General features: G+C 32.9%; 5 protein-coding genes across 7 annotated transcripts; 3 read left to right on the top strand and 2 right to left on the bottom strand.

Moving 5' to 3' along the window:
• Window positions 1-9106: 9106 nt before the first annotated feature.
• Window positions 9107-22222, bottom strand: LOC134686524 (uncharacterized). 2 transcript variants are annotated; one of them, XM_063546191.1, is made up of 5 exons: window positions 22010-22113; window positions 19665-19753; window positions 13024-13206; window positions 10558-10648; window positions 9107-9350 (listed from the first exon to the last, which is right to left on the bottom strand). In XM_063546191.1, exons 2-5 carry the CDS (start codon window positions 19729-19731, stop codon window positions 9152-9154), a joined length of 540 nt encoding a protein of 179 aa, XP_063402261.1. In that variant the 5' UTR covers window positions 19732-19753; window positions 22010-22113; the 3' UTR covers window positions 9107-9151. The 2 variants fall into 2 exon arrangements, with proteins under 2 accessions (XP_063402261.1, XP_063402260.1); XM_063546190.1 differs by lacking the exon at window positions 22010-22113 and adding an exon at window positions 22127-22222 and having other exon boundaries at window positions 9109-9350.
• A 9422-nt stretch (window positions 22223-31644) lies between these two features.
• LOC134686523 (uncharacterized) lies at window positions 31645-45977 on the top strand. Its single transcript, XM_063546188.1, has 10 exons — window positions 31645-31845; window positions 32178-32249; window positions 32958-33029; window positions 34422-34576; window positions 36492-36632; window positions 39252-39392; window positions 41180-41317; window positions 42432-42572; window positions 42905-43067; window positions 45664-45977. Exons 1-9 carry the CDS (start codon window positions 31673-31675, stop codon window positions 43057-43059), a joined length of 1188 nt encoding a protein of 395 aa, XP_063402258.1. The 5' UTR covers window positions 31645-31672; the 3' UTR covers window positions 43060-43067; window positions 45664-45977.
• Window positions 45978-60464: 14487 nt separating this feature from the next.
• Window positions 60465-102908, bottom strand: LOC134688403 (CNK3/IPCEF1 fusion protein-like). 2 transcript variants are annotated; one of them, XM_063549105.1, is made up of 21 exons: window positions 102782-102908; window positions 99830-99993; window positions 99052-99275; window positions 98708-98837; window positions 97718-97834; window positions 95379-95438; window positions 94718-94786; window positions 93147-93415; window positions 88585-88868; window positions 86606-87576; window positions 77575-77642; window positions 75415-75481; window positions 73651-73689; window positions 71743-71791; window positions 68600-68754; window positions 67769-67845; window positions 64761-64829; window positions 63950-64050; window positions 62890-63111; window positions 62218-62435; window positions 60465-61648 (listed from the first exon to the last, which is right to left on the bottom strand). In XM_063549105.1, exons 1-21 carry the CDS (start codon window positions 102852-102854, stop codon window positions 61499-61501), a joined length of 3576 nt encoding a protein of 1191 aa, XP_063405175.1. In that variant the 5' UTR covers window positions 102855-102908; the 3' UTR covers window positions 60465-61498. The 2 variants fall into 2 exon arrangements, with proteins under 2 accessions (XP_063405175.1, XP_063405176.1); XM_063549106.1 differs by lacking the exon at window positions 73651-73689.
• Window positions 102909-107385: 4477 nt separating this feature from the next.
• LOC134688404 (uncharacterized) lies at window positions 107386-110135 on the top strand. Its single transcript, XM_063549107.1, has 2 exons — window positions 107386-107440; window positions 108341-110135. Exon 2 carries the CDS (start codon window positions 108343-108345, stop codon window positions 109792-109794), a length of 1452 nt encoding a protein of 483 aa, XP_063405177.1. The 5' UTR covers window positions 107386-107440; window positions 108341-108342; the 3' UTR covers window positions 109795-110135.
• Window positions 110136-111789: 1654 nt separating this feature from the next.
• On the top strand, window positions 111790-117108 carry LOC134686522 (perlucin-like protein). The gene is made up of 6 exons (XM_063546187.1): window positions 111790-111901; window positions 113633-113913; window positions 114767-114840; window positions 115093-115180; window positions 115895-116104; window positions 117011-117108. Exons 2-6 carry the CDS (start codon window positions 113646-113648, stop codon window positions 117016-117018), a joined length of 648 nt encoding a protein of 215 aa, XP_063402257.1. The 5' UTR covers window positions 111790-111901; window positions 113633-113645; the 3' UTR covers window positions 117019-117108.
• Window positions 117109-144179: the final 27071 nt, after the last annotated feature.

Genomic DNA, 144179 nt, shown 5'->3' with positions numbered 1-144179 from the left:
CAGTGCGGATTCATTAGTAAGCAGAATGGTTTTAAATTTTACTAATGTAGTGTTTACATTATACGTTATATGAAGTAATAGACGTTTTTAACTGTAAGAGAAGGAAGATTGTCAGAAGAGTTTAAATAAAAAAGAGAAAAAATGTTCCAATTAGCTGCTTAACTCGTAAAAAAAATCTGTCTTCATTTTCATAAGATATAAGTTAGCACAGTTTCCCCCCTTCCCCTTTCTTTCACATTACGAATTGTACTTGTGCGGAATGTGTTGACGTCAACCGGTTGATCAACCAAATGATTACCAGAGTAACCGCTCAGATTTGTCTGTTCAATATGAAAGTCCGTTATGAAACACACAAAAAAATTATTTATCGTTTTTCTAATGATGGTACTTGTAATTCATATAGTATTGCATAGACTGATTAATGTCTACTGTTTAAATGTTGAATGAAACGTACTGATCTTTTGGACTTTTTTTTATTTATAATCATTTTACGAAATTTCCTGGTATAGATTCCAAACGACAAAGCAACATTTTAGTTGTCAATCAAGATTCTCCGATGAGGAGCAGTAAAACAAATTTACAGTTTATATTAAAGTACAAATAATTGTAATATTTATTTCATTGAACTAATTGAAATTATTAACATTGCATGCCATAAAACTATAGAAGGGACACTTCAACCACAGTATGTTCCCAAATATGATATCGATGAGTGAGTGATCAATCAGTACCGTTGAATTATTAAGATAGAGCGGGCTACTCATATTTTTATCCCTTAAGTTTGCTGTTCTAGTCCTTGAATTGTTTACATTTTTTTTAAATTGTTATTTGGATGGAGAGTTGTCTCATTGGCACTCACACCACATCGTCCTATATCTACTTATCAAAATATCTATGAACTTTATCATTAGAACATTTATATTGAACTAAAAGTAAAAGGTGACTTATTGTTCCATTGGGCCGGGTGTATTATATATGTAACTATATTTTGTACAAATTTATATATTTATGCTGACTTACACATGTCACTATAATAAACAATTTACTTACTTTACTTACTTACATTATGTTATTAGCATATGGATCTTCATATGACACCAACCACACACATTTTGATTCGAGAATACTGTCACAAAACAACGGCATTATGTTGTAAATAGAAAAACACCAACACCAAAACATTTAGAACAGTTATTCTTCTTATAACCAAGATTATTTCGAGAGATAAACAATACAATTAATGCCATTGTAACCAAACACCAGGGATGGGCACGATTACTGACAAATGTAATCGATTAATAATCGATTACATGAAGGATTTTTGTGCAATCGATTAATAATCGATAACTCAAATGTTAGTATGTTATCGATTATACTTCATCAAAAGTACTTTTTGATTACTGTCAATTACATGGTTTAGCATTTCAACAAAAAATAACATGAGTAAAACACAATTATATTGCTCAACATTGTATAGTGCACCAGATTCGCATTTCGACAATACATGTCTCTTCAGTGATGCTCGTGGCCAAAATATTTGAAATCACAAGTTTATAAAAAAAATGAAGAGCTTTAATCCAAAAGGTCCAAAAAGTATAGCCAAATCCGTGAAAGGAATCAGAGCTTTGCATGAGGGAGATACATTCCTTAATTTATAATAATTTCTAATATTTTGTAACAGCAAATTTTAATAACACAAAAAATCCGTATTTTCATGCCAGTACCGAAGTACTGGCTACTGGGCTGGTGATACCCTCGGGGACTAATAGTCCACCAGAAGAGGCATCGACCTAGTGGAAGTAATTAAATTAACGGTACTAATTTTCTTGCACCAGATGCGCATTTCGACAATACATGTCTCTTCAGTGATACTCGTGGCCAAAATATTTGAAATCCAAAGCTTATAAAAATGATGAAGAGCTATAATCCAAAAGGTCCAAAAAGTATAGCCAAATCCGTGAAAGAAGTAAGAACTTTACCCAATGCATATTTAAAGCATTGTTTCTAAATTATAAGTTAATATTGGTTTTTTAGATCAAATCTCTTAATGAATTAGAAATATCTAAAAATCTTGAACTTTTGACTTTCAACATAAATGTAAAATGTCATCGCATTGCAACAATCACTTATTCATAACTAATTGTTTTTTCAAAAAAATTGCTTTCTTACTGACTAACGTTAGCTATTTTGTCTTTAAAAAAATATATTTTAGTATAGTTAATTATAATGTTTAAGGAAATATAAAAAGAAAAGTGCAGAATAATTAATTAGTTAAGCTAATTTTTAAAATCAAAATTTATTTTTTATAATAGATAAATAATAAATACATATATATTTTATTTGAGTGTCACACATCGATTGATACAGTACATATATACAAGTAAACTAAGTTACATCTTTAAAATTCAATCAATGCCCAGCCAAACATTTGACTTATGAGACACTTTGAAATGTACATATTTACAACTTTAAAATGTACATATTTACAATAAACTGCATGTTAAATTTGTAAAATATTTCTAGAGTTAAAAATCTAATAAATTAAGATTCCAAAATCGCTTTCAAAAAACTATTTGTAAAAATATAACATGTTAATACTAATTGTATGAAAAACACTATAAGAGTTAAAACCACTACAAACCATTAAAGTCTGAAATGGCCTATATCTGTACTCGACTGAACTGATTTTTACTCGACCAGTCTGAATTGGTCTGACTTTTACTTGACATTACTCGACCCCAGTCTGAACCATACTTGACTGTATTGAATCGTACTTGACCCTCATCTTTGCCGTTGAAAATAGTCTGAACTATTACTCAACCAGTCTGAAACAGTCGTAACCCTTTCTTGACCTGTACTCGGCCTATTTTCCCAGTTTAAATCATACTCAACCAAAGGTCTGAACAATACTTGACCAGTCTGAACCATACTAGACCAAGAAACCTTTACTTTTTAACTGTTTAAATAAATTTCTTTTTAACTCACATATATAACAACCAACAAAATTTATAAATTGTTTAACCTTATATAAGAAATATATCTATGATTAAATTTAGGACAAAAAAAATATATTATATATAATTTATATCAAAAAAAGATAAAATTAATAAAGAAATTAATAAAATTGTTTTTCTGATTAGTGGTGAAATATAAAGTATAACCACTGCTGGAGGGCAAACTCATAAATAAGACCACACCGGGTCAGAGGTATTTTATTCTAAATAACATTGATTCAAAATTGCAACATCCTGTTTAACATAAATAACAAGGTATTTCAAACATACATGTATGTACTAGATAAGAAATACACGAATTTAAGAAAATAGGAATTTTGTTTCACCTATAAAATGTACTGAATTAACTAAAATCAACTGACACTATAAATCTATACTAGGCTTAAGTTAATAGTGAAAATAGTCCAGTTACCATAAAATACTTCCGAAATATTCATAAAATTTTGAATAATATTGAAAATATTAGTCACAATTCATTTTTTAGATTATTCGATCAGCTTATTTTATTTATATTTTAAAAGTCGATATATATTATTTTCATATTATACTTAGACTAAATAGCATATGATTTTTACCGTATGATAATAGCATTGGTGCTTAGCGGGCTGATATGAAAAGTTTATCACATGCTTCGATTGTTATCACATGCCTTTCCGTAACGTTATCACATGGCCTTCCGGTAATACTCGGCAAATTCCGGAAAATACTCCTCAATGCTACGTTTTCAGGGAAAAACATTACAAAGAAGTGTACAAAACAATTATTTGAATACAGGAAAGTATATTGTGTAAAATAATTAAATTAAATTATTTTTTTTTTTAATATATATTAAATAAATGATTTTTTTAAGTTTTTCTGAAACATAATTTAGAAAGCTACTTTAAAAATGTTGACTTTTCCAAACAATGTTCATTATATATATTGTCGATTTGTCCATATCAAAATGTGTTTTTTTCTCTCTCTCTGTTGAGGCATATGATAGAAAGATTTCATATTGAATGTATCAAATTTTGGGTCCGACGTCCGGGAACATGTTATGCTCTTTCTACTTCTTTTCGGGAACCACGTAAAAGTATCAATACATGAATCTGATATTTTTTTCTACTGTTGAGGCATATGATTAAAAGATCATAACATGTCATTTTTCATATCGCATGTATTATCAGCCCTCGGTCAATATCAGCCCATCGAGCAATGCGGCTCTTGGGCTGATATTGAACCTAGGGCTGATAATACATGCGATATGAAAAATGACATGTAATAATCTGATACTATGTAAGTGTTCCTAAATATTGTGTCGAAGTTATATATTATGATTGATTATCGTGAAATTTTAATTTCAATACTATATTGAATACATTTTTAATTTTAAGTTCATGTTCAAATTTCATTTTTATTAAAAATATTACGTAAGTTGATAAAATTCCATTGATAGATACACATACTAGGTCTAGGTTGGTTCAGACTTAGTCAAGTATGGTTCAGACTAGGTAGAGTATGGTTCAGACTAGGTCGAGTACGGTTCAGACTAGGTCGAGCATGGTTCAGACTAGGTCGAGCATGGTTCAGACTCGTATCAAATGGTAAAGTACTGGTCAAGTACAAATTCAGACTGTTTATAGATATAGGAAGATGTGGTGTGAGTGCCAATGAGACAACTCTCCATCCAAATAACAATTTAAAAATTATAAATATGATTCAGACTACAGTCGAGTATCATCAAGTAAATTTCAGACCAATTCAGACTGGTCGAGTAAAAATCAGTACAGTCGAGTACAGATATTGGCCATTTCAGACTTTTAATGGTTTGTAGTTGGCCGCGTTCTTATCAAAAAGTTATCAATTGTCTTCTAAAATAGAAATAAATTTAATAAAAATATTTACCTCCATATATAAAAATATCTTATTTTAAAGATTTGAGAAAAACAAATATGCTGAATGCTTAAAATTTAGACAAAAACAAGGCTATCAAAACAAAAATGTACCTCTTCAATCAAATGTAAATAATTTCGTTCTCATAAAACATTTCTGTAAAATTTTACATAGACATTTCTGAATTTGCTCGGATCTCATTATAAATATAAACTTATCGTCCATATGCATTGTTTCAAAATTCTAAATTAAATAATTACATTCACAAAATAAATCATATAGAATGTCTGCATATAAAGGGCACTCCATCAGAAAATGTTTCTCAGTCTCTACATGTCCGAGATCGCAATATATACAAAGTATATCTTCAATTGGAACTTGCGGCCTGGAGTAGCGGCCCGTCTCCAAGGCCAGAGGTAACGAGCCGGCTAGAAGCATAGCCATACATCTCTTTTGACTAAGTGGAATGCTCATTTTGACATATGGCTTAACGTTTACTGTTTGTTTGTATAGTCTGTATGTACGGAGTTTGTTTCCGTTTAATGTAGCACGGTCGTTGAAAATGTCTTCACACCATTGATGATTGTCCAAATGTTCTAGCATTTCATTAATTATTTTCATAACGTATTTTGTGGATAAAGATGTGTCCCGTATAAGTCCACATACATCAAGTTTAGTCACAAGTTTGTTGACTTCGAATGTCCAACCTTTTCTTCGTCGTGCCGCCCAACGCCAAACTTTACTTGGGAGTCGATTGTTTTCAAGTCTGTGAAGTTTGCACAATAGCCGAATAAAATTTCTGCAGTTTAATTTTACATGATGTCCAACCCATGTCATCTCTTGTAGATAGATTTGAAGTGTGTTTTCCAACATTCAAAAAGAATTTACATGCTCGAGTTTGAACGGATGAGATGCAAATATAGTCCTTATATTCCCAAACACCACTTCCGTATAAAAGAACTGATTCTACCATTGTGTTGTAAAGTTTAGTAAATACAGAATGGGTCATAACTCCAGCTCTTATTACTTTTCCACATAATGCACCAAGAGCACGGCTGGCGGCTTTAGTTAGTTCTTTTGCATTTTTCTGGAATGTTAGGTGTTCATCAAACCATACACCAAGGACTTTGTATGAGTCGGTAAAAAGTAAAGTATGTCCACCACATGTAAACGTACTTTGCGAAATGCCTATTGAAGGTGGTCGGAAGTGAACTATCTTCGTCTTACTATCGTTTATCGACAATTTCCAGGCTTCACACCATTACGTTACAATATCAAGCATTTTCTGTAAACAGGGTTCATTCGGCGCAAGTAATACGATGTCATCTGCGTACAGTAGTATACTCATCTGGCAGTCGTCTATTGGTACTCCACAAATTAAGGCGTTAATACGTTCCGCATGGTCGTTAATGTATATCGAAAATAAAAATGGTGATAAAATACATCTCTGTTTTAAGCCACTCGTGACATCAAACCATGGAGTCAGATCGTCATTCACACGGACGGTGAGAGGGATTGTACAGCACTAATTTCCGCAATTTATACTATAATAATGTTCGATTGACTGTGTCGAATGCTTTTTTCAAATTAATGAAGCATGCAAAAGTTGATTTCCGTGCAATTGTCCTGTCGTTCAAAGTCTGGTAGAGTGAATGAATGTGTTCTTCACAACTTCTACCGCTCCGAAAACCGTTTTGCTCTTCACTTGAGTTGTCTTCTAACCATTTTGTGAGCCGTGCATTAAGAATGATGCAATAAATTTTACACGGAATCGATATATATCAACGTTATTCCTCTATACTTCAATGGATTCCTGTCATCATTTGAATTTGGTTTTAATATAGGGTTAATGATGCTTCTATTCCACTCCGACGGTACTATTCCTAGATCGAAACATCCACTGATAATAGTATACAGCAATTCTGCTGCTGAATCGTTTTTTCAGAACCTCAGCCGGAATATCGTCTATTCCCGTGGCCTTTCTATTTTTTGCACTTATGATCTAAAATGTTACTTTCTCTCCAGTTATCGATTCGTTTAATGCAGAAATATCACGTTGTTCATGCACATTTTCCTGTTCATCGCAAAGTTAGAATCCTCGGTAAATAAGTTTTTGAAATCATCTCTCCAACGGTTTAATACATTATTTTTATTTGTATCAATAGTTCCATCTTCGTTTACAACCGCTGATGGTATACACTTAGTTCTTTCGTTTTGAATGCCATTTTTACCAATAGAACGCAAATAGTCCCTCTGATTTGATGCATAGAGTTTATCTTCCATTTTCTGTCTTTCGTCTGATTGATATTTACATTTATACTTTCTGTTTAAACGGTCAAACGTTTTACGTTCTGTACAGAATTGTTCTTTCAATGTGCGCTTCCTTGAGTTATAAATACTACTTTTCAGCCAGCTTTTCTCCGCTGCACAAACTTTTCCCCATTGACAGTTCAAAGTGTCATTCCAGTACGGCTTGTACAACGATTTCTTTCTTTTACTATATCCGTTTGACACGGGAATTTTATTTTCCATCTCCTTATGAATCAGTGTCGTGAATGCATCATACGCATGTTGAATATTCTTCGAAATACGAATCGAGTTTTCAATTTGTAGTATTGTTGAATTCACTACATCGAAAATTTCATTGTTACTTAAAAAATCATCAGGCATTAAATTTAGTTTGTATCTTTTTCGTTTATCGGTACTATCATGAGCGGAATTTGAGGTTTGTTCAAATTTCGGTTGTCTTATATCGCAACACAACAACGAGTGGTCCGGAATCCTGTCTTGTACATAATTACATTCGCATATTATCTTTGACATCGGAATAATTTTAAAATCTAAAATATCGTCTATATCTTAATATGGTACACACATTTAGTCTACAACCGATTTCCCCGTAGGAGATATATATGATAATTCTTGGTAATCAAATCGTCCATTTAACATTGATATATTGGTATCGCAAAGAAAGTTTACCAAAACATCTCCAGAGTGATTTTCTCTAAAATCTACTGCGGTGCGCGGTTTTGCGTTATCTACACCTTCTATATAGTCGAAGTTTCTACCAAACACGAGAGTTAAAATCTCCGCAAATCACAATACTTCCTTTATTTTGATAACTATATACTCCCTCCAACAGCTTTTGAAAAAATAGATCTGGTTGAATTACTCGACTTGAGCCTGCAGGCGGTAAATTAAAACGGCAACATATACGCAGAAATCTGTATCAATCGCGTTTAAACTAATCCAAAGTCTGCCTTCAAAATCGGAGTTTATAATTGCACAAGAGTAGGTGTCTACTACTTCCTTTTATTTATCAAACTCCAACATCGCCTGATCCTCTTATCGCATTCTTTAACAACAGTACTTATGTTACCATAGCCAGATACATGCATGTCACTAGATATTGAACTGTTGAACCATTATCTCCAAGATTAGATTACTTTGATCACCTCATTAGTAAAGGTTGTTAAGATTTGTACACTTCTCTTATCAAATTATATATTTAAAATATATTCATATTGTCAAAGGGATACATGTATCTATTTCTAATCAGAATTGCAATGCATTGCCATTGGTTCATTTTTTGTTCTTTTTTAATTTAATTTATATACATGTTTACCATAACATTTAAGAAATCAACTGTTTATCTATTCTAAGCTTTAGTTTCAACTCTGATTGAAAATGATGTTTTTAGGAAATATAAAACAAATAAGCTTACTAAAAGTCTACTTTTAAAAATGCAGTACAGAACTTTACGAAAGACAGACACATTTCTTATTTAAGATCTATTTTCTTATTTCCAACATATTTTCTTATTTTAATATTAAAGCTCTTGAATTATTGACAAGCACATACATCCATTTGTTTCAAAAGCTAGGTATAAAGTAAATTTAGGTAGGGGATCTGGTTGCTCATAATGCAGCTCGAGACAATAGATACAAATAAGGCACTCTCAAGTATTGTTGATGCATAATAATTTATCTGTACTACAAAGTGATAACATACATATTTTCCTCTGAAATAGGTTATTTCTCATCAAACTATTTTACTAAAGTAATCGAAATGTAATCGAAAAGTAATCGATGATTACATCAAAATTTTTGCTGTAATCGATTAAATTACGATAATTACATGTAAAAAAAGGCAAACACGGCCATTAAATTTAACGTTTTAACTCACATAATCAATGCTTTATTTAAGTCTCTTAATCTGAATCTTACATGTATATAAATACTGATAAGGTATAAGCCAATCAACGTTCAGTAATAAGTGTTCTTTGAGTGAGGATAACCTGCGTAATTATTTTGAAGTGAGCTAAGCTTGTGTTTCCCTCTATCAGTAACTGGTGTTAAGGGTTTATTCTTCCTCCATACTCCTGGCGGTTCACCTCCTTTACCATGGTAACCACCTTTGTCTTTTGTAAGGGGTTTACGGTCATCAGATTTGCTCTTTTTTTTACTGCAATAAATGTATGGTAATTGATTACATTTTTACTGAACCTCATTCTTCAGAAGTACTTTCAAAGGGAAATGTTTAAGTGTGTGCTCTATTAAATTATGTTTTGTTCGCTCAAAAAAAAATATGTTGTGCGCACACATTATCATATTGAGTGTTCAATAAAGAAAATTAATAGTATGTGGTCATTTCGATATTTTGCGCGGTCAATTATAATAAGCACATACATTGATATATTGAGTGCATACTTTGATATATTTTCCTTTAGTATAAACATATCTATTTTTAGTGGATTGGGAAACAAGTTTTGCAATTTATATTTATCCTTTCCAATTTGCGGGTGCGAGTGCTGCCTTGTAGCGGCATTAGTCTGCTCTTTTTCTATATCTACAAGGGTGGGTTTAATGTGCAAGAGATATGGCTCTCTCTTAACACGGGTCAGCCATTTATCGTCCCCTACCGACGGACTATCATCGTTTCCTTAAGACCATACTCGCAAATGGTGTCAAGGGAGAGCCGAAAATTTAGTCCCTGAAATGTTCATCCCTGAACGAGAATCCGCGAACCAAAACCTGTGTGTAAGTAATCCGATGCACTAACCACTACACCTCGGCGCTCTATTTTTCTTTATCAGTACACACAAACACATTTATGTGTGAAAACATATCATTATGATTTATATTTTCTTTTTAAACCTTCCCTAGTTTAAACAATTCCATTCAGTTATGGCCAATCAAATGAAACGAATGAAGTAATGTCTATTTATGTGTAATAGAATGTGAAAATCCCTTCATGTAGCATAACTTAAGTACGGGCTTTGATGGTTCATAAGCTAACGTAATGCACCAGTAAACTTCATCGTCGATGGTAGGTCAACACAAAAGGTAGCCTCTTATTGATTAAAACATTTCAAGGATTACTAAATTATTTCCCTTCTTTCGGGACAGAAAAAAAAATTAGCTACGCTATGAATAATTGTACCCCGTGACATATTTTTTATAAAACATCCATGAAATTATGTCCAAGTAATAGAAACAATGTTTCACTAAGGGAGACACTATGTTTACAGTTTACAAATGTGATATTCTATCCAGAGAACGAAATTTCACAGATGAACTGTAAATTATAGTTCAAGAAGACACAATTGCATTGGACACTTGTTTGTCTTACACACGCCTAGGTAGAATACAGAGAATCAGTATATACGTACCATATACATGCATATATCCTTGGTAGGATACAGGGAACCAGAATAATTGCAACAACGACACAAACCAGATAGACCCACCACTTCAATATCTCTGTAAAGAAATATCAAATTTATTTGTTAACGATGTTAACCATGTTTTAAATTGTCACCTCATTAGTGTTGATGTTTGTGCAGAAACTACTACGTATCACTTTCGTTTTGCATTTGCTTTAGAAGATTGATTGATTGATTAATTGGTGCCAAACGCCACTTTCGTTTCTTTTGGATTTTTCATGGCGGCCAGTGGTTATATGTGGATGGAGCTTGACACGTGTAGGTATATAGAGAATAATACATGGCAAAATCCGTATCATATGTCGTATCATCCCGAGACATCAATATCAGCCCGAGGGCCCTTAGGCCCGAGGGATGATATTGGTCGAGGGTGATACGGCATGTGATACGGATTTTGCCATGTATTATACGCTTTATCATATATTTCAACAGAAGAGTTTTATATTATATGAACTGTTTTCTGATCCATTGCACTGGGTTACCTTCAGTTCTGCTTTTGTCTTGTTTCAAAGCTTTAAAATAACTGCTCAATTATTTATACGAAGCACCTAGGTTACCTTACAATCTGTTGTTTTGAAAATATTTTGTTTATTATTGTATTATTGAGTGTTTTGTATTTTTTATAGTTGCATTTAGTGTGCCAAAAAAATTGTTGTAAAAACTTGATGTTCGTGACGTTACATACCAAACAATGACGTCATTAAAAAATTGACCTATTTTTTTTTTTTTTTTTTTTTTAATATTTAAAAAAAAAAAAAAAATTAATAGAAAAAAAATTCTTAAGCAAAAAAAAACCCCAAAAAAACTGACTTAAGTTTAAAAAGAAAAAAAAAAAAAAAAAGGTATGAGATACGGGTTTTACCATGCGATACGGGTTTTACCATGCGATACGGGGTATGCGATACGGGTTTAGCCATGCGATACAGGGTATGCGATACAGGGTAGGTGATACAGACTGGAAAAAAGAACCTTTATTAGATATACAAAATAGCTGTATTTAGTACTAAATATATGATAAAACATATTAATATAAGCCTCGATGATTTGTTAAAGCAAATGGCAAGACAGAGATCACTCCAAAATATTGCTAGACTCAAATATTCTCTATCTAATGTTTAATTGCGTTTGACTGGTTATCATCAACTGAATCTTTAGATTGTTCCCGAATTTCGAATTCGTGAAAACGAAATAATAGACACAAACCAACAGACAACTAACAATATTACATGTATACACTGTACCACCCACGTACACTGTACCTCATGCATATATTGTATCACAACCATACAATGACCACACCCAATGACCAATACATTGTACCACATGCATGCCATGGCTTTGTTTGGACTTGTTTTTTGCTTTTTGACCTTGAATGTTTTTCTCTAATATTTTATTAACTGTGCATTTGCATTCAGATATCACAGATGAAATGTATTCGTGCATTGTGTATTAAGTTACGTTTTTTTGATTGAGTTAAGTCTGCCAATTGATATTTTATAGAGTGTTTTTCTGTGTTGTGGTGTTATGCTATTGTTTCAGGAAAAAGGGAGAATGTTTGGATCCATTAAAACGTTTAATCCCGCTGCAAATGTTTGCACCTGTCCAAAGTCAGGAATCTGATGTACAGAAGTTGTCGTTTGTTTATGTAATTCATACGTGTTTCTTGGTTCTCGTTTTTTTTATATAGATTCAACCGTTGGTTTTCCCGTTTGAATGGTTTTACACTAGTAATGTTGGGGCCCTTTATAGCTTGTTGTTCGGTGTGAGCCAAGCCTCCGTGTTGAAGGCCGTACGTTGACCTATAATAGTTTACTTTTTTTTAAATTGTTATTTTGATGGAGAGTTGTCTTATTGGAACTCACACCAGATCTTCCTATATCTATTGTACCACACCTATACATTGTATCAAACTTAATACATTGTACCACACACATATATTGTATTATGTCCATACCATATACCGTCAACATATTCGGATCTATTATTTTGACTTCAAGCCAACCAGTACTTGCAATTAATAGTTGCTTCTTTTCCAATAAGTTCGCACAATCCATGATTAATAGCAAGTACTGGTCGGCTTGAAATCAAAACAAGTAATATGTCAGAATATGTTGACATGAACATTATACAAGTACCACGTCCATACATTGTACCTCGCCCATACATTGTACACGTCAATACATTGAACCACACCTACATATTGAACCACACCTACATATTGTACCACACCTACACATTAAACCACACCTACATATTGTACCGCGCCAATCCATTGTACCATAGCTACACATTGTCCTTTAGATGCGACTGCACATTTTTTGTTTAAGTCGATTGAAAACTGAATACTACAGAACCATTTTATTACATAGTATCATGATAATTAAGATGAAGGACATGAAGTGATTACAATACCTGCTGAAATACAGGATGGTAGACCCGGAGTCCAACTGGTACCAGAACATGTCAGGTTACCGCTCCCATCCAACTTATAACCAGGTATGCATAGAAACTCGTAGATCTCGCCTGACGTGTACGAGACTTGTGAAACTGTTAACGTGTAGGCATGTTCAGGTGGCAAGGGTTCACTACATTGCCCTTAAATAATATAGAATGCATCCGCATAATACAAAGTGTTTCACATGTGGTAATACTTAATTATCTGAACCAAGTGATTTCTACAAATAGAGCTACATTATCAAATATCACTACAAACTGCTCAGAGTCTGAATTGACCAGTTTTTGTGCTCGACCAGTAAAATCAAGCACACATTTTACTCGACTAGTCTCGACATTGTCTCGACTGGACTTAACTGTACTTAAGTGTACTCGACTAGGTCTCGACTTTACTTAATTAGTCTGAAATGGTCTTGACCAAGGCTCGACCTGTCTCGACCTGTCTTGACTAGTCTCGACTCAGTCTGAACCAGTCTCGACCTGTCTCGACTAGTCTCGACTCAGTCTGAACCAGTCTCGACCTGTCTCGACTAGTCTTGACCTTCAAATTTAGTTTTGACTGGTATAAAGAAGCCCATCTAACTAAATTAAATATTGATCTTACAATTTCAAGCTTATTAGGTACTTTGATTACTGGCTGCGAAATTAAATTAAAAAAAATTTACAATAGGTAAAAATAAAAATTATTATTTAAATTCAGATAGTCATCTTTAAATTTTCTAATAACTTTTTCAAGTCAACTTGGATTTTCTAATAACTAGGCACCTATCTAAGATATATATCAAGCTTACTGAATCCAATTTCATTTACTTTTTTGTTGTATAGCTAAAAATTTGAAGAATTAAAGTCATCTCGGTAAAAAAAGCTAGGATTTGCAATTTGGACAAAATAGAGATAGGCATCTTTAATTTTTTTAATAACTTTTTCAAAATCACTTGTATTTCCATCAAACTATGCAGCTATCTTAGATATATATCAAGGTTACTGAATCCCATTTCATTTACTTTTTTGTTGTATTGCTGTAAAATTTAAGAATTAAAGTCATCTCAGTAAAAAAGCTAGGATTTGCAATTTGGACAAAATAGAGTTAGGCATCTTTAATTTTTTTAATAACTTTTTCAAATCAACTTGGATTGTCATCAAACTATGCAGCTATCTTAGATATATACCAAGCTTACTGAATCCCATTTCATTTACTTTTTTATTGTATTGCTGTAAAATTTAAGAATTAAAGAAATGTTGGTAAAAAAAGCTAGGATTTGCAATTCAGACAAAATAGAGATAGTACACTTTAAATTTTCTAATATCTTTTTCAAAATAACTTGGATTTTCATCAAACTATGCAGCTATCTTAGATATATATCAAGCTTACTGAATCCCATTTCATTTACTTTTTTGTTGTTTTGCTGTAAAATTTAAGAATTAAAGTCATCTTGGTAAAAAAAGCTAGGATTTGTAAATCAGACAAAATAGAGATAGGCATCTTTAATTTTTTTAATAACTTTTTCAAATCAACTTGGATTGTCATCAAACTATGCAGCTATCTTAAATGTAGATCAAGCTTACTGAATCCCATTTCATTTACTTTTTTGTTGTACTGTTGTAAAATTTAAGAATTAAAGTAATGTTGGTGGTAAAAAAAGCTAGAATTTGCAATTCGGACAAAATAGAGATAGTTCACTTTAATTTTTTTAATAACTTTTTCAAATCAACTTGGATTTTGATCAAACTAGGCAGCTATCTTAGATACATATCAAGATTCTTGAATCCCAGGTTATTTAGATTTTAGTTGCTGTAAAATTTAAGAATCAACGTATTCTAGGTAAAAAAAGCTAGGATTTGCAGTTTTGACAAAATAGAGATAGTACACTTTAATTTTTTCATAACTTTTTGAAATCAACTTAGATTTTCATCAAACTCTATAACTATCTTTGCAATATTCTTGCTAAATATCTTACTAAACCATAAGTTGTTATTTAGTTTGGTGTATTTCTGTCAAATTTAAGAATTTAATTAATCTACGTGTAGGTCAAAAAGCTTTGATATTAGAAATATATCTTTCTTTAAATAAAAATATTAAAATTTTTGTTTTAACAAAAAAAAAGGTGTCTTTTTTAAGATTTCATATCTTTTTCAAATCAGCTTAAACAAAATAAACCCCTTTTTTGTAGTAAAAAAAAAAATTAATATCATGTACTTTCATAACAATCCTTGAAAACCTTTTAAAAAAAGAAATGTGTTCCAAAGTTACAGTAAAAATTTATTTTAATCAAATCTTAAAATATTTTTTGGTCAAATTTAATGACATGGCACTATACATGGTTTAATTACATCAGTACACCTGAGTTTTACAGGTTAAAAGAAAGCCCTACTTTTCTTAAACTCGTGTATTACTTATCAAGAGAATTAAAAAAGCCTTGCGATTTAGATTTAACAGGATGTTGCAACTTTGAATAAATGTTATTTAGAATTTAAAACTCTCTGGTAGATGTGATCTTTTTAAAAAGTTTGCCCCAAGCAGAAGGTATTGCCTTATAAATCACCACAAATTAGAAGAACTATTTGAATAATTTCTTTATTTTTTTTTGCTTTTTGATATATTTATAGGATATATATTTCAACATGTGATCAAAAGGAATAAAACATTAAAGGAATTATATAACTAATTTATATATACTTTTTCCAAAATTATGAGGAAAAATATATATCTAATATTGTAGATTTTTGACCTACATGTAGACTAATTAAATTCTTAAATTTGACAGAAATACACCAAACTAAATAACAACCTATGTTTCAGTAAGACTGATACATCACCAAGGTAGCTGTATAGTTTGAATAAAATCCAAGTTGATTTGAAAAAGTTATTAACAAGTTTAAAGTGTACTATTTCTATTTTGTCAAAACTGCAAATCCTATCTTTTTTTACCCAGATTAAATTAATTCTTAAATTTGACAGCAATACACAAAACTAAATAACAACCTGGGATTCAGTAAGATTAATACATCAACAAGGTAGCTATATAGTTTGAATAAATCCAAATTGACTTGAAAAAAATATTAAAAAAATTAAAGTGTACTATATATCTTCATTTTGTTTGAACTGCAAATTCTAGCTTTCTTGACCTAGATTAATTAAATTCTTTAATTTGACAGCAATTCAACAAAAAACAAAATAACCTGGGATTCAGTAAGCTTGATATATATCTATGAGAGCTGCCTAGTTTGATGAAAATCCAAGTTGATTTGAAAAAGTTATTAGAAAATTTAAAGTGTACCATCTCTATTTTGTCCGAATTGCAAATCCTAGCTTTTTTTACCAACATATCTTTAATTATTAAATTTTACAGCAATACAATAAAAAAGTAAATGAAATAGGATTCAGTAAGCTTGATATATATCTAAGATAGCTGCATAGTTTGATGACAATCCAAGTTGATTTGAAAAAGTTATTAAAAAAATTAAAGTGAACTATCTCTATTTTGTCTGAATTGCAAATCCTAGCTTTTTTTACCGAGATGACTTTAATTCTTAAATTTTACAGCAATACAACAAAAAAGTAAATGAAATGGGATTCAGTAAGCTTGGTATATATCTAAGATAGCTGCATAGTTTGATGACAATCCAAGTTGATTTGAAAAAGGAATTAAAAAAATTAAAGATGCCTATCTCTATTTTGTCTGAATTGCAAATCCTAGCTTTTTTTACCGAGATGACTTTAATTCTTAAATTTTACAGCAATACAACAAAAAAGTAAATGAAATGGGATTCAGTGCTTGATATATATCTTAGATAGCTGCATAGTTTGATGAAAATCCAAGTGATTTTGAAAAAGTTATTAGAAAATTTAAAGTGTACTATCTCTATTTTGTCCGAAATTGCAAATCCTAGCTTTTTTACCAACATTTCTTTAATTCTTAAATTTTATAGCAATAAAATAAAAAAGTAAATGAAATGGGATTCAGTAAGCTTGATATATATCTAAGATAGCTGCATAGTTGGATGACAATCCAAGTTGATTTGAAAAAGTTATTAAAAAAATTAAAGATGCCTATCTCTATTTTGTCCAAATTGCAAATCCTAGCTTTTTTTACTGAGATGACTTTAATTCTTAAATTTTACAGCAATACAACAAAAAAGTAAATGAAATGGGATTCAGTAAGCTTGATATATATCTAAGATAGCTGCATAGTTTGATGAAAATCCAATTGATTTTGAAAAAGTTATTAAAAAATTAAAGATGCCCATCTCTATTTTGTCCAAATTGCAAATCCTAGCTTTTTTTACCGAGATGACTTTAATTCTTAAATTTCATAGCTATACAACAAAAAAGTGAATGAAATTGGATTCAGTAAGCTTGATATATATCTTAGATAGGTGCATAGTTTGATGAAAATCCAAGTTGATTTGAAAAAGTTATTAGAAACTTAAAGATGCCTATCTGAATTTATATAATAATTTTTATTTTTACCTATTGTAAATTTTTTTTAATTTTATTTCACAGCCAGTAATCAAACTACCTAATAAGCTTGAATTTTGTAAGATCAATATTTAATTTAGTTAGATGGGCTTCTTTATACCAGTCAAAACTAAATTTGAAGGTCAAGACTAGTCGAGACAGGTCGAGACTGGTTCAGACTGAGTCGAGACAAGTCGAGACAGGTCGAGACTGGTTCAGACTGAGTCGAGACTAGTCAAGACAGGTCGAGACAGGTCGAGCCTTGGTCAAGACCATTTCAGACTAATTAAGTAAAGTCGAGACCTAGTCGAGTACACTTAAGTACAGTTAAGTCCAGTCGAGACAATGTCGAGACCAGTCGAGTAAAATGTGTGCTCGATTTTACTGGTCGAGCACAAAAACTGGTCAATTCAGACTCTGAGAAGTTTGTAGTGTATACAGACGTGAGGAGAAGGTTGAAGATGGTGAAAAAAGCAAGGACATTTTGTTATGTATTGTTCCACTGGAAGGTCAAAATATAATATACAATTTTAAATCCTACTGGAATAATACACATGTACTATAAAAGAGTCTAAATCATAAAATCCAAAACACTTTGTAAGACTAAACATGTTCTTCAAGTTCTAATTGGTGTTCAACAATAAATGTTGCAGGTCAAAGCATTTCTATATGCTTATATCACAAGTTTTTATAAATTTTGTATCGAAGGATGAGTATCCACAAAAAAAAATTAGTTTGTTACCTAAAGAACTTCTGATGTATTACATTTTGGTAAAAAAAAAAACTCAAATTTGCCTCAAAACGGCAGAATTTCCGTTTTGAGTTCTCTTCAGGATATTTTAAAATAAGTTATAAAATACGCATATATAAATACAATGAGATGTGGGGCGAACGTTAATGAAACAGTAACCCAAAGTCAAAACTTAACCCCTAGACATCTAGAGGACAGGATAATTTTAAATAACAAACGGGGTTCTATACAATATATGTGTACATATCTATAGGTGTAATTGTAAGTGATAAATTTGTCCTGGAAAAATATGGCGGACAAATATTACTTGTATAAAAAGTTCATGGTTACAGAATTTACTACAAAATCATTTACGTCACATCCGGTTGCATACGAAAAAGAGTAAACAAAATATTCCTTTGAATTTGCTAGTTGTAAGAAATTAATCATGCATTTTAGCAGTAAAAAGTTCCTGACTCTTAAACATACATTTTCGGTGTTTCAAAGCACCATTATTTTTTTATTTGGTGTTTCTAGAGAATATTTTAACATCTTGAGGTTACATGCTTACTAAAGTTTGTACACTGTAAAAAAGATGCGAAACTTTGATTGGTTAACTTCCAGTGGTGGTTATTTTCCCATTTCATGCAATGAAATGTTATGTAAAATTTTGTGTATAGTACTGGACAGGATAAAACTTTTCAAGTATTTCTTTATTTGAAACGAAAATAAATTCCGCACATTTTTTTTAGAAAAGTGCAAGCAAAGACTGACAGGGGGGAATCAATGGTGGTTTAACAAATATATGGAGCTGTCATACTGTAAATGCTCGGTAACATTTAAGGATTTTTTAAAAATTATTCCTGGCACAAAATGGACTCATGTATAATTGACGATAATCAGTGTTTATCCACTTGTTTTTGTTAACGTGTCTTTTGATTACGTTAAACCATATCAGTTGATATCTTATGGTGTGTCTTTCTATGTTGTGATGTAACACAATTGTTTCAGGTGGGTTGATGGTTGGCGCCTATCAAAAACTTCAAATCCACTGAATATTTTTGCACCTGTCCCACGTAAGGAACCTGATGGTTAGTGGTTGTCGTTTGTTAATGTGGTTCATAAGAGTTTCTTGTTTCTCTTTTTTTATTTATCCATGCAGGTTAGGCCGTTGGTCTATCTGCTTAACTGTTTTTTGCACATTTTAAGGACCCCTTTAGCTTGTTGTTCGGTATGAGCCAGTGCTCTGTGTTGAAAGCCGTACTATGACGTAAAATGGTTTAATTATATACTTTTATTGTGGATGGAGAGTTTTCTCAATGGCACTTATACCACATCTCCTGATATCTATATATCTCTATAAATTAAAAACCCTATAAATAGGCATATAGTGTCGGTGCAGTTATTTACCAGAGGTTGGTGTGATACTGACACTAAGAACAGCACAAAACAATACTATTTTCAAATTATCCAACATTTTGTCTAATCATCCATCATTCCTGAAAAAAGAAAAATCTTTTAGTTAAAAATGTGGAATACCTTGATACTCGAGATGGCGTGATATTTCAAGCTTTAGATTATGATAAAAAATAACCATGCATGGTCCTAAATATATAATAGTTTTATATATATGGAGCTGTGAGGTGTTATTTATGGTCAACTGTTTTCTTTAAATGCTTAGCAATGCATTTTAAATTTTGTTTAAAGTCTTACTAAATCGCAATTTTGTATAGCTAACCCTTTTGAATAAAAAGTAATTGAAAAAATTTGTAACTCACAAAGGCACCCTTGCCTTAAATTACTCTTCTGTCAGACTATGTATTATTGATTTTTTAGCAACTCATAATCAGCTGTCGTTTTATTCAGGTGAAAAATAGAAATTTCCCTGTAAGCAGAATAACTGGCAAACATGTTTTTACGTCATTCAGCAACAAAGACGAAATGGGAGATAAATCTGTCTTTGGGAAATTCCCGGTTGATACGTTTATTACAACGATACTCCCTTACATATTGAACTTAAGCATAGAGATATTGATGCCAGCGTTAAATACGTCAATAATAGAGTAAAACTATTACTAGACAGAAGTACAAAAACAATGCCAGCATTTACTACGTTAACAATAGAATACAACTAGACAGGAAGTACTAAACAATGAAAAAACACTGATTTACAACATTTTAATCTCAGTGCGAACCGAGTCCTTGTGTGTACATTCAAACCCATTCTTTTTGTCGCTTAATTTGAAGTGAGTTAATTAAAAATATATATTGCGTGAAAATACTCTTAAAAATCGATTTGTCGATTTGGTTTTGTGCTGTTCAATTTCAAATATTAGGACGAGAACATTTAAAATGAAATAAATATAAACTCCGCTTTTTAGTTCGGTGAGCTATTGCCATCACTTGGCGTCCGTCGTCGTCTGTCGTCGTCCGTCTGGTGTAAACTATTTTAAACTTTTTTCTACTCTGAAACTGCTGATCTAATTCCTACCAAACTTTAGATGAATGATCCTTAGGGTATCTAGAATAAAGGTTGCGTTTTATTTTCTATTTCGTCTAAAATCATGGCCACCATGGCTAAACATAGAACATATGGATAAAATGTAGTGTTTGGCTTATATCTCAAAAACAAAAGCATTTAGAGCAAATCTTACATGGGTAAAAGAGTTCATTAGGTAAATATCTATCAGCCCCGAAATTTTCAAATGAATCTGATAACCCATTGTTGGGTTGCTGCCAATAAATTGGCAATTTTAAGGAAATTTTGCAGTTTTTGGTTATTATTTTGAATACTATTAATGATATAGATAAACTGTTAACAGCGAAAAATGTTCAGCAAATTTCAATTGACCCCTTAAGGAGTTGTTGCATTTTAAGGACAATTTTTCACAATGTGTTTATCATGTTATCTAACTTTAAAAAATCTCCTCCTCTGAAACTACTAAACCAACTCCAAACAAAAGTTCACCTGGATGCTCCTTAATGTATCTAGAACAAAATTTGTGTTTTATTTTCTGTTTCGTCAAAAAACATGGCTTAAAAAGAACATAGGGATAAAATGCAGGCTTATATCTCAAACACTGAAGCATTTAGATGAAATCTGATTGAGGTAAAATTGTTGATTAGGTAAAGTTCTATCAGCCCTGAAATTTTCAGATGAATATAACAACCCATTGTTGGGTTGCTGCCATTAAAGTGGTAATTTTAATGTAAATTTGAAAGTTTTTAGTTATTGTTTTGAATATTAATAATGACAAAGATAAACTGTAAAAAGCAATAATGTTCAGCAAAGTCGGATCTACAAAAAAGTTGATATGATCAAAATGGTCAATCGACCCGTTAAGGAGTTACCGCCCTTTAAAGACAATTATTCTGAATTTGTTCATCTAGTTTGTTTGCTTTAAAACTGCTGAATCAATTTCAGCAAAACTTAGGCTGAATTAGTTTCAGAATATCTAGTATACATTTTGTATTTCTTTCCCTTATACGTCAAGAAACATAGCCACTATGACTAAAATGGAACACTGGCCGGGGGGATGCAAAATGTAAGACACTCATTAAATTTAATATATATTGAAAAGCAAAATTATCATTGTGGTAAGAAGTTGCATAAAATATAACAGACGAGCGATTCAGACTCTTGAGGGCCTCTTGTTTACATGCTAGACAATACGGATATTTAATATGCTACATGTATATGTAGTTAAGAAAGTAACAGACCATAAGAAAACATGTTTAACTCTAAACTGACTTACAGTCTTTCCTCTAACTCCTAAATTTCGCATGCTAGCAATTATAATATCTATTAGCAAGTCTTTGGACTGAAGTATTATTATGAATATTATATTTATGATAAAATGTAAAACACTTACCATATTTCTGTTTAATGGAGTTGGTATATTTTAAACGTTATTTCTTTAGATATTAGTTGTGTTTACATAATTTAAAATTAATCCCTTATAAGCTGGTCTTTACATATTTTAAAGTCGACACGGTAAAAAGACTTAAGTAAATTCATTTAAAAATTAGTAATTTGACCACTTGCTGTTCAATATCTAACATAAACATTTGTAAACATACTAAATACGTTTCAGGCATAAAGTCTAGACGTATTCTAAACAAAAAAAGGAAATAGCATTATCATAGGCGGATACAGATTTTTTTTCACAGGTTGTCCCTATAAATACAAACTTCTAAAACGTTTCATTTTTTAAAACTGATTTTTTAAGTCAGGAAGTTAGTTGCAAAGAAACTATGTCAACAAGTGGTGTAAATCATAATTACACGTGCAAACCAAATGGATTAACTGTGTTATACCTCAAAATATATTCCCTTGGTCTCCTTCCGACCGTCAATAAAATGCTTATCAGAGTCAGCCTGTGCGCGAGGTATAAAATCTTTTCAAGTTTATTTCCGTTTTGTAAATTCCATTAGTAAGCTTTAAAACCGGTTTCCCGCTTAACCTTTGTAAAACTAAAATATGTGTTTTTTTTTTAGTTTTAGATTTTTTTTTAATTTTGCAAAAAAATACGATTTTTTTGTAAATTTTTTTCGAGGAGGGGGATGTTATTGACGATATTGTTTTCAGAAGTGATGAAAATTGTGTTTGTAGTGACGCAAGTGTTGTCTGTATTGATGAACGTGTTTTCTGTTCTGACAAAAGTGTTGTATACATGTACTAATGAAAGTGTATTATGTATTAATGAAAGTGTTTTATCTACTGACGATGTGTATTATATACTAATAAAAGTGATGTCTCTACGAATGAAAGTGTTGTCTGAACTATTTAAAGTGTTTTCTGTACTAACGAAAGTTTTTTCTTTATATTGAAAGTGTTTTCTGTACTAATGAAAGTGTTTTCTGTACTAACGAAAGTGTTTTCTGTACTATTGAAAGTGTTTTCTGTACTAATGAAAGTGTTTTCTGTACTATTGAAAGTGTTTTCTGTACTAACGAAAGTGTTTTCTGCACTGATGGAAGTGTTTTCTGTACTGACGAAAGTGTTTTCTGTACTAACGAAAGTGTTTGTCTGCACTGACGAAAGTATTTTCTGTATGTTTAAAGTGTTGACTGCACTGACGAAAGTGTTTTCTGTATGTTTAAAGTGTTGTCTGTACTGACGAAAGTATTTTCTGTATGTTTAAAGTGTTGTCTGTACTGACGAAAGTATTTTCTGTATGTTTAAAGTGTTGTCTGTACTGACGAAAGTATTTTCTGTATGTTAAAGTGTTGTCTGTACTGACGAAAGTATTTTCTGTATGTTTAAAGTGTTGTCTGTACAAAGAGAAAGCCTAAGTGGGGTTGGCACTGTAGATACAAAGACAATTTCAGGTTATGAGTTATCAACAAAAGTTGACTTGTAATTTCTTATGGTGACTCAAGTTTAATGGTTATTCTAAAACGATGTTAAGTCACCTATGTAGCTAGTTGTCGGATAAAATCACGAACATATCTATTTTAGGAAACTTTCGTTAAGTAACATTCTGTAAGATTTAAACATGTTCTAGGACAGCTTAGCTGATATTGACCCTGGTTTAGAACCATGCACATAGAGTTCATCTTCATCATTAATTAGTGTAAAATTTAAAACGCCCCTCTGGCTACAAAATTTAAATCCTTGTATTTATGATTAGTAAATTCTACCTATTTGTAACATCATTGTAAGCAAATCAACTTTAGTTGAAAGGCCACCTGCTACTAGACATTTCTATAAAGTATTGGTTTTTGTTTTATTGTACTACATTTTTTTCTTTAAACGTCAATAAAATAATAAAAAAAGATACATTTTTGTTTAGCCAATGAACTTGGAATGATCTTTTAGCTATAACATTTCATATATAAATGATTTAATTTCTTTAGAGTTATAAGTTTATTCCGTTTCGGCGTTTGTGTCAGCTGAAGCCGTTTCATATGTAAGTAAAGACATTTATTTAACATAAATTAAATGATAAGTAATAATCTTCGCATCACCGTACATTATTCCTTGGAAAATAGCAGTTTGTCGTTGTCTCTTTTTTTTTCATGTAATTAACTGAAGGTTTTTAGATTTGTTCTCATCTTAGTTTTCAGAATATGGTTTGCTTTGTTAGACGCAGGATTTTGATCACTCACGTTTATCTTCTCCCATTTCATAGATAGCTGAATTGTCGGGTCATACGGTATTCGGAACCTATTGTCATTGCTGACGAGTCGTTCAATGTCCTCCGTGTTCCCTCTTTATATATAGCTGACTTGGTCATACGGGCTTCATGAGCTATTTTCATTGCTGACCAGTCGTTCGTCGTCCTCTGTGTTACCTCTTTAAAGATAGCTGACTTGGTCATACGGGCTTCATGATCTATTATCATTGCTGACCAGTCGTTCGTCCTCCTCCGTATTTCTTCTTTATAAATAGCTGATTTGGTAAATAAAGGCAACAGTACGTTCGTAGCACATGTATACCGCTTTTCGAAAGTCATAAATCGATTTTTTTTAATCCAGGTTACAAACGTAAACTAAGGTAAACACATCAACTTTAAGAGAAAAACAAATAAACAACTGAAACACTGAAGTGCAACTAAAAACCAAAACGACAGTATTTTTAATACGGGCTTTGTGAGCCATCGTCATTGCTGACTAGCCGTTCGTCGTCCTCCGAGTGCCCTCTTTACTGATAGCTGACTTCGGTCATACGGACTGTCTAGTAGATATTAAAAGACTAATTGGAGGACGATGTTCTCAGTGCCAGAATTTATGATAAAAGAGACTATTTTAATTTTGAAATGATCAATTTTCCCCACCAAGTAGCAATAAACAAACGTCACCTTCACCTGCATATGGAATATACATTTCCTAACTTATTTGGTAATCAAGAGCTTGCAGCTCCTACTCAGACTTTTTAAAACGTCATTAATGTCTGAATAGAAAGTTGATTAACCAGGGGTATATCAAAGGACGTCTCTTCCTTTTTCTCTAAAAGTTCATCGGAAGGTACCAAGACCCTGTTGATAAACATTCTGTATCAACTTCACAAATAATACACGATGGTCTTGAAGTATAGATTTTGGGTACTGACGATGTTTATCATCTAAACAAAGTGTTATAATATTCTTTTATTTGTCTTTATGTATATTCCTTTTACTATTTAGTCTGTATTTGATGATATCCATTTGGCGTGGCTCTGTACTTATGCATCCCTCATTGTGTTATTGTTCTATGTTAATTTTTGTATTCGTATCTTTCAATTTAGCTTATGTACTTTGTCTGTATTTCTTTTTGTGTTTCTTTTAAACGTATAAATATAACGTGGCTCTGTACTTATACATCCCGTCATTATGTTATACTCTTATTGTAAATTTTGTATTCTTGTCCTTCATCTTAGCTAATGTGCTTTGTCTATATGTCAAACTGTGCTTCTTTGTAACATATTTGTTTGTTTTTACAGTGATAGAGATTATAACACAATGTTGGCTGCCGTTCCCCTATTTGTGACATTTTTACTTATTATTATACTGTTTGTTTTGTTCACACATCCGTTGTCATTATAATGGAATTTGATGCAACTTGTTTGTTTTTATAGTGAATAAGATTATAACACCCTGCTGACTGCTGTTCCCCTATTTGTGACATTTTTACCTTAATTATACTGTTTGTTTTGTTCACACATCCGTTGATTATATAATGGAATTTGATACAACGGTCATACAAGTGAGAGGTGTTGCTAGTTTTAAAACAAGGTTTAAAATTAATCCACCATTTTCTACATAAGAAAATACCTGTACCAATTCAGGAATATGACAGTAGTTATCCATTCGTTTAATGTGTTTGATTTTGCCATTTGATTAAGGACTTTCCGTTTAGAATTTTCGTCGGAGTTCAGTATTTTTGTGATGTTACTTTTTGCAGAACATTGAGGACCTAAATTTCCGAAATGTTTTGAAAATACAGCTGACGCAGTCTTTTTCTTGGGTAAAAAATCATTTCAGAAAGTATTTCAGAAAAATTCCAAGGAGTGTCATTCTTTTGTTAAAGGCAGAATCAGGCCTTTGTTTTTCTCATTCAACATTGTAACAGTTATAATTGATTCAAATGTCATATTTGCCTGTTTTTCAGTGGACTATGATGCATTTGATTTGCTAATTATTAAAAATTATCTTAGTAAACTAAAGCTGGTAATATCCACATCATTTATAAATGGTGGATAAATGTTTGATCAAAACACATACAGATTTTGATAATAATTGAAGAAGTTTCATGAGTTTTCATGAATTGAACTTTTAACCTGATATTCACTTATGACCTGAACATGAATCAAAAGAAAAAATGAATAAACTTGATTTAAAAAAAAATGCGATATTAATTTTTCATATAACAAGTATCCATAATCAACATGAGAAAAAGTCACAAACTTGATTATAATTTCAATTTTCTCTATGTATTTTTTTTCTCCGTCTTTTTATCTGTGACTTAAGATTTTATATTGAGATTCCATACCATTGTATGTATTATTTATGTAAACATATAATGTATCTATGTTTTGAACTCCATCTTAGCTTCGAATATGCAGACTTGCTTGAGAAATAAAATCTGTACATCGACTGGTATTAATTTTGGTCGTTTTCTACAAGCTATTGGTGTGTTTGGACTAATTTTCTTGAGGAAGCAGCTTAAAAGAGCTATTCTATATTCAGTTGCAGTCATATTTGAGTAGGAAAAGAAACTGATATTATTTCTTTTAAGGATCTTTGAAAGAAAAATTATAACCTTTTATAATAAGGTTTATTTTTACTATACTTATGGTAAAAATCAGAGGAACCGGCTCAAGCGAGAAGAGTAATTTCGTTCGGATGACTAACGATAATCTATAAATATCTAAACAAAAATATGATGCCAACTTTTGCCCGCGAGCAATGTCAAACTTGCCCTGAAGGGTGTTTAGAGTTTGATAGCATAACAAACATAATAATAAGTTGCAGGGCAAAATTTTTCAAAATATTGAATATGAAGATCTATTCCTCCTCCTCCCCCCACAAAAAAACAACAAAAAATTGATAAAATTACTACTTTTTAAAAGGAGTAACTGCCCCTAAGTTCTTTTTCCCTGTTTGCATTTGTTTTGTCGTAACCTTGCAAATTATAAAAGACACAGAGAAAAAAAGTAAGATCTAATAATAAAGCTAACATAATCAAAATTATCTATACACTCTATCAAGGATTTATTGCTATCGAATTACACGTTAGCCAATAACGAAGATTTATTACCATTAAATGGAGTTAATACTTCAATGGTGATTGAAAATAATAGTAGTGTTTGCTCAATAATTGGCACCCCTCTTCTTCTCTTTTACAAATACAAAATTGAAGACCAAAGAGTGACCTGTGGTTCACATCCGTGACTCTATTTTTGTCGTTGGTAGATAGTTGACTCATTTGCAACATACCACCTCTCCTTAATTATAACGACAGACAAGGGGTACCAACATGTGTGATACAGATATTTCATATTAACATTACCTGTACCATTTAACTGCACCAATTGGCACATTTTAATAAATGTCACTTCAGTGATGTTCGTAACCAAATAATTGGAAAATCCAAAACTGTAACATACTTTGAAAAGATATATCCGAAATAGACACAGGACTCACCAGTGACACTCGAGTCCAAAAATTTGAAAAGGCTAACGTTAGTTTTCTCGTTTTAATAGTTTTACATTTGTCTTTTAGCCGACTATGTAGTATTGGTTTTGCTCATTGTTAAAGGCCGTACGGTGACTCATAGTTGATAATTTATGTCTCATTTGGACTCTTGTGGAGAGTTGTGTCATATGCAATCATACCACATCTTCTTACTTTTACAAATAAAGTACAAAGTAAAAGAACATTGAGACCCGACATTCCAAAAGGTTTTGCTAACTACAAGTAAGGTAGTCCATTCTTGTGATAGAAAATCGTAAGTACCCAAGCACGCTCAAGGAATCGGAGAAATGCTTTAGAAAGATAGTTCCTCAATTTAATACGTCTATCACTCATTTTTAGACTAGACTATTGGTAACTATTTATATGAAAAAATTGATAAAATGAGACGGTGGTCATGAAGTTTATGTAATGAAGACCTTTCGTTAAAAGATAATTGTTTCGTAATCTAATGCTACTGTTGAAACCAGATCTTATTATACCTGTTATATGATCAATTTCATCGTACTTCATTGAAAAAGTTGTCGCATGCTCCCTTTATTTAAAAAACCCATACACTGAAATAATACAGTCTTTATAGGGTCATTTATATTTTTCATATTTTTTATACTTTAAAGAATAAATAGTTGATTTAAATTCATATGTACTAGTATATAATAATCTGTTTTCAGAGAAGTAATGAAAACAACAGAAATGTTTATTATGGGGAATACTCATCGAGTATTATGTTTTGTTCGGTGCTCAGCTCTTGTTTTTGCTATTATTAGCAACGGAATAAAAGATCAGATACCAGTGAAAAGGGATAGCAACGAAAGAAAACATCAAATACCAACGAGAAGGATAGCAACAAAATAAAATATCAAAAACAAATGAGAAAGAACAGCAACGAAATAAAATATCAATTATCAATTAGAAAGAACAGCAATGAAATAAAATATCACATGCCAATGAGAAAGCTAGCCAAACATTTAAACAGACTTAATCAGTAGGTATATGGTTGCGATATAGCTGTCATATCAAAGATGAAAGATGGCATATTTAGGAAAAACACATTTAATATAAAATCAATTGTTGGGATGGTACGAGTTATGTTCTTCTCATATATTGTACAGTCATCGGACAAAAGTCAGTTCTCACTCAAAAATTGTCCTATTATTTCAACTAAAATAAACTAAAAACAACAATAAAACTTCAGACATTTCTGCATCTTATGGTATCTTTTTCATATTTCATAGTCTTTTTCTTGGGTAAAAAATCATTTCAGAAAGTATTTCAGAAAAAATCAAGGAGTGTCATTTTTTTGTTATGGCTTAAATCAGGCCTTTGGTTTTCTCATTTAACATTGTATCAGTTATAATGGATTCAAATGTCATATTTGCCTGTGTTAGAGTGGACTATGATGCATATGAATTTTTGCTCATTGTTGGAGATTATCTTGGTAAACTAAAGCTGCTGATATTCACATCATTTATAAATGGCGGATAATTATTTAATTGGAAATCAAACACATATGCTTATTTTGATAATAGTTGAAGTTTCATGAGTTTTCTCGAATCAAGCTTTTATTTGATATGAGCGTCACTGATTAGTCTTATGTAGACGAAACGCGCGTCTGGCGTACTTAATTATAATCCTGTTACCTTTGAACTTTTAACTATTAACCTGTTATTCACTTATGACATGAACATGAACCCAAAAAAATTATTAAACTTGATATAAAAAAATGCGATATTAATTTTCATATGACAAGTATTCATAATCAACATGTGAAAAGTAAGTAACAAACTTGATTATAATTTTCAATTTTTTATATGTATGGGAGAAGTTTGGTTTTTTCTCCGTTTTTTTTTTATCTGTGACTTAAGATTTCATTTTAAGATTCCATACCACTGCATGTATTATATATGTCAACATATAATCATGTATCTTTGTTTTGAACTCCATCTTAGCTTTGAATGTGCAGACTTGCTTGAGAAATAGAATATGTTCATCGACTGGTATTCATTTTGGTCGTTTTCTAAAAAGCTATTGGTGTGTTGTGGGATAATTTTCTTGAGGAAGCAGCTAAAAAAAGCTATTCTATATTCTATATTCAGTTGCAGTCATATTTGAGTAGGAAATAAACTGATATCATTTTAAGGGTATTTAAAAGGAAAATTTAACCTTTTCTAATAGGTTTTTTTTACTATAATTGTGGTACTGGCTCAAGTGAGGGGATGACTAACGATAATCTATAAATATCTAAAAAAAGAATATGATGCAAACTTTTGCGCTCGAGCAATGTCAAACTTGCCCTGAAGGGTGTTTAGAGTTTGATAGCATAACAAACATAAAGATACATTGCAGCGCCAAATTTTTGCAAAATATTGAATATAAGGATCTATTCCTCCTCTCCTCCTCCCCCCCAAAAAAAAAACCAAATTGATAAAAATTCCTACTTAAGGAGTAACTGCCCTAAGTTCTTTTTCCCTGCTTGCATTTGTTTTGTCGTAACCTTGCAAATTATAAAAGACACAGAGAAAAAAAGTAAGATCTAATAATAAAGCTAACATAATCAAAATTATCAGTAAACTCCACCAATGAGTTATTGCTGTCGAATTACACGTTAGCCAATAACGAAGATTTATTACCATTAAATGGAGTTAATACTTCATTGGGGATTAAAAATAACAGTAGTGTTTGCTCAATAATTGTCATCCCTCTTCTTCTCTTTTACAAATACAAAGTTGAAGACCAAAGAGTGACCTGTGATTCACATCCTTGACTCTATTTTTGTCTTAGGTAGAAAGTTTACTCATTTGCAACATACCACATCTCCTTAAATATAACCACAGACAAGTGGTACCAACATGTGTGATACAGATATTTCATATTAATATTACCTGTATCATTTAACTGCACCAATTGGCACATTTTAATTAATATCACTTCAGTGATGTTCGAGACCAAATAATTGGAAAATCGAAAACTAAAACATACTTTGAAAAGATATATCTGAAATAGACACAGGACTCACCAGTGACACTCGAGTCCAAAAATTTAAAAAGGCTAACGTTAGTTTTCTCGTTTTAATAGTTTTACATTTGTCTTTTAGCCGACTATGTAGTATTGGTTTTGCTCATTGTTAAAGGCCGTACGGTGACCCATAGTTGATAATTTATGTCTCACTTGGACTCTTGTAGAGAGTTTTGTCATAGGCAATCATTTCACATCTTCTTACTTTTACAAAGTAAAAGAACATTGAGGACCCGACATTCCAAAAGGTTTTGCTAACTACAAGTAAGGAAACTTACAGTTGTCACATTGTCAACCATACAACATCTCCTCATTTATATACGTCTCGGTTAAGAATAATTCTATTAGTTGTTCAAATGTTACCACTTTAGGTGTCTATTGATGGCTGAGAGATGGTCATAATCTTGACAAACATTTTAACTCTTTTCACCTACGTCTCTATCTGTAGCTCTACAAAATTCAAATTGAATGATTCTGCTTAAATTCACGCGTACAGTAATACGTTATTTTCTAAAATGTTATTTTCAAAAGTTTGATACAGAGATTATTTAAAAATCGCTTATGGTTTTGTAAATACTGTTTTTGGTCAGCGAAATAATGAAACGAATATACAGAGACATACCGGTCGCCATATTTTGTTCGTCAATTCTCATGTCATAACTGTTTTTAAAAAACAGTGTTATATTATTTTCCAGCATTTAAAGACACAAGACTAACTAAGCTGGCACTATGTTCTGTATGTTGATTATAATTTTGACCGCCGGCTTTTTACAAGAAGTTTATGCTAGTAGGTGTACTGCAGAAGAACTATCTATGTGTTCTTGTGAAGGAACAAAAGTGTTTTGTGAATTTGCTGGTTTTACAGAAATACCTATCAATATACCCAAATCAACAACCAAATTGTAAGTCTTTTAAATATGTACATCGTATTGCAGGTAGTTTCATCAATATGATAACAATTAAAAAAAATAATACTTAGATTGATGACGTCACAATCGACGAAAAGAGGACGGGATTATGAACAGTTCTATCGTTTAGTAAGCATTTAAAAATATTTACACATACCCTAATCGTATATTAGTATGTGTGTAAACAAATAAAAAAAAAAATAAAAAAAATGTAATTGTTCAACGGAAGTTTAAAATGGAATTATTATTTTACCCTAGCCTGGTGATGGAACAACCAACATTTTACTACTGTTTGTTTCATGATATAATTGTTATTTATTTTGTAGATTCCTAAAAGGAAATTCTATTACTGCAATAACATCCGCCTCGTTATCCAGATTGACATCGCTTAATAAGTTGTAAGTACAGTGTTAGAATATGAAAATTATGAATATTTGAAATCACTTTGAAATATATCTATAAAACTATAGATATTAAAGTCATTCACATTTGACCTAAAATAGTATCGTTTCCTTCATGCATATTTGATATTATGTATAATTTGAGTTACTTTCTTTTATATATAGTAAATATAGTTACTTTTTCAAATAATGATTTCTAATTGCTAATGTATGTTTTTTTTCTGTTGGAAAGACACTTATTGTATAGTCGAACATTACTACTGTGAGGGCAGAAGTTATTAAAATGTTGACTTTTTTAAAATTTAGAATTTTGAATATTGATTGTTTTTTTTTAACAAACATAGTATACATGTTAAATACATGTGTTACACGTAGCTTGTATAATCTTGAAATTATGCAGACAGTTCACAAATATCATTTAGTCTAAAATCGAGTACTACACATATTTGGAAACAGTTATCTCACTGATTATCAATTGGATGATGCAGGTTAACATTAAATGTGGTGTGACTTAGATCTAATTAAAAGATACAATGTTGTAACAATTAAATAATTCACTAATTTTTTAAATGAACGAGGACTATTTGTTCTTTGAACTGATACTGAGTTTTGTGAATGTATGTTTAAAAAGAAGATGACTTAATATTTATTTGAATACATGTATATATTTTAATGGAGATGACTTTATATATAAATACCTTACAGAGATTTATCGAATAATGACATTTCAAGTGTAGAAAGCGGTGCATTTAACAGTCTTCATTCGTTGAAAAGTGTGTAAGTACTATCAACAAATATGCAATTTTGTTTTATTTATATATATGCAGATAAATATTTCAGAACATGTAGTCTGTAGTTCATTACAGTTAATATGTATTGTGATAAACATCAACTGAGATGGATATATAAAGACAACATATGTATTTGTTTCTTTTGTCGTTTTGTTTCTTTAGTTGCATCTAGGCTTTATGATTGCCTTTAACCACAAGTTAACAAGGATTGCGTTCACCATCGTAGCAGATAAATAATGCTACGTAGTGCTACATAGATTTATGACTATTGAACGTGTAGCTAGACAGCTGCTATCAATATATACGTAGCAGCTAGGCTAGCTACACGTTCAATAGTCATAAATCTACGAATCCCTAAGTAGCCGGTACGATATTGAACGAAACCCTGATGATAAGTATGATCAGTATCTCGGTCCAAGAGGTGCACCCGTTATCACATGTATTGTTCGCATAAAACATGGATACAATTTAATGTTACGGTGTGAATATCTTTCCAATGTTGTAACAGGGCTATACCAAATAGAGGCAACAATAGTTTACTGCTGTTTAAAATTCATAAACCGATTGAGAAAAAAAAATAATCCGGTAAGAAACAAAAACAGAGGGAAACAAATCAACTGTAAGAGGAAAACAACAAAACGACTGAAACACTGAAAAAAGGGAAATCACAAAAGGACTGAACTCCGAGAAAAACTCAAAACGGAAAGTCTTTAAGAGTGCAACAAAAAAACAAACGCCAATGCAACATACATAGATAAGGGAGATAACAATTCTCAAGCATAACTTGTAAACCAACAGTAAAACATTAAGGTTAAGTATCGGGTCACACATCCGCAAAGATTCTCATTGAAGAGAACTGGTGATATAAATACTAGTCGTCGAAATCTCTTTAAATTATAATCATCTACAACTTTTCAGCAATAATACAGGTCTTTTATATTACTGTGTTTTCATTATGGAATACCTCAATAAAACATTGTCAAGTATTCACAATCTGAATTCCTCTTATCGTGCAATAAAGATAGCATTTCGTCTCATACTGAATGAAAAAGTTGAAAAAAAAATCAAATTTGACTAAAATTACCATACATGATTTATACTGATTAAAAAGTATATCCAATCTACAAAAAGTACAAAAGAAACGAATGTAAATACCTGAATAAAATGCATCGGCGTTGCGGCAATTACACATTCTTGATTTGCAAAATTTTTACTTTTAACGTTTCTGATGAAGGTACATCCAAATAACAGCTTCCGAAATCTTGAAATGCGATTATTTTTCTATTTTCTCGAAAGTTTTAAGGTCATTTTTGTTTTATTCAATGTTATGAAAACTGTTGTTTCAATATTACATATTAACGTACTTGTTTCAATGTAGTTCCTTAAAAAGAAACCCATTGGTATGCTGCAAGATGACCAATTTGATTAGATGGGCATACACTAAAAAATTGTGTATGTTCCTTGGCACATGCACTTATTATAACATGATCACCGACATCCGCAAGTTTGACACAACACGCTGTTCTTATCTAGGTAGGTTTATTAACTTTTATAAGGGATTAGGCAATGCCATTCACGGTTCTGATATAATGACTTGTTCAGACTGTGTATTGCAAATGCAGGTAGGTTTAGAACAAAATATAATGTCAAAATATATTATTTAAGCTTCCCAATAGTGAACTATACATTTCCTATTAACAATATTCGAGTATTGCTTGCATCCGTACTTATTACTCAGTTCATACGATACTGTAGAATTTACATTTCGTATCAAGATTGTTTCAATGACTTGTTGATTGATTGGTGATTGATTTTCGCCTCATCAGGACAAAAAGATGCAATATCTTTTTCACGACAGATATTTTCATTTTTAAAAAAAAAACACAACTCGTTCTCTCGTCCTCAAATGTGAACGACTAAATTAAACTTTTCATCACATTTGTACTTTTATGAGTAACTCGATGGGTGCCTCATATAGAGCAGGTGTACTTTCCTTTTTGGAGCACCTGAGCTTTTACACGATTGTTATGGGCCTTGTTGCTAACTTTTCTGTTTCCAGTGTTGTTTTTTTCGCAAACTGTTGTTTCTCGTTTTGTCGCTTTCTTTTTTGTTGGAATTGCGCCATTTTGTTTGAGATTGATGAGTTTTATTATCGCTTTTGTATTTTCCGTTTCTCTTGCGTATATTCCATCGGTTGTCCAAGTGACTTGAATGAAACAGAATGACAAACCAGCTTCACACACTGCATTATGAAAACAGTGGATATATGCTAGTTGATTATTTCTAATATAAAAGTTGATTAATTATGGTCTCTATTCGAACAATAGCGCAATCAACAAATTACTACTTAAACCAACAGTTTACATTTGCAGTCTGTTTTAGCTCTAAAATAGTTTGATTAAATGAATTTACTTGAAATTTGCCAGTGTTTTATTTTGTGTATATAATAGTATTTTAACCGTCAGACTACATATAGAATAAGGAGACGTAGTATGATTGGCAACTAGTATAGTTTCCGTTTGAGAACAAATGACGTTGAATGGAAGACACTATAGGATACCGTAGTACCTTTCGACATGAGTAGAATACATACCGTGAAGTCAACTATAAACTGTGAAACAAATCAAGTTTAAAAGCTAACGATAAAACAAATATGTCAGATAGCAAACGTCGACAACGACTGTATTACGGACTCCTGACTTCATAGAACAGACACAATATATAATGTTGTGAGGTTATACGCCCAACTCATTCCTAAACATAATGATCAAGTTAGTGTTTTAGATTTATCAATTAAACGAGTTTGTTCAAAATGTGTAATTCATAAAAAATAAAGAAAAATCTCTGCATTGAAGAAATGATTTGGTGCGTATAAGCATAGCTACATCCTGTCGATAAACTTGATTGCTGAAACGTACAAAATCTTGGTCAAAGAGAAAAATTACATCTTTAATAATATCATTACTATTCCAGTCGGTTTATTTATATACTAGACATCAGATAGGTTTAGGCATACCCATCTCTCATTCGTTCATTGAATAAGTCTTTCTTACTTTACTTGAATTCTGTTTTAATGGAGAGTTACACACTCGCAAATATGTTAATATCTCCACATTATTATATGTCTGTCCCAAGTAAGACGCCTGTTACTCAGTGGTCTATTTTTCGTAATTCATTTAGTATTTATGCGGTTGTTGCTTTTCTCGTTTACATTATTTCATATTTTTTTATTTTTCCATGGCCTTTCATAGCTTACTTTAGCTTACAATGTACTGCTAATATATAGTATGTCAATTGCTTATTTATAAAGGTTGTACGGATACTTCTTATTGTTTCTTAAACATGTAAAAGTTACATCAATTGATATCTGATGGATAGTTGTCTCATTATTTTTATATTCATTGAATCCATTTCAACGTTTTACTGCTGTGATGTTAATATTTTCCAGAAGCAATGCCTTGTATAATGAGTGCATGGACTAACTGGCAAGCACCAGATGCCACGGGAACTATATACAGATATAGAACTGTAGTCAGACCTCCCTTAAATGGTGGCAATAAATGTGAAGAACTTTTCGAACTTAAGAAAGGTAATTTTTGATACCTTCACCAGACAGAATAATAAATCTTCATCATCATTTTTCAAACCTGGATAATACTTTGTCCGTACTTTTATTAAAAGTATAGGTTTAACAAGGCCACTGCAGGCTATCTCCTTAAAATTGAAGCTACACAGATATTAGTTGTTTGTCAGGTTCATGTGACGATGAGATATCTCTATTAGATTTATATACTTTGAATTGTAAAGGCTTCAAAATATACCAAACACTACACTGCAAATTAAATGAAAAAAAACAAGATGTATTTTCTATAACACAAAAGATTATTTTGCTACATGAATTCTTCACATACAAAAAAAATAACATCATGACAAAAACGAAAAAGGTCGAAAAGAATAAGTCCTCAAAACTTAAACTGAGCAAAGCCGGGTTAATTTCAGACGCTACAGAAGGGTAAACAGTTATCAAAAGTACCAGGAATATTATTTAATACACAAGACACGCGTTTCGTCTACATAAGACTCATCAGTGACGCTCAGATCAAATTTGGTAAGAAGCCAAACAAGAACATAGTTGAAGAGGATTGAAAACACAAATTTCCAAAACTTTGTGCAAAATACGGCCAAGGTAATCAATTCCGGCGATAAGAAAATAAATCCTTAGTTTTTCGAAAAAATCAAAGTTTTGTAACAGGAAATTTATAAAAATAGACCTTATAATTGAAATTCATGTCAACACTAAATTGTGACTACTGGGTTGGTGATAACCTCGGGGACGAAACGTCCACCAGCAGTGGCATGGTCTGCTCCATTAGTTGCATTTGTCACACTAGTAAGCATAACGTCTGTGATAAATCTCATTTGACGTTGTCACAATCGATGAAACAAGGACGGAGTTGTGGTTATGACAATATTGGAACATATCTGTAATTATGTGTTATACAGATAATCTTACTTTGAGATTAAGAATTCCTATCTAGATATGAACCAAGGGTTTACACAAAAAATGTCATTTTGTCACTAGTTGTCTTTTGCAATGAAGGGGAAAAATATCTATATCTGAATATAGAATCGTGAAGTGTTTCTATATAAAAGGATTTTTTATGAATATTTCTATGATTTGTAAATTTACACAAAAGAAGTTTATCGATAACATTTCATATATAACAAGATACACATCAATATAACAAGGACAAGGAGTTAGTTAACCCCAAGAAACAGCAAGACCGGGTACGTCATCGGGGAAGGCGTCTTATCATATGCATTCATCACACGGAAGGCGAATCAACGCTCAGCAAAAACAGGGTGATTGAAAATATCAAATTCCATAGTAAATTCGAAAATGGAGACGTCAATAAAACCTGACAAAATCAAATGCTCGACTATATCAAATAGCAGAACGAATAGAAGGCAAGTGTCATATTTCGTTAGTGGTACACAAATATTCCGGAAAAAAATGGTGAGTTGAGCTCGGTTTTATAGCTACGTATACTGCCGTCTTGTATAATGATTGTTGATAGTTCAGCAATTTAACAATTGAGATGCGCATCATGAGAAAACATAATCGAGTAACGTGAGAATAAGCGTAATATTGCAGTAGGATTTGTTTGATTATACCTAATAGATGCTTAAACATGCATAATTGTACCAGAAAAAAGACGGAGTAATTCAAACAAACTAACAAAAATATATGCTTCAACAATGAGACCAATCCATCACGTAGTGTGCGGCACACAATATTTAATCTAGACTACAATCTGTCGATACCTGTATCTTAGCATTGCACAAGGTCATGTTTTTCTCTGACTGTTTATGATGTCTATACACTAAGTCCAAAAGATGTTTGATGTGTACTAATTGATAATAGATGCATGTTTTTTTATTAGTTGTTATTGGCTTTGAACTAGCTATCAGTAACTGCGAGGTCTGCACTTATTGTCTATTTGGTGTTGGGATGTACGAGACCACCTTTTTTATTAGATATATCCCATTTGTATCCATCTAATGAGTTAAGCTTTTATTCAAACAATTTGTATAGTTCGTTTTTATGTTGTACTGTTACACAACGGTTCTATGTAAGGGAAGTGTTGGGACCCCACTAACATGTATCCCCCCGCCTGCAATTATGTGGTTGTCGTTTATTGTTGTGAAACATATTTGTTTTTCGCTCATTTTTTTTACATTGATAAGGTCGTTAGTTTTCTCGTTTGAATTGTTTTACATTTGAAAGTTCTGGATCTTTTCAAGTTGACTATATGGTATTGGCTTTGATCATTGTTGAAGGCTGTACAGTGAGCAATAGCTATTAATTTCTGTGTCATTTAGTCACTTGTCAAAGAGTTGTCTTATTGGAAACTAACTTATTGGGGCCTTTTATAGCTGACTATACGGTATGGGCTTTACTCATTGTACTCACCGTACGGTGACTTATAGTTGTTAATGTCTGTGTCATGTTGGTCTCTTGTGGACAGTTGTCTCATTGGCAATCATACCACATCTCCTTTTTTATGTTATCTTTTATAATGGGTAAATGTTTAGTCGAAATGAACTTCTAGTGCAATAATACTAGTACCGTTAATGTTATCCTACATGTTCAGAATTGTTGGTTCTACAAATAAACAGTGGTTATGAGTTAAATTGTATAATTTAGAACAAATACCTTGTATGCTGAGTGAATGGACAATTTGGAGTTCAGCAGATGCAACTGGAACAGCTTCCAGATACAGGACAGTCATTAGACCTACTCTTAATAATGGCACAGAATGTGGAGACCTTCTGGAATCAAGGAAAGGTTTGTTTAATAATGAATATATCAATGAATAGATAGTATTCAGTAAAAACAAACCTGTATTCTAACATACTGAACTCCATGGTCAATTTAAACAGGAGAAGTCCATAAAACCTTACAGAATCAAACGATAGACTAAATTACTCCAGAGAAGGTATTATAATAACTGCCATATTCCTGACTTTGTACAGGCATGTTCCGAAGAAAGTGGTTAGTTAAACCTGGTTTTATACCCTTCCACTTGTATAACACTTAGTATATAGTTCCGATTTAGTTACATAATTTAACCGTAAGAATTTACCTTACACAGTAACGCGCGTCTGGCGTACTAAATTATAATCCTGGTACCTTTGATAACTATATGCTATAAAAAGGCAAAGTCAGAAATCGGATGTTCAGTAGTTGCCGTTTTTTTATGTTAGTTTCTCGTTTCTCTATATTTTTTTTTATATAAATGGGACCATTGGTTTTCCCGTTTGAATGGTTTTACACTAGTAAGTTTTGGGGCCCTTTATAGCTTGCTGTTCGGTGTGAGCCAAGGCTCCGTGTTGAAGACCGTACTTAGACAGACATATTATGGTTTACTTTTATAAATTGTTACTTTGATGCAGAGTTGCATCTTATATATTAATATCAATATCTATTGACTCAACAAATTGACAACCTTTGTCAAATATAAAAACAAAGAGATGTGGTATGAATGCCAATGAGACAACAATCCACCCAAGTTTGCTTAAAATGGATGTAAGCAATTACATGAATAATATGCAACCTTACGGCCTTCGGCGATGAGAATACCCAATACTGTAGAGTCGGTTTTTTTAAAAATAACTATTACGTATTTTCTTACAAATCCTATTTAAAGCTGAGTTTATTTTCGTACTGAATCTGTGATGCAGTAACATTGGTACTGTTAATTTTATCATATCTTTGGAGTATTAGTTACATTAAATAAGGTTGTGGCTGTGGTTTTTTTTATTTTATCATATAGCACAACTTCCATGTATCCCGAGTTTTTTGAACATATATTAATCATGAAGATGTACCTGATTACAGATTAGCTAAATATCTATCGTAAATGATCGTATGCTAGTCACAGAAATAAGTATTAATAATACGTCTAAACAATTGACAACTCTGCAACAGAACCGTCTATTACAGTACAAGTGAATGTGATACACGGCTGAAATCACATTCTTTGTTCATTCTATATTCATAACTACTCAAAATATCAACACAACCATGTTAAATCTGCAAATTTGCGGATGCCAATTTTTATTCTTCCTTGGTTACACTTAACGAACCGTATCAAAAAGAACTGTCATATTTCTGACTAAGGACAGTTATGCTCATGCTCCGAAGATGTTGTGAGTTAAACCTGGTTCCGTAAGCCTCCCACTTTTGTGATACTTGTAATTATTTCCGTTATAGGGGCAAAATATTACCGTACAATTAACCATAATAGAATTTAAAAACGGTTGATTTATCTGATTTCCACCAAGCACATAACCATTGTGAAATATCAAAACAAGGAGACGTGGTATGATTGCCAAGAGACAACTATCATCCCAAGTTTTAAAAAAACTGGATGAAAGCAATTATGGCCAATCATACGGCTATGAGATACCCAATACCGTATAATCTACTAGAAATAAGCATTACATAAATTATTTATGGGTCATACTGAACATGATGTGCAGTAAGATTGGTATCGTTAATGTTACTGCATCTGTTGAATACTAATTGCACTAAAGAAAACCAGTGGATATGTGTTATATTTTATCATTTAGTACCACTGCCATGTATCAGGAGTGATTGGTTTCCATGGAGTCAAGACGCCACAGGAACGCGTAGTAGATACAGACTTGTAACTAGACCTGCAATTAATGGGGGCAAGGGATGTGAAGACCTTTTTCAAGGATTGAGAGGTTTGTTCAATTTTGAATTTACCTATAACGAAAATATTACCGTCACTTTGGAAAAGTATTTAAAGATTTTTTCCGACTCAAGAAAGCTATTTTCATAACTCTATAGTAGTGTAAGGGTCAAAAAATGCAATATAACCATTGGATTTCAAATATGAATCTCCAAGTATTTGTGTATCAATTTAGATATGTATGATTTATAAAGTTAGACAACATAAGTGCCATGTTCAAATCTCATTCAACAATTCAGAAGACAAAGATAAATATAAAAAAGGGAAAGAAAATCGTTAACTCAAAAAGAAGCCAGGTACGTCAATATGGTACTTGTACACTCAATGCAAATCAACACTGTAATATAAACCATTGAACCGAATGGTCAATTTTCAATGGAGAAGTCCATAAAACCTGACAGAATCGAACATTAGACTATTTATCCTTTAATGAAACGTCTTGAAAACAACTGTCATATTTCTGACTTTGGACAGACATGTTTCGAAGATGTTGTGAGTTAAACCTGGTTTCGTAAACCTTTCACTTGACACTTGTATATAGTTCAAGTAAAGTGACTATTTTAAACCGTAATGTTTAACCATAATATCAAATGAGAAAGCTGGACTCAACACAATTGCCACTAAACACATAACATCCGTTATTGAATTTAAAAACAAGGGGATGTGGTATGATGGTCAATGAGACAAATATCAACCAAAATTCAAATGAAGTGGATGTAAGCAATTACAGTAAACTGCATGGCCTTCAACATTACGAAATAAAACATACCATTTAGTCGGCTATACATAACCATTTCATATTTAATCTTTTAATAGCTAATTCTATATGATGTATACAATGGGATGTCGTATGATAACCGATGAGACTCAAGTTTAAATGATGTTGATGTAAGCAATTATTAATAGACACGCGTTGGGCCTTCAACAATAGGTAAACCCCGAACCGTATAGTCGGCTATAAATAACCTTTATATTATATACTTATGTATATGTGTATTGTCATCCTGAACCTGTAGTGCAGTATCATTGGTACCGTTCATGTTATCTGTTGAGTACTAGTTGCACTAAAGAAAAACAGCGGTTATATGTAATATTTTATCATTTAGTACCACTACCATGTACTACGAGTGATTGGTTTCCATGGAGTTCACCAGACACCACAGGAACAGTTGCCAGATACAGATATGTACTAAGACCTGCTCTTAATGGGGGCAAGGGATGTGGAGACCTTTTGGATCTAAGGAAAGGTTTGTTTTGATTCTGTCACATTGGCAAAGATCTTTTCCTGATTAACCTGATTAAAGGTAACTTTCTGTAATAGTTTTATAATCTAATAACAGAAAATAAAAATGATATTTCAAAATATTGAATCATCCATTTTTTTCTGTTCAAACGTTTTTCAGCCCAAATATCTACGATTTGAAAATCAAAACATCCATATGACAATGTTAAAAAATATCACTAAAATACTACGTGACAGAAGCACAGCACAAATACACGCAAGAACATTCATAACAGAGAAACGCGAAACACATAATATAATAGAACATGTTATATTTTATTATATTTTATTATCAAGAACCACTGCCATGTATCCTCAGTCCCTGGTCACCGTGGGGTACACCAGATGCAAATTCAGTAGGTTTCAGATCCAGAACTGTGATCAGACCTGCTCTTAATAATGGCACGGAATGTAATGGGAATCTTCTGGAAAGTAAACATTCTGGAAAGTAAACAATTTAGTAAGTTTATTTTGAATATTTCAAAAATTTTCAAATGATAAATAGCATGATATGTCATATCTGAATATTATGTGTGTGTTCCTGTCTTCTATTATATCTAGGATCTATAAATAAAGGCAACAGAAGTTTACCGGTGATCAAATCTCATAAATAGATTAAGATAATTTATAAATTAAAATAACAAAGGAAAGAATTGTATAACCTCCAATAGGAGCGAGACCAGGGGTGTCACAAGTTACTGGTCTATCTATATACATGCATCACCAGCTTAAGATATATCAATACAAATTTTATACAGTAACCTACACAAGCAAACGATACTTATAAAATACTTTCAAAATTCTTTTAACTGATTAAATAGATGAATATAACTTGTTCACATTAATTCATAAATAATTGATTAACATAATTCATTTTGATTTACAAAGGTGTATATGCAAGTGTATATCTAAAATAAAAGAGTTGTTCGATCAATCTTGTCTTAATTCAAGGGCAAAAAACATGTCAGAAATTGGCAGTTGATGATTAAAATAGGGTATCAAGTTTCTTCAACTCATAGACACACACAATATTTTTCATGTTATCTCTAAAACTTAAAATTTTGCACAATCTCCAAATCCGGAGTGATCGCATAGATCCAGTTATTTTGACCTTAAAGAGAATGAGTTAACAAACGGCAGAGGCCTCTTGAAGTTTAATTACTCTCCTGTATATGTAAAACTAATAAAACTAAAAAAAACCTTAACACATTTGTGCATTATGTATTGCCAGTGGATAGAGGGGATGCTTTACATGGTATTGATATTTTAGATATTCAACTTGCAATTAATGACCAATAATATTTTTGGAAACCCTTCTCCTGGAGGTTAGAGGTAGGACTATTTTTTACTCAACATTTATAAAAAGAGAAAGGATAAAATTAGAAAATCCAACTGACTGAGGAAATACAAAATTTTGAAAATAAGGTACAAAGGACAATCTTGATGAAATAGAAGCCAAAAAATATCAACTTAGAATTTTTAGACAGAACAAAGTTAAAGGTCAATATGTTAGGTCAAGAATCAAATGGACTGAAGAAGGGGAGAGGAAAACTATTTTTCTAATTGGATTTTAGATATAGTTCATATCGAAATTCCACTTAATTTGAATATTGCCATTTTTTGCCCCTATGCATTTTGTAAATTGAATTTTATCAAAAAATGAAGTTATTATATTGACAAAGTACTTCGTTTACAGACCTAAGATGCAAGATATCAAAACCTTATATCAAAGGGCTTCGAAATTACATAAAAGAAAACTTGATTTTAGAGAAACATATTTCCTCAAAATATTTAAGTGTGGAAGAACACAATTTTTACTGGAACCCCTGAGCTATAGGCTCACTGATTAAATTTAAAGGCGGTAAGTGCATATACATATGTGTATATCAGTATTTGAAAGCATTTGTATAAAAAGTAAAGTCACTAAAATATTGAACTCCGAGGAAAATTCAAAACGGAAAGTCCATAATTTTCTATACTATTAATCCATATGCATGTACATATATTTCTTGCACTACTATTACCACTATTTTTAAATTAATGAACATGTTTTTACGATACGTAATCCATAGGTCTCATACTGTTATTACATAGAATGCTTATTATGATTATTTATTTCACTTGCTTGACTATTGTGCCACAAGATAAATATATGCTGTTTATTCATGAAGGAAAAGATAATTATAAAAAATAGAAAATGGTGGACTAAAACCTGATTTTAAAACTAAATTAACCACTCATTTGTATGACAGTCGTACCAAATTCCATTATAATGGCAACAACGGGTTAGCAAAACAAACACAATATTATAGGTAAAAACGTCAACAAGTGGGATGCAGCAGTCAATATTGTAATATATTCTTAATCACTATAAAAACAAATAACTGCTTGAACAAATGAAAATAAAAGATATTTAGACCAAGAGCATAAGCAAAAACGAAGGATATAATTTCAAAATTGACCATAGCACAATGGCAGGATGTATGCGAGAAATATCTGTTTGGGTGCTCCGTATGAAATTTTCTTATGATTTATAATTTTTAAAATTTAAGCAGATACTGAAATGAAATTTTGTACACTTAATCAGTAAATCATGAAATTAGTTCTATACTTGTTTTATTTATTTCCGGCGGGTAAATAATATTATATTGAGACAGTCCTCAAACTTTACGGACTACACTCGTAAGTACTGAGCTACGTCATAAATATATAATCAACAATTGACTTACCAGTAAACATGGAAAAAAATGAGCATTTTACACGAAATTAAGATGATAAACAAATGCCAGTACCAAGAAGTAATACTTCAAAGCAATCTTGTATTATTTGGAAGGATCATACGGAATACTTATTCCTAAGTATTAAGTATGAGTGTTTGTTTTAAATTAATTGGAAAAAAATAGAAAATGGCAGAGGATTATATAATAATAATGAGTGAATCAAATCTGTTTAAAATAACAAAAATACAACAATGACTTCAGTAATATATCAATATTAACAAGTGCAAACAATATAAAATCGCACAAAAAGTAAACATGTTGTAATTTTATTTTCAGCATAAAATAGCGCAATGAAGGACTACACACAGAATATTGGCTAATGAAATCTACCAAGGATCCTTGCATCTATGGATTGCGGAAAGCTGTATAGAGAATTATGTCAAATTACCTTCACGTTGTTTCATAAATTGGCGGGATTGTGCATAACAAATGTTTGTGTACATTTATATTACAAGGGATTTTTATTATTTTTGTGTGTCTCTCCTTATTCTTAATTATGTATTTTGTGTATCTCACATGTGTAACGGGTTGTGTACTAATGTATGTTAATTTATAGTGATGTAATGAGGGTTAAACCATTGGTAACTGTTGTAGAGGATTTTGAAATGTCTTATTTAGTTTAGTCAATAAAAATCGGTATCAATTTTATGTTTTATATCTTTTATCAACGGCACTATAATGAAGAACATTTTATTTATCAAACTTAATCTTTTAACTTTAAAGTAATCTATTAAAGTATGATGAGTTTATTTCTAATCCTTCAATAATCTGCTCCTTTGATAGTAGCAGCCATGTTTGCTGAAAATTGGGCTCATTGACCACAGTTCTTAATTAATGGTGATCTAAATGTTTAGTAGCAATAAGCCCTTTAAAAAGTTGATATGTATTTTGTTTTATTTATTGCCTGTCTCCATTATACTATGTTCCATATAAGTGATTTTGCTTTGCTGGATGTATTGGTTGTTCAGCAGCGTGCTTTGCTGGATGTATTGGTTTTTCAGCAACATGCTTTGCTGGATGTATTGGTTGTTCAGCAACATGCTTTGCTGGATGTATTGGTTGTTCAGCGGCGTGCTTTGCTGGATGTATTGGTTGTTCAGCAACATGTTTTGCTGGATGTATCGGTTGTTCAGCAACGTGCTCTGCTGGATGTATTGGTTGTTCAGCAACATGCTTTGCTGGATGTATTGGTTGTTCAGCAGCGTGCTTTGCTGGATGTATTGGTTGTTCAGCAACATGCTTTGCTGGATGTATTGGTTGTTCAGCAGCGTGCTTTGCTGGATGTATTGGTTGTTCAGCAACATACTTTGCTGGGTGTATTAGTTGTTAAGCAACATGCTTTGCTGGATGTATTGGTTGTTCAGCAGCGTTCTTAACTGGATGTATTGGTTTTTCAGCAACGTGCTTTGCTGGATGTATTGGTTGTTCAGCAGCGTGCTTTGCTGGATGTATTGGTTGTTCAGCAACATGCTTTGCTGGATGTATTGGTTGTTCAGCAGCGTGCTTTGCTGGATGTATTGGTTGTTCAGCAACATACTTTGCTGGGTGTATTAGTTGTTAAGCAACATGCTTTGCTGGATGTATTGGTTGTTCAGCAGCGTTCTTAACTGGATGTATTGGTTTTTCAGCAACGTGCTTTGCTGGATGTATTGGTTGTTCAGCAGCGTTCTTTGCTGGATGTATTGGTTGTTCAGCAGCGTGCTTTGCTGGATGTATTGGTTGTTCAGCAACATGCTTTGCTGGATTTATCGGTTGTTCAGCAACGTGCTCTGCTGGATGTATTGGTTGTTCAGCAACATGCTTTGCTGGATGTATTGATTTTAAACATATTTTATTCATTAAGATATGAAAAGGATTGAGCAACAGGCACAGCCTATAAAAGCTCTCTCAATAATACATGTACAAGGTATGATTCAATTTATACAACAACTGTATTTAAAATAATGCAATTTAGTGGAACATGCATGCTACTTGTGAGCACGCACGAGCAAAATATGTTAACAGTGTTACTTAATAAATGCAAAGTATAAATAAATATATAGGCAATTAATTATCAGTTATTTAAATTACCTTGAAACATGCAAATATCCTTTATAAGTCATTAGAAATATATATATGGCTTGAAGGAGACACTAAGCTTGCTTAGTGGAATAAATGAATTAACGTTGGAGTGTAGAAAAAAAATAAAAAAATAAAAAATAAAACTAGATGAAACAAAAATTAAGTAAGTTTCAAACAAAACGTTGAGTGTCACTGATATATTTCTGAACAGATTTAAAAATAGCAATATTCATATCATATGATAATAATCTGTTTCCGAAAAGTAGTAATTCAATATTTATGTCAACATTATCAACAATGGAGTAAATGGAATAAATGGATGTATTGGTTGTTCAGCAGCGTTCTTTGCTGGATGTATTTGTTTTTCAGCAGCGTGCTTTGCTGGATGTATTGATTGTTCAGCAACATGCTTTGCTGGATGTATTGGTTGTTCAGCAGCGTGCTTTGCTGGATGTATTGGTTGTTATGCAACATGCTTTGCTGGGTGTATTAGTTGTTCAGCAACATGCTTTGCTGGATGTATTGGTTGTTCAGCAGCGTGCTTTGCTGGATGTATTGGTTGTTCAGCAACATGCTTTGCTGGATGTATTGGTTGTTCAGCAGCGTTCTTAACTGGATGTATTGGTTGTTCAGCAACGTGCTTTGCTGGATGTATTGGTTGTTCAGCAGCGTTCTTTGCTGGATGTATTGGTTGTTCAGCAGCGTGCTTTGCTGGATGTATTGGTTGTTCAGCAACGTTCTTTGCTGGATGTATTGGTTGTTCAGCAGCGTTCTTTGCTGGATGTAATGGTTGTTCAGCAACATGCTTTGCTACATGTATTGGTTGTTCAGCAGCGTGCTTTGCTGGATGTATTGGTTGTTCAGCAGAGTGCTTTGCTGGATGTATTGATTGTTCAGCAACATGCTTTGCTGGATGTATTGGTTGTTCAGAAGCGTGCTTTGCTTGATGTATTGGTTGTTCAGCAGCGTTCTTTGCTGGATGTATTGGTTGTTCATCAGCGTGCTTTGCTGGATGTATTGGTTGTTCAGCAACATGCTTTGCTGGATGAATTGGTTGTTCAGCAACATGCTTTGCTGGATGTATTGGTTGTTCAGCAACATGCTTTGCTGGAGGTATTGGTTGTTCAGCAGCGTGCTTTGCTGGATGCATTAGTTGTTCAGCAACATGCTTTGCTGGATGTATTGGTTGTTCAGAAACATGCTTTGCTGGATGAATTGGTTGTTCAGCAGCGTGCTTTGCTGGATGTATTGGTTATCAACAACGTGCTTTGCTGGATGTATTAGTTGTTCAGCAACATGCTTTGCTGGATGTTTTGGTTTTTCAGCAACGTGCTTTGCTGGATGTATTGATTGTTCAGCAGCGTGCTTTGCTGGATGTATTGGTTGTTCAGCAGCGTGCTTTGCTGGATGTATTGGTTCTTCAGCAACATGCTTTGCTGGATGTATTGGTTGTTCAGCAGCGTTCTTAACTGGATGTATTGGTTGTTCAGCAACGTGCTTTGCTGGATGTATTGGTTGTTCAGCAGCGTTCTTTGCTTGATGTATTGGTTGTTCAGCAGCGTGCTTTGCTGGATGTATTGGTTGTTCAGCAAGATGCTTTGCTGGATGTCTCGGTTGTTCAGCAACGTGCTTTGCTGGATGTATTGGTTGTTCAGCAACATGCTTTGCTGGATGTTTTGGTTGTTCAGCAGCGTTCTTTGCTGGATGTATTTGTTGTTCAGCAGCGTGCTTTGCTGGATGTATTGGTTGTTCAGCAGCGTGCTTTGCTGGATGTATTGGTTGTTCAGCAACATGCTTTGATTGGTGTATTAGTTGTTCAGCAACATGCTTTGCTGGATGTATTGGTTGTTCAGCAGCGCGCTTTGCTTGATGTATTGGTTGTTCACCAACGTGCTTTGCTGGATGTATTGGTTGTTCAGCAGCGTTCTTTGCTGGATGTATTGGTTGTTCAGCAGCGTGCTTTGCTGGATGTATTGGTTGTTCAGCAGCGTGCTTTACTGGGTGTATTGGTTGTTCAGGAACGTTCTTTGCTGGATGTATTGGTTGTTCAGCAGCGTTCTTTGCTGGATGTATTAGTTGTTCAGCAATATGCTTTGCTGGATGTATCGGTTGTTCAGCAGCGTGCTTTGCTGGATGTATTGGTTGTTCAGCAGCGTGCTTTGTTAGATGTATTGGTTGTTCAGCAGCGTGCTTTGCTGGATGTATTGGTTGTTCAGCAACATGCTTTGCTGGATGTATTGGTTGTTCAGCAGCGTGCTTTGCTGGATGTATTGGTTGTTCAGCAACGTTCTTTGCTGGATGTATTGGTTGTTCAGCAGCGTGCTTTGCTGGATGTATTGGTTGTTCCGCAACATGCTTTGCTGGATGTATTGGTTGTACAGCAGTATGCTTTGCTGGATGTATTGGTTGTTCAGCAGCGTGCTTTGCTGGATGTATTGGTTGTTCAGCAACGTTCCTTGCTGGATGTATTGGTTGTTCAGCAGCGTTCTTTGCTGGATGTATTGGTTGTTCAACAACAAGCTTTGCTAGATGTATCGGTTGTTCAGCAGCGTGCTTTGCTGGATGTATTGGTTGTTCAGCAGCGTGCTTTGCTGGATGTATTGGTTGTTCAGCAGCGTGCTTTGCTGGATGTATTGGTTTTTCAGCAACATGCTTTGCTGGATGTATTGGTTGTTCAGAAGCGTGCTTTGCTTGATGTATTGGTTGTTCAGCAGCGTTCTTTGCTGGATGTATTGGTTGTTCATCAGCGTGCTCTGCCGGATGTATTGGTTGTTCAGCAGCGTTCTTTGCTGGATGTATTGGTTGTTCAGCAACATGGTTTGCTGGATGTATTGGTTGTTCAGCAACATGCTTTGCTGGATGTATTGGTTGTTCAGCAACATGCTTTGCTGGATGTATTGGTTGTTCAGCAGCGTGCTTTGCTGGATGCATTAGTTGTTCAGCAACATGCTTTGCTGGATGTATTTGTTGTTCAGCAACATGCTTTGCTGGATGAATTGGTTGTTCAGCAGCGTGCTTTGCTGGATGTATTGGTTGTTCAGCAACATGCTTTGCTGGATATATTAGTTGTTCATCAACATGCTTTGCTGGATGTATTGGTTGTTCAGCAGCGTGCTTTGATGGATGTATTGGTTGTTCAGCAACATGCTTTGCTGGATGTATTTGTTGTTCAGCAGCGTTCTTAACTGGATGTATTGGTTGTTCAGCAACGTGCTTTGCTGGATGTATTGATTATTCAGCAGCGTGCTTTGCTGGATGTATTGGTTGTTCAGCAGTGTGCTTTGCTTGATGTATTGGTTGTTCAGCAACATGCTTTGCTGGATGTATTGGTTGTTCAGCAGCGTTCTTAACTGGATGTATTGGTTGTTCAGCAACGTGCTTTGCTGGATGTATTGGTTGTTCAGCAGCGTTCTTTGCTAGATGTATTGGTTGTTCAGCAGCGTGCTTTGCTGGATGTATTGGTTGTTCAGCAACATGCTTTGCTGGATATATCGGTTGTTCAGCAACGTGCTTTGCTGGATGTATTGGTTGTTCAGCAACATGCTTTGCTGGATGTATTGGTTGTTCAGCAACATGCTTTGCTGGATGAATTGGTTGTTCAGCAGCGTGCTTTGTTGGATGTATTGGATGTTCAGCAACGTGCTTTGCTGGATGTATTAGTTGTTCAGCAACATGCTTTGCTGGATGTATTGGTTGTTCAGCAGCGTGCTTTGCTGGATGTATTGGTTGTTCAGCAGCGTTCTTAACTGGATGTATTGGTTGTTCAGCAACGTGCTTTGCTGGATGTATTGGTTGTTCAGCAGCGTTCTTTGCTGGATGTATTGGTTGTTCAGCAGCGTGCTTTTGCTGGATGTATTGGTTGTTCAGCAACATGCTTTGCTGGATATATCGGTTGTTCAGCAACGTGCTTTGCTGGATGTATTGGTTGTTCAGCAACATGCTTTGCTGGATGTATTGGTTGTTCAGCAACATGCTTTGCTGGATGAATTGGTTGTTCAGCAGCGTGCTTTGCTGGATGTATTGGTTGTTCAGCAACGTGCTTTGCTGGATGTATTAGTTGTTCAGCAACATGCTTTGCTGAATGTATTGGTTGTTCAGCAGCGTGCTTTGCTGGATGTATTGGTTGTTCAACAGCGTTCTTAACTGGATGTATTGGTTGTTCAGCAACGTGCTTTGCTGGATGTATTGGTTGTTCAGCAGCGTTCTTTGCTGGATGTATTGGTTGTTCAGCAGCGTGCTTTGCTGGGTGTATTGGTTGTTCAGCAGCGTTCTTAACTGGATGTATTGGTTGTTCAGCAACGTGCTTTGCTGGATGTATTGGTTGTTCAGCAGCATTCTTTGCTGGATGTATTGGTTGTTCAGCAGCGTGCTTTGCTGGGTGTATTGGTTGTTCAATAACGTTCTTTGCTGGATGTATTGGTTGTTCAGCAGCGTTCTTTGCTGGATGTATTGGTTGTTCAGCAACATGCTTTGCTGGATGTATCGGTTGTTCAGCAGCGTGCTTTGCTGGATGTATTGGTTTTTCAGCAGCGTGCTTTGCTGGATGTATTGGTTGTTCAGCAACGTGCTTTGCTGGATGTATTAGTTGTTCAGCAACATGCTTTGCTGGATGTATTGGTTGTTCAGCAGCGTGCTTTGCTGGATGTATTGGTTGTTCAGCAACATGCTTTGGTGGATGTATTTGTTGTTCAGCAGCGTTCTTAACTGGATGTATTGGTTGTTCAGCAACGTGCTTTGCTGGATGTATTGATTGTTTAGCAGCGTGCTTTGCTGGATGTATTGGTTGTTCAGCAGCGTGCTTTGCTGGATGTATTGGTTGTTCAGCAACATGCTTTGCTGGATGTATTGGTTGCACAGCAGCGTTCTTAACTGGATGTATTGGTTGTTCAGCAACGTGCTTTGCTGGATGTATTGGTTGTTCAGCAGCGTTCTTTGCTGGATGTATTGGTTGTTCAGCAACATGCTTTGCTGGATATATCGGTTGTTCAGCAACGTGCTTTGCCGGATGTATTGGTTGTTCAGCAACATGCTTTGCTGGATGTATTGGTTGTTCAGCAGCGTTCTTTCCTGGATGTATTGGTTGTTCAGCAGCGTGCTTTGCTGGATGTATTGGTTGTTCAGCAACATGCTTTGCTGGATGTATTGGTTGTTCAGCAGCTAGCTTTGCTGGATGTATTGGTTGTTCAGCAACATGCTTTACTGGGTGTATTAGTTGTTCAGCAACATGCTTTGCTGGATGTATTGGTTGTTCAGCAGCGTGCTTTGCTGGATGTATTGGTTGTTCAGCAGCGTGCTTTGCTGGATGTATTGGTTGTTCAGCAGCGTGCTTTGCTGGATGTATTGGTTGTTCAGCAACATGCTTTGCTGGATGTATTGGTTGCACAGCAGCGTTCTTAACTGGATGTATTGGTTGTTCAGCAACGTGCTTTGCTGGATGTATTGGTTGTTCAGCAGCGTTCTTTGCTGGATGTATTGGTTGTTCAGCAACATGCTTTGCTGGATATATCGGTTGTTCAGCAACGTGCTTTGCCGGATGTATTGGTTGTTCAGCAACATGCTTTGCTGGATGTATTGGTTGTTCAGCAGCGTTCTTTCCTGGATGTATTGGTTGTTCAGCAGCGTGCTTTGCTGGATGTATTGGTTGTTCAGCAACATGCTTTGCTGGATGTATTGGTTGTTCAGCAGCTAGCTTTGCTGGATGTATTGGTTGTTCAGCAACATGCTTTACTGGGTGTATTAGTTGTTCAGCAACATGCTTTGCTGGATGTATTGGTTGTTCAGCAGCGTGCTTTGCTGGATGTATTGGTTGTTCAGCAGCGTGCTTTGCTGGATGTATTGGTTGTTCAGCAACGTGCTTTGCTGGATGTATTGGTTGTTCAGCAGCGTTCTTTGCTGGGTGTATTGGTAGTTCAGCAACGTTCTTTGCTGGATGTATTGGTTGTTCAGCAGCGTTCTTTGCTGGATGTATTGGTTGTTCAGCAACATGCTTTGCTAGATGTATCGGTTGTTCAGCAGCGTGCTTTGCTGGATGTATTGGTTGTTCAGCAGCGTGCTTTGCTGGATGTATTGGTTGTTCAGTAGCGTTCTTTGCTGGATGTATTGGTTGTTCAGCAACATGCTTTGCTGGATGTATTGGTTGTTCAGCAACATGCTTTGCTGGATGTATTGGTTGTTCAGCAGCGTGCTTTGCTTGATGTATTGGTTGTTCAGCAGCGTTCTTTGCTGGATGTATTGGTTGTTCAGCAGCGTGCTTTGCTGGATGTATTGGTTGTTCAGCAACATACTTTGCTGGATGTATTGGTTGTTCAGCAGCGTTCTTTGCTGGATGTATTGGTTGTTCAGCAACGTTCTTTGCTGGATGTATTGGTTGTTCAGCAGCGTTCTTTGCTGGATGTATCGGTTGTTCAGCAGCGTGCTTTGCTGGATGTATTGGTTGTTCAGCAGCGTTCTTTGCTGGGTGTATTGGTTGTTCAGCAGCGTGCTTTGCTGGGTGTATTGGTTGTTCAGCAACATGCTTTGCTGGATCTATTGCTTGTTCAGCAGCCTGCTTTGCTTGATGTATTGGTTGTTCAGCAGTGTGCTTTGCTGGATGTATTGGTTGTTCAGCAACGTGCTTTGCTGGATGTATTGGTTGTTCAGCAACATGCTTTGCTGGATGTATTGCTTGTTCAGCAACATGCTTTGCTGGATGTATTGCTTGTTCAGCAACATGCTTTGCTGGATGTATTGGTTGTTCAGCAACGTTCTTTGCTGGATGTATTGGTTGTTCAGCAGCGTGCTTTGCTGGATGTATTGGTTGTTCAGCAACGTGCTTTGCTGGATGTATTGGTTGTTCAGCAGCGTTCTTTGCTGGATGTATTGGTTGTTCAGCAACATGCTTTGCTGGATGTATTGGTTGTTCAGCAGCGTGCTTTGCTGGATGTATTGGTTGTTCAGCAGCGTGCTTTGCTGGATGTATTGGTTGTTCAGCAACGTTCTTTGCTGGATGTATTGGTTGTTCAGCAGCGTTCTTTGCTGGATGTATTGGTTGTTCAGCAACATGCTTTGCTGGATGTATTGGTTGTTCAGCAACGTGCTTTGCTGGATATATTAGTTGTTCATCAACATGCTTTGCTGGATGTATTGGTTGTTCAGCAGCGTGCTTTGCTGGATGTATTGGTTGTTCAGCAACATGCTTTGCTGGATGTATTTGTTGTTCAGCAGCGTTCTTAACTGGATGTATTGGTTGTTCAGCAACGTGCTTTGCTGGATGTATTGATTATTCAGCAGCGTGCTTTGCTGGATGTATTGGTTGTTCAGCAGTGTGCTTTGCTTGATGTATTGGTTGTTCAGCAACATGCTTTGCTGGATGTATTGGTTGTTCAGCAGTGTTCTTAACTGGATGTATTGGTTGTTCAGCAACGTGCTTTGCTGGATGTATTGGTTGTTCAGCAGCGTTCTTTGCTGGATGTATTGGTTGTTCAGCAGCGTGCTTTGCTGGATGTATTGGTTGTTCAGCAACATGCTTTGCTGGATATATCGGTTGTTCAGCAACGTGCTTTGCTGGATGTATTGGTTGTTCAGCAACATGCTTTGCTGGATGTATTGGTTGTTCAGCAACATGCTTTGCTGGATGAATTGGTTGTTCAGCAGCGTGCTTTGCTGGATGTATTGGATGTTCAGCATTGTGCTTTGCTGGATGTATTAGTTGTTCAGCAACATGCTTTGCTGGATGTATTGGTTGTTCAGCAGCGTGCTTTGCTGGGTGTATTGGTTGTTCAGCAGCGTTCTTAACTGGATGTATTGGTTGTTCAGCAACGTGCTTTGCTGGATGTATTGGTTGTTCAGCAGTGTTCTTTGCTGGATGTATTGGTTGTTCAGCAGCGTGCTTTTGCTGGATGTATTGGTTGTTCAGCAACATGCTTTGCTGGATATATCGGTTGTTCAGCAACGTGCTTTGCTGGATGTATTGGTTGTTCAGCAACATGCTTTGCTGGATGTATTGGTTGTTCAGCAACATGCTTTGCTGGATGAATTGGTTGTTCAGCAGCGTGCTTTGCTGGATGTATTGGTTGTTCAGCAACGTGCTTTGCTGGATGTATTAGTTGTTCAGCAACATGCTTTGCTGAATGTATTGGTTGTTCAGCAGCGTGCTTTGCTGGATGTATTGGTTGTTCAACAGCGTTCTTAACTGGATGTATTGGTTGTTCAGCAACGTGCTTTGCTGGATGTATTGGTTGTTCAGCAGCGTTCTTTGCTGGATGTATTGGTTGTTCAGCAGCGTGCTTTGCTGGGTGTATTGGTTGTTCAGCAGCGTTCTTAACTGGATGTATTGGTTGTTCAGCAACGTGCTTTGCTGGATGTATTGGTTGTTCAGCAGCGTTCTTTGCTGGATGTATTGGTTGTTCAGCAGCGTGCTTTGCTGGGTGTATTGGTTGTTCAATAACGTTCTTTGCTGGATGTATTGGTTGTTCAGCAGCGTTCTTTGCTGGATGTATTGGTTGTTCAGCAACATGCTTTGCTGGATGTATCGGTTGTTCAGCAGCGTGCTTTGCTGGATGTATTGGTTTTTCAGCAGCGTGCTTTGCTGGATGTATTGGTTGTTCAGCAGCGTTCTTAACTGGATGTATTGGTTGTTCAGCAACGTGCTTTGCTGGATGTATTGGTTGCACAGCAGCGTTCTTAACTGGATGTATTGGTTGTTCAGCAACGTGCTTTGCTGGATGTATTGGTTGTTCAGCAGCGTTCTTTGCTGGATGTATTGGTTGTTCAGCAACATGCTTTGCTGGATATATCGGTTGTTCAGCAACGTGCTTTGCCGGATGTATTGGTTGTTCAGCAACATGCTTTGCTGGATGTATTGGTTGTTCAGCAGCGTTCTTTCCTGGATGTATTGGTTGTTCAGCAGCGTGCTTTGCTGGATGTATTGGTTGTTCAGCAACATGCTTTGCTGGATGTATTGGTTGTTCAGCAGCTAGCTTTGCTGGATGTATTGGTTGTTCAGCAACATGCTTTACTGGGTGTATTAGTTGTTCAGCAACATGCTTTGCTGGATGTATTGGTTGTTCAGCAGCGTGCTTTGCTGGATGTATTGGTTGTTCAGCAGCGTGCTTTGCTGGATGTATTGGTTGTTCAGCAACGTGCTTTGCTGGATGTATTGGTTGTTCAGCAGCGTTCTTTGCTGGGTGTATTGGTAGTTCAGCAACGTTCTTTGCTGGATGTATTGGTTGTTCAGCAGCGTTCTTTGCTGGATGTATTGGTTGTTCAGCAACATGCTTTGCTAGATGTATCGGTTGTTCAGCAGCGTGCTTTGCTGGATGTATTGGTTGTTAAGCAGCGTGCTTTGCTGGATGTATTGGTTGTTCAGTAGCGTTCTTTGCTGGATGTATTGGTTGTTCAGCAACATGCTTTGCTGGATGTATTGGTTGTTCAGCAACATGCTTTGCTGGATGTATTGGTTGTTCAGCAGCGTGCTTTGCTTGATGTATTGGTTGTTCAGCAGCGTTCTTTGCTGGATGTATTGGTTGTTCAGCAGCGTGCTTTGCTGGATGTATTGGTTGTTCAGCAACATACTTTGCTGGATGTATTGGTTGTTCAGCAGCGTTCTTTGCTGGATGTATTGGTTGTTCAGCAACGTTCTTTGCTGGATGTATTGGTTGTTCAGCAGCGTTCTTTGCTGGATGTATCGGTTGTGCAGCAGCGTGCTTTGCTGGATGTATTGGTTGTTCAGCAGCGTTCTTTGCTGGGTGTATTGGTTGTTCAGCAGCGTGCTTTGCTGGGTGTATTGGTTGTTCAGCAACATGCTTTGCTGGATCTATTGCTTGTTCAGCAGCCTGCTTTGCTTGATGTATTGGTTGTTCAGCAGTGTGCTTTGCTGGATGTATTGGTTGTTCAGCAGCGTGCTTTGCTGGATGTATTGGTTGTTCAGCAACATGCTTTGCTGGATGTATTGCTTGTTCAGCAACATGCTTTGCTGGATGTATTGCTTGTTCAGCAACATGCTTTGCTGGATGTATTGGTTGTTCAGCAACGTTCTTTGCTGGATGTATTGGTTGTTCAGCAGCGTGCTTTGCTGGATGTATTGGTTGTTCAGCAACGTGCTTTGCTGGATGTATTGGTTGTTCAGCAGCGTTCTTTGCTGGATGTATTGGTTGTTCAGCAACATGCTTTGCTGGATGTATTGGTTGTTCAGCAGCGTGCTTTGCTGGATGTATTGGTTGTTCAGCAGCGTGCTTTGCTGGATGTATTGGTTGTTCAGCAACGTTCTTTGCTGGATGTATTGGTTGTTCAGCAGCGTTCTTTGCTGGATGTATTGGTTGTTCAGCAACATGCTTTGCTGGATGTATTGGTTGTTCAGCAACATGCTTTGCTGGATGTATTGGTTGTTCAGCAACATGCTTTGCTGGATGTATTGGTTGTTCAGCAGCGTGCTTTGCTGGATGTATTGGTTGTTCAGCAACATGCTTTGCTGGATGTATTGGTTGTTCAGCAACATGCTTTGCTGGATGTATTGGTTGTTCAGCAACGTGCTTTGCTGGATGTATTGGTTGTTCAGCAACGTTCTTTGCTGGATGTATCGGTTGTTCAGCAGCGTTCTTAACTGGATGTATTGGTTGTTCAGCAGCGTGCTTTGCTGGATGTATTGGTTGTTCAGCAACATTCTTTGCTGGATGTATTGGTTGTTCAGCAACGTTCTTTGCTGGATGTATCGGTTGTTCAGCAGCGTTCTTAACTGGATGTATTGGTTGTTCAGCAGCGTGCTTTGCTGGATGTATTGGTTGTTCAGCAGCGTGCTTTGCTGGATGTATTGGTTGTTCAGCAACGTTCTTTGCTGGATGTATCGGTTGTTCAGCAGCGTTCTTAACTGGATGTATTGGTTGTTCAGCAGCGTGCTTTGCTGGATGTATTGGTTGTTCAGCAACATGCTTTGCTGGATGTATTGGTTGTTCAGCAACATGCTTTGCTGGATGTATTGGTTGTTCAGCAACATGCTTTGCTGGATGTATTGGTTGTTCAGCAACGTGCTTTGCTGGATGTATTGGTTGTTCAGCAACGTTCTTTGCTGGATGTATCGGTTGTTCAGCAGCGTTCTTAACTGGATGTATTGGTTGTTCAGCAGCTTGTTTTGCTGGATGTATTGGTTGTTCAGCAACATGCTTTGCTGGATGTATTGGTTGTTCAGCAGCGTGCTTTGCTGGATGTATTGGTTGTTCAGCAGCGTGCTTTGCTGGATGTATTGGTTGTTCAGCAGCGAGCTTTGCTGGATGTATTGGTTGTTCAGCAACATGCTTTGCTGGATGTATTGGTTGTTCAGCAGCGTGCTTTGCTGGATGTATTGGTTGTTCAGCAGCGTTCTTTGCTGGATGTATTGGTTGTTCAGCAACGTGCTTTGCTGGATGTATTGGTTGTTCAGCAGCGTTCTTTGCTGGATGTATTGGTTGTTCAGCAACATGCTTTGCTGGATGTATTGGTTGTTCAGCAGCGTGCTTTGCTGGATGTATTGGTTGTTCAGCAGCGTGCTTTGCTGGATGTATTGGTTGTTCAGCAACGTTCTTTGCTGGATGTATTAGTTGTTCAGCAGCGTTCTTTGCTGGATGTATTGGTTGTTCAGCAACATGCTTTGCTGGATGTATTGGTTGTTCAGCAACATGCTTTGCTGGATGTATTGGTTGTTCAGCAACATGCTTTGCTGGATGTATTGGTTGTTCAGCAGCGTGCTTTGCTGGATGTATTGGTTGTTCAGCAACATGCTTTGCTGGATGTATTGGTTGTTCAGCAACATGCTTTGCTGGATGTATTGGTTGTTCAGCAACATGCTTTGCTGGATGTATTGGTTGTTCAGCAACGTTCTTTGCTGGATGTATCGGTTGTTCAGCAGCGTTCTTAACTGGATGTATTGGTTGTTCAGCAGCGTGCTTTGCTGGATGTATTGGTTGTTCAGCAGCGAGCTTTACTGGATGTATTGGTTGTTCAGCAACATGCTTTGCAGGATGTATTGCTTGTTCAGCAGCGTGCTTTGCTGGATGTATTGGTTGTTCAGCAACGTGCTTTGCTGGATGTATCAGTTGTTCAGCAGGTGCTTTGCTGGATGTATTGGTTGTTCAGCAGCTTGCTTTGCTGGGTGTATTAGTTGCTCAGCAACGTGCTTTGCTGGATGTATTGGTTGTTCAGCAGCGTGCTTTGCTGGATGTATTGGTTGTTCAGCAACATGCTTTGCTGGATGTATTGGTTGTTCAGCAACATGCTTTGCTGGATGTATTGGTTGTTCAGCAAAGTGCTTTGCTGGATGTATTGGTTGTTCAGCAACATGCTTTGCTGGATGTATTAGTTGCTCAGCAACGTGCTTTGCTGGAAATATTGGTTGTTCAGCAACATGCTTTGCTGGATGTATTGGTTGTTCTATATAAGTCATGTTGCTTTGCTGGATGTATTGGTTGTTCAGCATCGTGATTAGCTATCATTTGTTAACTATTAACCTTTAATTCATGTGAGTAACAAAAATAAAAGATGTGGGATAAGAAAACTTTTCACCAATGACAAAATGGAAAAAAACATCTGGTCACTGTAAAAGAACTGAGCAAAACCCATACTGCATAGAAGGTTTGCTTTCAACTGACTCTGTGGTTTCAGAAGAGAGTATTTAAAAAATTAGCATACAGGGACAATCTACTATAAAACCAAGTCTTGACCATGTGAATAGGTAAGATTGAGCGCTCAAAAACAGATTTAACCCCGCCACAATCTTTATGTGCCAGTCCCAATTCAGGAGCCACTAGTACAGTGGATGGTTGTAGTTGGTTCATTTCTGTAAGATTTGTTTTCCCGTAATTATTTTATTATAAATTAGGCTGTTTTTTCACATTTGAATTGATTCATATTTTTCATATCTGACTATTTGGTATGGAGTTTTTCTCAATGTTGAAGGCCATACTGTCACCTGAAAATGCTTACTACCACTTCATTTTACTCAGGTGGATAGTTGTCCTATGAACATTCATCCCATCTCTCCCTATTTTTATACAAAATATGAAAAAACACCAATCTAACAACATTTATTGATACTCAACTCCCTGTCAAAGGGATGACAAAATATATATCATATAATTAATCATTAAACAGATAACAATATATCTAACACATAACACTTTTACATCACTATATTTGGTTTTAGTTTAAATACAACATTTTAACTTAGTTTTCCCATAAAATGTAGCTGTATCAAAACATACTTAGTATTGATATTACAGACACCTATGAAATTAAAATCAACAATGGAAAGTTCAAGGGAAGTAATTGATATTGTACATTTAAGCTGGAACATTTGTTAAATATTTTATTTCTGATTTAATATACATCATTCAAAAAAATAGCAAGCTAAAAAACCTCAGGAAAGGTTTAGAATTCTCTTTTTCACCAGATTTATTTGTGTGGAATACAAGAAGTTGCTATTTCCAACACCTATCTAATATATTTTTTATACTGCAGCTAAAAATGGCTACAATCATATAGCAACTAACATGTTAACAAAAAATTCAAAACAATAAATCCCTTTCCTAAATGAGCCCAAGAGAATGAATAAAAAGTGACACAACATGAAATTAACCGTTATATCAATTTGTTACTATATTTGGTATAAAGACCACAAGAAGCCTGCAAGTTTTAATTTGAAACAATTTAGCAGTACAGCACACTATTATTCATAAAAAAACCTCCTTAAATTAGAAATGACAAGTTATTGTATCAAGACTTTACTTTTTATTATATATGCATTATTAAATATTCAAAGTCGGACAGTAATTTGGGCAAAATTTATAAAAACATTTTTCAAGACAGAATGTTGGCTGGAACTCTTCTATTCCAGTAAAAAGTATAAATTCAAAAGACAACTTACTTGTTGAAGAATTTTTCAACACATGTGCCCACAATAATTTTCTATCAACTAATTAATGTGTCTTTGTGAGTTTAGGCTAGTGCTGGAGTAAGTCCAGGCAGATTTTGTAAATACTCATGTACATGAATTTCATGATATGGACGTCCCTAGTACAAAATGTATTAACATAAATAAAGTCTCTTAAGAGCTTTCTTCATCTGAATCTGACTGTGTAGGTAAAGATCTCATTGAAGCAGACAATAGAAAATGGTCTTGATATCTTTTTAATGTATCTGCTCCCATTCCGTCATCTAAAAGTTTATCAATGGCTACTAATTCTTGTTCTTTGGCCTAAAATAGAAAATTCCAACACTTAAAATACAAAATCATAATACATTCTAGCTTGTGCATATTCAATTAACTGTTGGCTCTATAACACAATCTTAGCAGATAATTAAGGACTATATCATGGTGTACTTATTTTACATAAGGACTATATCATGGTTTACTTATTTAAGATAAGGACTAATTTAGGGTCTATTGTTTAAGATAAGGACCATATTATGATAAACTGATTAAAGATAAGGACTATAGCATGGTACAGTGATTTAAGATAAGGACTTTATCATGGTACAGTGATTTAAGATAAGGACTATATCATGGTGCAGTGATTTAAGATTTGGACAATATCATGGTGCAGTGATTTAAGATTTGGACTATAATATCCTGATGTACTGATTTAAGATGTAAAGAAGCATGTAAATAATGTTGACAAATCATTCGTCATTAGAACTATATAGATCGTACATTTTTGTGTTGATTTGCTTTCTTAAGTCTGAAGCTCTAACTTTAATGTATTTATCAAACTAATTTACATTGTTCATCTAGTTTTACAAAAATAAAAAATGCAATAAACTAACCTTTAATGTTCTTTCTAATGAGTGAAGTTTCTTGACTTTTTCCACCTGTACACCAGAAGGTAACCCATCTCCAGAACTCTCAGATTTTATTGCACTTCTTCTTTGTTTTTGTTTATCTTTGCCATCAAATGTCAAATTTTCACTTTCAATTGTACGATAAATATGTGTCAGATCGTCAGTACTTTGTGAAAACCCTGTAATTGTTGATGATTCAGAATCTGAAATTACAACATCATACTTTTAACTTTTTATAACCTGTTAATTGTGTGATATGGACAAAATATCTAAGCAATCCCCATAAAATTGCTGTGGAACAGTAGCATAATACCAGAGCAACAAACTTATAACACCAAAGTTTTGATCTGCTGCAAATCTTGCTGGTATTTAGGAAAAGTCAGAGAGAATGCTAAAACTCTATGACGTTAGCAAGTATTCAAAAAATCTGATTTAAACAAAAACCATATTTATATATATAAAGTATTTTAGGAACACTTATACTGATGAATCTGAAAAAAATATGCCTTTTAAAAGTATCAGAAAATATTTGACTATGAAATAAAAATATCATTTTTTAATGTAACAACATGTATTCTGCAATCAGAATCTTAAAACTTCAATCAGAAAAAAACATGAAAGCTTGAGATATATCTTAAATTAATGACTGATTCTTACTATCAGAGAATTCTGTTGGTACACAACTGTAAAGACTGCCTGTTGTGAAAGATGAGCAACCACTCCCACGGTTCCTGAACACAACCTCATCTTCTTCACTAACGGGTAACCTTGACCTTATATCAGGTGACCCATGACCACTAGAGTCTGTATCTTTACTTGTATTGCTAGTGTTGGCTGAGTCTAGTGTTTCATCATCACTTTCACTAAACTCTGCAATATCTGAAAAAAACAACAGTGATCACTAATGTTACCTCTACTGTAAGTAGTCAGTTCACAGAAAGTTTGTAAGTGCTAGATGTCAAAATGCATCAATTGATATAACATACTCACTAGAAGGTTGTTTTATGTTTTGACGTTTAGAAAGCATTGGTTTTAAGATGTTCCTGAGAAATTTGCTCAAATGATTTTGACAATTAAATAAATCTACCAGCATCAATAAGTCTTCAAGGTCAAGAAATAGGACATCAGATACTCAAAATTGACACTTAATGTACCTGATGTCAAATCTTGGGGTAAATACCCACCCAAACACCAATTCAAAATTCTGATAAAATTAAAACAGGGACCCAAAATTCCAAACTCTAAAGACATGGTAAGATTCTGCATATTTAAGAATCCCATGAATACAGGAATTTGAATTAAACTACATTTAAATTGGTCAAGTAATAAGCAGTTTATATGAAGTATTAGAAAATATTGTTTGTGTGCTCTCTTTTGTCCTCAATGGTAAGGGTCAAACCCCCAAAACAATCAAACCTTCCTTATTATGGTATAGAACCTTGTGGTACAAATACATCATCTAAAGGCTAATACTCAAATTATCGTTCTCAAAGCGGCTGAACATAAACCCTAAATTATTTTGGCCCCCTAATTCTTAATCAGTTAGGACGTCTTACATGAGAAAATATTGCATGCTCTTTGAATTTCTACTCGTCATAGAATTAGGCTACAAAAACAAACCTACCATTGTTGTCATTAGGACGTCTTACATGAGAAAATATTGCATGCTCTTTGAATTTCTACTCGTCATAGAATTAGGCTACAAAAACAAACCTACCATTGTTGTCATTAGGACGTCTTACATGAGGAAATATTGCATGATCTGTGACTTTCTTCTCGTCATAAGCAATAGCTGCCAGGCCCATTTTGTTCATCCATCTGTAGTTATAAACAGATATTATATTATGCATACTACTAACATTGTATTAAATATTTTGTTCAAGCTGACAAGAGCCCTAAAAAAACAGAGGATTCATTATTCTTTGTGGGATATCAATTTTCATGATTTTTTTTTAATTCAGCTGAACCAGAAATCTAAATGTTTCACATATTTTCTCAACTTTCTATAGGCTTGTATGCTAGCCATGACATCAGATTTCCACAAAAAATCAAGATTTTCTCAATTTATTTAAAATATTACCCATGAAAATAATTGAATTTACAGTATTTGTAATTGATGGAAAAGAACATAATTTTTAAAACATTTATTAGATTCATAAACCATTCTTGATTTTTACAGAACTTGGACAGAAGCTTCTTACAATAAAAAGATAGTAAATAGAGGAAAATTTTGAATATTTTTTCCCCCTTTTTTTGTTGAGCCTGTGACTAACAGCAAAAGAAGGAAAGACACTGTGTTCCGCAAAATCCTTACAATTTTTTACAAACTAAAACTGCAAATACATAGAATATCTGCAGAAAAACCAGGACTATATTATTCTCCAACTATATTGACTTTTTTGGTCCTGGCTATTTTGTGACACTGGGTTGATATATAATGTGTGAATATCCCCACTTCTATTTTTATTCACATATCATATATAAGAAAATAAATACCCTTTCCTCATTATAAATCTTCCACAACTTACTTTTTCATATCCTCTTGTCTGTCTGATGAAAATAGAAATGATGTTCCTAGGTTGTGGATTTTAAATGCACTGAAAAAGAAATAGTGAATTTGTTCATAAGAGTTAGAAGCAGTGTTCTTTTATTAAGACATTTTACTATGTATATGATGTATAAGAAACCTATCAGACAAAAGAGGGGTTGAGGGGTTAATTAATGTTATGGCTGGTCAACATTTTCTCTCTATCGACTAATTAAACTACAGAGCCCTTTACACATCCCAGCAGAGTATTAACACTGCAGAGTATAGTCCTGTCTGAGGCATCAATTCAATATGAGTACATTTCAAACACTTTGATATTTACCAGAATCAAAGCATACATGTTTGGTGATATAGAAAGTTTAATGTTTTCCCTTAAACTCTAGATTAGGAAATATTTGAAATTGCAGATAATCTCTTTTGTTATATTCATCATGTAAATCAGTTATTTATAGAAAATAGATCTGAAATGTAAATTTATTAGTGATCAACCTCCAGTAATCAGCTGGACTTTAATTTGTTTGTTTCAGATGATATAAAAAATTATTAACATTTATATTGTATTAAATCATTTTCTATTTGGGAACATGAGAGTCATGTGACATCTAAGTCATGTGATCTGGTGCCTTGTGACAACTATATTTCTTGGGTGTATCCAAGTGAAAAGTTTTGCATATGAAAAAGCGGCAATTATTTGAATACAAAAAACAAACAAGTAAAGCAAAATATGAACTAGGTATAACCTGACATAAAAACGATACTTGTTTTGAAGATAATTCATATGAGGAAAAAAATTAACAGGAAATAATGTTTATATGCTACACTAGATAGTGTATAAACTAAATATTGAAAACAATACTGATTGTTTAATATGATCTTCTACTACTCTCACCCATATCCTCATGCATTGGTTTTATTAAATAAAATAAATGGAGAATATGTCCATGGAAAATGTGGAGAAGGTGTCCATGGGATATAAATGATCCCCCCTTTTTTTTTTTACATATAACATTTTAAAGGGACATAACTAGAAAACTGTTAAACTGGTACCATCCAAATTTCAACTCGATCTATGTTTTATGGTAATATATATATACAAGTTCCTCAACATTAGGTTGAGACAAACTAAAGTTAAAGAACAGCAATAAATTTTGGGACATAGTGAAACTTAATTCCTCCTAAATAGTGGCAGGGGTAAAAAATTGAAAAATTTGTATGAAAAATTTATATGTTTGGTATGAATATTATTTTTCTTGATTGGATTACAAACGTGGTGGTTTGACATATACATGTGCAGGAAAACATCATGTCTGTCCTGATCATTTTAAAAAGGATCAGAGATCTTTGATCTTGTTCCCATTTGTCTAAGTCTCAAATATATTACCACAGTCAAAAATCAAGCCCATTACCTAACAACCCTAACAAAATTGTTACAAGCACAACAAAAATAAAAATATATCCAAATAAAGAAGTGGCATGCTAAACTTCTACTAATAAATAAAAACATCTTTTTCTGCATATATATATATCCTCTGATTCCTTCCTGAATTCAATGACAAAGTACCACAACATAATAGCAAAAGATTCAGAATATCTTTCAAGTTGTTCTCTAACGTCTAATGTTTTAAATGTCTAATTTTCTTCTATATATAAAATAAAAATACTGTAAAATATTTTGTTTATCAAAGCCAACTTTAAACTTCAGAAAGAATGATATAAAATAAAGATCGTGTATGGGTATATACGGTAATCATAAAGAGGTCACAACATATGAGTCTTTTTTTCTATCTGCTTGTGTTGTTTAGATGGTGTATCAAGTCAAGTTTATCTCACAGTGTGACAAATCATATACAACAAATACAAAATGTCATTTTTTTTCACCAAAGATCATTCATGTATGAAAAAAATATTTTATATAATAAACTACTAAAAATTATGCTTATCTAAATAATTCCTTTGAATACTGTTAACAAACTCATTTTTGCGACCTATTTGGGAGTAGAAAAAAATAAGGCAAATATTAATTTTTGTGAACATGAATCTTCACTAAACTACATGAAGTAAATAAGAAAATTGAGAAAAAAAATCACCACAAATAGACTTGAAATGGATAATGGGGAAATAAAATATCCACAAAAAAAGTTGGTTACAGTACATCAAGTGTAGGAAAACTGTGATTACCAGTATTTTTGTACTTGCACTTAGCATTACAACATACATATACGAGATCTATTGTAATAAGAAATAACTATTAAATCATTTGTTTTTAACAAAAGTAAAATAAGTGAAACTACATCTACCTCTGTTGATTGGCACATGCTAAGCAAACAATAAACATATAAATACAATGTACGAGCAATCAACTATCTATAAAACAAGATCTAGTACTCACGTACTAACAAAGGAAGCAGAAAATAAATTGATCAACAATTACACAATCAGTTACTATAGGTATCTATTCTATTGTAAGTTTGGAATGTCAGAATGAGTTAATGGAAGGGAACTAGTAAGCAGACACTATTATTAAATACATTTAAACTCTTAAAAGGAGAATGAAATATTTGATGCCGAAAATTTAACAAGATTAAAAAAATCATTTTTAGATACAGCTATAAAGCTTAATCGTCAAAACTATAAAATGAAAACTTTCTATAAAAAATAAAATAAACACATCTCAACTGTGATGTCATTTTAAGTGATATCAACATGGTGATTCATCAGATTTTCATAAGCAGGTTGAATCAACATATCACACCTAAGAGGAGATTTATTCATATTTTATCTTATTAGAACTCACAAATAGATTTCTTTTATTATGAATGCTATTGAATGATATTCAACAATATACAAGCCAATCACAAAAGGCACTTAAATTTCCAGTCATCATGAGTCTAATGAACGAATCATATCAAACAGAAGTGGCACTTATTTGATCATCAATGCTAAGAATTATGCATGTAAAACAGAATACAGCGGAGATGAACCACTTACTATTTACTGGTTTTGACCTCTGGAGCTGGGGAAACTTGGAAAGCAGGTAGATGTATAACACCCTCAGCCTTCTGATCCTGAAAAACACAGATTTTATGTTGATTAACAAGCAAGTCTAAAGTAAATAATATATCTTGTTTGGTAAGAGTTTACAATTGTAATGGTCTAGCTACATAAAATGGATGATGTCACAGATTTTAATAGAGTAAAACATAACTTAACACACTGTCCTGTAGCAAGTCAGGAATATGGCAATTGTTATCATCAGTTCATTTCTATGTATGTTGACGTTTGTTTTGGTTGCACTTCAGTGTTCCTGATGTTTTGTGCTTTTTCTATTCCCAATAGTTGATGTTGTTCCCTCAGTTTTAGTTTGTAACCAGTTTTTTTTTCTTTCTCTCAATCAACTTATGCCTTATAAACACCAATACTGTTGCCTTTATCTTATATACATTTGATGTATTAACCATTTTATTTCCATATATCTGTAGAAGAATATTCTAACTGTAGTACTAGGATTACATTGCCACATTAGCTTTGTCTTGTTTCCTTGTCTGTTCACACTACTGTAGATTCTTTATTATTCGTTGGATACTAATTTTCGTGGGTTTTGTGGGTACAGGTGAACAACGAATTCAAATGTTCAACGACTATAATATTTTCAATAGGCTTTGTATACAGAGATTGGCAAACTCACAAAATCAAATATCCATGAATTGCAAACTTTCAGTAATCCACGAAAAATTGATACCCACAAAAATAAATTTATGAAACCACAGTAATTTGAATGGTGTATCTAAACATCAGAAGTAACACCCTGATTCATCTTACCATTTTATTTTTATAGTAGAAGAGATTATAATTCTTCATCACACACCATCTTTTGACCCACTTAGAACTGAAGGCTCCTCCTCGATCACTACGTTTCTTATACAACCAACCCTCACAGTCACCTTGACCTAAATCTTTACACGAAACTCGACGATCTGAAAAAAAAACCAAAAGTTAGCAATAATCCAGTTTTATCAATTCAAAAAAATACACCAATGATATTTGTTTTAATGCTTTACACAGGGTTGATTCTAGTCAATCAGCGTTAACAATGCATCCATTAATCATGTCATATTGTAAGTTAATAACAGTAGCAATGTGACACATGACATTTATGGGAAATTGCACAAAACTCATAGTTATCTGTTCTGACATCATGCACATTCTTTTTTTTCTTTTTTTTTTCAGCCTTTATTTTTTAAAGTAAGTTTTATTGAATATTTCAGTTTCTAAAAGCAGAAAATATATTGAGCATGAAAACAATGAGCAGTTATATATCTTTATAAGTTTATATTAGAAGTTGAATAAAAAATTGAAAATGAATAAAAAGTCATAAATAATCAATTGTTGACTTCTGCTATCAGTTGATAGTATATGATATATCAACCCCACAGTTATTACTTTCCCTCTCAGACTTTATCCTTTGGAGATATATATCTCTTGTGTTGATAAATAATTGTACAAACTTCATCAAAAGTCAACAAATATTTAGTTATATATGACTTTTTTATTCATTTCCAAATGTATGTCCATACACTCCTGAGATGATTGCTACCCAGTCCAAAATAAGCCAACTTGCAGCCATGTGAACATTAATGCAATGAACTATATGTTTAATGGCAATAATACAATGTACTATATATTGAATTTCTGACTTTTCTGTAAATTCAGTCCGAGTGATATAATTAAGTATTCTATGAATTTGATTTTCTATAACAATGATTTTTATGTTTTACAGTAATCGTTTCAATGTTCCACATATTCCCTATATAATATAAAAACAGCATTCTATAGAATCTTGCATTATAAATAATTATTCTATAAATTTTGATTAAACTTACCTTTACATAGGAATGCTTCATAATTTACCAAAACAGAACAAGTTACTATATAGTAATGAAACTCTATGCAACATGTACGAAAATAATTTTCAACTGAATACAAAGAGCTGAAGGGTACATTGTTCATGAAAAAAGTAACAAAACACCAATCAAATTATAAGATCTTGAGGCAACATACTGTCCTCAAAAAGAGACTGGGGTCTCAACAAAATCTGAGGCTTAAGGTGTGAGACCTTGGTTCAGGGAGATAACTCTTTAAATCAGTTATGTGTTTGTCAAAGTCAAGTTTCATCAACGTATAACCTGAAACAGATTGAAAATAATCTATGTCACATAGAAGCTTAGAATACATTTATAACTAGAGGCTCTAAAGAGCCTGTGTCGCTCACCTTGGTCTATGTGAATATTAAACAAAGGAAGCAGATGAATTCATGACAAAATTGTGTTTTGGTGATGGCGATATGTTTGTACATCTTACTTTACTGAACATTCTTGCTGCTTACAATTATGACTATCTATAATGAACTTGGCCCAGTAGTTTCTGTGAAAAATGTATGAAAATTGTTAAAAATTGACTATAAAGGACAATAACTCCTTAGGGGGTCAATTGACCATTTTGTTCATGCTGACTTGTTTGTAAATCTTACTTTGCTGAACATTTTTGCTGATTACAGTTTAACTCTATCTATAATAATATTCGAGATAATAACCAAAAACAGCAAAATTTTCTTAAAATTACCAATTCAGGGACAGCAAACCAACAACGAGTTCTCTTGATTCATCTGAAAATTTCAGGGCAGATAGGACATGACCTGGTGAACAATTTAACCACGTGTCAGATTTGCTCTAAATGCTTTGGTTTTTGAGTTATAAGCCAAAAACTGCGTTTTACCCCTATGGTCTATTTTTAGCCATGGCGGCCATCTTGGTTGGTTTTGTGGGTCACAACACACATTTTTTTAACTAGATACCCCAAAGATGATTGTGGCCAAGTTTGGATTAATTTGGCCCAGCAGATTCAGAGGAGAAGATTTTTGTAAAAGATATATAAAATTTACGAAAAATGGTTAAAAATTGACTTTAAAGGGCAATAACTTCTAAAGGGGTCAACTGACCATTTTGGTCCTGTGGACTTATTTGTAAATCATACTTTGCTGAACATTATTGCTGTTTACAGTTTATCTTTATCTATAATAATATTCAAGATAATAACCAAAAACAGCAAAATTTCCCTAAAATTACCAATTCAGGGGCAGCAACCTAACAACCGGTTGTCTGATTCATCTGAAAATTTCAGGGCAGACAGAACTTGACCTGATCAACAATTTAACCCCCATGTCAGATTTGCTCTAAATGCTTTGGTTTTTGAGTTATAAGCCAAAAACTGCATTTTACCCCTATGTTCTATTTTTAGCCATGGTGGCCATCTTGTTTGGTTTGGCAGGTCACGCCACACATTTTTTAAACTAGTTACCCCAATGATGATTGTGGCCAAGTTTGGTTTCATTTGGCCCAGTAGTTTCAGAGGAGAAGATTTTTTTAAAAGTTAACGACGCCGGACGACGACGACGGACGCTGGACGCCAAGTGATGAGAAAAGCTCACTTTGCCCTTCGGGCCAGGTAACCTAAAAAGGGTTGACACAAACGTACTGATGATTTTAAGAGTTATTTCCCTTTACCTAGGTCTACCTCCTTAAATAAATGTAAGTAAAATATCTTTAAGAATTATACAGGTAAAACATGTGGAGCACAGTCTGCCACCTGTTTCTGAGCACTTGAGATCACTTTTGTTTTTTGGGGGTATTGTTACTCATCAGTCATTGACTTGCTATGTTATTTGATATAAGAAGATGTGGTGTGAGAGCCAATAAGACAACTCTCCACCAAAGTCACAATAAATAAAAGTAAACCATTATAGGTCAAGGTACAGACTTAACTCTTCAACATGGAGCCTTAGCTCACACTAAATTTGTAGACAGTTTGTCTTTGGTAATTTTAGTTTTTTTGACTATGCATCATTGGTTTGTTTTTGACCCATGAGTTTGGAATTTTACGACTCTGTTTAACATGGCTTTACTCACTTAAATCTGTTCCTCCCCTCCGTGTTTTCCTCCTCATTGTCACATTATGCTGTAAAACAATACAAAACATTTTATGAATAAAGTTAAGTTAATTTAAGTAAATATAATTTGTATACTAGACTCAATCAAATCTTTCATATAGAACCTCAGCTCAGTTAAGTCAGTGCATCAGTATTGACATAATTTACCAACAAACTTTGCTTGAATTAACAATTGATAAATCAATATATCATGATGAACTACAAGGTTCCAACTCCTTCAGGAAAAGCTGACTTTGATGGTTTCTGACAGTTTTTCAGGGACAATTTTGGTCATCAAGCCTTTCAGTTGCCGTTCAAGCTTCCCATTTGGTGTTGAAACCATTTGCATTTGTTAACGATTTATATATAAAATAGAAGATGTTGTATGATTGCCAATGCGACAACTCTCCACAAGAAACCAAAATAACACAGCAACTAACAACTATAGGTCACTGTACCGCCTTCAACAATGAGCAAAGCCCACACCGCATAGTAGATGTCTTTTCTGATTTTAAGCTGCTGGCTTACTGCATGTTTCAATGACATATACCCACACATGCTTTTCATGATTTTGTTTAACAAAATAGATGTATGCAAATAAGCAGAATAATGGGCAAGGAAAAGCAGTCCCGAACCAGATCTTTAAATTAATATATCACCATAATACCTAAATTAACCCGTTAGTTTTCTTGTTTGCATTGTTTAACATTGTCATTTTGGGCCCTTTATTGCTGACTATGCTGTATGGGCTTTGCTCATTGTTGAAAGCCGTACAGTGACCATTATAGTTGTAAATTTCTGTGTCATTTTGGTCTTCTTTTTTACATAATATTTATTTTGACAGTCCGTAACTTTATTTTAAACAATTAACAACTGTTGAAATAATATTTGTGTTTTGGATGATTCAGTTTTTTTTTTTATTCTGATATGTATATAAATGACATATTATGTCTTTTGAAGTGACCTTCTTAGCATGCTTATAGTGACCTTAACAAAACAGGAAATCAAACAGGATGTTGTATCTATAATCCTACATATACAGATTTTATCAATGACTTAAGTTTTTTCATAGTTTCTACACTACATATAATACACTATAATTAAGCTGTTAAGATCGAAAGTTTCAAAAGAAATCGTTATCACTTCAAAACATTATATCAGATCAATTAACATGCTATAAAGCAGAATATTTATCCTTTTTAGGAAAAGTTAGTGTTTTGTTTTTATCTAAGCTTGACTAAACAGAGCAACAAGAGATTTCATTATGCATTTTCATTTGGACAACTAGTCTTCAGATACTAATTTACTACTTGAATATTGGTGGACTTTTGAAATAGGTAAACGAATTAAAAAAATATTGGACTTGGTTTACTGAAAGTCAGTCTATATAACATGTATAATAATGCATCCAAAAAAATATTTTTTGTCAGACATTGGCTTAAACTTCATGGAAAACTGAAAAGGTATAAGTCTAGTGCCAGTGTATTATTTGCCAAAAGGTAATTTATCTTAAAATAAAAAAAAAACAAAAAAAAACCACCTAAATCATTCAATTTTATCTATTATTTTCATAAGTTTTAAGATCTGTCCTGTTGCCTTTTTTATCTGTTGTTAATTTTAAAACATGAATCCCATAATTCTACCAGCTGTTATAAAATTTTAAAACCAAAATCATTATTGCAATTCACTAATAAATAAACTAATATTCTGATGCAAGGATAAAAGAAAAAAAAAAAATCAATTTCAACAGCTATTCAGAATTAAAAGCAGAGCATTTTTAAAGATTTTCCTATGCCATTAAGCCTAGTGTGAAAGTCAGTCTGGGAAATTGACAATTAATTTATAAGCCTGCAGTTAAGACTTTATTTCACTGTAAGCACAATCTCACCAAGGATCTTATCATTGTGTACTTCTTTGTAGTTCTGATCTAGTAAATTGTACTAATAGTGTTATATATAAATCTATTTACAAATTAACTACTGTGGATTCATTATTATTCGTTGGATACCAATTTTCGTGGATTTCATGGGCACAGTCAAACCATGAAATTAAATATTCAACAAATGATAATTTTTCTATAGTTTGTATGCAGACATCAGCAAAACCACGAAATTAAATATCCACGAATATGCAAATTTTTCTTAATCCACGAAAATTGGTACCCACGAAAATAAATGAATCCACAGTACTGTAAATTCAGAAATTAATGCGAGGTTTTTATTATTGCGAAAAATGCGACTGAGTTATAAACGCAAAAATTTAAACTGGCATTTTGAAATATTTCATATGATTTTAACAGGATTTTTCTCAAAATCTTAAAAATTAAAATCGCATTTAAATCTAAAATGACAAATTCGCAATAATAAATGCACGCAATAATTTCTGAATTTACAGTATTAAAATTTTATGTTTCAGGGATATATTTATCAAATTGTTTTATTAGCAAAATGTCTCTGAACAATAACAATTTACTTTAATATTGAACTTTGGATCTTGATTGAAAAGTGAACAAAATGAGATTGAAGCAGAATCAATTTCAACTGAACTTTAATATAATAAACGTCCCATGCTTTTCACTTCCCCACTTTTACATGTCTGGGCATACATATGTTTATGTTAAATTTCTGTCCAGCAGTTTACATACATTGTTTTGTATGATGTTTGATGATAGATATAGGAAAATGTGGTATAAAGTAAAATCACAAAAATACTGCTCAGGGGAAAATCAAATTGAAAAGTCCCTAATCAAATGGCAAAATCAAATGACAAAACACATCAAAAACGAATGGACAACAACTGTCATATTCCTGACTCGGTACAGGAATTTTCATATGTAGAAAATGGTGGATTAAACCTGGTTTATGTTGTATGAGTGCCAATGAGACAAATCTCAATCCAAGTCTTGTCTTTGGTTTTATATGTCAGAATCCTCTTTTATCTATGTGGTGCCATTACAATTTTGGTTTCTTACCCCTACTTTTCTTTTATCAAATTATGTTTTTAACACCCCCTATAAGCACTATTTTGTGGCGGTCAGTTTTAATTGGTGCTGGAATCAGGAGTTCTGGGAAAGAATCACCAACTTTCCTAACTGACAATCCTATTCAATTAAGATGGCAGGTGTGAGCACCTGCCACATGGAGAATTCAATCTCACAACCTTAGTGGGGGTCTCATTGGGGGGTTTCGATCCCGGATCCCGCTTACTATTTTGTCAGATTCCCGTATCCTGCTTACACTATGTACGTAAGCAATTCTCATATTTTTGTCATTTCCCAGGTCCCGCTAGACCTCATTTCCCGTTTTCACGACACAATAGTTTGACTTTCACGCGTCACGCTTACAAAAAATCGGCAATCCAGCGTCACGCTTAGACCCCAATGAGACCCACCTCAGTGTTGACAGGCTAGTGATACAGAAGTTCAACTGCTTTAAAGACTACTCAGCCACTCAGGCTTAAATCTTAAACTTTATTGCCTGCATTCATTATTGCGATTTTTTAAAATGGACAAAAATGCGAGATTAACTCTAGTGATTTTAGGAAAATTTGTATACAGATATATGTATCAGATATCAGTGTTCTAATTATTGCAATCTCACCCAGCTGCATTAATAAATACCTCTCACATATTTGTGAATTTACATTAGCTTACCTCCATCTGTGGTGCTTTGTTGATAGGTATTTTCTGAGGTACACCTCCCACTATTATTGTTGTGTAACTGTAATTATAAAAACACATTTAACCACTGACTATTTATCTATACTATCTAAGAAGACATTAATCAGGATGTTATTTTTTTCTTTATCATTATTTTACATAGGTGCTCTATATATATATATAGCTTGCTCAAATGTATTGGTTTTGCATATTGTTGAAGGCCATAGGGTGACCCTTATTTGCTTACTTCTATATCATTTGGTTTCTGAGGTCTTATTATAAGCCATCATATCACATCAAATTATTTTTATACAGTTTCTGTTGTGAAAAGGTAAAATTTCCATTAATCTCAGTGACTGTGTGTCTAGGATTTTCCTGCAACTTTTCAATTTCAATTGATGTTGGACATCAAATAACACAAACAACTCTATGTGCGTACATCAGCACTATTATAAATTATATTATAGAAAACTAATCAAATAAACTGTTAACACAGAAATATGCCTACATATAAAAAAGAAGATGTGGTATGATTGCCAATGAGACAACACTCCACAAAGAGACCAAAATGACAATGAAATTAACAACTATAGGTCATCATACAGCCGTATGTTCTGATAATAAAATGCAAATGATACAACTGAAATGCTATTACTGACTACCATTAGACTGACCTAGTCATAAACCTGAACATCTACACCAGGATTAAGTGAAATAAACCAGTAGACCACGACTGAGGGTTTTCTCAATTGGAATGAAATGTGCCAATGCTTACATGGCTTATACAAATGTTAACCAAATATACAGGAATTACCATAGGTTCCCCTTAAACTACCAGTAACCATGAATATCAAACTTCCTTATAAATTGCTGACACTGCAGTTATCCAACACTGTTCAATACCTGATCCTCTAAAGAACTTAGCACAATAATATACTAGATTAGCTATGATACACTAAATAATGATATCCACAAAGATGACTAAAAAATTAACTTCCTTAAAAAATTGAAGTACAACCTAAGTCTAAATCTAGGTCCAAAGTATTCATATTTTATAAAAAGCTTGCAATAGCTTATATTTGTATTGTATATGTGAACCAAATGAAAATGATATTCATATTCAATCAGAACAAAATTCAGCATGATATGTAACTAATTGTTATACAATAATACCAAAAAACATACAGTTTACATGCATGGAAGGATCACAATGAATGAAAACACAGCTTCTTCTTGAAGTTTTGTACAATAACAAAATGAACTTAACTATATTACATCCGATACCATTTCTCTGATTTATATGTTTTATTAAACACACCAGTGCAAAACCCTATGTTTTTCAGTGACTGCTTAAGAGGCAGTTCTAGTCATGCTTCAGTGATTCCCTATATAATCAACCAAAATTTTCCAAGAAAAAGACCCCCCCCCCTCCCTTAATCTGCCTATGTTCTTGATCCTTGTTTGCAAGGGACTTGTTTGATAATAAAGGAAAAGTACATATTTCTAATTCTAACATGACGTCCTTCAAACGCTTTGAGTACACACCCGTGGTAAAATATGAATATATTTCATGGGCTGTTCCCATTGTACCCCCACGTCATATGTTTTTTAATGAATGAGCGACTCGACGTCATAGAACAATGACGTCAGAATATAAGCAATTTACGGGAAAATACATGCTTGTGAAACGGAAAATCATCACAACAAGGAAACGTTAACAAATGATGCTAAAATGAGTTATATTAGCCGTTTTTGTATACATATGAGACATATAAGTACAATAATAATTAGATTAATCTAAAATTATCTAAATATGTTATTATAAAAAGTTTAAGCATCATCATTTATTCAGTTTGCTCCGTTATTTTACGTCAATTTAATAGTGCGTTTATATATTGGAACGGCAAATAATGCCATCACCTAGAGCGTTTCGATCCAAAATAATTGCCGTATTTGTCCTATTAGAATCAAAATAATTCATGGGGGCTTGAATATATCTAGATTTTACCACGGGTTGTCCCTTTATGCCGATATTTTACCCCTCGCTATCGCTCAGGGTAAAATATTTGTCATAAAGGGCCAACCCGTGGTAAAATCACGATATATTCAAGCCCCCATGAATTATTTCTTAAGTAATTATGTTGTAAACCATACCTGACTTGACTTTGGTCATCACCATTAGGGTCTTTATGTGTAGAATTTCCTTCAACTTTTTTATTCTCCTGCAATGAAAATAGTTTTCCTGTAATATGTGTAATATAAATTTTAAGTAGAAATCCCTCGTTCCTTTGTAATTAACACCTAATTGTTAACAACATGTTATATAGTGTTATTATCCGTTGAATCAAGATGATATATTTTATATATGATGTATCTGGTTTCCTGGATGATGTAAACTTTGTCTCGAATATAAGTATCTGCAGTGTCACACAAAAACTCATCCTTAAATAGGTCAATGGCCTTACTACTTAGATTGTGTATTTCAGGAAATTATTGGACAATTCAGGTAATTAAATAATAATCACTTGTAATATATTCAACAGAAAAGGTTTAAACCCTAAACATATGTTAAATGAGGTTAATGTGGATTCACTTATTTTTGTGAGTACCAATTTTTTGCAGAATAAGGATTTTTTTCTTACTTGTTCGTGGATATTTAATTTCATGGTTCACCTGTACCCACAAAATCCATGACAATTGGTATCCAACAAACAATAATGAATCCACAGTATTTAGTTAACATATATTGGTCTCCCAGTTCTTTAGATATTTTTTTATTAAGTTTAATTACAATTACATTTGAGGTCCTGTGATGGCAATAATTAACACTATCCCTAGGATAGAATCTACAAACATGATCACATTCCAAACTTAGCTCAAGAGAATTTCTCTGTTGTAATTTTTAAGTAGAAAAATATAATATTACCAAAGCAATATTCCTGAGTTAAAGGGTCTAACCAATTTATAAAAAGAATTAACAAATATTCCCTCAGTCTATTTTCAGCTTTCATTTAAAGACATACTATACTGAAAATATCTCTGGTCGAATTTTAACTTTTGAAATAAAGTATTTTTATAGGCATGCACTAATTATAAGAATGATTGAGTTATCTTTCTTAAAACATTTTTTTCAGAAGTGCTCTTATATTTAGAGGCTTAATATGTAGACACAGTAAGAATTGATTCAATGGCAAACATTTTTTGAAAGACAAATTGTGGACACAAACCCACCTGATTTTAATTGTTTTAAATTACAGATTTGACATAAAGCAATGCTTTTAAATAAGTTTTTTTTTTGGTAAATTCATTTCTTTTGCCATGAAACCTCAGTTTCAAAAGGTAAAAATTACAAATTGTTGTTGTATGAGAAATCTATTAAAATCTTACACTGACTGACCCATTCTATTTCAATGAATCAATTTTAAGGATCATTAACATCCCATTAGATTAGCATATAACCTCTAACACTTCAGTTTGTCACTTGGTCTTAAACTTTCCTAGAACAACATGCACAGTACTAATGTCACCAGGTATTTAAGATCTTGTAAGAATTTATTTTTTACCTTTAAAAATTTTAGATGATGATGAATGAAAATTATATCAGAAATATTTTCAATATTTAAATAAATACCCACTTGCATATAACATAATGAAGGGCATAACTCAAGAATGGTGAAATACCATTGCTACCCATATCCATACTACATGTACAAGATCTAAATTTTGAGGAAGTTAGCATTGCATGTTATAAGTTTATCTCATTTGGTTGAGGCAAACTTTAGTGACAGAACGGAAAAAAACCCCAAGCATTCTCTTTTAGTGACACCGACCAAATTCAAACTTGATCTGTATTTTTTAGTAATAAGCATAATTCACCATAAGGTTCATAACATTTAGTTGAGGCATACTAAAGTTATATAACAGAAACCAACTAAGGAAAATATAGATTGAAGGACAGACATATATTTTGAAAATGGCAAAAATGATGAGCTCTTTTTAAATTTGTACAGATTTTAACATATGGATAAGGAAGTTTTGTAGAAAGTAATTAAAAACTTTATTTTGACAAATATCAAAAATGTTTGCCAGTATGAATAAACAGCTGCGTCATGAGCTCATGATACGCCCAACATCTTGTGTGGAATATTTATGCAATAATCATGATTAGTTTCTGTGAAAGTTTTAAGCAATAACCATTTATTGTTTTTGAGACACGGGGGGACATGTGAAACCCCTCACCCTGTTTTTTTTTTTACAAAATACACAATAACTCAAAAATAAAATTTTAAGTCATCACCAAAAGGTATACAGATCTTTTAAATTAGATTAATATAACTAAGAAGTGTGTACAGTTTCAAGCAATAATCATAAATCATTTTTGAGATACGGCACAACATGTAAAATACCCCCTCCCCCTTTTTTACCAAATACTCAACAACTCAAAAATGAAATTTTGAATAATCACCAAAAAGTATAAAGATATCAAAATTAATATATTTAAGAAGAGTGTAAAGTTTTAAGCAATAATCAAGAATCGTTTTTGAGATACGATGTGACATGTGAAAAAAAAATACCCCTGTTTTAGGAACAAAGTGCCATAACTCAAAAAGTTTTAATCTTATTTTCACCAAAAAGTATACAGATCATTTGACCATCATAAGAAACAACTATATTAAGTTTCATGAAAGTTAGATAAGTCGTTCTCAAGTTACAGTGCGACATGTTTACGCCGGACAGACAGAAGGACAGACAGATGGACACCGGACATTTGTATACCATAATATGTCCCGTCAATATTTTGACGGGTGTATAAAAACTGTAACAAGAGACCATAGTTTGTATCACAGTCTGCTTAAGGCATCTATAAAAATTCTACTGGATGAATTGTGTCACTGAAGATTTCCAATGTTTGGCAAGGATCTAATGTTTCCTACCCTGGGTTTAATATAATCATAGGGGTAGCATGGTAGGGTCAATAGTGGTGCAGGAATTAATTGCCACTACTTCAGCAGCACATACTTGAGGTAAACACCAGTTTTTAGTAGTGTTTGTGTTTCTCTTTCTTTATAGTTTTCTGTGTGACGTTTTGTAAATTGTTGTTTATATGTTGACTATGGTGTTTTCTGCCTTTCTTTGACTAAAATAGTTTTTGTCTGCTAATTTGATATCTTCTCTCCTTTAATGTTTGTTAGGCCCCTTAGCAAACATGTAATTTCCATTTTCTTATTATTGTTTTAAGACCCCTACATGATGCTCGGTATTCTATTTTCTTTTATCCATGATATCCAGACTATTTCCATATCTCCAATTAATGTGTATATCCATTTAAAAAGCAGCCTAAGTGTTCCATTCGTTCCAAAAGCCTACACAAGAACTAGCCTGTACTTTGCCTTGCAGAGAGTACAGACATGACAGAGCAGTCTATATTTTTATAATTTCATAGTCTAGTTTCATATTTTGTTGGAATTTTGATTTGAAACTAATTCATAATGTTCAAAGACAATTTCTACTCCTACATGTCATCCTTACCTAAATCATATATAATTCTATATTTGTGTGCCTCACATATATATCCAATGAAATTTTAACTCCACAAAAATAAGTAAATTATTTCCAGGCATCAACTTCACAATAAAAGTAGTTGTTTGAAGTCACATTTTATCCATTTATGTATAAATTTTATATTAACACTAAGAATTAAAATAATATTATAATATCCCAAGACATATAAAACAAGAGAAGATTTGATCCCCAATGTTTAAGGATCTAGGGTATTATCTCAGTAATTAACAGACACAAACTTCCTGTTGTTTTTAACTTGTACTTGTACATATACATATTATTGACAAATGTATTGTTCAAAATTTTAAACCATAAATTTCCCTATAAGTTTTAACAACTTGTTTAACTTTCAATTATAGTTATATATTTTTGACATATATAATTTTATTGCTTTTAAATAGAAAATTTCTGATGGGTTTAATCATAGTACAAAGTGACAACTTTACTTGTTACATTTCAATTAGCATATGAATTACTGCAATTGAATGCTGGTTACGAACAAAGTTGTATCAATGATGCTTCAAATTAAACCAGGAAGTAAATCGTAATGTTAATGATCATGCTGATGGTCTCAACTTACCATGGTTACTTTAAACAGGTATATTTATTCCTCTCTCATTAAAATTATAAGGAAGATGAAAGTATAAAAAAGCTTAAAAAGTGAAGGTCACTAGGTTTTAATCGTGAAGCTTTTTGATTAATCATCCCCTATAAATAATTATACTTTTATAGTTTTGTGTCTAGATTATCTTTAAAATACAACAATAGCGGGGTGTACATGTTCAAGTAGGGGAAATAAAAGAGAAATGAACTAGCTCACTGTTTCAACAAACTGCGGAAACTTGCACTGTAACGAAAGATAATTTAACTCCTCCCCCTTTTACAGTGGGTGTGAGAGTATTTGAACATGTCAGATTGTTCACCTTCTCCTTGCTTCTTTATAAATTACTTTTTCCCATATAAATTGTAAGTGTATTCCCCATTGATTTTTAAAGGGGAAAAAAAAGTTTGTTCAACATGTTTAATTTCTTTATAAATTCAAAGTTTCAACATTGAGCATTTCAAAACAAAATTGTTTTCTCTGGACATGCTGGTATCAATCTCTACTGGTTAATTTTTGACAGATACATGTATTCCCAAAATTTTTAGATTTGACACATTTATCACCAAAATAATCCCACTTTTAATTTATGATAAATGCATAATGAATACTTTTTTTTATATCAATGATAAAAATATTTCCCTATCTAAATCTGCTTTTTAATCAAACAACTAAAGAATGAAAGGCCAGGCTTTTAATCAGTGTATTCTATATATTGTCAGAAATGTTTCCTCTTTGTATTGATTTCATTACCAAAACTTAACTTTTAAATGTTTCACTAGTTTTCTTCTGTGACTTGATAATACCCATATAAAGCAGTACTACATGTACTAGTTCAAATCAATGTTAATTTCCTTAATTTCTTTCATGACTTTTATTTTGAAGTAAATTATTTGATCTAACCATAAATAGTAACCAATAAATCCATTCACAGAGATATATTATAGTTCTAAAATAGTGTTAAAAAATAGAGGTAATTCCTGAAACATATGTCATATGTATGTCACATATACAATGCAACCAGAATCAACCATATAATATTAATTAACACTACCATTAGATATCTAATGTTGCTCACCAAACAACGTTATAATGGGACTATTTTTCTATTATAGTTATCAAGGTTATACATGTAGGTTGAAAAACAAGAGGCTCTCAAGAGCCTGAATCGCTCACCTTAATTCTTTTGGGTAAATCTCTCATCAATGATTATTTTGGCTTTTCAATTTATTTAAATGTTCTTTGGATCCTCCTATTTTCTTCAAAAGCAAAAAAAAATCATTTTCTCCTATGTTCTATTTTAGCAATAGGAGCTATGTTTCTTTACATACAAGGAAATAAAATTTATACTAGATACTCTGAAACTCATTTAGCCTAAGTTTAGCTGCACTTTTAAAGGAGAACATTTTTTAAAGTAAGTCAACATGATGAACAAATTGTGAAAAAAGTCTTTAAAGGGCAATAACTCCTTAAGGGGTCAATTGACAATTTTGGTCAAATTGACTTATTTGTAGATCTTATTTTGCTGAACATTATTGCTGTTTACAGTTTATCTCTATCTATAATAGTATTCAAGATAATAATCAATAAACAGCTGCGCCATGAGCGCATGATACGCCCGACGTCTTGTTTGGAAGTTTTATGGAATAATCATAAATAGTTTCTGAGAAAGTTTTAAGCAATAACCATATATTGTTTTTGAGACACGGCGGGACATGTGAAACCCCCAACCCTGTTTTTTTTTTTACAAAAAACTAAATATCACTAAAATAAAATTTTGAATCAAAACCAAAAAGTATACAGATCTTTAGATTAATATAACAAAGAAGTGTGTAAAGTTTTAAGCAATAATCATAAATTATTTTTGAGATACGGCGCGACATGTAAAAAAAACCTCCCCTGTTTAACAAAATACTCAATAACTCCAAAATAAAGTTTTTAATCATCATCAAAAAGTATACAGATCTTTAGATTAATATAACAAAGAAGTGTGTAAAGTTTTAAGCAATAATCATAAATTGTTTTTGAGTTACGGCACAACATGTAAAAAAAAACCTCCCCCTGTTTTACAAAATACTCAATTACTCAAAAACGAAATTTTGAATCATCACCAAAAAGTATACAGATCTTTAGATTAATATAACAAAGACATGTGTAAAGTTTTAAGCAATAATCATAAATCGTTTTTGAGATATGGTGCGACATGTAAAAAAAACCTCCCCCTTTTTTACAAAATACTCAATAACTCAAAAATAAAATTTTGAATCATCACCAAAAAGTATACAGATATTAAGATTAATATAACTAAGAAGTGTTTAAATTTTTAAGCCATAATCAAGAATCGTTTTTGAGATACGGTGCGACATGTGAAAAAAACACACCCCTGTTTTAGTTACAAATTGCCGTAACTCAAAAAGTTTTAATCTTATTTTCACCAAAAAGTATACAGATCATTTGACCATCATAAGAAACAACTATGTTAAGTTTCATGAAATTTGGATAAGTCGTTCTCAAGTTACGGTGCGACATGTTTACGCCGGACAGACAGACGAACGGACAGACAGACGGACAGACAGACAGACGGACGGACGGACACCGGACATTTGTATACCATAACCATAATACGTCCCGTCAAAATTTTGACGGGCGTATAAAAACAGCAAAATTTCCTTAAAATTATCAATTCAGGGGCAGCAACCCAACAACAGAATGTCTGATTCATCTGAAAATTTTAAGGCAGATAGATCTTGACCTGATAAACATAACACCTGTCAGATTTGCTCTAAATGCTTTGGTTTTTTGAGTTATAAGCCAAAAACTGCATTTGACCCCTATGTTCTATTTTTAGCAATGGCGACCATGTTTGTTGATAGATCAAAATTTCGGATACAATTTATAAACTAGATACTCTAGGAAACATTCAGTTAAAGTTTGGAAGTATTTGGTCCAGTAGTTATAGAGGAGAAGATTTTTGTAAAAGATTACTAAGATTTAGGAAAAATGGTTAAAAATTGACTATAAAGGGCAATAACTTGTAAAGGGGTCAACTGACCATTTCGGTCATGTTGACTTATTTGTAAATCTTACTTTGCTGAACATTATTGCTGTTTACAGTTTATCTCTATCTATAATAATATTCAAGATAATAACCAAAAACAGCAAAATTTCCTTAAAATTACCAATTCAGGGGCAACAACCAAACAACGGGTTGTCTGATTCATCTGAAAATTTCAGGGCAGATAGATCTTGACCTGATAAACAATTTTTACTCCTGTCAGATTTGCTCTAAATGCTTTGGTTTTTGAGTTATAAGCCAAAAACTGCATTTGACCCCTATGTTCAATTTTTAGCAATGGCGGCCATGTTTGTTGATAGATCAAAACCTCGGATACAATTTATAAACTAGATACCCTAAGGAACATTCAGTTAAAGTTTGGATGTATTTGGCCCAGTAGTTTCAGAGGAGAAGATTTTTGTAAAAGATTACTAAGATTTAAGAAAAATGGTTAAAAATTGACTACAAAGGGCAATAACTCCTAAAGGGGTCAAATGACCATTTCGGTCACGTTGACTTATTTGTAAATCTTACTTTGCTGAACATTATTGCTGTTTACAGTTTATCTCTATCTATAATAATATTCAAGATAATAACCAAAAACAGCAAAATTTCCTTAAAATTACCAATTCAGGGGCAGCAACCCAACAACGGGTTGTCTGATTCATTTGAAAATTTCAGGGCAGATAGATCTTGACCTGATAAACAATATTATCCCGTGTCAGATTTGCTCTATATGCTTTGGTTTTTGAGTTATAAGCCAAAAACTGCATTTGACCCCTATGTTCTATTTTTAGCAATGGCGGCCATGTTTGTTGATAGATCAAAATTTCGGATACAATTTATAAACTAGATACCCTAAGGAACATTCAGTTAAAGTTTGGAAGTATTTGGCCCTGTAGTTTCAGAGGAGAAGATTCTTGAAATAGTTTACGACGACAGACCACAGACGACAGACGACGGACGACGACGGACGCCAAGTGATGGCATAAGCTCACTTGGCCCTTCGGGCCAGGTGAGCTAAAAACATTTGTGAAGATTGTCATTCAGAAAAGGGCAGTAACTCCAATAAGGAGTCGACTGGTTACTACGGCCATGTTAATTATTGCAGATTTTGTCTTTCTAATAATATTTACTAATTTAAAGTACAACGTATATATCTATCTATGTGTTTTCAACATAATAGGTACAAAGCCAAAAAAATAATTTAAAAAAGTCATCATAAGACTTGTTATAGAGCAAAAAGGACATGAAGGTACATACCCATGAATACAGTCTTTAGTCAAAAGTGTTTCACCCTGATCCCAAATTCACCTATAGCTACTACATTGTACTGCCTATAAAAACACCCTTCTTTGGAAAATTTGTCAAAAACTAATTTGATGTTCAACTTTTCAATGTTAAACTCACAAATGTGTACAGTTTTTATATGTCATTACTGGGAAATCATTATTTGTATACATGTATGTACAGATATTGAAATTTAAATAAAGTTTCTTTTTTTTTCATACATATCCATATATACAATCTTTTCCTACGGAAAACCATAATAGTCTTTAAAAAGTGACTGCCATAAAAATGTAAATAATAATCATATTTCAAAATTATTACAAGACTCATGAGACTCTAAAAAAGAAATCCTATAATTGGACAAGAAATATCTTCAGTACAATTTATATAAAAAATGTGTTTATATATCTAATAATAGGGAATTTCAGATAGACGAACCACATATATGACCAAAGACTGTTTTTGCTTATTAAAGTTTCTTTATGAAGATATTATGAGAAAAAGCAAAAAAAGAGTTAAAGTTGAAATTTCAGGACAATAACTCCAAAATGAGTAAACTGACATTATCAGCCTTTACATTTACATGACCTAATAGGTGTTGGTCTTGTTGCTCATTTTGCTATATTCATTGAAAGCTTCATCATCTGAAGTCTGTCACGATTTTATCCATTACTTACCCGATCTACAGCAGTGACAGAGTCTAACTTCCTGATCTTGACCAGTTGTGGTTCATTTTTATGTTTATGTTCATGAGCCAATGTTGTTCTAGTATTCCAATGTCGATCGTAATCAACAAATGTAGCGTCTAAATCTTTAGGAGCTGAGTTAGGCAATGATGATTGGTGTTTTTTCAGACTGCCACTCAGATGGTTGATGTCTTCATTGTTCTGTTTTCTCTCATCCCTTTCTTCATTAATATCATGGACACCTGCAATATTTTTGTCTCTTTCTGAATTTTCTTTCCTAACATGTTCTGTTTGGAAATTATCACTACCAGAAATCTCTTTTTTGTCATGTTCTTTACGAGACTGAGATATTTTTTTGACTTCCTCTTGAATTTTTCTCTCTAATTCATTATGCTGTGTTTGTTTTCTACTGTCTGATAAGCTTTTTTCCTCACAGATTTTCTCTCCTTTCTCTTCATCATCAAAATGTTTTAAAATGCCCTTTATTGGTTGAGTTGCCTCTTCCCCGCCCTTATCCTCTGAATGTGTCTCAGAGCTGACTTCCTTATCACAACCATCATCTTTTACCAAATTATCAAAGTCAGCCTCATTTTCATTCTCATCATCAATTGTATCATTTTCATTGGCTGATGTTGTCAATGTTGAGATTTTAGCCGTTAGTTCTGTCAAAGTCTCCTGTGATGATGTCATTGAGAAATCGTTATTCCATTGTTCGTCCAGACTATCCATGGAGTCGCTGACCACACACCTGGGAGGAGTCTGAAAATGAGACGGTACCTCGAGTAATGCTACAGTCTTTTTTAAGTTTTGAAGTGTTCTTGTGTTGTCAGCTTTAGAGGTGTCAGACTTGACACCATACTCCATGGACTGAGGAACAGATTTGGTCTGTTTGTAATCCTGTCTTTTCTGTTGAGCTGAAACCTTGTTCTTATCACCAAACTTTGAAAAGCCGTTTTCATCACCTTAAATTATACAATAACACTTTTTACTATCAATATATTGTGGGAATTTATTCATAATATTGTTATGTAATTGTATCAATAAACCAATTTTTGAGACGTTTTGGTCATTTGCTTTCTTCATTTTTTTTTATTTTACCTCTTAACTACATGGCTGACATTACATTTGTTCCCTATTGGAATTTTGGAAACAAGAATATCATTATGCATAAAAACATTTGTATTATATTTTTTAATCTATAAATTAAAATTATAAAATAAACATGTTAAATGATGAGCAATGTTTTGTAACGTCTTAAAGTCTTTTAAAAAACAGAAAAAAACAGAGCAAATACTGAAAAAGCTGTATTGGGCTTATATGGGTCATTCACTTCTGTTTTTTAATTCTCTTGAAATCATTTAATAAAAGTGTTATGAACTGGCTGTTTCTGTATTGGCCTTGTTATAGATTCTGTATCAGTATTGTAATTAGGCAAAAACTAAGATTTTATCAAAAAATCTAAGTAAATGGGAAACAGGAAAATTTGTCAAATGTAACTCTGTTTTAAATTTATAGATAAAAAACAAGATTTTATATGGGAACTGACAAAATTTTAGTAAAGAACTAAGATTTTAATCATGATCAACAAAAATAGGAACCAGGAAAATTTGTCAAATGTTGTATACATATAAGTGCTTTTTGTCAACTTTTCTTGACCATAGAACAGACAACAGCAGAAGGTCACCAATAGGTCTTCAATGCAGCAAGAAACTCTCGCACCAGTAGATGTCCTTCAGCTGGCCCCATGACAAATATTCAAAGGCTATTTTTATTTTTATTTTCTAAATTTTACTGCATACCTAGCACTTTTCTAGTTCTATCTGAGGGATATGTAACCTTAAGCTTTCACCCATTACCTACCCCCAGATAACTGCATACCTGGTACTGTTTCGAGTTCTATCTTATTCTTAGGGATATGCATCCCTTTAACCCTTCCCCCCCCCCCCCCCCCCCCCCAAATAACTGCATACCTGGCACTGTTTCTAACTCTATCTGTGGGATATCAGATGCCGTTATAGTAAATGACTTTGGTCTGGTTGGTGTGTCTGGGTCCTCTATAATCAGGAGTGTTCTACTGAGTGTTGGAGAACCACCGCTGACCGTGGCACGTCTATGTTGTGTGTTAGTTACGACAGGAAGTGTGTACTGTGGAGATTCTGAGCCACTACGGAATACGTCGTTATCTGTATCATTACCATCATCAGTTATATCGTTTATATCCTCTTTGTCATCAGAGGCATTCTCATTCTCATCTCTAAAATAAAACATACATCTTTATAAAAGTATACTTATTAACATATACCAATTGTTATTTTCAGTGATAACAAAGTGTGCACATGTGGCATAAAACTACATAAATTATTGATTAAAAGTCAAATCAGCCAAAATTGGATATATATATATGTTAATCATGATATGTTTCAGTTTAGGGTGTTTTTTTGGCAGGTTATTTTGAAAGTTTTTATTTCTTTGTATTCAGACTTTGTATCTACCATGACAGCTGACAATAGGTTATGTCCCTTAGAAGACCTTACAAAGGGCTGGAATCCTGGTTTCTTTGAATTATTTTTAAATCATGTAAAGTGTCATAAAAAATTCAGCTTGAATCCCTTATTCCACTTAAAACTTCTCATTTTAAATAACTTCATCTGTGCCAATGTCTATAGTCATGATGTACAAACTTACTTATTCTTGTATTTTTTCTATATTTATTTTGTAACCTTTATTCACCTTAGTTTACTATAAAAGGCAAGGTACGATAAGGCCTGTTTTTGTCCCCCCTTTTTTCTCATTTTTCAAATTCTGTTTTGGAAAGCTACTTATTGTGTTAAAACATTCGGATTTCCCTGATGTTTGAAGTTTGTTTGGATGAACTTCAAAACCTCTTATTTTTTGCAACTGGTTGAGGTGATGGGGGTTAACTTTCTGTTATTATTCAAATATTTTTGCAGCTTATTTTACAACAAATTGTTATTTTTTTAGTGTCTGTGCCAGGATTTTTTTTATTCCAATGTTATGCGAACTGTTTTTGCTGTCTAAATAACCAATTTTTTTTCTGGGTTATGTAGGCACACGATATTACATTTTTAGAAACAATGGCCAAAAATCGATATTTTGACGTGATAAGTAGCTTTCCAAAGCAAAGTTTAGAAAATGAGAAAATAAGGGGGCCAAAAAACAGGCCTTATCGTACTTTGTCCTTTACACATTATATTTCACCCCTCCCCTTATATATATGCTGTGTATATAGCTCTTTCTAAAAAATTAGGTAAAGGAAAAACAACAAGAATTGATGAAAGTATCAATTGTGAAACGATCTGAATGAATACATTGGGACACTTAAATTAACAACTCTTAACACCTGAGTAAAGATCTCGTAAAGATTAAATAAAACAATATTATCCTTTTCAACATAATAAACCTACCTGATGTAGAAAGATAAATGTGACAATTATATCTCTGATCAAAAATATTTCCCTTACACCAGATATCAATAAAATCACTTGTATAATCTATATAACTTATCTACCATATAAAGGTGATACAGGTACAAAACATGTACTTCACTGTTTATCACTATATATATTATTTACAAAAAAGATAATGCGTTCACCTGGAAAAAAAAAATACCTCAATTTTAAAAGATACATAAAACTTGTCACATTTTCCACACCTATGATCTGTAACTATTTCATCAATTTCATCAATGGGGCAGGTAATGAATTGAACAACAAAAGATGTGTATCAATTATTAAAATAGAGTTCACTTTTAGTAACCTTTACACATGTTTAATCTTCTAATTCAATTGTTGATACCTTACAAAATATTAGGAGTTTTACACACACACATCATAAATAAAACTACAGATACATGGATGGATGGACATAAAATGATGTTATCAATCAAAATCAATTGAATACACATCAGCCATAACTTTATACATTCCAATTTAAATGTGAATATTGTTGATGTACAGTCTCAAACAACATTAAACAACTTAGGATATATTTGTATTAGTAAAATGATATTTACGACATGTAGGGTACACTCATCAGTGTTTCAGTTTGTAACATACTTTTAACAAAAACTTTGACCTGATGAGGGATGGACACATTGACCTTAAACATACTGACCCCTACGATCATAAGCCAACACCACTATGTTAATGATTGTTAAGCATCATCATGATGATAATTTATTTTGCAAAATTAGAATCAAACAGAACTTTTAAAAGAACCAAAATTTGGTCTTGTGAAGTGGTTAGACAGGGAGGTAGCTGATTTCTGTGTACACGTATATACATGCCCTTTCATGTTTTTGTAATTAGTGCAACATGCGTTCTATCACTTAGCTAACACTATTAAATTATCTTTTCTATCTTAAATTACTGACACCCTCACCCTATTTGTCCCTCCAATAAGAGGATACCCCTATCTGTACATGAAAGACATCCTCATTAGAACTGTAAGTTGCAGAGTCTCTAATTTAACATATCTTATGCAATTTAAAATAAATATTAGTTTACCAATGCAATGAATGCGACAAATACTTAATCTATTTGTCGAGTGTCAGTTTACTAGTGTAAGACAAATATTTTCTAACTAGGAAGTGTGCATAAAAAAAAAATAATTTATCCCTAACTTATACATGTATATCATATGACAGGCAAGCACAACTTCCCTATAACTTAAATATGTAATGCTATATTTGCAGTTATTGGGATATTATATTAGTATAACAGTATAAATATTCAATTTACATAATATCTTTTATGTTACCAACGTACTTCAATAAGGTGAAAAAACCCAATATTACAGTACTACATCAGTAACAGTTTTATCAGATTTGATCAAAATATACATTTAGTAAAGTATGCTGTCCTTTTCCATGTCAGAGCATCAAATAGATTTAACACTGTCAAGTTACTGTTAATTCAGAAATTATTGCATGCATTTATTATTGAGATTTTGTCATTTTACACTTGAATGCGATTTTAATTTTAACGATTTTGAGAAAAGTCATGCTTAATTCAGTTAAAATATTACAAAATGTGAGTTTTAATTAATGTGTTTACAACTCAGTCGAATTATTCGCAATAATAAAATCCTCGCAAAAATTTCTGAATTTACAGTACATTAACTTTTTTTTTATTAATTCAATTATATTTGATACATGGATATGTATGTGATAAGTTGAATTGTTACATTTACTTATCTAAGGGACATAACTCCTGTATTTTTTTTCAATCAAAGCTCAAACTTTGATATATCCACTATGCAACTTAGCAAATAATCTATATTTTCAAAAGGGGCATAACTCCTTAAAAAGTGATTATCACTGATCTTACAATTTGGACGTAAATTTATTTTATTTTATCAGACAAGAACTGATAGATGGATTAACAGACAAATATCACTATCTATACTTTGCAGTTTAGACAACAAACATTTAACATATTCGTTTACACACTCTCAAAAATATAAGAGCTTTTAAAATTGAATATATTTAAACTTCCAGTCTGTTCAAAGGAGATGGCATATTTTGATGCTCAATGGTTGAACATTTGCATGATGCAGACCAGTTTTTTTAGTCTGCAATATTACGTTTCTTCCATTTTCATTACTGTGGATACATTTATTTTCGAGGGTTCACATTTTCATGGTTTGAGGAAAACTTGAATTGTCATGGGTATTTGTTGAACATTTAAATTCCATTTTCATCATTTCTCATAAAAGCTGGTATCCCACAAATAATAAAATAATGAATCCATAGTTGTTCAAGTTACATATTGTACATCAACTACGGTAACTCTAACTAAATAATGTATTTTCTTGTTAAATCAATAAAAGAACAGAGTTCCAATGTTCCTTGCATTCTACATTCAAATAACATATGTCCTCTGTCCTAGGTTCTTCACACTTATTATGATTCTTATAGATACTTTGAGCTCCTGATCAAATATGAAGTAATTCTGGGGAGAAGTTTATGAGAATGAGCAACAAAACATTTGTTGGCCAAACAGACAGTCAGACAGATTGATATACATGGGGATTGCATTATAGCCAAACTTTTAAATTGGAAGTTAAAATGTTGTCTTTTATTAAATTGTGCTGTACTACACATTTGATAAAGGAATGAAAAATTGAACATGACATCAAAATGGAAGCACTTTTAAAGTATTGGCATTGCACACTCATGGTAAAACAATTTGAAATGGATAACGACAACATTTCATAATCATTGTTGTACACAAAATGATATTGGTAATTATATTTAGTGAAGCAGTGATAATGTAACACTACATGATACTTTAAAATGATTGTTAATAAAAGACAGAGTAGAAAACACTTTATTCTACTTGCATACATGATGTAGGAATCAAAAGCAGTGAACGTTTTAAGTTTCTTGCTAAAGGCAAAGCAAGAAAAAGAATGGACATACAATGCTCCTTGCATTATTATCATGCTGAGTGTAAGGCAAAAAACAGTTTACCAGTGTTAAAATTGTAAAGATATAAAAGTGTTAACTTACCCTACAACTGACAACAGATTACTACCAGGATTGACAAATTCCTGTAGAGATGGGCGTGCATTCTTTGGTTCTCCTTCACGAGATCTACGTTTCTTCAGAGATTTAGGCAGAGTAGAGATCTGTTGGGCATGGTGTTTGTTCATCTGTTTACGTTTGTTGGGTACCTGACCATATGGGTTTATATGGTGGGGGCGTTTCTTTAGCAACAAGTTGACCTCTTTAGGTTTTTCCTTCAGAATGTTCACAAGTGACTTCAACTGCCATCCAACCTGAAGAGGTATTTAAGCATAATACAATGTTAACTAAAGTCTTTTTTAACAATAACATTATGGAGATATGAACAGAGAACGAGAAAACATTATAAACACTGTTGCTTTGTTTTGAGTTTATAGATTTTCCATTTAAAATGTACAACAACAATTACAACCACCAAAATGGTATTTTTCCTTTAGAGTATCATTTTGCATTTAAACATTTGGAATATAACCACATTGTTTCATCCACACTCCTTTTACTAATAACAAGATTCTAACTTTAGGATGGTATCCAACACTTTCACTAAAATTAATTTGGCTCGTTTAATTTTCATAAAATTTTGTCAAAGTAAATCAACAAAAATATAAAAATTTAAAACAAGATTTGAACTAACCATTTAGTCAGAAAAATTACACTGGATATATACATGATATAGCAATTTGAAAACCACCAATTTTGATCATTGAGAAGCTTAATATTCTTTTTACAACACAACATAATTGAAACATTTAACTGAATTTACAGAAATATATCCCTGATGTGTTAGGTACCACCTTAAATTTAGTATTTGTATTTTAATTGTTTTTGTTATAAAATGTTGCCATGACAAAACAAATTTCACCGTTTCTTTAATGTTTATCACTTAATTCTTTATGTCAATGTGTTATGAAGGTATCAAACTACAAACCTTTTAGGTTTGATAATAACAAATAATGCATTAATAAGACTCTGGCATATAGATGTTTACATTATCTCAGAGAACACAGGATTATCTCCCTTTTTCCAAATCAGGATTTAATTTAATTGAAAGCCTACAAATCCAAAGATGACTTTTCTCATTGGTCTTTTAGGAAATCAAATATAGGTATATTGTCTATCTTTTGTCCTTTACATGCATGTTATATGTCTTCTGAATCGTTCCTTTTACTGAAGATTTATCTTTACAACAATTTGTCTTAAAATGATCTCCCCTTACACAAGAATTGAAGTTAGTGAAAATGATAGATTACATTGAAGTCTTTTGTTGAAACTGTGTTATAAAATTTTCTCCCCTTACAGAACAATAATCTTAGTGAAAATGATTGATAACTTTGTAGTCATTTTTAAAGCCATGTTTAAAATTATCTCCCTTTACAACAATAAACTATGTTTTAAAATTATCTCCCCTTTCACCATGTTTACAATAACTAAACTAAGTAAAAAGATTGATGACATTGTAGTCCATTGAAACTATGTTATAAAATTATCTTCACTTACAAAACAATTAAACTAAGTAAAAATAACTTTTGTCAATCTAGACCTTTGTTAAAACTTACAACAGTTCTGTTATTGACTTGTATAACTTCATCCCCTTTCTCTATCTTCCCACACAGATCTGCTGGAGACTACAAACAGTTTACAGTAAATTAACAATTTTATAGTAGAAGTTTTTATAGAATCTTTGTTTTCCATACAAAATTTTGCAACATAAAAAATAATTCTTCTTCTATGCCTTTGCCTTTTTTATGACCTGGTCTAGTCTGTTTCCCGACTGTTATTAAAATTCTTGACAATATTATGTAATATTTGTATATTTCGAAGGCATACTGAATGTTTTATGGAGGGGACCAACCTAGAACTGATCAGATGCTAGTTCAGTTAAATTCTACTTGACAAATTATATATACAGCCCAAATATCAATGTTGCTTTAGATTCAATGAATAATGTGAAAAACAATTACATACAGGAAGATTATACCTAATCTTTTAAAGAAATAGCTAATGAATTGTTATTTTGATATTTCTATAAAAATGTGTTTTTGTAATTAATTCTAATAGTGTTGTTTGTGAAACTAACTAATACTATCAGGAAATGTTACATATCGATCATTATTTAATACAATGTTAAAATAATTGTCATATTATCTTGTCTCCTTTACACAAGAATATCTAAATTTAGAGTAGATTCAGGAAATAAAAATGTGATGGTTAACTTACCATTTCCTTTATACCACCTACTACATGTATACCATAATACGCTGACTGTATAGTTATACCCTGAAAATATAATACATGTATACCATAATACGCTGACTGTATAGTTATACCCTGAAAATATAATACATGTATACCATAATACGCTGACTGTATAGTCATACCCTGAAAATATAATACATGTATACCATAATACGCTGACTGTATAGTTATACCCTGAAAATATAATACATGTATACCATAATACGCTGACTGTATAGTTATTCCCTGAAAATATAATACATGTATACCATAATACGCTGACTGTATAGTTATACCCTGAAAATATAATACATGTATACGGTATACCATAATACGCTGACTGTATAGTTATACCCTGAAAATATAATACATGTATACCATAATACGCTGACTGTATAGTTATAACCTGAAAATATAATACATGTATACCATAATACGCTGACTGTATAGTTATTCCCTGAAAATATAATACATGTATACCATAATACGCTGACTGTATAGTTATACCCTGAAAATATAATACATGTATACCATAATACGCTGACTGTATAGTTATACACTGAAAATATAATACATGTTTACCATAATACGCTGACTGTATAGTTATACACTGAAAATATAATACACGTATACCATAATACGCTGACTGTATAGTTATACCCTGAAAATATAATACATGTATACCATAATACGCTGACTGTATAGTTATACCCTGAAAATATAATACATGTATACCATAATATGCTGACTGTATAGTTATACCCTGAAAATATAATCCATGTATACCATAATACGCTGACTGTATAGTTATACCCTGAAAATATAATACATGTATACCATAATACGCTGACTGTATAGTTATTCCCTGAAAATATAATATATTTATAGCAAAACACTGACTGTATGGTTATACCCTGGAAATATAATCAATCATTACATGTATACCATAATACGCTGACTGTATAGTTATACCCTGAAAATATAATCAATCATTACATGGATACCATAATACACTGACTGTATAGTTATACCCTAAAAGTATAATATATTTATAGTAAAACTGTGACTGTATAGTTATACCTGGAAAATATAATATATTTATAGCAAATCCAAATAATCAAAAGGCTTAAAAGGAAACACGCATGATCATGATGATTAAATAATATGAGGCCTGCATTACCTGTAAATGGGGACGAAGTCTGTATGAATTATTTTTTTGTAACTTAAAAATATTTGTTAAAAAAAAGAAACGGAAATACCGTAACGTTTCCGATTTTGGTTCTGTTGTTAGGGATTTTAGTTGTGACGTTATTTAAGTTATGACGTCATATGCAATGTAAACAAAGAAACGCTATCATCAGGAAACGTTTTTTCATATGAAGGAATTATTAAAAATGAAATTGGTATTGCGTTCCTTCCTATTTATACTAGACTGATAAATATATTTTTTTTCTCAAAGATTCATAGAAACAAAACCAGAAAAAGGAAGTACATTGTAGATTTCCGCACAGGTCGGGGATTTCAAAACGGCAACAAAAAAAATTTGAACGATTTTGAGTTCATTAGTACAATTTAAAATTCGGGAATTTTTCCCGAATTTTTTTTTTAAATAATTGAATTTTCTACTGTTATTGGGGACTTCGTCCCCATATTATATAAATTTAACTGATACTTTTGTTCCTCATTTGAAATATTAAAAAAACTGTTTTTCAATAAGTTATACAAAACATATGGTTGCAGTTTTCAAGCATACAGAAAATCTTTTCAGTATTTGATTAGAAGAGTGTGTACCATCTGAAATAGAAGACTTTCTAATAAGTGCATATCTCATAAATTTCCTATGTAGTAAATGTTCCTTACGTCGTAACTACAATCCCCTTCCCTTTCATGAATTTGACTTACCGAATTAGACTTTTTACCGGATTTGTAATCACATAAGCAACACGACGGGTGCCGCATGTGGAGCAGGATCTGCTTACCCTTCCAGAGCACCTGAGATCACCCCTAGTTTTTGGTGGGGTTTGTGTTGTTTATTCTTTAGTTTTCTATGTTGTGTCATATTGTGTACTATTGTTTTTCTGTTTGTCTTTTCATTTTTAGCCATGGCGTTGTCAGTTTGTTTTCGATTTACGAGTTTGACTGTCCCTTTGGTATCTTTGGTCCCTCTTTGAATAAAGGTATACTTGATTGAAATAATCAGATTTCAATAATAAATTCCTCTGAGTAACAAAATGCAGACCAGTACATATAATATCATTCAACATATTTGAACATCTATTCTCTTTTAAAAAAATATTTGCTGAAAAAAATAAGATATATACCAGTTCTTCTCCTGGTTTCTTCCTAATGATGGCTATCTCTAATGATGTTGGCTGTATCACCAATGGATCTCTGTTCTTGATGACTAACTCATCACACACCTTTGACAAGTTGTCACACTGTTAAATACAAATCATGAAGTCAATAGAAGTTAACAAAATGACTAACATGTTCTATAGTACACTGTGATTTGCTTGCTATCACGGCTGTCAGTGTTAAAGTGTAATACTGAATCCCAAAAATTATACATTGTTATACCAGTTAAATACAGAAAAATGAAGAACAAGAATGTTTCCCCAGTACATGGTTGCCCCATCTGCACTTTCATTTTCTATGTTCAGTGGACCGTGAAAAAGGGAGAAAATCTCTAATTTGGCATTTAAATTAGAAAGATCATGTCATCGGTAACATGTGTACTAAGAGTCAAGTTGATTGGACTTCAACTTCATCAAAATCTACCTCAACCAAAAACTTTAACCTGAAGCGGGACGAAAGGACGAATGTACGAACAGACGAACGGATGCACAGACCAGAAAACATAATGTCCATGAATGGGGCATAAAAACAATTCTTAATTTTCCTCAGACATTATTTCTTAATCATAAAAAAAGCTTTTTCACAAACCCATTTAAAATTCTATGAAGGTTCGACAAAGTCATCAATGTTGAAGAAATGTGACTTCAATCTGTGACAGTAATGTTCAAAAGTGTTTCTCATTTCTCATTTTTTTTTATATAGATTAGACAGTTGGCTTTTTAATTTGGATAGTTTTAAAATTGCCTTTTTTGGGGCCCTTTATAGCTTGCTGTTCCGTTTGAGCCAAGGCTCTGTGTAAATGACCATACTTTGACCTAAATGGTTTACTTTCACAAATTGTGACTTAGGTGGAGAATTGTCTCATTGACATCCATACCACATGTTTTTATAACTATTAACTTCAGAAGATATTTTTGTCTTATTTCTATATTGGTAAAGGAAAGAATTATACTTACTGATTTGATAATATTATTTTCTATATCAGTAAGCTGTGTCTCACGCTGAGAGTTAGACACTAGTTCTATACCAATCTTCACTATACTATTTCGTACTAGACATAGTTCATAAATTGCCTCAAATGGTGTTCTGAAAATTATATATACATGTATACAACACATAAATATTTTAAAAACATTATACATGTACTTTCCATTCCATTAATTAAAGTGATAAATTAAGCTTGAGATTAATAGAGTGGAGATAACTCTAGCAGAATTACTCACGATTTATAGGAAACCAACAAATCTTTGAGAAAAAAACTTCATACCTGTAATGTATAATTTTAAATACCAAAACTCACCTGTCAAGCCAGTTGACAATACTTTTGAGACTGGTGATAAGATCGGACACTGAGGATAGAATATTGACAGATAGTTTATCATGTGATGTGGAATGTTTAGATACATTGGCAGCATTAGGATTGTTTTCTGATGAGCTAGCCTGAACCTCTCGCTGTAAACTCTTGGCTTTACACCCAAGCTGTAGAGCAAGGTACTGTAGGTTCTCTGTGTCATAACCATACCTCTGAAATAAAATTTGTTAGTATTAGATCATATTAAGATGATATTCATTTTGTAATAGAAAATATATTCAGCATTACATGTACATGACAAGTTGAATGTTTCAAAGGCATCATGACCTTTGTTTTCATGGGCTCTTGTATACATGTATGTGTTTTTGTCATATTTGAAGGTCATACGATGACCTGTCATAACTTGTCTCCATGTTTTTTGGTCACTTGTGGACATGTAGTTGTCACATTTACCATTGAATCACATCTCATCATTTTATATATCGAAGGAGCACTAATCATCTACCTCTCTCTGTGTACAAATTATTATAAATGTATAACATGTATAAATGTACTTAGTGCAATTCAGACATTTAACCACAATCAAATGAACAAGAACAAACATTTAGAGAGACAAATAGTACAATGTATTTTTTATTGAGACGTTAAAATTTTGAACAACAGGCTGGGTTGCATTTTTTAATACAATACACTGCATACATTTTGTTATTGATGGTCATAAGTAGCACTAAGACTAACACAGAATAATCTAAGTTATAAATGTTACCAATGTTTTAAGGAGATCAACAGCCTCCAGAATAAGTTCCTGATGTCCAAGTTTGTTTATTCCTATTTTTTCTAGATCATTGTGAGTCAACATTAACAGTTTCCTCCCCCCTATGCCATGTTCTAGTATCAGATCAGCATACTGGGGCGTCGCCTCATCCAATCCTACAAAATAAAGTACTTAAAATCATATCAACATACATTAAAGATGTATTAACCCATATGTCTTGAGTTGAGAAAATTTTTCCTATAATCTTAGTACCTTTATTATGGAGTGAATCTGTGAAAGCATGGAATTCTCAGTCTGGTATCTTTTTTAGTACTAGGCAGTCCACTTAAATGTTTTACACATGCTTATTAGACAGCAATTCCTTAATGTCAGCAGTGCTGAATATCAACTATAAGAAATTAAGAATTAAATTTGTCGAATAATTATACAATATAGCATTATCGTTTTTTAACCCACTGCTCCATATAGGAAAGGAAGTGTCATCATGACGAGTAAAAGCATCCCCCTGGTCAAATGATGTTCATGAAGTATGGAGATTCATGAACTTATGAACAGCTTATAAAAACTGTTTTCATAGACACTTTTCTGTACATGTCCATGACATGCATGAACTATAGATATCAATATAATGATCATTTTGATTTCATGAAAAATTATTGTATAAAAAAGGTTAATGAAATAAAAAGATTGGATGAAATGAATTTATAGATACAAAAATTGAATCCAAATACCACACTGATAGTTGACTTGTCCAATTACCATATGAAGAGCTATAAAAATACTTTTCATCAAAATTCCTCAATAATTTTTCAAATAAACATTTCATGATTGAATAAGTCATACAATGTTCAACTACATGTATGTCAGAAACTTTTGATGTTCTTCAACAAATGTAATTTATTGAAAATTATTTTATTTTTGTAAAAATTTGATACAACCATGCATTTTACTTGTGGCTTTTAAAAATACATGTATAAGAAAAGTAAATTAAAGAACATTGATCATGGTGATAGATTTTCAAGATTCGATAACAGATGTTTATCATTTGATACACATGATACATTTGAATCATCTGCATGTTAGTGTTAAATATCATTTATTTACGTGTACATGTATGTCACAGTTTTATCTTACAGTTTTATGTTACATTTATTTACCAGTACATGTATGTTACAGTTTATATTACATTGATTTACATTTGTTGGTTTTTCCATAGGACAAATGAAGTACATTTTTTGTACATGTATTTACTGGCACTCTATCATGTCTATCTGTTGTCATCGACAAATATTTTTTCCCCCAGTCAAATCAAATCAATATTCTTCAGTTAAGCTTTATTTGCTTCCTTTTTAAATTCAGATATGTTTTCTTTGTTCCATTAGGTACTGGAAACAGGAAATTAAATTCTTCATCAGTAAACATAAATGTCATACACAAGAGTGCCGTTTTCCATCAGGTGTCTAACTGTTATTCTGCAGCTGTTGTTAAAGTCAAATTGGGTAAAAAAAAATTAAAACATTATTTGTCAAAATCAGTTGTCTTTTTTATTGTCTTATAACATTACTTAAAGGAAAAGTTCATTTTAATGTTATCAGGTCCGTAGCCAGGAGTTTCCAAAGGGGGGGTGTTGTTGGAATCACAAACCTGACTAAACAGTCACAGCTCGAGGGCCGAACCCCCTTGCTACACGGGTATGGTTATGCACAAAAAATTATAACCATTTATCATGATTAATGTCATTCTGCAAGAACTTTTATAGTTTACTCATCAAGAAGGTACCCATTTATTAGGGCCCACATACATGTACACATGGGTTGTATGGCATGCCTTGATGATCTCTTTCTAGGTAATAATTGATCATTGAATACATGCATACATGTATAAACATGATAAATTGTTATATATTCAAAACTTTGGTAGACATTTTAATAGAAAAAAAAGCATAGTCAGTGGACCAAAACAACCAATGCCACAAAGAAGTGCATGGTAGAAAAGACATATGGGGTTTATGACTGAAATGTTTCAAAAGGAACTGATACCTTTAGAACTAGATGGTTGCATCTCTGGATCATCATGATCGTGGTGTTAATCTAATGATTATACATCATGCACATAGCAGGGTCAAAACCGGGTTTATATTCTTATTACATGTATGACGTATTAGGAACATTTTTATCTTCCAGTAGTTACATTGTGTAATATGTATCTAATTTGCAATGGAAAGTTTAACAGCCATTGCAGCTAGTCCAAATAATTATGATTTGAAAAGCTAAAATTATTTTTTTCTTTGAAGCCTTACAGCAGGTCATAACGCCACTCATACTTTCAGTTGGACTTTTGAGTAAGAGAAATGCATCAAAGCAAAAATATAACATAGCCTTCTGACACATCATAATTATTTGGACTACCATGTAGGGGGTCTCATTGGGGGGTTCCGATCCTGGATCCCGCTTACTGATTCGTCAAATTCCTGTATCCCGCTTACACTTTGTACGTAAGCAATTCTCATTTTTTTGTCGTTTCCTGGGTCCTGCAAGACCTCATTTCCCGTTTTCACAACACAATAATTTGACTTTCACGTGTCACGCTTACAAAAAATCGGCAATCCCGCATCACGCTTAGACCCATCATGTATCCATCAAAGCAATCTGTGAAATATTTGCTGCTGGGCATTAAACATCAATCATCAATCAAATCACACATGACCAGCAGTTTAGGGATAAATAACCTCATTCAAAGAGAAGGAATTAAGTTACAAAAAATCATCCTGATTGAATCAGAGTGTTATATTTGCATATTTATAATTAAATTCCGACTGTCACTGAGAGTGCAGGGAAATCCAGGTGTGTGATTTCAAGTCTTTCAGAATGCACCAGTTGGTCGTACGTAACTATCAAAATATAAACGGGATCCTACTTCACAGACATGACATATATTCTATACCTTTGATCCAATCAGAAACTAATGCTGGACTCCAGTTTTCGTACAAAATATGATTGACGAATGTCATCGCCATTCCGACAGATGCATTAGCATATTCTTTTCGGACTTTTTTGCTGTGCGAAGGTAAAAACAACGTACATCCGAACGATCGATGTAAATAAAAAGGGACATAACTCATTTCCCGCGTTTAATCAATAACAACTTTTATATGTACTTCGAGGTTTTTTTTTGCCAAGAGCTTCGCATAGCTAACACAACTTCTTGGTTCTCAATTGTTCCTAAATTATTAAAAGTTTTTGGAATTAAACAAGAAGTAAAACACTTCGGATATAAATCTTTGAATATATCTAACAAATTTAAAATTTATTAAAAACAATTGGTATGTTAGCAAATTAAAGTGCTTCTAATATAAAATAGCCTTTAATTGTTTAAAATTTAAACAAAATTTTGGCCATAAAAAATATCTTTCTTTGTTTAAAAACTTTGAGTTCGGAAGAACTATTTGTGTATCTGATCATAAACTTCAAATAGAATTTGGCCGTTTTTCAATTATCTCAGTCACGAAAAGAAACTCGGAATTTCCAAAAAAATGCTCTTCTGGCTGTGTTGAATATGAAATCCATTTTTCAAATTCATGTGAAAAAATTTTACTCTAAAAGAGATGCTTTCTACGTCTTTGACTTTGTTTGCCATAATTAGAATACAAAACTTTACTTTACTGGACAATAAACAAAAATCATGTATTTATTAAGATGTGAAGACAATCAGGTTCTTAATGCTATAAGAAAATTTGTTCAAGTCAATATGATTTATCGGATGTAATTTCTAGGTCTCATAGCACAAAAATATAATACAGACAGGCAGGACCCCTTGATCCAAACTATAAATGTTTTACCAAGGGATTGTTTTACAGTCTAACTGAATTATGATTTTGTATTAGTAATTGAAAGTTCCATGGAGCTGCAAATTCTTTTTCCTTATACATGTATTCTCTATATGCCACTAGTTGGTCCTTAAATGGCTAAAAAAAACAAATCGTATCTTATCTTTTTTCTTATTTTCTATATAACGTAAAATTGAGAATGGAAATTTGATCTCTTGGTTTTTTACAATCAGATTCAATTTATATCATCCACCTCAAATCGTGTAACCCCACTAAAAATTAAAGAAAATAAACACATTTTTTTGAAACCACCAATCTCTCATATATGGGGGTCGGCAAGCATAATTATAATCACCGATTTAAAAAAAAAAAAAAAAAAAAAAAAAAGTAAGAATAATGTCAAGGTATTACTTGGCCACGGTTGCCATTGCAACATAGTAAATGAGTTTTCCCGTACATTTTCAGGAATTTAGTATCGAAAGAATAACTGCTTTGCAGTCATTCGGAAACAAAACCTGATTTTATTTAATGACATTTGATCATATTTATCAAAACAAATCAGTACTTTTTGGCCGAATATTGTCTTAACCCGCAGATGCAGAGGAGGTCATTTTCATAGAATTTGGGAGACAAATTATACACATTTTACATAAACGAAATGTACATTTGGTATCCACCTCCATATAAGCTGTGGTTATAAATAAAAAGTTTCTTTTCAATTAATTATATCAGATTTTTTGGGGTATTGCTTCCATGTGAGCAGCAAACCCCTATCAAGGAAATCATGCATGGTAAAAAATGCAAGTCCCAAAAAATAGTATCACCTGGGAGATATAAATAACATAGGTACAATGTAGGAGCTGCTACATATTGGAAGATTATCAACTGGAAAGCTAAAATCATCTCTTTTGTCGTAAAGTTTTGTTTTCATTGTCAATTCATAGATGTTAGTCAAGATAGGAAGCAGATTTGACTGTACCTGTTCATATCCTTTATATTTCAAATTTGGAGGGATCGATTAACAAACTAACATGTAAGTATAATTTGAGAGTACTGGCAGTTACTGACAGCTAGTTAAAAAACAAACAAACAGTTAATAATAAAAAATCATGCATCAGAGACGAACATCAACTAAAACACATCCCAGGGATTAAGTGTTTTACGTCATGGACAGTCAAAGAAGAAATGATTTGTGCAATGTTCTTTCTTTCTTCTTAAGTATGAAGTAGCAGTATGTAGTACGGGGCGCCGAATGGGACTCTTGTGGTTTTGTACAAAATTCAATTCTGTCACAACAAAATCATTTTTGTCTACAAAACTATTTGATACAGACCTCTTTTATGAGAACTTCAATTTTGTGATGACAAAATTCATTTTTGTAGACAAAATTATGACAAAAGTCAACTTTGTCAAAAAGGTATGCAAATATAAACTTATTTGCATACAAAATTGACTTTTGTTACCTGATATGGAAATAAATACATAAAAGTCAATTCTGTAAGACAAAATTTACTTTTGTGAGACAAAATTCATTTTTGTGACAACAAAATTCACTTTTGTGAGACAAAATTGACAAAATTGAATTTTGTCTCAGTTTTGTGAGACAAAACTCAATTTTGTCAATTATGTATCACAAAGTCAATTAATTTTGTGAGGACAAAATTCATTTTTGTGAGGACAAAATTCATTTTTGTGAGGACAAAATTCATTTTTGTGACGACAAAATTCATTTTTGTGACAACAAAATTCACTTTTGTGAGACAAAATTGACAAATTGAATTTTGTCTCAGTTTTGTGAGACAAAACTCAATTTTGTCAATTTTGTCTCACAAAAGTCGATTTTGTGAGACAAAATTCATTTTTGTGAGACAAAATTCATTTTTGTGACAACAAAATTCACTTTTGTGAGACAAAATTGACAAAATTGAATTTTGTTTCAGTTTTGAGAGACAAAACTCAATTTTGTCAATTTTGTATCACAAAGTCATTTAATTTTGCAAGGACAAAATTCATTTTTGTGAGGACAAAATTCATTTTTGTGAGGACAAAATTCATTTTTGTGACGGAAAAATTGACTTTTGTGAGACAAAATTGATTTTTGTGAGACAAAATTGACTTTTGTGAGACAAAATTGACTTTTGTGAGACAAAATTGACTTTTGTGAGACAAAATTGACTTTTGTAATACAAAATTGACAATTTGAAAATTGAATTTTGTCAATTTTGTTACTTTTGTTAGACAAAATTGACAAAATTGAATTTTGTCTCAATTTTTTGAGACAAAACTGAATTTTGTCAATTTTGTCTCACAAAAGTCAATTTTGTCTCACAAAAGTCAATTTTGTCTCACAAAAGTCAATTTTGTCTCACAAAAGTGAATTTTGTCTCACAAAAGTCAATTTTGTCTCACAAAAGTCAATTTTGTCTCACAAAAGTCAATTTTGTCTTACAAAAGTCAATTTTGTCTCACAAAAGTCTTTTTTGTATGCAAATTAGTTCACAGAATCCAAACTAAACTTATTTGCATATAAAATTGACTTTTGTCTTCCAATTTTCAAATTAGAAAACATAAGTCAAGTCTGTGTAACAGAAATGAATTTTGTCATGACGAAAGTGACTTTTGTCCACTGAAAGGTAATTTTGTATGACAACATTTTAAATTTGTAGTATGTTACAAATTTTGTTAAACTGAACTCATTTTTGTTGAACAAAAGTCACTTTTGTCCGTACAAAATTGAATTTTGTGTACAAAACCACAAGAGTCCCATTCGGCGCCTCGTAGTATGCCATTTACGCAACACATTCTTTATTGCGTAGAATGCAAGGTGACAATGGATGGTAACTTACGGTAGTAAACTGGTCCTAGATCAGTGTTGACGGTGAATTATAACTGACGGTATTGTAAACTGGTCATAATTCAGTGTTGACGGTGAATTGTAACTGACGATAGTTAACTGGTCCTGGATCAGTGTTGACGGTGACGTGTAACTGACGGTAGTAAACGTGTCCTAGATCCGAGTTAACGGTGTCGTGTAACTAGTAGTAAACTGGCCATAGATCAGTGGTAAACTAGTTCTAGATCTCTGTTGAATGTGTTGGGTAACTGACGGTAATAAACTGGTCCTAGATCAGAGTTGAAGATGACGTGTAACTGACGGTAGTAAACGTGTCCTAGATCCAAGGTTAACGGTGTCGTGTAACTAGTAGTAAACTGGTCATAGATCAGTGGTAAACTAGTTCTAGATCTCTGTTGAATGTGTTGGGTAACTGACGGTAATAAACTGGTCCTAGATCAGAGTTGAAGATGACGTGTAACTGACGGTAGTAAATTTGTCCTAGATCAGAGTTGATAATGATTTGTAATTGACGGCAGTAAACTGGTCCTAGATCAGACCAGCAGACAATATAGCGGTTTAATAAGAACAGATATGTTTAATGCTTTATAAAAAGAACTAGAGGACATGAAATATTTACAGAAGATAGAATGTGTTGTAAAATGAAGTATGAAAAAGAAAATGAATCATATTTTTATGTTAACGCCAAAAAATACATCAATGAGCTTCATTCCTTTCATGAAAAGATTAACGATAAAGAAAATTACCACACACTATATATGTATATGTTACGAGCTACTTTCGGTTTCATACATTAAATAAAGTATATTTGTAAGTGCGTTACACCTGAAAGATTTCTTTTTGATTTTCTTATGAATGTATGTCTATTTAAAGCGTAGTGTAAACTTGATCCAAAACACACATAACGCGTCAACAGTTCAAGGTAAAAATAAGTAATAAATAAACGAAATACTGAAAATCAAGAATAGCAGAGGTGCCGTGCTTTGGGATTTCAGTGTTCGAAGCTTGCACCAGAAATTGATTGTTTACTCTGATTTATAACAGTTAGGACAGGCAAGTAAAGATCAAATTTTAAACACGTGAATTTCTAAATACTTTGAACATTTCTTTATTCTACAACTATGCCAATGGTATCTGTCCACGAAATGCATTGAATTAGGCGCACGAAGATAATAACTGAGTTCTACTGAGAATGGTGATATATGAAACTCTAGCGTTAAATAGTTGTTACCCTTACCATGTTTACAAACAAAGTATGTGGGATCGATCTAAAGGAATAAGCCTGCCCGTCTATTTATAGACACCATGGCAAAGATGATAAAAGTTCTTTATTGATTAAATATGAAATATGCAATAATTTGAATTGAATAGATTATGCTAACCGATATATGCATTTATTAAGGATCGACTGATTTATTAATGTTGACTATACATGCTATACCTGTATATATATAATTAATTTAACCATCATATATCAATAAGGTATATCAACATATATATAGTCATCCTTGAATATTCCCATCCGGCAGTCACTGAAGCCATCATTCATACAAGTAGGATGTTGGCTTTGCGAGATGTATAAATACGCTATCACTCCAGAATATCATCGGGACGTTATGATGGATTAGTGTCATGTGAAAAACCCTCATAACAACGTTTGAGAGCTAGAGATTTGTATCCTATCCAAAATACCCCCATTCAATAACTACCGAAAACGAAACTAAGGGGTCAGCATGAAATCTGAAGATTGTAGTTGCATTTAAATAGTAACAAGAGACCAAGTATTGTATATAGTTTTAAACTTCATTGTTTTTCTTTCCAGATATGTCGTCCTTAGATGTCTACATCCAAAATCTTCATGACCACCAGTGCATATTTCAAATACCTAAAAATGAAGTAAAGGAGATCGAACACTTTGTAATTCACATTGTTAAAAGATTTATACCTACAACTATCAAAGCCCTCAATCCAAATTTCACGGTTTTGGAAGTGGTCAATGCTGGTAGCTACTTTGAGCATACTAAGGTCAAGAACCCGGATGAATTTGATTTTATGGTAGTCGTGCGAGAGCTATCAACGCCTGTTTCAGTACAAATACAAAAGGGATGTATGCCGGGATATGCAAATGTCAAACTACGACAAAGAGGAAGATGGCATAGCTCTAGGATGGAATATACACCAGAGAAGGAATTTGAAATATCGATTCTAAGCTTTAATGCGTTTCTGAGACAGGCGGTATCATTAGTTCCGGTACAGGAAGGTAGATATGGGTCTTTAATATACCAGGACGTCGCAGTAAGAGGGAAACCATATTCAATCTTTTCACACGTTCAGACAGCTAATTTTATTTGGGAACGAAAAATGTGTAAAACTGGAGAAGAAATGTTGTATCAACGTTTTGATACCACCAACACTAACAATGAAAATTTGAAAATTTGTGTAGATATGATGACATGCTGCCATTTACCTGTAGATATATTCTCTGAGATACTCCCCATGAGCTCATTATCTAATTCTTCATTGATAAAACATGGTTGTCATGTTGTTCTAAAACCTTGTAATACGCCATCTTGTAACGACAAAGAAACTCCCTGCAGGCTTATTTCTTATACGAAGTCCGAAGTCGAGAAAATGGCAAATTTAGATGAGAACTGGAAAGTTATATATAAATGCACGAAATTGCTCTTCTCATACGTGGAATATTCTGGGATAGATTCATACAAACTGAAGTCAACGATTTTACATCTAAGCGCTAGACAGGGACATATCGAATCAGGGCGAGGTCTTGTCCTAGTTTTAAAGTCGCTTCAAACTTCATCTTCTAAAGGAATGCTTGGGTGTTATTTCAATTCGACTCTTAATATATGGAGTATTTCTCTATCTTACAGATATTTCACAAAATGGCAAATATTACTTTTGTTTAAAATATTCAAGGTTTTTGAAAAGCTACCAGCTGGAGAAGGTCAACATTTGTTGCTATCACACATGATTGATCAATGGATAGGCTGTACTTGTAGACACTCTATTGAAGTGAGCCAGATTCGTAGTAACATCTTTGATGAGAATAGTCTTGCTACATTTAATGTACAAGGGAACGTATTCCTAGAGATCGTTTCTGAAATGGAACCAGTGCTTAAGGAACAGACGTCACTGAAGTGGATTCCTTTTCAGATGAAATGTCAAGTTCTTATTGATGTTTTTAAAGTTTTGATTTCAAAATTATTTCAAAAAGTTTTCACGTTTATTCCTGGCTTTCTCAGATTTTCCAAGAAATAAAACAATATTTCTACATTGTATGTACATTGCATTAAATGTTTATTGTTATGTTTTTTTTTATTTGATAATTTTTTCTCCAAAATACTCTTCGTTCACTTGCTGAAAAAATGACCAATGGTAGCTATAGATATACCTATAATATCAAGGACCAAGTATAAAGTATCATCATTTGTCTGATAACCAGTCAGAAGCACAGGAATTTCTTGATTTTGCTTAATGTGTAGCTATTTGTGCAAGATGTTTTTGGTTTGTTCGTTATTATTGTTTTTTTCCATGGCATTGTTTGTTGTCTGAAACTTGTGAATGATCATTTGACATCGCATCATCTTTCTACTTGTCAATGAGATTAACTTGTCGTATGTTCCTTATTGATGTTTTATTTTGCTATTTGATGATTTGCATTTTCTCATCGTTGACGCAATTTAGAGAAACAGCATTATCTGCATAGCTTTTCATGAGGAGGATTTTATGTAAATTATACAAGGAACGTATGTCACAATAAATTTTGAAGCCACTTTGTATTTTTGGTTATCGCCCTTCCCTTCGCGGAAACATTAACAAGCTTGCTTATCTTTTTAAAGGTTACAAAAAAAGATAAGAAAAAGTACATTTCACTTTTAGATACAGTAAAACTTCAACAGCAAAATGTGTAGCTTTTTTATCATTAGCATAGTGGGTGCTCACGGCTGATATTTTAGGAAGCAATCCGGAAAATTTAGAATCAGAATAATTATTTTTGTCAGCAGCTTGATCACAATACATTATTTTTTACCAACTTAGGGATCAGAATAGGTTTTTATGAAAAAAACAAAACATACCCCCTTAAATTTAAATGGTCGTAACCTTACGATATCAAATTGCACAAAACCCGGTTATCTATTGAACCGAGGGTTCTGAATGATGAAGCTGGGGAACAAATCCTTTTTGTCAAAATATTAGTTTATACGTCTATGACTTGAACGTTAATTGTTATCTTTATAATAGAGGATGACCATTTTTGGTTGTGAATTCATTAATTTATGTCTACAGGGTTAAATCAACTGATTTGTATGTAGCAGTTGTGTCTGTTATGTTACATCATTATGCTTAATGAGGAGATGGTTTGAGTTCACAAATAAAGGCAACAGTAGTATACAAGCACAAGTTTAAATTTCACTGCCGAGGGAAGAACACATACGACATGTGCATATACAACATTGTTGGGCTTAAGTTGAGACGAATCATATATATAATAAATTTAATATATATATCATATTTTTTTTTCGTTCATTGCTTAACATTAATCATACCGTTTGTTTTAATGGTTTAAAAATTTACATTTTCCCATGTTGAGTATCTTTATAATTTATTATGTGGTATGATTATGGTTATTTCTGATGGATTAATCCCATTTTTTGTACTTATTGGCAACATTGGGCTTCACGATGGGTACACATGGTGGAGTGAGCGCAGCTAAAACTCTTTTGAACAACATCAGTACTCCCACTATCTGTTAGTTGTTAATTAAATTAGAAGTATCCATGAAGCAAAAACCAGTTGTTTCGACTGACAAAGAAAGAATGAAATACTTATTATTTATTAAGTATGTTTCTATAAGAATTATATACATGTACTACTATATACTATATTCATTCGTTTGGTGTGTATGACCTTTGATTATTCTATATGATTAGGGACTTCACTTCTTGAATTTTTCTCGGAGTACAGTATGTTTTTGATTTTACTCCTTGAAAGACAAATTGGGGTTGATATATGTAGTACAATGTATCACATTTTATTATCTGTTTAATTAATTTGTAACTTGTTTTAGAATTTGGACGATTTAAAGATTAAAGCTTAACATATTATAGGTTTTAATGTCTTTTGTTGAGGTCTGTATGATCAATTCTGGTCCATTTCGTTTTATTCAAACCAGTAAATAAGGTTAGTGCCAAATTTTATAATATGATACTTAAAACGACAAACAAATATCTTCCTCCTTTGGAAAGGTTACCAATAGCTTGTCGCAGCTGTCGTACTTATGTTGAAATACGTATTATATATTGATATATGGTTAATTTTCAAAAGCATTCTGAAATCAGAGTATTTTTGCTCAAGAAACCAAACGGTAAGAGTTTAAGAATTATCAGATATATGACTGTTTATTTTTAGCTAGAAATAAAATTTGATTGTTTTGGTGAATTACTTTAATAATTTTTTTCCTTATCAAAACAGAAACATGTGTGCATAAATTTAAATGAAATTATAATATAAAAGAAATATACTACACTGGTTTTACTTTATTTTAGTTAAAACATATATTTTGATGTGATATCATTCTACCGCCAATAGTACATTGAATTAAAAATTTCTGAATATTTCTGAATATTTTTATCCGTGAATTTAAGGAAAAGTTTAAAGCTCATTGAACAAACGTCTATCATATTTTTTCTAGATATAGTTATTGTCTCTGAAAACTGTAACATATTTTGGTACGGTTTATGACTTTTGAACAGCGATATACTTCTGCTGTCTTTCTTAGTGCAGTTTTAAATTATAAGCTATTAATTTCTAAAGTAGATTTGTAATTGTTTACTGTGTTGTTTGAGAAATTAAGGTTTTGTTTTGCTACCTATCTTTTGTTGTACGTTTTATGTACCCGATGTGAATCAACTGATCAAAAATAAGTGGAGGTGGTTTTCTATTCTTAACACTCCAATATATAATGATTATATCTGTTTGCAAACACATTGTTTACTTACGTTTAATTAACCTGGCACCTTCTGTTAGTTATTATTCGTGTGTTTCTCTGTCCTATATGTACTCCAATTTATTTGTATTGTAGTCCTATCATGTTATGTTGTAATTTTAATGTTATATTTAATATTGCCATAAAAGCGGGAGGTTTGGCATGCATCAAAACCAGCTTCAACCCACCATTTTTCAAATATTACAATGTCTTGTATCAAGTCAGGAAAATTGTCATTGTTATATCATAGTTCGTTTGAGTGTGTGTTACATTTTAATGTTGTGTTTCTGTTGTGTCGTAGTTCTCCCATATATTTGATGTTTTCCCTCAGTTTTAGTTTCCAACCCTGGATTTGTTTTTATCTCAATCGATTTATGTATTTCGAACAGCGGTATACTACTGTTGCCTTTTTTATATTATTTTTGTTATTAAGAAACATCAGTGCTACATTTGACCGAGAATTGTGCAAAATATTAAGGATTTTCTAACCCGGGAGTAGATGACCGTAGCTGTATTGAGCAAAACCTTTCGGAATTTGTGGCTTTAGATGCATTCAAACTTATTACTTTCTTCGGGTCTTTCACTGATGAGTCTTTTGTAGACTTAACTCGCTTCTCGGTTACAAAGCTTAAAGCTTGGTATCATTGATCAATTTCTCAAACCCTTTTGATTTAATTTTTTTTAGAGCTAGACAAATTGTATACACACCTTACTTTATTTTGGCTTTTTAATACCTTTAAGTTATTAGTGTCTTTGGGTTGCGGTCTGCTTGTCGTGTAATCAATCTGTTATTTATAATTATATAAATACGAAGATGTCGTATGCTTGGCCATGACCTCAAATGATCATTGTTACAGGAATTTAAATATATATTGATACCACATTGCTATATTGTTTTTAGAAATAGTTTTTGATGTAATTTGACACTATTGTAGGAAAAGAAAGCAAGCTACTCGACATTCATGGTACTTATGGTTAGTAACTTAGTCTTGTCATCAGTTTGTACTCAAAAACTTTTATTGACAGTCACACGTTTATTTAAATAACAATGATTAATAAACTTATTAGAATATTTTCGGATACCCATTGAATAATTTTGTTTCATTGTAGTTATTTCTACAGTATGCTGTTCATAGTCCAGTTCACTTTGCTGGTTGTGGCTATCCAGCATGTTTCTGGTCAAACCTGTCTTTCTAATGAGTCAAAGGATGACTTTGACAAGTCACGGAAATCCTTGACAGATGTACAGGAAAATATCGGAAAAGTTCTCATCAAACTTGAAAATGACAATAAAAAGACACTAGACATGTTTAAAGAAACTCTTAACACTATGGGCCAAAAGATAAAGAAACTTGACACAGATTTTAAAGTCCTTGGAAAAGATTTTCGCAGTAAGTACATACTCGAAAAGCATTAAAAATGTCTTTTGAAGATTCATGTGGTAAACCTTCTAGAGAACCTGAGATCACCCAAGTTTATGGTTGAGTTCGTGTTGCTTAGTCATTGGTTTTCTTTGTTGTGTTTTGCTTACTGTTGTTCATCTGTTTTTTTAGATTTTTTTTCATTTTAAGCAATGACATTGTCAGTTTGTTTTCGATTAATGAGTTTAAATGATCCTTTAATATTCCTTGCTTCATTCCAACAGTAGGTACTTTAAATAAAATTCATAAAGGTACACAGTGTCTTAATTAGATACGATGATTTAGAATACGTTGTGTGTAATCACACATAAAAAATAATCAGAAAGGATTAATTTAAGAATTATAATAGATGAAAAGATGTAAAGAACCTTTGGTTAGCATGGACTGCTCACCGTAATGGCGCACCTTAGATCACCCCCAGTTTTTGGTGAGGTTCGTTTTGCTTAGTCTTTAGCTTTCTGTGTTGTGTCTTGTGTACTATTGTTTGTTTGTTTGTCTTTTTTGTTTGTTAGATATGGAGTTTTCAGTTTATTTTCGATCTATGAGTTTGCCTATCCCGCTGGTATCTTTCGCCCCTCTTTGGCAAATATTTTATCCTCTCCAAAGAAGCTTAACGATACTGGAATGATTGGTGAATTTCGGTCATGCTGTCATTCATCCACTTGTTTTGATATTGCCTCCTCTCCCATCGGTATCGTACATTTAATAACTTGAATGTACAAGCTTTATGATAAAAATTAAATCACAGTTCGTTATATTATAATTTAATATAATTATTTCAATTATTTCAAATTAATCAGATATGTATCGGTATCTATTTCAGAAACAAAATGGCACAAATATAATGGTCATTGTTACTATTACAGTCCGGACAAGGCAGATTGGTTTACTGCTGAAGTGAGTGAAAACTTAGATATACTATAATAATTCGATATTTTTCATTAAAAAGACCGCAGTTAATTGCTTTTTAAAAAGAACATTTTATTTTCCATTTGATGTTTCGTTCCATCTTCTGCGAAGGGCAATTTCAATCAACATTAACAGATTAACATCAAAACATATAACACTTTATTAATATAATTGCATCGTAATGCGCATAGATGATTTACTTCCTGAATCAACTAGAAAATGAAATTTATTCTTAAACAGAGAAAATGTAGAGACATTGGAGGATATGTTGTCAAAATTGACGACAAAGAAGAAAACAGCAACATTGCGGCAAACAAAGCAAACAGTGGTAAGTTTACTTTCTTGAAATGTCAAAATAAGAAAACGTGTAAAGTTCATAACTCATTACTTGTATGCTGACAGAACAGGAACAGCTTTCCGTCTGCAGCACCTGAGATCCCAATCACGCAATAATTGGGGTCCTAAAAATAAGATATTGTTTTGCCAAAGAGGAATAAAAAAGGAGCATTTGTCAAAATCAAATAGTTGATATTCAACAAAATGATATTAATCTAATATCCAAACTATTTTTTTCCTGATACATACACTCGACATTACAGTTGTCCCAATATACGATTTAACAACATTTAAAATAATCAAAATTGGACTTTTTATTATACATTTCTTTGGGAGAGTTACAGAGTGAAACACTTATTGAAGATATTGACAAATTGACTTTCGGTTTGACAGGTTTCACATTAGATTATAAAATGGACACTACCATTCGTTTGATTTTATGATTATAAACATGCAAAGGTACAGGACATGGTTAATCAATCATTATTTACACGTTAAATTATGTACAACCACCCTTTGCTTTTCTTAAGTACTGCAATCGCTGTGCAACGTGATTATAACGGAAAACGTAACAAAATATTTTGAAGGGGAACATTTCATCCGTAGTCTTCAGTGCGTTTAAATTTTTCACCGTGATCTAAATCTACTAAGTAGTTTGGTAACCAAGTCATCATACAATTCAAATATGCAGCGTCTTATCTTAAAGGTAATCACTACTGGATTGGCTTGATAGATCTCAAAGAAGGGGAATGGCGCTGGACCTATGATCAGTCGAAAGCTTCGTTTACAAATTGGACTTCTGGTTATGGTGCCAAGGGCACAGACAGTAATTGTGTGTTGCTATCTGGTAGTAGAACAGATTGGTTTGATTACATTTGTAGTTACAGTACTTATTACATTTGTGAAAGCAATTTCTGTAAGTTGTTTTTCTGTACTCCTGCTGCATGCAATGATCAATTATACACCGTTAATTTTCTTGTTAACGCCTAAGATGTTCTCATGGAAAATAAAGATATTATGCCAAAATCTGTAGAGGAATATTTGTTATATATTTATTTTGCTATTGTTGGTGTTTGTTTTAATTGTTTTAATTATTTGATCTTACTTTCAACTTTCCTATATTTGATTGCAATGATCATTCTCTAAAACGTGGTAATCGTAAAAGAAAGAAGAATGTAACGTGTTCCATATTTGTGATATTCCTCTTCGTGTAGCCCAATAGAAGATATATTCAAAATGTTTATTGAATGTGAATCACCTAAAGTAAAAAATAAATAAAAATGTTTAACAACAAATTGGATCGGGAATCGATAGTCAGTGTCTTTATTATTACATATCAACCGTGTAATGGCTATCTATCTTTCTTCCTTTGTACTGTATAAGTTTAAAGTCCCAATAGCTCTCGGATTTAAATTTTAAGTTTTTCGAACGCATGAAATTATTCAACGTGTTGTTTTCAATTTTTTCAAGGTTTCAACTCCTCAGGTAAAGTTGACTTTATGAATGAAAGGTTGAATTTGGCTATTTATTTTACGTATCTTTGACATATTTTTATAGCTTTTCTTAAATTAAAAGCCACACACTGTAGACAATCCCTTTCATTTTTACTTTTTATTTGGCCAGTCATATATTTTCCAGTTGTTTAAGTTCTAATTGCCTTATTCTACGTATTTATGTATGAATGTAGTGTCCACTTCTGAGCAATCGAAATTACACAGCAAAAGATAATTATGTTCTTTATAAAGTTTTTTTTAGGAAATGTACGTTTAAAATGTACCAACAATGTCCTTATAACATTTCTACGTTTTCCCGCTTTTTTCAGGTTTTTGAACAGTTCATAGAAGAGAACAAATGAGACGCAAAGAAAACATCGATGAACTCAATTTCTGATGTTAAATAAAATGAAATACATTATTGAAATCTTTTTCTATGCAGTTTTAACGTAAAAAAATAGATACAAGGGTTATCTACATTATTCATCATGTGTCATTACTAGTACTTAGAATAACAGGCGCAGATAATATTGTGAATGTAGGTCACCGTAATGCCGTTTAAAAACGTTACTTAAATCTCATACCGTAAAATAAGCATTGAATCGTCCCGAGATGACAGAGGCAAAACAATTCAAATCAGAAAATCTCATACCGTAAAACAAGCAATGAATCGTCCCGAGATGACAGAGGCAAAACAATTCAAATCAGAAAACAAACAGTCTATAGTGTATGTACATACAATAAATGCAAACCAAATATCATTTAGTACAACCACTGAAATAAATTCCCGATTTAGGACAGACAAGTTGGAAATGTAGCGGGATTAAACATAATGACAGGATCCTCACCATGTATTATTGAAACGAAAGATACAACGCATGCGTTATTGCATATACATGTATCAATATACATCGTTCATTATATGCATACACGCAGTGAATATTTTAAATTCATTTCTGGACGATTAAGACCACTTCGTATTATAGAAACAATAGTCTGTTGTTGACTGTTTAAACATGTTAAAGGAACACATAAAAAATACCAGGGCTTATAATTTGGTTTCGTTTTTATCTGCAAAAGAATAGTCAGTGACCCTCGAATCTAAAAAATTGACATACAAATCATTGTAATAAAAAACATTGCGGAGCTCAATTCAAATTTCCTTCTTGATATCATTCTTATTATTTTTGTCGTCGGATATGTATTTCCGGCATCACTTTGTCATATTTTTGTTTTTGTTCGTGTTGTCTAGTCTTTCTGGTTTTTTTATGACGTTTTATGTGGATGTGTGTCTTTTCGTTGTCTCTTGTATTTGACCACAGCGTTTGCTGTTTTTCCTTGAGTTTGAATGTGACCTTGATATTGCCTGCCTTTTAGCCCAGTAGTCAGCACTTTGGTGTTGACATGAATATCAATTATATGGTAATTGTTATAAATTTCCTGTTTACAAAAGTATAAATTGCTCGAAATACTAAGGATATTCTTATCTCATGCATAGATTACCTTAGCTGTATTTGGCACCATTTTTTGAATTTTGGGTCTTCAGTGCTCACCAATTTTTTACTTGTTTGGCTTTAAAGGGTGGGTTGAACCTGGCTTCATGGCAAGGCAATTCCCGGTTTATGACAATGTTAAAGATTTTGGTTAAAATGACAACACACATACAAACCGAAGAAGACCAACGAACAAATTCCATCTACGACTGACACCATGGGATATCACAAACATTGAAACGCTTATGGACTAGTATAAAATTGAGAATGGAAATGGGGAATGTATCAAAAAGACAACAACCCGACCATAGAAAAATACAACAGCAGAAGGTCACCAACAGGTCTTAACTTACATGCCATCTCGAACAAATATTTTCACAATTTCAAAACAATGTACATGACAATAATGGTAATGGAAGGCACTATAATGATTATTTTGACAGCAAACGGTAAGCCATAACACATTATTCAACCGAATCAATAACAGAAACATAAAAAACAAATACCTCAATGTGGGATTTACAAAATACTGAGAACGTCGTATAGCAAATTAAAACTTTGTATAACAGTCATATTTGGGAATAGGTCAGGTTCGGTACATATAATACAGACGATATAGATGTAAAACCACAATCGTAGTCGTGGTATAAAAATGCCATTAGCTAGTGAAGACACAAACACATCGTATACATCAACCAATTCGCGATGGTGTCCATAAAATGTACGGAGTGATATTTTTTGTCTTTCCTCCTCATGAAATACGTTATTTACGAAAAACAGTGTGCCCTTTTTGCGTTTTATCTTTAATATAATAAAACAAAAAGGACGTGGTACATGCACAATTATCAAATGACTTGGATAACAGCAATTATAATCACCGTAATGACTGATACATTGAGAAAAAACTCATATCGTTATGTTAGCTATCAAAGAACCCGACATGAATGCATGAATGACCGAGTGCAAACAAGTACATTAAGAAATGCTCATTAGCTAGTAGATTCATTTGTCTTTTCAAATACAACTGGCATATAAGGATCGTAATGGTGCTATGTGGATAAATATATCAGTTTTCAAGAGCTAAATTGGCATCACGTTATCCCTACAATTGCCTCTATTTTTAAAATTGTAAAAATGAACTGGCGCAATGAGGATCCAGTTTTGAACTAGTAGAATCCTGACTTCAACTAATTGCAATGGGTTTAAACGTTTTAGTGGTAACAAACCTTTACCCTTATCTGAAACAATAGCGTAATATAACAACATAGAAAGACATACTTTAATATAACAACGCCTGTTTCCAATTTAAAATCCTGTCAGTGGTTGGCAAGGTATCTTTCTTGGTAAATATCGAGTTTCGAAGTGCTAGCTCTAGTCTTCTTTTTTATGCTGAAAATGTTTGGATATTTATGTTCTGTTTATATTAATAAGACAGCAAATCTAAAACACAAACCCCGAATTAGGGATTCAAAAAACATTTTACTGTATATTAACTATGTAGACAAAGACCCTTTAGGTCTTTGAATCTTTCCAATGAGTCAGCAATGTTACGTCTTAACAGAAAAAAAATCGTTATACGTTTTAAAAATATATTAGAATAAAGAACTCAATCGACAGTAGAAAGTTTTAGGCTAGCTTACCGGACTTAACCAAAGAACCAAGACACTGTGTATTTCCTTTTTTTCCTCTACGAAAACATAAAACCAAATCCTGTGATTTTATTGTCTGTGCGCCACATATATCTATATTTTAACATTAGTTTTCCTACCATAACTTCAGTTTTTCTATGAACTTGAATAAGTTTATAAAACATGCAAAACTTCAATTTAACTATATATAACATGCCTGTTTATGCCAGTTTATATTTTATCATCTTACCATTTAAAGAAGCAGATAACTCTTTATCTTGGTATACATTTTTGGACATACTAATACAAGCAGCAACCACTTTTTCATACTGGTTTTAAGGGCCTTTGAAATCACATTACGTTAAATTGTAAATATTGAAAAGGAAGATATGGCACCATTGCCAAATGAGACTACTCTCTACGGCAGACCAAACTCAATAGATATTAAAACTATGAGTCACTGTGCGGCCTCCACTATGAAAAAAAAATGCATAGTAAACTATAAAATGCCCCGAATGTAAATCAATTCAAACGAGAAAAGTAACGACCTGATTTTTAAAAGAAAACAACGAAGAAACATGATAAACAGCTACAAACGACAATCGCTGAATTACAGCCATCTGACTTTAAACATGCATATACAAAATTGGACATATTTTATGCAAGCACACACTTAAATAAGGGTTATTAGTCAACAGAGCAACGTCAATTAATATGCGTGAAAGTTATGAAATGTGCTTTTTTCTTCGGATATGAATTCTTCCTTTGTTAATTTAAAACATGTTTGCCTAAGAGGTGGACAATTAATACCTGTTGTAATACAGACTGTTTGTTGAAATATAAGTACATCAACTCAATAAATTTGAAAAGACCAGTTTCTGAGTACTTGTTGCTGAAATCAGTAAATGTTCTTAAAAATGTAAGATTTTCCATGGCCTTATAAATGAAAATTATCCACAGATTCTTATGTATATGCTATAATGTGGACAGTTATATCTTTGTACAATGTCGACGAATACTGTAAAGGAAAGAAAACGAGATAAATGTACGCGAGTACTTAAAACTCCTCTCCTTTGACGGTGGTAACTATTCAGATACATAACTGTTCAGATACATAACTGCTATTCCTGTATTACACGACACTTGTGTGTTATGCTCTGCTCCCTATATACATTAAGTACTGTGAGGTCCGTGTCCAAAACTTAAAACACGACTTGTTTCTTATCTTAGTTTTTTACTAAGGTTAAATGATAACATTAAATCATTTTGTTCATTTTATCAGACAAATCAAAAGACAATCACGTGTAGACAGGGCGTAAGCTGTCCTTATACCCCAATCGATTAGATTACAGAATGTTGAGAAGGTGCTATCAAGAAATGTCAATTAATTACTAATTTAATTGGCCATTGGTTAAACACTATCTTAACAAGGAATATATCAAAATTTATTGTTATGATACTTATAATGAACACGCAACCTCTTTCCTCATTCTTAAAGTTGTGATAGGCAGCCAGAACTATCCGACTTATTTTGATATACGCAGTTAATTATTATATTTTTATCTAAATTTTAGAAAACATTTAGAAATCGAAGGATTTTAGCTGAATCAACAAAACGGTAAGAATCGAAATATAATTCTTTTTTGTATATTGATACCGATAATTTATGTTTTATCTAAATTATATCATTAACTGAAAATAAACCATACATGTATAAAGAATAACAAATATTTAAAATATCATTGGTTCATTATTTATTTCACTTGCAGAGATGGGTCAATATGTATTAATGATAATAATTAAGATTAATCACAGAATCCATTTTTAGGCAAAAACATAACAAACAAATAACTATTGTGGAAATAACGGCCACAGTTCACTTAGAATGACGAGGTCTGACATGATTACAGAATGCCGACATGCTAGTTTTAACTGACAAATCTGTGCACCATTGGTAGCAATGGATGCTCAAGTTCCTCCAGGTTAAATTCTAAAGAGAACGAGGGTTATGATCCCCAAATACGTCGGGTCTTATTCGCATCACCCCCTGGTTTCAGGGGAGTAAAGATTAACATTTTTTATATTATAAAACACTGAATACATAGGCCATACTATGTATCATTAACAGTCAAGCTCGAACTGGTACCAATTCAGAACCGGCCACTCAGGGTAGACATGAGATGGTCTCAACAGAACTTCCTGCGGTACCGCAGGAAAGTAAAAACCTAATATGATCCGACGTACAATTACGGGAAACGATCATAACCCCTTAATCTTGCCAGATCCCGACATCCTTTTTGACTGTGACGAATGATTTTATTACAAAACAATGAACAATTAGAATCGAGTAATTAAAATAAATGCTGCATGATTTTTATCCAATAAAGTCAAAAGTTAAATGCATCTAGGCGAAGAACTAATACCAGGTAATGGTAATTCCATTTTCACACTGACTGTGTCTAAATATTTAGATAAAGGTGGTAGCCATTCATGAAAATTAGCATTGACATAATAATTATAGTTCTCGAACGTATCATTCAGCTAGCAAATCCATCGGCTTGATTGTCTCCTCTGTTTTGTCCAAAAAGTTATGAATCCGGCATGTTCTGGTCATTCTGAAAATATAAATAAAACAGCAGCAGACACAAGAATTGTTATTAGATGGCAGATTGCAAGGGGAGGTGGGTGGGTTGTTGAAACTTTTACATATCTACAAGATTGGCTAGTGCAATGTAATGCTGACGAGTCATGTGACGTTGATTGGCGGGAAACAAGAACCGGATCCGAATGAGGCAATAATCATTTCTCTTTAATTAAATTGGTTTATCTTATAAAAGCGATAAACCGTATTAATCACAGAATCCATTTTTAGGCAAAAACATAACAAACAAATAACTATTGCGGAAATAACGGCCACAGTTCACTTAGAATGACGAGGTCTGACATGATTACAGAATGCCGACATGCTAGTTTTAACTGACAAATCTGTGCACCATTGGTAGCAATGGATGCTCAAGTTCCTCCAGGTTAAATTCTAAAGAGAACGAGGGTTATGATCCCCAAATACGTCGGGTCTTATTCGCATCACCCCCTGGTTTCAGGGGAGTAAAGATTAACATTTTTTATATTATAAAACACTGAATACATAGGCCATACTATGTATCATTAACAGTCAAGCTCGAACTGGTACCAATTCAGAACCGGCCACTCAGGGTAGACATGAGATGGTCTCAACAGAACTTCCTGCGGTACCGCAGGAAAGTAAAAACCTAATATGATCCGACGTACAATTACGGGAAACGATCATAACCCCTTAATCTTGCCACTTGAGTGTGTCTATACACACTCACCAGAATCCCCCCCCCCTTTTTCCTACAACCTAAAGGTCCATTTAGGTGAACTAGCTAAGAAGGCATTATTCTTTGTTAATATGTTTGAATCTTAGACAATCATATTTTTCCTTTTGTAATAGCTTTGTTATAAAGGTGCTGTTTTTGAAGATATCACTTCTTTCGTTGTATTAACCATGTTATATATATATATATATCATCATAAAACGCATTGTTTTAGCAGTAATACATCCACTGATAAACCGATCATGAATTACCAATGGGTTTACTAAAAGAGTTATCTCGCCTTAACCGGCTTAGTTGAACAAAATGTATTCTAAAGCACATATGTTTGGAACTTGTTAAATATTTCTAAGAGATATAATGCGATAAATCAGGAAGTTTCTTCATAAAAATAAACAGTATAATCAATAAAACTGAACATCTGTGTATACATTCGGAGATTTGGGTAATAACTAGATTGATTGGTCACTGCAAAAGTACAATGCAAGATGGTGGTATGCCATGAATCTACTCAATTGCTTTGTTAATCTGTAATATGCACTAATATTAGTTTTCCATTTTCAATTTTATTATCCTCTACAAAGTTTACGAAAATACATTACCTGTATATATAATAAGTGCTATCCTAGACACTCCTTCAAAGTCGTGTACATTTGTATAGGCTGATCTATATATTAATTTTAAACAAGTAACGTGACCAATATTTTAGAAACCAAGGGAGTAGAACGTACACAAAAAAAAAAAAAAAATACATAGAAAGTACCACATATCCTGTTCTAACATGACTAAAATTGGCAATCACATGCATTCCTAGTAGTACTTAAAATTCGGATACAGCTAAGCAGTATGTGCCGCTTTTTTGGAAAGTTCAAACTTGAATAGTTTTACGTCGAATATATTTTGTGACCTAAAAGAACTAGGCGTTTCCTGTACTAAATTGGCTACCCCATGCATTCCTAGTAGTACTTAACAATTCGAATACGTGTTTTTGGAAAGTTCTATCTTGAATAGTTTTGCGTCGAATATATTTTGTGACCTAAAAGAACGAGGTGCTAGAGTAAAATTCCATGGTATTACTTTAAGTAATGGATAGTTGATTTATTCCGACTAGAATTAAAAAGATTGTGTCCATCAGCTTCTAGATAAGAATGCTAAATGTTCCCTTTGATAGAAGGAAATAGATCAAGAGTATTTGAAATAAATTTAAAAATTCATCGAGTTTCCCATCTGGATAATATGCGTGTTCGTTTGTAAAAGTCCTTAACAGTAACTTATATACCGCATATTTGTTTTGTTTCTAAAAATAGATGTGGGAAAGCCCATAGTTCGTGCCGACATGTAAAATAAATATGATAGTAAAATACAAACGTATTAAAACATCAATGTTCACATATCTGAGTTAGATAAGACAATCAAAAATAATCTAAACAATACATGTACATTTTGTACATGTATCATGTGTATATATACAATAACATTATCGCACTTCAAAGTATAGAGGATGTTGAGTACCATGCTCTGTCTGCTGCTTCGTGAGTTATAAAGTAATTTGATAATTGTGTGAATAGTGCACATAATTCTCTTATTTTCTCTAAGTTGACTTGTTGGTAAACTAATTGTCCTGTCCATGAGCATAAGTAAGCTATTTGAAACCTATACAGACTATTGCTTGTATAACTATATTTGCTTGTATCACTATATGAACTATAAAATTTAGGGTCTGGCTTGGTATGTAGGATTCAACAACGTAAACATGAGCTCTGCAAATCTCTCACAAGTTCAACTGACGTGATATTTCATATCAAAATCAAATATCAAATTTAATATAAGCATATTTTACAACAGGAACACATGCATAATGTAAATAGCTAGGCAAACATGCAAAAATTAAAACAAGCAAGCTAACAAGAAAATAAACGCAAATTGAAAAGTATAAATATATACATGTAACTGAGAAGCTCCCTCGTGTAAATAGAATTGGTATGATTCAATTAGACAACTCTTCACAGTAGAACAAACGGCAAATAAAATAATAACAAAAAGTCATTTTACTGCCTTCAACAATGAGCAGAGCCCATGCCACATTAACTATAATTATTAGTAGTCACTTTTCTGCCTTCATTTATGAGCAGAGCCCATGCCACATTAACTATAATTAGTCACTTTTCTGCCTTCATTTACGAGCAGGGCCCATATACTGCATTAATAACAATAAGTCAGTGTACTGCCGTCAACCATGAGCAGAGCCCAAGTCGCATTAATAACATTTAGTCACTTTTCTGCCTACAACAATGAGCAGTGCCCATACTGCATTAAACGAAGTCATTGTACTGCATTCAACAATGAGCAGAGCCCATGATACTGCATTAAAGTGTAATTAAAAACCAAAAAGAAAAATGTTAAACAAGTCAAACGAGAAAACAGTAGGCATAATTTATGTACATTTTTTTTTTTATATAGTAATGGCTAATGCCGATTTAAGTGTATCAAACAGTTTAGGAAATATATAAGACTGTACATGTTCAAAGGATTTCCACTTGTAAATATTTTAATCTAAGCCATCGACTCTGATGGATTTAATCTAAAACTATCGCGTCATCCGCCACAAAATTTCTCTTCTAACTCTCATATAATTACACGTCAGCTGAGCCATCTAACACATAGTGTAAAATTGTGTATAATAGTGGTAGAATCTATAAAGTAAATAAAGATGAGGAATTTGCACTTATTGCCCTCGTGTGTATCTTGTGTGTAATAAGGTGCGTCTTCAAAACGACTGCATGGTTATATAATTTATGTACATTAAAGCAGACATGTAAAAAAGGCCACGAATTAAATATATGACATCAAATTATAATAATAAATAATCCTTTCAGTAATCTTATCTTATCACCATCAGATTATCTTATTCCTAATGAGATAAATATCAATTAGAATAATTATACACCACAAAACATCAACTTTTTTTTTTTTTTTTATATATATAAATTCAACATACCGAGGTTAAAGCTTGACGAAATCTGCAAACCGCTGGAAACAGGTAGTGAATTCTTTGGATCAGTGGTTTTCCTTCTTTTAAATCGTGTATTCCTTACTTGTAAGTGCATCTTGTGCTGTGTGGAATTCTAAACGGGGGCTCCTGGTGTGAAGATCTTGTTCTGCCATTAAATTGATCACCGGTCAATGAGCCACTGACAAATTGGAAGCTGTCCCTGTCATTCGAGCATTGTATAACTTTTATGGCGAAGATACATTATTAAATTGTTCTAATAATCTCACAAACATAAACATGTCGAAAGAAGCTGGATGTGTTCCTCGTGTTGATGACTCGGTTGATGGCATCGGATCGTGTGGTGATAGTTCGGTTTACCTTTTAATATCGTCGTTTGCTGACCCTTGCAAATGAAAATCCTTTCTTGGAGAATTGTCTTGTCTCTACGATAGTTTCATTTCAAAATATTAGAATATGATATGCGGATGTCAAAGATATTTTACGATTGCATTTTTTGAAACTTTTACATATCTACAAGATTGGCTAGTGCAATGTAATGCTGACGAGTCATGTGACGTTGATTGGCGGGAAACAAGAACCGGATCCGAATGAGGCAATAATCATTTCTCTTTAATTAAATTGGTTTATCTTATAAAAGCGATAAACCGTATTATAGATAGCAGTCGATTGAAGAAGCGATTCGATTGAAAACTTTTCTTATATCAACGAGCGATATTGTCTTATATCAACGAGTTGCATTGTTGGAAATTTCAGACGAATGTTAGCAATTGTACGAAGAAAGGCAGATTTATCGGTATTAAGTAATTACTCTTTTTTTAAAACAGGATGAAATTTAACACGACATACATCTGCTGTATAATTTCCATTAATTATTTTATTTAATAACAAGCAAGGTGTATTTAAACGAGAAAATTGAATTCTTGAATAAATGAAACATAAATGCAAGATTTATCATTTGTAGGTGTACAATTCAATAAATATCACGTAGCAAATTCAGTGGAATGCAATTGAGTTGAATTCAATTGTTTACTAAGCCAAAATCACCTATAAGTCAAAGATACTGCTATATTATCTTATATCAATGCGATGTTTGTTTTATATCATAGCGGTCCTTTTTTAATATAAAAAAATTATGAATGCGATACTGTTCTAATATAACTGCTATAGTTTTCTAATATAAAATGAATACGATGAAACGTCACAATGCATGTCAAGAAAACCGCAAATATAATTCACAGTCTTAGTTCATGACCGGCTTAATGTTTTAGGATCAATATCACTAAAATTTCGTATCTGTAACAAAATTAACGCTTACATGGACTTATCATTTCGAAAATGTTGCTTGACCCTATTCATAGTTGAAAGTGTTAACAACCTGTTCAGTCTATTGTTTTGCAATCACATGCTTTAACCGGCTAATTCTATTTGAAGTGATGATGCAATGGCGAAATTTTAATGCGGTTGTAAATAGTCTACCGACCTATTAGATTCTAATAAAGGTCCAGTGCCGGATCCGGGGGGTTGGGGGGGGGGGGGGGGGGGGGTACCGGGGGTTTGAAACTCAATTTTTTTTGCCGATTAATGCATGTGAATGAGGATATATGGTTGAACCCCCATTTATCCTGGGTATGGAACCCCTATTTATCCTGGGTTTGGAACCCCCCTTAAGAAACGGCTGGATCCGCCCTTGAGGTAACACTGCTATAGCCTATCCACATGGGTAATATCGAAATAAACAAAAAATGTCATTACTTAAAAGAAAAAGAAACTTTCATTCAAACAATCCAATCCAATACAGCTCCAAATAACAAAAAAATATTCAAATGGTAAAATAAATATTCCAAACAAATTAAAATGTACAAATGCCGATGTCCCGAACTTTGAAGATACCAACTGAGTAGCCTCAGACTATAAATTGAACAACTTCAGATAGAACGAAAATCAAAAATCTTGTGAAACAGAAAATGTATTTATTATCAACATAGAAAAAAATATTGAGAAGAAAAACAGTTATTTTTGTTTATTATATGACTATAAATTTTCTGTTTTCTCATTGGCTAAAAGCATAGGAAATCCTCTTTGATAAAACGTTATATTCACCGCGGCAAAAATCACGAGAGGTTAATATAAGATTTGGAACAGCGTCCGTGTACCTAAATATAGAAACGGGGAATTCTTGTTAGCTTTTAAGGGATGTATAAATAAAATGGTTTTTAATTGGACGACCGAATGCATATCAACCAATCAGCGCTCTCGACATAAAATCGTTTCGATCTCACATACGACAGTTACATGTTTCCGGCAACAAAATATGGCTGGAGCAGAAGAAGTAGCTACTGAAAAACGCTTTCCATCGTTAAATAATAAGGAAATTAAGAAGATTTTGATAGAAAAGGATTCTTCAAATACTCGCCGATCAACAGATTCTAGCGGGAGGACATTTAAATCTTATTTACGAGAGAAAAATCTACCTGAATACCATCTAACCAAGGATATATTTCACAATCTAAAAAATATTAAAATGACACTGAAAACTAAAGAGTCATATAATAAAGCAATTGTTGACTTTTGATATCAGTTGATACAATGATTTATCTACCCAGATATGTGATATTCACCTCGGCCGTTGGCCTTGGTGAATATCACATCTCTGGGTAGATAAATCATTGTATCAACCTCATCAAAAGTCAATAATTGTATAATATCAAAGACATTCCCCGATGGAAAATCGATATCTCTATGAACTTAACCCATCTCTCTGACGTCAGTCTATTGTTCTAACGGTGGATTATTTTTCAAGAATCCACTGACCACCATGTTAACTTATTAAGATAACTTCTATCATTTTTTTTAACTAAATCATTTTGTCCTCTCAAAAACGAGTGACTAATTTATGTTCGAACTCGGGCGTATTTCGACTGTTAAGTCTGTAGTCTATGCATGATACCACTAGACCATGAGTTCGGATATAAATTGTTATTTGAATATCACTCTTATAGCGTATATCTGTCAATGCATGTCAATAAACTGTATTTCTGTCTTTTTTTTTATCTAATGAAATATATAAACACTATGAAATCAAGGAACTGTAGCTATTACTTTCTAGTACAATTCCTTGATAAATAAACATCCAGGTACACACTACACTTATCCGTTTTAAGGTACAACGTCTTTCCCCTTTTCATCATCTTTTGGTTTTATGATTATAATGATATCATACTCATGATCACTTAACATTTGTTTGATTATAAATGGTCCAAATAAACATCATTTAACTGACTCTTATGTGAATACAGTGTGATTAAATACGACTGTAAAACTATTTCTTTGACTGTGAAACCAGAAACAAAATCGTCAACTTTAGAGTAAAAATGTAATATAGATACCTCTAAGATTAAAAACAATATTTTGGTAGAGAAAAACATTACAAAAATAAAATAATTCCGGGTACTGGGCTTGAACTTGGCACTATTTATATCACATTTTTATCTTTCGGTGCCAACGACTAGACGATCACGGCTTTGAACAACTTTTAAAAATGACACAATGCAAAATTGACATCATTATATATTGTACATTTGAAGCAAAAGCAATTCTGCTTGGGTTTTAGGATGCGTACCACAAATAATACTAGTTCATTAACTGATTGACGATGGATGACAAATGCAAAAACGTTAAAAAAAATTGAAACAAAATGAAAGGGAACCAGTTTAAACAAAACGTATATATAATATTTCAATTATGACCAATCATAGTATCTATTTTGTCAACAACTAGTGAAGTGGTGTCAATGTGAATATTTTTAGTAATTTAGAATGTGTGTTTTTTTTTAATCTTTATTATTGAACGTGTGTTCAACAACTGGAAGTTTTTAACGACCTTGACTGGCTATACATCGTGTGTTCTAAATTGCCAAATACTATATATATATAAATATTAAAGGTTTTTAAATGTTGGTAATTAAAAAAAAAATAACTTTCCAAAAAAGATTTTAAAAAATCCATATATTAGTTATATGTCTCTTTGAATGAATTATAAATACTAAAATCTAATCAATATAAATTATTTGTAAATATTCAACATTGAATGAATTGATCATTTTATACAAATACAAAATCTGGTCACAAAAAGGGAAGATAACTACACCTTTCAGTTAAATTGAACTTATATTAAGTATAATATAAATGTGAACCGTGTGGATCTAGTCAGTTCCAGCTATTAGACAATAAAAAAGACAAAATACGGAAATATTTTCATGAAATTCAGTTGATTCATTGTAAGATCATGAAACAGATAGTCGTTTTAATAGGAATGGGTTAAGCTAGAGAATTGATAAACGTTTACGAATCCACTACTTCTTATCAATTCTCTAATATATAATCAGCTCGCCGCGTGGACGCTCTTTTGCGGATTTAGCTATACTTTTTGGACCTTTTGGATTATAGCTCTCCATCTTTTATATAAGCTTTGGATTTCAAATATTTTGGCTACGAGCATCACTGAAGAGACATGTATTGTCGAAATACGCATCTGGTGCAGGACAATTGGTACTGTTAATTTTTTTACATCGCGACGACCGAGAGGACATTCCGATGTATTGTTGCCACAGAGATTTGACCTTAGTTTTTGACTAGTAACCGATCGTATGAATACGCCAACATTTCTTAATGCAAAATAATAATCCGTATCGCTTGTTATTAATTCATTTCTTCAATGAATACTAAAAAAAATGTTTAGAAAACAAATCAATAAGATGTAAATGTCTGTTGACGTTAGAAATAAACTTATCATAGATACCAGGACTAAATTTTGTATATACGCCAAACGCGCGTTTCGTCTACAAAAGACTCATCAGTGACGCTCGAATCCAAATGTGTACACATCTTTTCTATATTTAAGAAATAATTCATGGAAGCCATAGATTGCTGGAAATTTACACATGGATTGGGCCGTGATATTCGAATTTTATCCTGTTGATTTCTCCGAGCTCTTGTGCATTACTTCTTTTTATTATGCAACCAAATAAGAATAACAGTTATTTTTTCTTTTTTTTAATTGCACTTTTCAAAACAATAAAATCGGCAAAGGGTCTGCAAATAGGTTCCAATACATGTAGATTTACGTGGGAAGTATATTGTAACAGCCATTATTATGTATACCTCTGAGTCTGCGCTAAGTATAGATATATCGAGAATTTTGTCACAGTGTTGTTTATAAAGCGAAAGAAGCACGTCATACTAGAATTATAAATTTAGATCTTTCAGTGTTGTTTATTTGGTATTTTTATTGACGTAATCATTCTTGTAACATCATAACTGTCGTTATCGTTAAAGCTTTAGAAGTGTGCTAGTTCATATTGCACTGTACAAAAGATTCAGCACCCAAATGACGTTTTTGGAGGAATGGAAAGCAGTTATGTATAAGAGGAAAGATTTATAGATATAAGAAGATGGTGCATGAGTTCGAATGAGACAATTTTCCAACTAAGTATAAAAATTTGTTTCAAGTAAACCATTATAGATCAAAGTAACACGGAGCCTTGGCTCACAGCGAACAGAACACCACGCTCTATAGGAACACAAAAAAAATACTAGTGTTAAACCATTCAAACAGGAAAACCAACGGTCTAATTTGTACAAAAAAAGGAGATTCAAAAGTACAGGTCAGATTTTGTCGAATCGATCTGAACGAGGACAGTATGATTCATCTTTGTCACAAGTTAGTTTCAGTGTTATCATGATAAAGAAAGTCTTCCATGCATGCATTGCGAGCATATCAGATATATATTATTTCAGTGCGTTCATTATAAAATTTGCTAAAAATGTTATATATGTGAACAATAATTTTGATATATACTTAGCTATTTGATTACGACATTGTTTATAAAACCCCATCGGTACTAGCATTTATAAATTTAGATCTTTCAGTGTTGTTTATTTGGTATTTTTATTGACGTAATCATTCTTGTAACATCATAACTGTCGTTATCGTTAAAGCTTTAGAAGTGTGCTAGTTCATATTGCACTGAACAAAAGATTCAGCACCCAAATGACGTTTTTGGAGGACTGGAAAGCAGTTATGTATGAGAGGAAAGATTTATAGATATAAGAAGATGGTGCATGAGTTCGAATGAGACAATTTTCCAACAAAGTATAAAAATTTGTTTCAAGTAAACCATTATAGATCAAAGTAGGGCCTTAAACACGGAGCCTTGGCTCACAGCGAACAGAACACCACGCTCTATAGGAACAAAAAAAATACTAGTGTTAAACCATTCAAACAGGAAAACCAACGGTCTAATTTGTACCAAAAAAAAGGAGATTCAAAAGTACAGGTCAGATTTTGTCGAATCGATCTGAACGAGGACAGTATGATTCATCTTTGTCATAAGTTAGTTTCAGTGTTATCATGATAAAGAAAGTCTTCCATGCATGCATTGCGAGCATATCAGATATATATTATTTCGGTGCGTTCATTATAAAATTTGCTAAAAATGTTATATATGTGAACAATAATTTTGATATATACTTAGCTATTTGATTACGACATTGTTTATTAAACCCCATCGGTACTGGCATTTATAAATTTTGAAAATGGTGGATTGAACCTGGTTTTATAGACCTAAACCTCTCACATGTATGACAGTCTCATCAAATTCTGTCATATTTACAACGATGCGTAAACAAAACAGACGTAATGGGTAAAATTGTCAAAATATGGGAACAGCAGTCAAATATTAAAATAATAATAAGTACTAATATTGATATATCAAAAACACCACTATGATATTTTAAAAGTATCGCATTGATATTTTAAAAGTATTGCATTGTTTATTTATGTATATAAGAAAAACACAGCACTTCAATTTTTACACGGACATAAACTTTAGCTTCTAACTAACTTCTGAATGTATATTTAGACTCAATTGTTGTTTATATTTGAACAATAAGTTTTAAAGTTAGTATTTTCTTAATTTTTCGTTGCCGAAAACAACATTTTCCGCATGGAATGTCTGCATATTTACAATTGATATTAGACAATATCGCTATGTGATATAAGAACAGTTTTTATCGATACGCTTCTTCCATAGACTGGATAGGATGATGTGGTATGTGTGCCAATGAGACAACTCTCCATCCATGTCACAATATTTAAAAGTAAACTATTATAGGTCAAGGTACTGTCTTTAACACGGAGCTTTGGCTCACACCGAAAAGCAAGCTATACAGGGCCCTAACAAATTACTAGTATTAAATGAATATCATTTGGTGAGTTCATGTTATCAACAGAGAAAGGAACGGTAAATGAATAGGCTGACGACACAACATTGGTTTAAAGTGTACTATTGATTTATAAAGAAAATGGTATAAACAGTCATAGATATTTTTGGAAACTAAACCAAATTTTATTAAAATGCTCATTAATAAAACAGTTATAATTCATACGATAAGTTGTCGTGTCATGAACCTTTCTTATTCTAGTACTGGATGAATTTGTATTGATTACTGTAGTCCTCTTGTAAGATACAAAGTCAATTATTAAAATTGAATTATCCAACCCTCTTCTGACATAGAAAGTCAACCTTTTAAATTTATGTGTCAGGAATATGACAGTTGTTTTCTATTCGTATGATGTGTTTGAGCTTTTGATTTTTCCCATGTCATAAAGGACTTTAAATTTAATTAAATATGAAGTCATTAATTTCAATTGATTGGCAAAACATGGACTCAGAAACATGCATTCTACCAAAAACTCCCAGGTGCTTCAGAGGGGTATCTTTCTTAAGCAATGGTCTTAGTTGATTTATTAGGTTATTCGATCACAGAAATTTATTTGTTACTGCAATTTCAACTATGTTGCCTTTCTGTATGGCTCTATTGAATTAAAGCTGTATGTGCAATTATAAAATATGTCAACCATTGCACATCTGCCGACATCTTTGGTCATCTCTGAAATGACATATGAACTTTTTGATAAACAAATGCTCCAAATACTTAAGAAGAAGTTGACTTTGCGTAAATTTCCTTAATTATTTTTTAACGTGTTGTCAATATTGTAACAATAGTTTAGATTGGAACGATTACTTCGCTGACATACTATATTATATTTACTTCTGATAATGAGGTACATTCTAAATGCCTTTTGATGGATTGCTGTCTGATTGCTATGTATCCTATTTTTTTTTAACTTTATTTCTAATATGTTAATCTTTCTTCATTAATTTTGTTTTACGTGTTGTATGAATGGAGCGCTATTTATAAGATGCTAATTTAGCTGGAAAGCAGCTAGTTACACAACATTTCCACTGAAATGTTTCGCTAATGCACAATAGCACACATAACAATTAAACCCTTAAATAGTGATAGCACGTTAGTGAATGATCTCATCATAGATACAGTATTGGAATTTTGTATTCGCGCTATCTCTACACGAATAAATAAATGACAATCAAAACATATACTAGTACTTGTTAAGATAGAAATATTAAATGAATGATTACGTTCTTTTGAAGATTGTTAAAAACTATGCAGTTTGTAGTCCAGTTTACTTTACTGGCTGTTGTTATCAAACATGCCGCTGGTCAAACCTGTCTTTCTAATGAGGCCAAGGAAGACTTTGATAAATCAAGGAAAGCATTGACAGATGTACAGGAACATATTGGAAATGCTTCTAATAAACTAGAAGAAGACAATAAAAAGTTACTGGGCACGTTTAAAGACACTGTAAACACAATGGGCCAAAAGATCAAGAAACTTGACACTGATTTAAAAGACACTGTTAACACCATGGGCCAAAAGATCAAGAAACTTGACACTGATTTGATAGACATTGAAAAGAAATTTGAAAATGACAACAAAAAGACACTTGATATGTTTAAAGGATCTCTTAGTACTATGGGTCAAAAGATTAAGAAACTTGACACAGATTTTAAAGTTCTTGGAGAAGATTTTCGCAGTAAGTACATGCACTAAAACCTTTGAAACTGTTTTTTAAATTGAAGATTCCTATGCTTACCCCTCTGGAGCACCTGGAATCAGTTTTGATGGACTCCATAATGCTCAGTCTTTAAATTCTTTGTTGTGTTTTGCATTGTCAGTTTGTTTCTGTTTATGAGTCTGAATGCAAAACAACAACAGAGTATAATGCCTCGTTCACACGGACATTAAATTCGAATTGAATTCGAATCGAATGCGAATCGAATTGGCTAATCGCGTACACGCACTCTTCTTTTTTTTAATTCGAATTGATTCGAATTGGCTAATTCTGATTATAAATACGTTTTTGTTAATTCGAATTAAAAGTATAGTCGTTTGGACAGTAAAGCGAATTTGACGCGCATTGTAATTCGAATTAGAATGGACGTTAGGATGTAAAACGTTTCGAATGCAAATTAAACTAATTCGAATTAGTTACTGCGAATCGAATTCGAATTACGTCTGAACTCAGAGTTATATTCTAATTCATTATTAAAGGTATCACAGTGTTATAATTAAAAAAACCTTTGTGAGCACGCTCACATACCCCACGTCTTCATATTGTCATTGGAGAAACAAAATCTCACTTCGCAAGTAAAATGAACACAATCAAATGCTTACCTTTCACATATTTATCCTAATTTGAATGGCAGCATGTTGGGATATGGAACAGGGATTACTAAAAGGTTTCGTGAAATTCTGTTGTGTGGTTTGAGAGGAGTTGCGATGACAAACTGTTGCAGTAGTACATTAAAGTAAATAAGTTCAAAGAGGCGTAACTCCTAGAAAAAAAATTAAATCGTAATTTCCCGTCGATATGCACAACTACATAGTATGTCCTTATTATCTAAAAAGGTTTCGTTAAATTCTGTTGTGTGGTTTGAGAGGAGTTGCGATGACAAACTGTTGCAGTAGTACATTAAAGTAAATAATTTCAAAGGGGCGTAACTCCTAGAAAAAAAATTGAATCGCAATTTCCCGTCGATATGCACAACTACATAGTATGTCCTTATTATCTGAAAAGGTTTCGTGAAATTCTGTTGTGTGGTTTGAGAGGAGTTGCGATGAAAAACTGTTGCAGAAGTACATTAAAGTAAATAAGTTCATAGGGGCGTAACTCCTAGAAAAATAATTGAATCGCAATTTCTCGTCGATATGCACAACTACATAGTATGTCCTTATTATCTGAAAAGGTTTCGTGAAATTCTGTTGTGTGGTTTGAGAGGAGGTGCGATGACAAGACACAGGACTGACGGACGGACGGACGGACTGACGGACGGACGGACGGGTCAAAATCATTATACCCTCCGCATGCCGTTGCGTGGGGTATAATTAGATATGATAAAAGTATAGCTTGTATATATGTCCATACACAAATTGATAGGAATGGATTAATTTTCAAATTGTAAAATGTAAAGCATCTTTGGTATGCATAGAGTTGCCGTCTTACACTTAATATTCACGATTCATGTGTATGATTTCGCGAAAAACACATCATCAAAGATATCTGGCGTTTATTAGACTCACCAGAGGAGTTCAAAGTTCAGTTGATAATTTCGTCTAATACGAGACAAAGTCAAGTTGAATAATTCTTCTAAGACGAAGTACAAGCTAGCTTGTCAAGACTTGTCTAAATATTTTAAATGCTCTTCGACTAGAATTTCCGCTTGCATACCGTAATGAAATCAAAGCGCTGTAAGCACTGTAGGCAGTTAACCAAAAACCAAGGCAAACATAATTATGAAACCTGTGGCTATGTTGCTTCAACTTTTTTTTAAAGATTTAAAAGAACAAACATTAAAAATTCATATATAAATGTGCATTTATGTTCATTTTAATGAATTAAACATTAAGGCAAATAATTCATATTTTGTCAAGGTTTTCAATAGCAACGCACATAACCAAGAATGGTCATGAGTCTTTCATGAGTCAGTAGTGGTACAAAATTGCAATGATTGCAGTTCTTCAAGTTGAGCGTAATTGTTCGTATTAGTTGACTGTCTGTTCAAGTTAACTATAGTAAGAGATTGTAAAAGTATGAATGGACTTGCTTCCCTGGAAAGAAAACTGAGTTTGTAAATGTAAATGACTCCCACCTTCACCCCAAGTCCATGATGTCTAAGTTTGGAATAAAATGACAGGTGTTAGGGTCTAGCAAAGTGATATGCATATGTGTCGCCTATGAGATTGACCTTGTATGTCATTTTATCTTTTTGAAATGAAAAACAGGAATGAATATGGTTTAGGCGTTGGTATCTAAATCTTTTACAAGTTCTGAAAACACACACAAGAGGGTGTGGGGTGACCATAGGGACTTTCCCTATTTTTCATTTGATTTTTTTATATTGTCCCATACATGAATATATATGGTTTATAGGTGGGGATCTCGACCGTTATCAAGTTTTCAAACAGGAGGGGTTGGGGAACCCAGTGACTTCCCCTATATTTCATTTGATTTGTTATATTGTCCAATACATGAATATTTATGGTTGAAGGGTGGGGATCTCATCAGTTTCTAAGTTATCAAACAGGAGTGGGTAGGGTGACCCTAAGGATTCTCCCTATATTTCATTTGATAAGTTCTCATACATGAATATATATATGGTTTAATTTAAAGGTGGGGATCTCGACTGTTTCTAATTTCTCAATCAGGAGACTGCAGGGACTCCCCCTATATTTCATTTAATTTATAGTTGGGGATCCCAACTGTTTCAAAGTTCTTAAACATGAGGGGTTAGGGCCACAGGGACTTCCCCTATATTTCATTTGATTTGTTATATAGTCTTATACTATAAGTTATATAGTTCGCTACTGACCCCCTACGAATCCGTAGGGGGCAGTAGTTAACCGTATAACGAATTTATCGCACGCTAGACTTTTTCTGCTGCGTTTTGTTGTAAAATAAACAACGAAACACAACAGCATTAATATATGAAGTTACCATTACCGCGTCACAAACCCCCTTTGAAACGTACTACCCCCCTACGGTCACATAGGGGGTCACCACGTGACGGCGTTAAACCAATTACAACGTGATAATTTACCCGCCGTGCCATAAATGAGTATATATGGTTAAGGGGTGATGATCTCAATTTTTCCAAGTTATCAAACATGAAGGTGTACAGTGACCATAGGGACCCCTTTATAATTAATTTGATTGATAATATTGTCCCATACATAAATATATATTGTTTAAGATTGTGGATCTCAACAGTTATAAATTCTCAAACAGAAAGGGGTAGAGTGGCCCCGCGAACACCACCTATATTTCATATGATTTGTTATATTGTCCCATACATGAATATATATGGTTTAGGGGTGGGGATCTTGACCGTTACCAAGTTTTGGTCATTTTGGTTTCTGGTGGATAGTTGTCTCATTGGCAATCATACCACATCTTTTTTTTTCTAAATAAGAAACTTCCAGCTATTTTAACTGACCTATCAAAATTGAGAAGAAAAAAATACCCCTTGAAAATGCAATAATATGTTTAACTTGAAAAGCATTTAACATGCATTACCAACATTTATCATTGATAAAAAAAAAAGTATACTGTTACCAGGAACATATTGGTTGTTAGATAAACTGTTCCTAGCTGTTCACTTGTATTGGATTTTGACATTAAAATTGGTGTACAAAATATTTTCTGCTTTTTCTTTCTTTTACACAATTTTGATTTTCAATTCTAGTGTTTATATTTATTTACCATGCATAGATGTATTTTGTCACCTGTCTGGAATTTTTTAGTTAATAGCCCCGAAACCTGGGATTATCCTTATCCGCTTCCGGAATCGGATCCGATATTGTAATCTCGCGGCAGCCATTTTGTTTACAATGTTGTTTTTGTTTTGACAGAAAGTGAGATACGATTTTACCGAGGATTTTACTCGGATTTACACATTATTTATCGGCGATTTTCTGTATAAAGCTAGCGGTTGAACAAATTGATCCTCGCTGTCATGAATAGTAATGATGAAAATTAGTTTGAGATCGTTTTTTAGGAAACTTTGGTAAAAATGTTTGCAAAGTTATTTTGTATATTCTTTCAATGTCCGTCGGGCGTAGCTAGTAATTAAGAAGAAAGTCCGACTGCAAAGGTGGAAGGTCACAGACCTCGGACCACCGCTAATTTAAAACCCCTACGTCCAAATTAAAAAGATACGAAATTTCTTCTTCTAATTCAAAATTGCCGCCAACAGCGTAATCAGTTGAGTAGACTACTGACGTATATATACGTAGTTAACTACGTATTGACGACAAACAATATTCCTACGAGTTTTGCAATTTTACGGAAATCTTAACTACTTGTCTTTAGAGATTTTCGGCGATTAAATATTTCATACATTTGTTCTTTGACATCTTAGCCAAAAGCCATGGGAATAATAAATTACATAAGGATTCCTAATGTGCTCTACTTCCTATGTGCAACTTCAAAACTTTTGAGAAAATCGACGACCATTAAAGGTTTTTCTGGTCATATTTTTTGTAATCCAAAATGAAAAGTATGAAAAAACTGTCCAATAAGTTAAAAATAATATAGTAGCCAGCTAGATAATAACAATGGCACGTATTTCATCATTTATTGGGTTACGCACACAAATCCAAGGGTGCTCGCATAAGGCAGCTTAACTGCCTTAAAAGCAGATGTTCAGAATTAATCTTATTTGTTTTGATACATAGACTGCTATATAAATTCTATATATTTGATTTCATAATTGAGGGTTGTGTCTAAACCACACCGGCATACCATGCTTGAACTTGATAGTATCTAACATCCAGCACGGTGACATCTATGATAACTATTTTATATTGTATGGTGTAACACTTTCTACAACCGTTCTATATTAACGGAGTAATAAGTAAAAATGCATGTCAAAATGACAAATTGAGTGTACCTTGTCTCGAATTTGCTTAATTTCCCGTTAAATTGTTCTCATTGTACACGAAGAAAGGTATGAAAAGAAAGATATTAATACGGAGATTGCAAAACTAGCCACTTTGAGCACCTCATGATACTTGTATTTATGTGTATGGAATAAAAGAAATTGGTCATGTCAAAATGGAAGAGGCCGGTTTGGTCAATGTTTACAACCCCGGTTTTGTCCTTCATTTCTCAAGGCAGAACCCGGTTTTGGCAAAGAAATAAAATTTATAATTGCGTAACATAATTGAACTTTGGCGTTTAATGGCTCTTTGGAACACAATTTCTTTCAGAGGACAACTTACTATTTATTTGAGTCTGTAAACACTTGAATTCATACTTTACTGGAACCAAACAAATATATTTTTTGGGCTTTCATAAAAAAAAATCTTAACTGGGAAATTTATAGAAATGAAGGTTATCACGCATATTGAGATTTAAGCTCTCTATACGTTTGTTTTATATGCACTATGTAAATATAAGTGGTCAAACTTGAAATTACAGTTTACGGTCTTAACAATTAAACACGCACATTTGATATGCAAATGTCTTGCACAACAGGATGGTTATCTTTATATAAATAAGTAATTCAATCTACTCACACAAACGTAGGACAAATTCACGCAAACGTAATTCCACGCTACCAAAAAGTAAAACCACAAAAATACTGAACTCAGAGGAAAATCAATTAGGAAAGTCCATAATCACATGGCAAAATCAAATAAGAAAACGCATCAAAAACGAATGGACAAGAACTGTCATATTCCTGACTTGGTACAGGCATTTTCAAATGTAGAAAATGGTGGATTAAACCTGGTTCTATAGCGCTAACCCTCTCACTTTAATTACAGTCTCATCAAATTCCGTTATATTTACATGATGCGTTAAATAAACAGTCACAATTAATAAAATAGTCAAAATATGGGTACATCAGTCATCATCGTATAACAATTTTAAAAGGGGACAATTTAACCGAACACAAAAACATCCTCTATCTACGAACACATTAATTGTGGACATGTGTCTAACAGGTTTCACTAGACTTTGTCTTTTTTATGGTTCCATGAACAATGGATACTTTTATTAAATTATTTTCTAAATTCTCTTCGTTCTAACGAACATAAATTATTTATATACTAGACTATATAATTTCTATATACCTCGGCCCAATCTGTTTCTTATCTCATTTGTAATATAAATAACTCAAGGCAGAACCTTATATACCTCGGCCAAATCTTTTTCTTATCTCATTCATAATATAAATAACTAAACACTAGTTTTAGAACTTGTCAGGCACGATGACCATTCTCTTTTATATAATATCAAATAATTGCAATACATGTTTATCCAATGATCACAAATTACAAAGGTTTGTAATTGTGCAAATACAGTCCACATCAAAGAATAAGTCCTCTGTTTAAATAATATATATGTGCTCAAGTATAACTAACAAAAACTACGTGAGTACATGCGATTGGTCAACGCCCTTATCGAAAATTTCAAATCGAGTCCACCGTATTTAAATACACTCGGGTTCATAAAACCTGTTACAATTCTATTGTTATTTTAATAGAATTATCATACGATAACATTCTTCCGCCACGTACATAAATATATTTATTTTCTAAATTCTCTTCGTTCAAACGAACATAAATTATTTATATACTAGACTATATAATTTCTATATACCTCGGCCCAATCTGTTTCTTATCTCATGTGTAATATAAATAACTCAAGGCAGAACCTTATATACCTCGGCCAAATCTTTTTCTTATCTCATTCATAATATAAATAACTAAACACTAGTTTTAGAACTTTAGGCACGATGACCATTCTCGATTGTACAAAGAAAGAAATTGCAGTAATAAATCTTATAAACCTAAAGATTTTGAAACTAATAAGCGTTTTTTCAAATTATCGCTTATGTAACTGTCTTTCGCAATATCAGATTTCCACCTTCCGTGAATCTTTAATAATCTGTCCGAGACACCAGAGTTACTAGCGGCTGAGCAGTCGCCTGCCCTAAAACTATGAGTACTAAAATGTTTTGCGTTTAAACCTATAACCGAAAGAGCCCCTTTTATAATCTCTCTAGTCCTAGTATAAGATAGTTGTATATACTTTTTTCATGGCTTACAGTTGTTTGTACTTTTACAATACGATAAAGCTCTGAACACAAAATCATCTGAAGTCCTGTCTATTTTAGCTTTATCAAATAATCGCTTAAAATTTTAACAGGACAGTGTGCTTGATCAAGTTTATACGGAAGCCGATAAGGGCCATTCAAAAAAAAAAATTTTATATCGTAATTACGACATAGCATGTCGTAATTTCGACATAACATGTCGTTATTACGAAATCGCTATGTCGTAATTTCGACATTACATGTCGTTATAACGACATCGATATGTCGTAATTGTCGTTATAACGACATCACTATGTCGTAATAACGACATCGCTATCTATAAAAGAATATGTATTATGATTGGCAAGTACGGAAGCAGATAAGGGCCATTCAAAAAAATAATTATGTCGTAATAACGACATAGCATGTCGTAATTTCGACATAACATGTCGTTATTACTACATCGCTATGTCGTAATTTCGACATAACATGTCGTTATAACGACATACCTATGTCGTAATGACGACATCGATACATATAAAAGAATATGTATTATGATTGCCAAGAGACTAAATGACACAGAAATTAACAACTATAGGTCATCATAATGCCCCCATTAATTAGAAAAGCCCCCGCATAGTAAATTATAAAAGAGGGGGGGAAATATACCAGAGGGAGTCGAGAGTACCCAAAATGTTGTGTGGCAGACAGGGTTATTAATTTATTATTAGCTCCCTTGGTAAAACTCCAAATTTCATATTTAATGTATTTTATTGTTAAATAACTTACATGAAGCTTAATAAGTAGATATTTGTTAATTGCATAGTTTTTGTTATTGCATTCATTGGTTAAAGATATTTATTTATATTGTAAAGTTTAACATTTGCATCGTCGCAAAATCTGTGGTTACCTTCTTTGGATACCTTCAGTGAGAAACTCATATATTTTATTGATCCCATGAAATTATTTATAGACCGTGAACAAACTATAGAGCCAGAAGAATAACATAAAAAAAGGACTCAGAAGAATAATAATTAATGAGCATTGACACATCTCCCTTTAAATTAGTGCAAGCTTCTTGGCTTCTTGTAATAAAGGTGAATTGAAGTATTGATTGCTCTAGTTCTTCTTTCAAACGTTGGGCACGATGTTCCTACAACACGACGTTACACATAAAATGCGGCGTCAAAGATGGTTTTTGACTTCGATTAATTTTTGTTTATATTAAGTTTTATTAGATTTTTTATATTGTTGGTTGATTCTGGTTCTGTTCGTTTTGTGATGTCATTTTATCAAAAATAACCTCGAGTTGTGGAAATCGATTTAATAATGTTCACCCCAATGCCCTTTAAGTTATTTCAACTAAAAATGCAGTACTGTCGCAAATAATGTAGGAAGGAAAGATGGGATGGAAGTACATGTATACCGATTTCCATAAATTTTTTTATTATAGGAAACCGATGTTTAACTTTCAAGATGCATATCATCTGCCATTGTAAAATTTCTATATCTTAATTCAACCCCAATACAAATATATCTGACACTCTGCAAGTAAATTGAACATTTTTACCCTTGGTTAAATTTGAATAGAATTGTATTTTCCCTGGCAAATAGGTTGTCGAAATAAACCCCTTCAATTACTTGAACCTTGGCTTGAGAACTATTTCCCAAGTCATCTATAGTGTTTAACTTCTGATATACATTTTGAAATGTAGTAATCTACTCCTGGATCGTCCGCGAAAACGGCAAATATAATCCTAAGTTTTAATTAATTCGATGAAACGGTTTTCGTCGCTGTTTGGGATTCGTCTGTCAAATACCTCCATTTCATGCACAAGTTTATATTGACGAAAAGTTCCGGCTTCGCTAGTACAGGAATTACTTTCATCACGACAGTTATAACATGAATATTAGGACCAATCGCGAAGTAAAACATTCCGTGAACTGGTATTTAATCTTAATTTTGGTGATTGCACTTTACTGAAGTGAC

The sequence above is a fragment of the Mytilus trossulus genome, chromosome 10, assembly GCF_036588685.1.
Source record: "Mytilus trossulus isolate FHL-02 chromosome 10, PNRI_Mtr1.1.1.hap1, whole genome shotgun sequence".
Classification (NCBI taxonomy): Eukaryota; Metazoa; Mollusca; class Bivalvia; order Mytilida; family Mytilidae; genus Mytilus; species Mytilus trossulus.
This window is presented reverse-complemented; position numbering and strand designations above follow the sequence as displayed.

Bases quoted from the DNA above. Each gene is read 5' to 3' on its own strand.
- LOC134686523 (XM_063546188.1), top strand. From the start codon at position 31,673: ATGTTCTGTATGTTGATTATAATTTTGACCGCCGGCTTTTTACAAGAA. The intron at 41,318-42,431 runs GTTTGTTCAATT...TTTATCATTTAG, and splicing joins CCTTTTTCAAGGATTGAGAG to TACCACTACCATGTACTACG. The intron at 42,573-42,904 runs GTTTGTTTTGAT...TTTATTATCAAG, and splicing joins CCTTTTGGATCTAAGGAAAG to AACCACTGCCATGTATCCTC.
- LOC134688404 (XM_063549107.1), top strand. From the start codon at position 108,343: ATGTCGTCCTTAGATGTCTACATCCAAAATCTTCATGACCACCAGTGC.
- LOC134688403 (XM_063549105.1), bottom strand. From the start codon at position 102,854: ATGGCGATGACATTCGTCAATCATATTTTGTACGAAAACTGGAGTCCA. The intron at 77,643-86,605 runs GTAAGTAATGGA...TTTTCATTGCAG, and splicing joins CTGTCACTGCTGTAGATCGG to GAGAATAAAAAAGTTGAAGG. The intron at 68,755-71,742 runs GTGAGTAAAGCC...TTTTTTTTTCAG, and splicing joins GAGGGGAGGAACAGATTTAA to ATCGTCGAGTTTCGTGTAAA.
- LOC134686524 (XM_063546190.1), bottom strand. From the start codon at position 19,731: ATGTTGGATAATTTGAAAATAGTATTGTTTTGTGCTGTTCTTAGTGTC. The intron at 13,207-19,664 runs GTAAATAACTGC...ATATTATTTAAG, and splicing joins CAGTATCACACCAACCTCTG to GGCAATGTAGTGAACCCTTG. The intron at 9,351-10,557 runs GTACGTATATAC...CATTTATTGCAG, and splicing joins AGGATATATGCATGTATATG to TAAAAAAAAGAGCAAATCTG.
- LOC134686522 (XM_063546187.1), top strand. From the start codon at position 113,646: ATGCTGTTCATAGTCCAGTTCACTTTGCTGGTTGTGGCTATCCAGCAT. The intron at 113,914-114,766 runs GTAAGTACATAC...TATCTATTTCAG, and splicing joins CCTTGGAAAAGATTTTCGCA to AAACAAAATGGCACAAATAT. The intron at 115,181-115,894 runs GTAAGTTTACTT...CTTATCTTAAAG, and splicing joins GGCAAACAAAGCAAACAGTG to GTAATCACTACTGGATTGGC.